This window comes from Suncus etruscus, chromosome 18, assembly GCF_024139225.1.
Source record: "Suncus etruscus isolate mSunEtr1 chromosome 18, mSunEtr1.pri.cur, whole genome shotgun sequence".
Taxonomy (NCBI): domain Eukaryota; kingdom Metazoa; phylum Chordata; class Mammalia; order Eulipotyphla; family Soricidae; genus Suncus; species Suncus etruscus.
The window spans coordinates 61161311-61304817 of NC_064865.1; the positions used below are offsets into that span (position 1 = coordinate 61161311).

The window sequence follows — 143507 nt, forward strand, 5'->3', positions numbered from 1 at the left end:
TTTTGTGGAGAATGCTCTCACATTGTCATAGGCAGCACTGATAAGCTGCCCCGAGCCTTGTAACATCTTGTTTAGTACATTCAGCTTATGTGTGATGTCAACAAGAAAAGCTAAGTCCATGAGCCATTTGTGATCACTCAACTCAGAAGCAGCATTACCATCCTTCTCCATGAAGGCTTTCATTTCTTCTCTCAACTCAAAAAATCTTTTCAGGACATTTCCCCTGTTGATCCAACATACCTCGGTGAAATAGAGCACATCTCTATATTTTGACTCCATTTCCTCTAAAAAAGCATGGAACCTCCTGTGATTTAAGCCCCAGGATCTTATTTGGTTGATGCATTTCACAACAACAGACATCACATTGTCACATGGCAGGCATTTACTGCAAAGGGCCTGCTGATGGATAATGCAGTGAAGAGCAATAGCCTTCTCTACACTGTCTTCATCAAGTTTTTTTTGAACAAGTGCCACCAGTCCATTTTTTATCCCTGTCATCAATGGCGCTCCATCAGTTATTATTCCAACAAACCTCTTCCATGGCAAACCTGCATTCTCAATGACATCACACAGATGCCAAAATATCTCATTAGTGATGGTCTGGCCATGCATTGGAATTATTATGAACAGCTCCTCTGTCAATTCAAAATTGCAATCAACACCACGGTCATAAATTGTGAGCTGTGCAATATCTGTTATATCTGTGCCCTCATCAAGAGCAACTGAGTATGCATCAAAACATTTGGCTTTCTCACACAGTTGATGATAAATGTCACTTGACATGTCAGAAATGCGCTCTGCCATAGTGTTGGCAGAAAGGCTGATTTTGCTAAACTGACCTTTCTTTTCTGGACAGATAATACTTGCAGCCTGTAACATGCATTTTTTTAACAAACTCTCCTACTGTGAATGGTTTCCCTGCCTTAGCAATCATCTCACTAACCATGTAAATAGCTTCGACTGATGCAACATTCTCTTTGGTTGCTTTCTTGAAGAAATCTTGTTGCCTCATTAGACTTGCTTTAAGACTGGCAACCGAGCTTCTTGAAGGATCTCTCTCCTTCCTGGGAGCCGGGAGTCTAGCAGTATGGGGTTCGGCAGACCTCTGCCATGCCAGAGGCCTTCTTAACCAGGCCTGGGGGGTGCGGGACTTTGGTAACCCCAGCACCCCTCTACCACCTTGCTCCAGATATCCAGGGCTTCCCCGGGCTACATGCCTGGGCAAGCCAGTGAATTGGGCCCCTTGGTGGAGCTTGAAGGTACCCTAGGCTTTCCCCCATTATCCATTCAGCTCCTTAGGGAGGGTCTGGGTGGGGCTCTGAACTTCTGGCCTCCCAGCTTCTTGAAGGATCTCTCTCCTTCCTGGGAGCCGGGAGTCTAGCAGTATGGGGTTTGGCAGGCCCCCGCCATGCTGGAGGCCTTCTTAACCAGGCCTGGGGGGTGCGGGACTTGGGTAACCCCAGCACCCCTCTACCGCCTTGCTCCAGATCTCCAGGGCTTCCCCGGGCTATGTGCCTGGGCAAGCCGGTGAGTTGGGCCCCTTGGTGGAGCTTGAAGGTACCCTAGGCTTTCCCCCATTATCCATTCAGTTCCTTAGGGAGGGTCTGGGTGGGGCTCTGAACTTCTGGCCTCCCAGTTTTTGAAGTGACTGGTAATCTCTTTCCAGTCCATATTTTCAAAATCACGCTCACTATCATTGAATTATGTTTTTATGTATGCAGAATGTCCATTTTGTACTCTGCCCTTTTGCATACCCCTTCAAAAGATCATATTTCTCTTTAACTTCCTTAACTCCTATCATCATTACTCCTCATTTACCCTTTCTAACTTAAGTAATGTACAGTCCTAAGTCACAGACCAAAGTGGTGCCCTGGAGTTAACACCCACCCACCTATTTTAAAAGGCATGAAAAGGACACTTATGTCTTTTCAACACTTTATGGGTGTTTTCTTTGACAGCTATAACTTTTACTGAATATTTTCTTATACAGTGACAATCCCCCCCCCCATTTTTTTTTATCTTCTCTTTGTGAACTGCTCAATATGGAATTTGGTGTGAAAGAATCCCTCAGTTTAATGCTTATGTTTGAACCAAGTCATGGGTATTGTTGGAAATGTTCTTATGCCCCATTATACTCTGATAGCGCCACGTGGCTTTATTTCTTGTTTGCGTACGCACACTAAAATGGGAAAATACTATACATACCAATAAGTTCTTATCTAATAGAGATGGGAACACAAAAATCTTGTAGTGCAATGGGACCTTACACCCTGAACATTGACATAAAGACCTGGCACAGGCCTCAGAAGAATGGGCATTCTCCATTCACCCCTGATCTAGAGAAGACATCTACAAAACTTCCAAGGTTGTATATAACATCACCTGGAGGCATTCCTCTACCAGGGAGGACCCTACAGCTGCTCTGACATCGATCTACTCAAAAGAGACTTCCCTTAACACTGAGAAGACTTAACAAGAACAATGACCTGCTTACTGGATAGGGCTTGCTGTATTGCCTCTTAATTGTGAGGTTTGTCTATAACATTACCTGGAAGCAATCCTCTATCACGGAAGACCCTACCACTGCTCAAAAGAGACTTCCCTTAACACTGAGATGACTTAACAACAACGACCTGCTTACAGGACAGGGCTTCCTGCATTGCCCTTTAATGGTGAGGTGAAACGAGAAGACGCTCCACATCATGACTTCAATGTAGGATATGCAGATTCCAGGATCTTTAATACAGAAACATGATACCAACAACAGAAACTGTGTGAAAAGTGTGTTGGCACTACGGACAATGTCTTGGATTGGACAATAACTTGCCTGAAGCCTAGAGTTGGTCTTATGCCAGGAAACTTCAGGGGTAGGATCTCTTTGTATTTAGGCCAAGGTTATTCCTTTCCATGCCTCTCATATTTTGTTGGGCCTATGCAAACAACATTTGCCACTCTAACACCGTTTTTACTGTGCTCCTTTGACTCTAATCCTTAAAATAAAACCCACTTAAAATTTGAGGTTAACTTAAGCTAATATGCATGTACATGGAAATGTAAAAAGTACTATGCCTCTAATGTTTAAGGAGTTACATAACTTTTATGGCTTTAGATTGCCTTGTGTGCTGTTAAGAAATATTATAATGTGTTACAATTTGAGAACTTGAGGGACAAAGTAATTGTACATGAATTCTTTTGTATTTATCTTAATGTTCTTTGGCTGAGAGTTCAAAGTTAAGATATCAGCAAGGGGACTTCTTCTGAGAATTATGTTATGGGTGATTGTCCTTCCACTGTAACTTTACCTTGTCCTCTTTCTTTGCATCTTTTGTTCTCATAATTCAAAATAAAAAAATTTAATAAAAAAAAGAACTCACATGGTTTTTACTCTAACAAAAAAATTGTAAGTTTCTTTGATAATAAGACTATACATCTAAAAAAAAGTGTTAGTTCCTTTTTATGTGACTGAATCATTTTATGTTAATTAAAATCAGTTTGGCTGAATGTCATTCTCTAATTTCTAGGAGACCATACACATACTTTGATGTCATAGTTGGTAAGGTTGAATACCATTGTGATGGTCTATATTAACTAGTCCGTGTAGGTCTTCTAAAGTACCATTTGAAGGTGCGGTGCTTAACACAATGCTGTTAGTCAAGTAGTTGGAGAAGAAAAAGTATTTAAAATGTATCATGTTTCTTCAGAAATTCAAGATAATTTTCCTATTGAAGGATCACCTGTTTCAGAATGCTCTTTTAGAGCCCAACAATCTGATATGACATTCATACAAGACTCAGATTTAAGATCTACAATCGAAGAAAATGCCTTTCAAGCCCTATCTGAAGGATCCCTGAAGAAAAAAATAAGACATACATTTTGTATCCCTGGACCAAATGAAGATAAAGACCTTCTTCCATTGACTTTTCCAAGAAAACTTTGGACACTCGTTGGAAGTGATCAATTTAAATCTATTTGGTGGGATGAGTCCGGAACTTGTATCGTTATAGATGAAGAGCTATTTAAGAAAGAAGTTTTGGAAAGGAAAACCCCTTTTAGAATATTTGAAACTGGAAGTATGAAAAGTTTGGCTCGGCAGTTGAATCTTTATGGTTTTAGTAAACTGAAACAAAATGTTCAAAGATCTGCTTCTCTAGATAAATTTTTGGCAGAGGAAAAAAATATTCCCCTTCTAAACAAGGTACAGTGCTACCATAATCCAGATTTTAAAAGAGATTGCCCTCACCTTTTAGTAAATATTAAAAGGAGAATAAAGAGTAAAAGTGCTACACATCTATCTTCAGTTGATAAAGATTACAGCAAGAAGCCATTTCCAGAAGAGAGAAATGCAAATAATCATAAATCAAGATCACGAGGTAAAACTAAAAATAATGGTTTACTTTCAAGTTCCACAAGTATGCTTCCAAAAGAGACATTTCCCAGTCAAATAATTGCTAATGTAAATGCTCCCATGAGAACTGAATTTTATTCCCCTTCTACTTTAATTGGACCAATCGGACCAAATGAGGCAGATAAATATACTAGCATTAATCAATTTGCTATTTCAGTCACACAGTCCAGATATAGTTACACTCAAGGAAATGGCTGTATTGTGAACTCTGTTAAAACAACAATGTCTTCTCAGTGCCACATAATACCTTCAGTCCAGAACAACAATTTTAGAAGGATCATACTACCATCAACTTTTCCATCAATTAATGAGACTCCTTTTCAAAATGTGCATCCAACAAGTAATCTTTTTTGCCAAATGTCTCTAACAACTGATGCATCTGCTGCCAATTTTCAATTATCAAATCATCAATCATCTTCTGTATATCAATATCTTCCTATGACGACTAGAGCTCTTCCTCAGAACAATTGAACCTGTCACAAACGTTTCTGTATGTCTTATAATAATATGAATGTTTCCAAATTATAAAACATCTGTAGTTCTCATGTTAGAGCAATAAAGTGACATACATATCTTAAAAAAAAAAAGACTGGCAACCGTTTGGCTTTCTCATTTCCTTGATATTTTGCACATTCCTCAGCATGTTTAGTTGAATAATGGCCTTTCAAGTTGTATTCCTTGTGCACTGCAACTTTCTCTGAGCAAATAAGACATGTGGGGATGCCCCTGTGCTCAACAAAGAAATACTGTGTCTCCCACTTTTCCTGAGATTGTCTGTGCTCATCATCAATCTTTCTCTTCACTGTAGGCTTTGATGAAGTCATGATGAAGGTATGACAAAATCTAATTCTGTAATAAACTTCTCCTTCTCTCCCTTAGGCCTGCGATAATGCAAAGGACAGCGGGCAGGAGCAGCGGAAATGACGTCTGCGATAGGAGCAAAGTATTCGCGATTATTTGCTTACCGAATATTTGCAATAAAAAAAATTGCATTGGTAAGAAAAAAATCGCAAAAAATCACATTAAACATTTGCATACCCCGAACGAAACTGCTCGGGGTATGCAAATGTTTAATGTGATTTTTTTCTTACTAATGCGATTTTTATTGCGATTATTTGGTAAGTGAATAATCGCAAATACTGCGATATTTGAAGGCCGGCCATGGGCCACAAAATGTTGTACAGAGGGCCGCAAATGGCCTGTAGGCCACAGTTTGAGACCCCTGCCTTAGGCTGATCCTTTCCAACAGGCCAACTGAACCAAAACTCCCTGACAAAGCTCTGGAGAAGGGTCTGGCTTCATTCCTGGTCCATCTACAGTGTGGCAATTTGGGGCCACAGAGCAATGGCAGTGGGTGCTACAGGTTTCCCAGGAGACAAAGTCCCAGGGGAGCCCATTTTCTCAATTCTTCACTTCTGGACTGTCTCTGAAGAGAATAATTCATACTGGGAGCTGCCTTGAGCCTTTTCCAGGGTGTCCCTCTCTCAGCCTGACTGACCCCAAACCACACATGGATGAATGCCTTTGGAGATCAAAGTGAAGAGTTCTAAAACATGGTGATTGCCCTGCCTTGGATTCTTTTATTGCTGTTGCTATTTTGTTTGGGGGGCTCTCCCAATGGTGCTCAGAGGTTGCTACTGACTCTGTACTCATGCAATGACCCCTTCCAACACACATACACACTCAGGACTCATTCAGGACTCACTTTTTCCTGGTGGTGCTCAGAGAACCCTATTGGATTCAGGTAGCAACTCAGGTCCACTTCATGTGAAGCAGGATGACCATGATGAGGTCCTCAAAGGGACAATCCAGCACATGTTCCTTTCTAGGGATTCGATGGAGCCCAGTGATAACAGATTGGGTGTGGGATCCTCCTGTCTCAGGAAACAGAACAGCTCCAGAGCAAAGACCATGTTGGCTGCATCCATACAGGAGACAAACACTGCTGCCTACTCTGATGAGGAGGGCTCAGAGGGTCCATGACCCCAACCTCCTAAGACATTCCCTTTGTTTTCCTGCACCCCAATACCAAAACAGCCCTGTTCCTGGAGCAAAAATGGCCCCACGGTGCAGCTGATCACAGAGTCTGGGCTCAAGAGTCCCCAATGGGTTGCAACCAGACAGGGGACCAGGTGGGAGGAACCAGATAGAGCAGGCAGTTTGAAATCTGCTCCTCAAGGTGAGGGCTGGCATTCCTGATATATCCATATGCTGGTTGGCTGAATGCAAGGCAAGGGCCCGCCCCAAAGTGCTATCACTCTGGCCTCACAAAGAATATTCTTCATGCAGCAGAACAAGAAGCCCTCACATTCACAAAAAAATGTGTTTCTGATTCCTCTGATGTGGCTCAGTGATAAAATTTCAGTACTTCTGCTCTGAGTGAATCAGGATGAATCCGACATGGGTCCCATCCTCCCCCATTATTCCAGTGCTGTTACGGGAATGCTAGCAGCACTTGTTCCTGAAATGGAACTGGTCCTGGGTCCCCCCATGGCTGGGATTCTGGAAGACTTAGTCCGGGTCAGAATCCCTGTGTCTAGCTCCATAGTCATAACACTGCAAGCATCTGGGGTGGTTTTCATTTGGGAGCCACACTTGGTGATGCTGCAGAGTTACTCCTGGCTCTGTGCTGAAGAATCACTTCTGGCAGTACTTAGAGGAACCATCTATGATGCTAGGGATTGAAGTAGCATCAAATACACATAAAGCAAGCGTCTTACCCAAAAGATGAACCCAAAAGATGGTGCTTTTAAGCTGTTGTATGAGAAGTCTTACACTTGGGATTTTATGATGGTGTATGTATATGTGTTTCTAAGCCTGTGCTGGTAATGAATAAGTTATAATTCATAAAAATAATTTTATTTTTATGCCAAGTCATATGCCAATCAAATGTATTGCATCTTGTGTCCAAGAATGCAAACTATTGATGTTGAAATTTTATTTTTTCAATTTTATTTTATTGAAGCAGTTGTGATGCACAGAGTCCTTTATAGTTCAATTTCAGATATACGAGTCAGGGTTCTTCTACCACCAGTGTCAACCTTCCTAAACCAATGGACTCAGAGTGGACCCTCTACCACCATCCTTTTCCACCCTGGCCTGCCAGTGTAACAGACCACTTTAGTTTAGACTGTCAAAGTGTAGGTCCCTTAATTCTATTATCATTGACTTTGGCTTGAATATTTAGTTCTGCCATTGTTTATATCAAAGCCAATTCTTTTTTTTTTTTTATTTTTGGGTCACATTGGGCAGCGCTCAGGGGTTACTCCTGGTTCTACACTCAGAAATTGTTCCTGGCAGGCTTGGGGAGCCATATGGGATGCCTGGATTTGAACCACTGTCCTTCCGCACGCAAGGCAAATGCCTTACCTTCATGCTATCTCTCTGGCCCCATTCTTTTGAGTCCACTTAACCCCTGGCTCCCAGCCTTTCCTTTTTCCTTTCTTCTTAGTTTTACAGAAAAATGCTAGAATATGTGGTAAAATAGAGTAATCAGTGCCCGCAGGTTCTATAAAAACAGCAAGAGTCCCAATTTGAAAAAGAAGATAAAAAATAAAATAAAAGTGTGTGTTTGTGGCATTGTTTCTCTTAGCATAGGCTCAGATGGCAGAAAGAAAATGAGTATGTGGAGTCTTTTCTGAATGTTGACTAGCAGGAAAAGTTCACTCCACTTTTGATTCATGGAGTCTCACCATAGGTGGTAGACTTTGCTGAGACATTACCTGAGGAAAAAACTGTCCTTTTGACCCACATTGGCATATCATGTGAGGTGGCATCTCTTAGTTTGTGTTTTCTCTCTCACTTTTTCACTTGACTCCTGTGTTAGATGAGATCTTAAGCCCCAAAAGGAGAGGTCTTGTGTGGTTTAGCCAAGCTCACTGAGAATAACCAGTTGCATGTTCCCCTTAGTGCTTACTTGAATGTAAAGGTTTGGGTTTATATCAATTTGAGTCCCTGTCTCATCACTGCTTTGGTGACAAATTAGTGCATTTCAAGTGGTACAGATAGAGAATTCAAGAGCCTTTGCAGAAAACATTGTAGTCTTGGTGCGAGAGATCTTTGCCTTGGCTCTGCTGGTCAGTCTGTCCTCCTCTGAGTTTTATGGTCCCCCTAACTGGGAGTCCCTCTAAGCTATGCTCTGGGATAAAGAAAAATAATAACTAAAAGGGAAGACCAGAGTGACAGCACAGTGGGGAGGTCATTGACCTTTCATGCAGTCAACCAGGGTTCCATCCCCATGATTATTTATGGTCTCCTGAGCCTACCAGGTGTAATTTCTGAGTATAGAGTCAGGGGTAATGTCTACACACCACCGGTGTCAGCAAAATAGTACTATTACTACTACTACTACTACTACTACTACTACTGCTGCTGCTAATAATAATAATAATAATAATAATAATAATAATAATGTAAAGGGAGAGGGTAATAATGGAATGGGGAAACATTGGTCAGGGAATATTTCCAAGCTGCCGGCCTGTTTGTGGAATTGGCTTGTCTTTCAATTGAACAGTTCTTTTCCAGCTCCCTTCAACAAGGTTTCCTTGCTTATCCAACTTATAGCTATAAAATAAAATTAAAGTATTGTGATCAAAAGAAAAAGTTATAAAAAAAAAAGCCTATAGTGTCAGAATCTGTTGTCTTGCTGGCAGGAAACATGTCCTGGTGAAGGGTATTAGAAATGGCATAACTGAAACACATCATGAATATTGTTGTATCTGTGGAAGTAAAAAAATAAAAGCCAATTGTATTATGAACAACCTTTGAATTCTTGGTATTTTAATAGAACAATTGATTAATAAAAAGATTCTGGTGGGGTTGGAGTGGTGGTGCAGGTGGTAGGGCATTTAATTTACATACACTAACCTAGGACAGACCATGCTTGGATGCCCAAGGGTCCCATATGGTTCCCCATGCAAGAGGTGATCTCTGAGCACATGGCCAGGAGTGGTCCCTGAGCATCACCAGGTTGGCCCGAAAACCAAAAACCAAAACAAACAAACAATAAAAAAGAAACTGGTGTCTCTTCTTGGTCATTTTCATAGATGTGTGGCCTTCCAAACCCATTACTAGTTTACTTCCCAATGAAAACAAGATAAACTAGGTTGTAGTACCGAGACAAAAAAGGGCACTGAACAGTCAAACCAAATACAAAGTTTAGTAGTAGCTTTATTGGACAAGCTCTGACTAACTGGCCACCCTTAATGGACATTAAACCTAGCTGGGGTTGGGCACAGGGGGTCTGAGTCAGTTACGGGGAAGTAAACCTGCCCAGAAAGAGGATGGTGCGGGAGGCATTGTGACAGATGAGGAAGAGGAAGGGATGGTCACACTTGAACTCTACACATAACACCCTGCATTTTTTGGCTACAGTGATAGCAGCTGTGGCAGCTGCTGCTTTTGTGCCCTCCTCATTCATCTCCAAGAAGGACTTTTGCACAATGTTGGACAGGAAAAGGTCTGTGGATCCCGACATGCCGGACAAGTCAGCCTGGATAGGATCAAAAAGCTGGGTCAGGCCCAGATGGGCAAGGTGGGAGTTGAGGGTGTACTTCTTCTCCAGCTTGAACCTGGGCAGGTAGACTTTAGCCTCCCTAACTGACATGTTCTGAGGGTTCGTCCACTCGCTCAGTTTCTCCAAAGTCATCTGCTTCTCGATCTGCAAGTTGAATGGGAAAACGAAAGAGCTGAAGATGGTTTCTATTATTGAAGATGGAGGGGATGTGGTTAAGCATACTTAAATGCAGGGACCCATGCAATTTCTTGCTCGTTGTTTCCTTCACGCCTCATGGTCGTTTAATCCTTCAAGTACTGATAATGGGACTGGGTTGTGCACAAAGCTTTCTAATTTCAAGGAATTCTGGTTTATAAAGTCCACCATCAATCACACATCCATCATCCGTCCATCCATTCCTCTAGTTATCACACACCCATCCCTTTAGATCTTGTTGGATCACAGTGAAGGGTCAGGATCACTATATAACCTATTGGGCTGTTGTTTCCTCTCTGTGGTGATGTTCTTCAACTATTTTGCATACAGAACCCCTGTAAAACAATTGTTATGCGGTCTCCCCTAGAGAAACCGTTCCCAGGATTCTCCTTGAGATGAAAATTTCTGAGATAAGCTCCAGAGATGGGAAAGGACAGACAAAGAAGGTCACCATTCCCTCAGGATCAGTGACTGATTATAGGCCTTGACTTTAGGCCATTCCTCTTCCCTCAAAAAGGGCTCTGATTAAAGAAGAGTTGATCTCTACAACACTGCTCCTGAGGCATTCCTAAACCCCAACGTTTATGCTTAGATTTTCCTGTTGCCTCGCTAGCCAGTGGCTCTTCTTCTGCTGTGTCCTGCTTGTATGCCACTTCCTCTTATCCTCTACAAGCCTAGGTAGCATAGAACAAAGGGTTTCTTTCATGAGACTGAAACCCCTTATTTCTGTTTATCAACTGGGGGGAACATTTTTCAATCTTGAATGCACTGGGATCGGAAGTTGACCAAAACCAGGTGATAGGGTCTGCATATTGGCAAATGAGCTTAGTGGACAAGGGGGTAATGAAAAATACTTATTTATACTGATCTCTAATGAGGAGTAGGGTAGCCCATGGTCCCACTAGAAGGGCCAACTCTGTCCCTTACCATTGTGACTGCAGCTAATGGTTAGAGCAGCTTCCCACTTATTCTATGGATCCTGATACTTTTTTGCTTGAGACTATTCATGTGACCAGGAAAGGGAAGTGAAGGGAAATGCACTGGCAAGAAGAAATTCATGGATTAAACTTCCACCTTTCTACACACAAATGGTTCATGGAAGTCCCATTTTGGAACAGAGTTCGAGTAGGGAAGAGATAGAGGAGAACCACACAGCAATAAATTCCATTTTGATACCAGGATGACCCAGCCTGGCAAGATATGCCATCAGGGTATTCAAATGACGTGTATAAGGTATGTTGGGCAAAGGCTATACTATGAAAGAGGGTTAACTCACAATCCATTGGGACTTGAGCCATTTATTTAAATAATGAGGATCCAATACATTATGTTAAAAATGAGGATACATGTAAAAACTAAAATTTTTTTGAATTTTGGATCACAACTAGTGCTCAGGGTCTACTCCTGGCTCTATGCTCAGAAATCCAGACCCATAAGCTGGGGGACCATATGGGATGCCGGGATTCAAACCACTGTCCTTCTGCTTACAAGGCAAATGCTCTACTGCTGTGCTATCTCTCCGTCCCCTAAAAACTAAATTTTATAAATAATTTGGAAGGATATTTTTTAAAAATTGGAGATTTCAACATTTTTAAAACGTTAAAAAATGGGGATTTGTCACACATATCAAAGTAACTGCTTAGCCATAATCTGCCTCACAAGTGTATTTCAGGGCTACAGCTATTGAAAGTGTAATCTGCAGTTGATTTCCTGATGAACTGAGATAAGAAGTCTCAAAGAATATTCTAGGATGAAACTACTTCCTACGAAAGCTTCCAGCAACAACCAACCATCAGTTTATGGCCCTGGGAGACTATCCCACCATTCTCCTGCAAGTGCTCCCCAACAGCAGTTAGGAAGACTTTTTTTTTTGTAGGAGATGAAAATGGGAATACCGAGAACTGAAAAGAAAAGTTCAGTCTCATCAGTAAACCCAACAGGGACCAGAAGCTGAGACACAGAAAGCAGAAACCAAAGAGTTAGGAGGCCTGAAAGGCCATGGTACCATCTGGAGGCCCGTGGTCGCATCCTCAATGTCGTCAGGCAGCAGGATGACCATGCTGAGTTCCTTGTCCTGGTAGGGAAGCTCCAACACTCGGACTTTGAGGTCCCTGATGTAGCCCTGGCGAAATCTGTTCAGCTGAGACATCATCATCACCTTCTTGGTGTCTTTCTGAACAGAAGCAAAACCCATTGCTGTTAGAGGCCACACATCTCTGAGGCATAAGGAGCAGGAGGCAGTGAGTTGTGTGGTGGGGCCTCACCTTATTCAGCCTGAATGTAGTTTCCTCGGTGGCCTCTCTGAAGAACTCCTGCTGCCACTTCCCTTTGAAGTAGATGGCATTCACCAGCACCAGTTTGGTCGTGCTGTCCACCAGCCCTGCGGCCAACATTTTCTGGATTTTCCCTGAAACCAGAAAGGATTTGAGTGTGTGTGTATGTGTGTAAGTTTATGTAAAATAGCATTTATCAGAGTTGAAAATCCAAAGTGACTTTTGATGAGTAAAGTTATACACAATGACAAACACATTATTCATTTTCCTTTTCCTTTTTTTTTTTTTTGGTTTTTCGGGCCACACCCATTTAATGCTCAGGGGTTACTCCTGGATAACCACTCAGAAATTGCCCCTGGCTTGGGGGGACCATATGGGACGCCGGGGGATCGAAGCGTGGTCCTTTCTTTGGCTAGCACTTGCAAGGCAGACACCTTACCTCTAGAGCCACCTCGCCGGCCCCCATTTTCCTTTTCCTTACACTGGAGGCTAAGTCAGGGATTTCTTCATGGAATAAGTCAACTCATGGGGTATATTAAAAAGACAAAGTGTCCTATTCAAAGCAAGCCAGCTGGGCACCAAGGCTAAAGTCAGACAGATTCCTCTTTTGACTGTGATGATTCTTGCATTGTGAGCAATCATAATTTACTCAGAAACACAAACTATTCCTCCAGGAAATGATCATCAATAGTATTGGCCCATTTTTACGATCCCCTAAGAGGGATTGTATTGTCAATGTAAAAGTGAAATTTTCATGAGGTAGGAGTGTCATCCATGGAACAAAACTCTGTCCACAAGCACCTACTGCTTATAGTTGTGGAACAAACAAGAAAGATATAAATTGGGGAACAGAAATTATTCCCTGACTAGGTCACATCTAATACTACTGACCACACACACACACACACACACACACACACACACAATTTAGTCTCATTTCTTAGATGTTGTGTTAGAGAAAGAGAAATGTGTGACCACAGACTGTAAACTTAGATGTCCAAGAGCACAGTGATTCTTTCTTTTACACTCAATATTTACACAATTTGTGAAATCTAGTTTGAAGGAACATGTAGGTTGAAAAATAGGTATTGTCTTCAAAGCCATCATGTTAAATTTCCTGCTGTAATTTCTTTGTGTGTATCTGTGTGTGTGGTTTGTAGTGCTCAGGGGTTATTCCTGACTACGTGCTCATATGTCAATCAAAGCTCATTTGAGAAACTCTATGGGATGCCAGGGATCGAATCTGTGTCAGTTCTATGCAAGGAAAAACCCTTCCCACTGTGGTATTGCTCCTGTCCCACCTGCTACAGCTTCTACCTTGAAAGTTTGTTGAAAGGCTGGAGGAGCAGAAAAAATTGTGTGAGTGATGCTCTGCACAGGCCTTACCTTCTGTCTGTCCTTTGACCCACTCATTGATCACCTGCCTGGCCTCTTCAAAAGAATGCTGGAAGTCAACGCTGGCCAGCTCAGCACCATACATTTTTTTAGTTGAATCCAAGAACTCCTATTTTGCAAAAGAGAAAAGAAAGAATGCCCTGAATAAATAAAGTGACATTAGCAGATGCTGTTTTCTGGAATCTTACAACACAATGGCAATTGCTCTAAGTGGTGTCACCTAAACCATTCTATTTCTTATTTATTAGGATCCAACACACACCCTCGTAGAAAGACACACACACATGCAGACATCAACTCTCTGTCTTAAGCATACAAAGTTCCAGTGTTGCATAAAATGGACCAAATTTTCCATAAACTTTAACATTTTCATGAAAACCCAAATGCTGCTGCATTTAGAATGAGCAAGGATTTCACTGCTGCTGTAAGAGTATGAACCCCATTTCATCTCCTTCACCCAGGACCATGGGGTAAAATCTGTTCAGTAAACAGTGACTCTGGCTTATGGGTAGCATCAAAAAATCAATATCATTTGGCTGGAAACAAATATTTCAACTGACACCTATAGCTTGAGTGTGCAGGCCAAGCTCCACACTTTTTAATGAGTTCTAGAACGTGGTACAAAGTACTCACAGGGAGGAACTTGTAGGTCTTCTCTCCATATAGCCTGTTGGCAACCTTCAGGATGTAGGAAGTGCCACTCTTATTGATATCGGAGTTCAGGCTCTGGAATCTCGAATGAATCTCCTTCACTGTGTCCAAATGAAGAGTCTAGAAGAAAGGGCACATTCTTCCTGGACCCATTGATTTTATTTTGCTTATTTATTTTTGGGTTTGGTGCCACACAAGGCAAGTTCAGAATTTACTCCTGACTGCACTGAGGCATTACTTCAGGCAGGCGCAGGGTTTCCTAAGGGATACCAGGGATCAAACCTGAGTTAGTATCATGCAAGGCAAACACCCTTCCCATATGTGTTTATGTATGGCTCCAGACCTTGTGCCCCTTTTATTTTTTTATTACAATATGATGCCCTGCATTGACTTTCATCTAAGTAAATGTAGGGATAATTCTCAGTTAAGAACATTATTATTTTTACTTTTTTATTTGGGAACCAGACCTGGTTGTGTTTAGGGATCATTCCTGTCAGAACTGTAGTATATGTGATGCCAGGAATAGAACCTGGTTCAGCCACATTAAGGCAAGCACTTTACACACTGTATTTTCTCCTGTTGCAAAATATATGGTTTTCAAGAAAATATATTATAGAGAATATAAAATATATAATTTTATGAAACATGATCATTTAAAAATAACAAGTAGCCTTTGCTCTAATTTGCTCATAATTGTACTCACACACATGTAAATTATAAGCAAAGTATTCTATTTCATAATTAATGCTATTTTATAATTAATAACAAATAAACAATAAACAAATAGCAATAATAACAATAATAAAAATTAACAAATGAAAATAACAATAAACAAAATGTTTATACAAATCATATTTTCTCTACTTCCTGAGAGAATAGAAATGAGCAGATTCTAATCTGTGCCTCTTGCTGTCGAAGTTTGGAGAAAGTTTCTCAGAAGTGAGTCTCAAACTAATGCAAGTGTTCAAGATATTACAACCCTAGTTGTCGCTTTTAGCACAGATTAGCATAGAAAGTCACTTATGGGAAAAGAACTTCTTTTGATTCAGCATGTGGAAAAAGTTTAAATTTCCTAAGAATCAATTTTCCAAATCAAGAGGTTCATTCTTGTTCTACCAGGCTTTTGCCAGTTCCTGGCATAAGACAAGAGGAAGAAAAGTCTGTTATAGAGTCCTAACTGTCTGCATACCTGCTAAAATTGAGCTGTTGCAAAGTGAGAAACAGACTCAAACTGAACTTTCTGCATGTGACAATGGGGATAAAATTTTAGATTAATAGGGTCAGAGAGATAGCACAGCGGTAGGGCATTTGCCTTGCAAGTGGCCAATCCAGAAACAATGGTGATTTGAAACCTGGCATCCCATATGGTCCCCTTTGCCTTCCAGGAAAGATTTCTAAACTCAGAGTCAGGAAAAACCCCTGAGTGCTGCGGGGTTGACTCCCAAACCAAAAATAAATAAATAAATTAAATTAAATTAAATTAAATTAATAGGGGGAAGGCTGAAAAGATGGCAGCATTTTTATCAGAGCAAAAGAGGATTGGAAAGTAGAATCTGTTTTGTAGCAGGAACAAACTCGGGACCCAGAGCCGAACACAAAGGCAGGAGTGAGCCCTTAGCAAAGATTTGGAGTGAGCCCTGAGCACAGTCAGCCTGAGCCCTGAGCACAGAGCCAGGAGTGGTTCCCTGAGCTCAAAAGAGGATCAAGTACTCAGCACAGAGCCAGGAGAGAGCCAAAAACAATTAGGAAGTCTCATCCACCCTCCCCTCTTGCTATAGGATTGTCTGGCTGCATGACCCAGGGTGGCCCATAAAGGCACAGAGCTAGATGCTGGGTAAAGTCGCTGGACAAGGAAGTGGCCAGAGATCTGTTGGACCTCAAACAGTGCTTAGAACTCCCTGCAGGGACAGTTTCTCTGTCACCTCCGACCAAAGAGGGCAGGTACAAGCATCACGTGCAAAGCAAGACCGAAAATCCCAGCCCTGGAAAAGGTTCTGGACTCTCTCAAACTGCCCCAGACCTTTCCTATGCCAACTTGGCCCTTGAAGCTGGCACTTCCCTCATTGCCCCACTCACCCTTGCACTGACCGACCTAATGCCAGCCCACTCCAAGAAACACCCCCCTCCCAACACTCCGAGACTTGCTGTGAGCAGAGCAGAGGTGCCCTACATTGTCAGGGTCTGACCTTTGCCAGTTGTGCCTCGGTGCTGCCACGTGTGCCCAATAGTACCATGGCCAAGGCTGAGGACACGCTGAAGGGCGAGAAGAATAAGTTGGCTGTGGGGTCCTCTTGGCTCAGGGCGCTGAACAGCTCCAGTGCAAAGGCTGTGTTGGCTGAAGTCAGGGGGTCCATGGTCGCCAGGCTGGGGACAGACAGACATAGCAGCTCATCCCACCAAGGGGGGATCAGCAGCTCCACCAGGCCTCCCCTCCCTGCTCCAGCCCAAACCCAACACAACCAGCGAGACTGGTTGCATCAGGGAGCGAGGGGAACCCAGTGTCACAGAGGAGAGGGGCAGCAGCACTGATTGGGACTGCTGAACATCTAGATTTACCCTCCTGCTGACAACCCCTTTAACATCCAATCAAGTGCCTGTGCCCTTTTGTCGGCCTCAGTTTCGCCCAGACAGCAGGATGAGTGTCTCTGAGCTGGAGCCCAGTCGCTGAGGGTCCAGCTCAGAGTCACTCATCCTGCTCTCCCCTCTGTATTATGTCTCAAGGCCATTATTATCTGGATTTTTGTTTTATTTTTATGGAGTTGGTTCCCCTTTTGTATATCAGTGGGTGAAATTTGCCCTGTATAACCAGTAGTTGAGGGTAGGAAATAATTCTGCTTTCCACACTCTCCCTCTTCCTCTCTTCCTTGTACATCTCCATGTGTAAAGGATCTAAGCATAAAGTGTAGATGTTTGTTTTACGCCATCCTAATTGTTTTCAGCACTTGGTCCTGGCTCTGTTCTCAGGAATTATTCCTGGAAGGGCCCAAGAAATTCACTGTGGTGCAAGAGATTGCAAGGGATTTCAGGTCAGCCCATGCAAGGTCACTGCTTTACACACTGTCCTGTTTATCTGTCCCTTCCCAAGCCCCTGAAATTTGACACTTATTTTTCATGTAGAAATAAATTTCCTGAGAATGGGATGTACATGGTTTGGACACTGAGAACTTGTGAAGAAAAGATACAAAGGAGCAAGAGCATAGTGGAGATGGCATTTGCCTTGCATGTGGCCAACTAGGGTTTGATTCTTGGCATCCCATATGGTCCACCAATGCCTGCCAAAAATGATTCCTGAGTGCTGCCAGATGTGGCCCAGGCAGTCAAAGTAAAAAATAAAGAAATGGTTCAAAAAAGAGCAGATCAAGAAGGGAGAAAAATGCCTTTGTTCTTTGATGTTGCCTGAGATACCTCAGTGAGGGCAAGAACTTCGCCCACTTATGGCTCCTAATGCCCAGATCCGGGCTTTAGAAGTTAGTTGAGGAAGTGAGGAGTCATGAGCATAGATAGAGGCTTGATCCCTGGACATGAAGAATCCTGAAGAAAACTGAGCTCTGAGTCCTCATGTGCCCTCTGATCTGCATCTTCTGGATTTCACTTCTGCATCACTAGAACTGGGTCACATTTTCCTAAGTCGAATTTCACATGAGGGGCCTAGGGCCCACCAGTCAACTACTGGGCTGTGTCTGCCCAAGTGAAGGGCCCGGCCAGTTCATGGAAAATCGAGAGTTGTCTTATATGCAGAGTATATCCCGAAAAATGTCTCGATATGCTGCTAAACGAAAGTCATCTGGATATTGCCACGAAACAAATTTTTCAACTCGATCCTGCACCAATCACTGCAAGGCTGCTCGGACCGCCTCTCTAATTAGGCCAATCCAAGCAGGCTTTTGATGCATGCAAATTAGACAATGTTCTGGACCCGAATCTACACTGTCAAAAGCTGCTCAGATGGGCCAGAGTCAGAGAGGAAGTCTATTACAGTATAACCTTTGAACCTTTGCTTGTTGTGATTGGCTCACAGTGGTAAATACAGTTGCAGCACAGGAACGTTCTGTCTTATACAGCCAATATAGGCCTAAACCTACTGTAAAAGTAGGGCGTCGTCTTATACAACCAGTCGTCTTATACGCCGGCAAATAAGGTAGGTGTAAATCCCCCAATAAACAATAAAGATCTACTTTTATCACAGCATGACTCACACTAGCTGAGATCTGGAAAAGATCTTGATGCCCAACTTAGCAAGGAAAGAAAAGAGAAAAACTTCTGCCAGAGCTACAAAAAAAAAAAGCATATCTAGAGGCAATTTCACAGACAAAGACAAAGCATTTGGCAGGAAGGATTCACAGGAAAGATAAAGACAGAAAAGGAACAGATAAAGTCAGCCAGCCCTGGTTTTACCTCTACAGAGGCAACCAGATGGGAGAGGAGAAAGTGGACTGGATGGAGGGTCCCTGCAGCTCTCTGTTGTGAGGTGTGGAATAAACAATACACCCCAACAAGTGGGATAAACAAGAGTTGCCTCAACGAAACAAAACATAATTAAAATAGTTCATCAGGGACCAGAGAGATAGCATGGAGGTAGAGCATTCACCTTGCATGCTGAAAGATGGCGGGTTTGAATCCCATCATCCCATATGGTCCCCCGAGTCTGCCAGCAGTGATTTTTGAGTATAGAGCAAAGAGGAACCCCTGAGCACTACCGAGTGTGACCCCCCCCCAAAAATAAATAAAATAAAATAATTTATCATAAGCTTAAAATCTGGACACAAATGTTTTACTAATGTTCACTTACTTACACGTGTATTCATGTGTCTGAGTTTCCAAAGCAGTCATAAATGTAAGACTGTATTTATGAATATGTGTGAAACAAGGCAAGATTCTGTCCTAGCCTGACTAAGAACTTGGACATTTCACGCTCATCAAACACATAATCTCAATGGAAATTGAGGGTGTTACTTCCCTTTCAGAGAAATGCAGATCAAGTGAGGCCCCCAAAATTGACGCTGTAGAATTTTCTAGGCAGGCTGGGAGCTAGAGAAGCTTAGCATGCACAATTCCTGTGCTGTGACCACACCCCTCCAATGGAGCCTACACCCAACTTCCATACTCAAAATCTACAGTGGCCACTGCTCCTCAGGCCACTCCCCTCTAAAACCACTCTCCTCAGGGGGCCATGTCATTACCAGGACCTAGATGATCTGCAGAAGCCATGCCCTCACTAGCCCACGCCCTACCCAGGAACCTAGAGGGCCTGCAGAAACCATACCATCACAAGGCCAAGGCCCAGGAGGCCAGGTCATCCAGGACTACCTAGGTCCAAGCAGCCTACTTTTCTTCCATTCCTTTTTAGGCACTCCTGGCTAATTGGAAACTCCCATTCCCTCTGAGCACTCGAACCATCCCATCTGCTCCAAGCAGCCCAGTCAGTCCCCTCGGGAGTGCCCTTGCATTCTACAGGCTACAGGCTATAGCTGTACAGGTTGAAAGTTCCCCAGTCCCCAATGAGGAAAGAGGAATTCCATACCCCCTATCCATGGAGAATAGAAGATGCTGGTCCTGTTGTGGTTCCCCACAATAAGTAATGCACACAGATGTGAAGGTTTTAACAGGGATGAAAACTGACACTATAAGCTGTTCACCCACAAGCCAGTTGCTCCACCGTGTGGAACCACAAGCCTACAGGAAAGCTGAGCTCACTGCTATCCTGCCTCCCCTTTATTGAGCTCCAAACATGCTCAACAAAATTGAGCAACAAAATAAACATGCTCCAAACCCCGAAGGAGGAAGAGAAATCCAGATGAAAGGCAGTGGGAACGCAAATACAGATGAGAACTATTTCAAGGGCCTCTATTTACCTCACACCAGGCCACAAAGCATCCCCAGTGCCCCCTGGGATGCACCCTTACTCCTGAGCTTATCCAGGTTTATGCACCAGCTCCAGGCTACTCAGGGCCCCAAGCTTCCTCTGGCACACTCCTTCCTCCTGCATGCTCCAGACTTCCCAGGACCCCAGACCTGCTGTCCCTGAGGGCACTTCCTCCTGCATACTTCAAGCCCCACGCTTGCACAGCACTCCCAGTCTCCTCAGAGATGCGCTTTTCTCCTGTGTGCTGCTGGCACACTGACCCACTCTGAGCAACCCAGTCCCTAGGTAGCTGGGACAGCCCTCCTCCAGGACAGGTATTCCTGCGAGCACCCAGAAACCAGTATCCCAGGCCCAGGTTTACAATCCTGCATGAAGTCCTTACCCAGAATACCAAGCTCTCTCTGTAGCTGGCTGTGCAGCAGACGAAGGCTCAGAGGGCTGCTCTGTTGTCTTAAATACTCACCAGGGAAACAGGCGGAGCCAGGCTCAGGCAGGGCCAGAGCCAGCCACAGCCCTTCTGGCCCAAGTTCTAAGGAAGAACTGAAAAAGCCTAATTCTAGTTCAAGTCCTCCACCTCGTTCACAGACACCATCCTTGGTTGCATCCCTGCTACCACCTGGTAACAATGACAGCCCGAGCTTGACCAGCGGGCAGTTTAGGGCTAGAAACCACCAACTGTTTAGTATTTTCTCCAAGCTCGCATCAAAGCTCTTGGCATCAAGTGTGTAAATCTTGGCAGTGCCAAGTGATGAGATGCACTCACTGGGAATGAGTAAATCAGAGTTTTTCCTACTGAGAAGGGGATGGTGGCACAGAGGTTGAATTCACCAGCAAGTGTGTTTAGGGCCTCTGTCTCAACACCTAGGCCAGACTTCTGAAGGAATTGTTCACAGATACAATCTATGTAGCAGTAAAGCAAATATTATATCACGAATTCTTTACTTTAAAGACTTTCTTTCAAAAAATATAAATAAATAAAAATAAAGGCTGTCTTGGAATTAGAAAGATAGTGCAGAGGTTATGGTACTGCCTTGCACAAGGCTGATCCAGTTCGACCCACAGTTCTACATATGGACCCCGAGATGTCACCAAGAGTGACCCCAAAGCACAGATCTTGGCCCCATCCCTGCAGGGAATAGCCAACTACAAAAAATTCTTTTTCTGGACTTTTGAGTCTGGTCATACATTTTGACCTGGCAGATGGCAGGGGAGGCATTCATCAGGGTCATGTGACTACATGATTTTATTTATCCATTAGTCTGTTCAGAGATTGGCCTTCTCGGTCCCTTACTGAATTTTGGATCTCTCTGTATTTAAGTCTTTGGTGAAGGAAGCAGGCCACCTTGCACTGGATTTCCCATGACTGCACTACATCTTTTAAAGCCAACTAATGACAACACAGAATATTTGCCAATATTGGTCATTTCACATACAAATACAATTGGTACAACTAATATGGGAAACACCTCTGTGACTTAAATCTTTGTGCTTCTCATGCTTGAATGCACTGAGTCAAGGGGTTGTTGTCAGAAGACAGTTAATTGAGAGCCAGGTTGGGTCTTCCCTACCCCCATTCTCCTTTCCCTAACCTCTGTACTTCCAGAAGTCCTGGCAGCCAAGACCACAATCCAGAGCCTTCCACCATGTCTATGCCAGTGGCCAACATTATAGACTGACTCTCCCAATTCTCCAAAGAGAGACCCAACTTGTAGAAGAAAAAAAAAAACACTAGACATGTGACCTTGTCTTCCCCAGCCTGTGCAAGGAAAGGAAAGAACTATCTGTAGAAAAATGGCTCAGGGCTCTCAGTTTTTTGGATAAAGGGTCCTCAGTCCTGAGAGCCAATCAACTTTCTTTCTTTTGACTTGTTTCTGCTTCTGGGGCATCTGTTATCAGCTAAACCTAAGTATGGCCACGATGAAGGAAATGTTACGGGGTGGTGGAACTGGTGTTAAGATCTAGAATGCCGAAAATGCCTAGATAAGGAACAATTTTGTAAACCAGTGTCTAAAAAAGGAAATTCTTTTTTTTTGTTTTGTTTTGTTTTTTAGATACACCTGCTCACACTCAGAGGTTACTCCTGGATATATACTCAGAACAATGAAGGAAATGTTACAAGGTGGTGGGACTGGTGTTAAGATCTAGAATGCCGAAAATGCCTAGATAAAGAACAATTCTGTAAACCAGTGTCTAAAAGTGGAAATTCTTTTTCTTGTTTTTGTTTTGTTTTTTGGCTACACCTGCTCACACTCAGAGGTTACTCCTGGATATGTGCTCAGAAATAACTCCTGGCTTGGGGGATCATATGGGACGCTGGGGGATTGAACCTCGGTCTGTCCTAGGCTAGTGTATGCCTTATCCCCTGCAAATATTGAAGTTTTTTTAATGGCACAGATTTAATCCCTGCCCCGTGGCAATCCAAAATACATGACCAGACTCTTTGGACAGAAAAATAAAACCGATTTCCTTCTGAAGATCTGGTAACTCGGCATTTCCAATCTGCTGCCATACACAGACCCTAAGGGCATGTTCATTGGGCAGATCTCTGGTAAACAGTTTTCTCTTTTGTTCTTTCACTAGATCCCTGGGAGATTCCTAGATCCAGTCTTTCTGTTAGCGCATTAGCAGCACACAGGGAGCCTGCAGCCCTTGAGATGGGATGTCAACCCCCCAACATCCCTTATTCCTCATGCCTTCCAGTGAAACCCCAACATGATCAGCTTCCTTTTCCTCTTGGATCATACCAGGATGTGCTCAGGAACTCCTTCTGGTGATGCCCAAGGACCCAGACATGTGCAATGGATCAAACGAGGATCCACTGTGTCCTCTGCCCCATTTGAAATCTCCAACCATCTCAAGCTCTTTCTACACCAGTTCCAGGGCCATCGATGTTGTCTGGGTCACAGTTCTTGGTCTTTTCAACCATATTTTCATTTTGAAAAGCATTCGCCTCTTTAATATGTTTCTTTTGTTTTTGGCCACATCCAGCAGAACTTAAATATTGCTCCTTCCTCTGTACTCAGAAATCACTCCTGGGCACATTTAGAGGACCCAATGGGATGTGCGGGTTGGCCAACTGTGAGACAAACACCATTTTTCAGGTGCTATTCCTTGGCCTGCATTCAGAAGTGATCCCAGAAGGTGCACAAGGACCCAAATGTGGTGCTGAGGACAGAAATCAGGTCACTTGTAGAATTAAATAAATTTTAATAGTTTTGAGGTCTCTTTGAGGTACAAGTCTTTCACAATTTTATTTAAAAATATATAGGGCCAGTTAATTGAGACAATTTCCACCACCCATGTTGACTACCCGATGCCCCTGTTCCTGGCACTCATCCCATTCCTCCACTTCCAGGAAATACCAATAGAAATGTGTGGCCTTGTCTTCCCCAGCCTGTGCAAGGAAAGTAAAGAGCTATCTGTAGAAAAAATAGCTCAGGTCTCTCAGAGTCTCTTTGGCTTGAGGATCCTCAGGCCTGAGATCCAATCAACTTTCTTTCCTTTGACTTGTTTCTGTTTCTGGAAAGTCTGTGTTGAGCAAAGGCCAAACAATGGCTATGATGGAGGGAATGTTACATGGATTATTAGATTGGTGTTGAAATCTAGAATGCTGGAAATGACTAGATGAGGAACAGTTCTGTAAACCCCAGTACCTAAAGGAAAAAAATTCAATTTTTTAAAGTTTCTTTTGTTGATAACATTGGTTTAATCCCTGCACAATGCCAACCTAATATATAAGACCAGTTACTTCAGACCTAAAAATTTGATATCCTTTGGCAGATCCTACAATTTGGTGTTTCCACCCAGATGCCATGCGTTGGCCCTGGGAGCATGTTCAATGGTCAGAGCTTGGGTGAACAGTGCTCTGTTTTGCTCATCTACTAGGTCCCTATGAGATTCTTAGATTTCATCTTTCTTTTACTGTGTCAGCTGCATAGTGGAAGCATACAGCCCTCTAGAAGAGGTGTCTCAAGTCCTCCTCCCCATCATCCCTCGTTCCTCACTCCCTACAGTGAAACCTCAACAATGTCAGCTTCCTTTGCCTCTTGGGTCACCCCAGGTTGTGCTCAGAAACCTCTCCTGATAGTGCCAAGACACCCAGCACTGTCCCAGGGAATCAAACCAGGATCCCCTGTGTCCTCTGCCCCATTTGAACTCTCCAACCGCTCAAGCTCTTTCTACACCAGTTCCAGGGCCAGCAACATTGTCTCAGCTCACAGTTCTTGACCTTTTCTCCCATATTTTCATTTTTAGAAGCATTTGCCTCTTTAATTTGTTCATTTTGTTTTGTTTTGTTGTTTGGGAGCTACATCTTGAAGATTTTAAGGATTACTCCTGCCTCTGATCTCAGAAATTACTCCTGGGGAGGCTTGGGGGCACATTGAAATTGGAGGATGGAACCTCAGTCAGCCAATTGCAAGACAAATACCATTCTTCAGGTGTGACTCCTTGGCCTGCCTTCAGAATTCACCCCAATGGTGCTCAAGGGATCAAATGTGGTGCTGGTGACTAAACCCAGGTCACCTGCATACAAGGCAATGCCTGACCTCCCAGACTCCTTCAGTCCTTACTTTTTCAATGTGGTTTACCATCTTTTCTCAGTGTTCTCTTATTGGTGGTATAACCCACCCAATACTCAGGGAACTTGGAGCTCGCTCCTACTATCCTCTGTCACCTGGTGACAAGGTTAATGCCAGGACCTGGCAACATAGAACAGCTCAGTTGTGAGGACTAAAGTCATGTGAGGCCTGAGTCTCTGCCCTAAGAATGATTTCCTGGCCCTTCATGTGCTCTCCTTGCTGAGCATAACTCATCCTAGTGATAGAAGCTACAATTATTTTCTTGCCTCTTTCTATCTCTCATTTTCATTTTATCATTTGTTTTATTTTTTTTATCATTTTGGAATTTTTTTGGTTTTTGTTTGTGGGCCACATCTGGCATGCTCCGGGGTTATTTCTGCTTCTGCACTTAAAAATGACTCCTGGCAGACTTGGGGGGACATTATAAGATTTCAGGTACCAAACCCAGGCCAGCTGCATGCAAGGCAAATATCCTCCCCTCTGTGCTATGGCTCGAGTAGTTTGAAGCTGGAGTATTTATCCAGACCCAGGATCTCTGTGTGTGGAATAGAATTGATCGATTGCTCCTGGTCTGAATTAACCTACACACCTCATCTGTTGTGGCTTATGGGAAACAGTTAGCAAGTTTGGGGCAAGAGCACTCCATGTGAGGTTCCAGATACCACTGCAGGCCCTGGCTGCCTGTCTTATTCTGTTGTGGGCTAACCCACCCAGCATCCCTCTACTCCACTGCTTAGATGAGCCCCCATTAGCCCAGTGCAGCAGCTCCAGAATCCCATGCCCTGTCAGTACAGTGCTGGAGGGCACAGTCCCTCTGGGTAAGGAGCCTCAAACCCTCTAAAATAGGAGTGGTGAACACGCAGCTCTCAAGTTGCATGCGGCTCCGGGCCAAAATGAATGCGCCTCTTTGCCTCTTATCATGATATTGTATACTGTGGCTCTTTGCCAAGTTTGGATTTTGTTCTGCTGCTTCTGAGGAGGGACATCTGAGGAGAGATCTCCAAGCATGTAGTACCGCCCCCAGGCTGTGTCATCCCGTCTCCCATCCCTCGGAAACAACTGCACGGACCAGTGAGCAGGGGGACCCTTGTGTCACATGTTGAGTCACATCTGGCCGTGAGTTCTGAGTGTGGAGGATGCAGCACACCCTCACCATCACTGCTGGATTATGACCCTCTCTCAAAATGTCAAAATGCAATATGTGTTTAATAAATTATTGTTAAAATTATATGCTTTTGTGTGTTTGTTTGTTTTGGCAGGTCACTTCGTGGGGTGGCTCTCTGACTCTCACAGTTTAAAATTTTGGCTCTTTGTGTCGAACTTGTTTGCCACCCCTGATCTAAAATGTTCATTTCAGAGACAAGAAAACATACAAAAGCAGGGGCTGTGGTTCAAAATGAGAAGCTTTATTTTGGGGAGATGACCAAGGTCCCCTGGAGAGGGGGCTACAGAAGGGCTCAGCAGGTAAGAGAGAGGGCAGGGATAGACTGCCCAAGGTTCAGGATCTCTGGGGGAATGGCCCTCAAGGAGAACAAAATTGGCCACAGAAGAGGATGCTTTGGGTCTGGTTGTCCTGGATGAAGAAGAGGAAGGGGTGGTCTGCACAGAAGCATAGCAGGTTCCTGGCACAATAAGGTTCCACGGTAACTCCTGTGGCTGCCGCTACCTCGGTGCCCTCCTTCTTTATCTCCTCCAAGGCCTGGTGCACAACCTTGGAAAGGCACAGTTTCTGCTTGGGCGACATGCCCGAGAGGTTGGCTGTAGCCTTGTGGAAGGTGAGAGTCATGCCCAGTTTCTCCAGGACAGCCTCCTGGTCATAGTTCCCCTCTAGTTTAAACCAGGGGTGCAGCACCTCCACATCCTCTTCGTTCATCATGTCCATTTGAGTCCACTCCTTGAACTTCTCATAGGTGAGCGCGCTCTGCACCTGAAGGAGGGGGGAAGAAAAGCAGGTGATTTGAGGTTTGGACATGGACACTACTCTGTGGGCAGCAGTAGACCACCCTGGGCAGTGTAGCAGGAACTGTGGATGGAGTCAGAGGGCACCTGGGGAGTGGGGAGAAGAGACATGGATGGAGATATACCCTGTGTGAGAGTGGCCATGCCAATAATGGGTGTGGCCATGCCAATAATGGGTGTGGCCATAACAGAGATGGGTGGGTTAGGACTGAGATGGGGTGGGGCTAATGATGATGTGGGTGTGGCACTGGTATGGTGGGGCTGGGCATAGCCTGGGGCTGGGTGAAAGCATAGAGGGGAGAAACTAGGATATAAAGGTTTAGGAGTATGCACAGAGATGTAGGATGTGGGCATGAAAGAGGGGGTAGTCACTAAGGGGTAGAGTAAGGGAGTGGACAGTACAAGATGGGCGGGTCTAATAAACAGAAATGGGGCCATCACAGACACTGTCCTTGCGTCCTCACCGTCTTCAGGTCCCTGTCCTCATCCGGGTGCATGATGATCATATTCAGCACTTGGCTCACATAGGGCAGCACCAGGAATTGAGCGAAGATCTCTTTAATGTAGGTCATTTTAAGGGTGGCCTCCTGGTACATCATCTGCACTGGCTTGCTCTTGTTCTGCTAGCACATGGAGAGACAGAGACCATGGAGCTGCACCCGGGGTTCCCAGTGACAGCCAGAGTAGGCAGACCAGCTGCTCTGGGGCATTGGCAAGTTCAAAAGCACCCCCACCACAATCACTCTCAATTTGAAGCTCAAAATGGACCACTTGTGTTGTGGGTGAGTTCAGTCACCAAATGTGGGATGTCCTGGGACCTCTCCTTACACAGCTCATTTTCTTGGGAAATGAGGGGAAGCTTGCCTGACATACGATGCCTAGGCAGGTGGGACCAGGACCTAACTGGATCATAGATGGAGGCACCAGGCCTTTTAAGATGCAGGAATCAAAGCATTGTACAGATTTAATGCAATACTTCTAAAGATACCCATATGGATCTTCAAAGAAGTGGATCAAACACTCCTGGAATTCATTTGGAACAATAAACACCCACAAATAGCTAAGGCAATTCTTGAAAAAAGAAATATGGAAGGCAATACTTTCCCCAGTTTAAAACTGTATTGCAAAGCAATCATTATCAAAACAGCATGATATTGAAATAAAGACATATCCTCAGATCTGTGGAATAGACTTGAGTATTCAGAGAATGTTTCCCAGATATACAATCAATTTATCTTTGATAAAGGGGCAAGAAAGCCAAAATGGAGCAAGGAAAGCCTCTTCAACAAGTGATGTTGGCACAACTGGTTAGCCACTTGCAAAAAAAGTGAACTCAGGCCCCATCTAACACCATACACAAAGATCAAAACCAAATGGATTAAAGACTTTGTTATCAGGCCTGAAATCACAAGGCATATAGAACAAAACGTAGGTAAAACACTCCATGATATTGAGACTAAAGGCATCTTCAAAGAGGAAACAGCACTCTTTAAACAAGTGGAAGAAGAGATAAACAGATAGGACTATATTAAGCGGAGAAGCTTCTGCACCTCAAAGGAAATAGTTCGTAAGATACAAAAGCTATGCACTAGCCTTGGACAGACCGAGGTTCGATCCCCCGGTGTCCCATATGATCCCCCAAGCCAGGAGTGACTTCTGAGCACATAGCCCGGAGTAACCCCTGAGCAGTACCGGGTGTGACCCTAAAAACAAACAAACAAACAAAAAGATACAAAAGCTACGTACAGAATGAAAGAAACTATTCACCTAATACCCATCAAACAAGGGACTAATATAGAAAATATACAAGATACTGACAGAACTTAATAAGAAAAAAACATATAGCCCCATCAAAAATGAGGACAAGAAATGAACAGACACTTTCTCAAATAAGAAATACAAATGGCCAAAGACACATGAAAAATGCTCCACATCTTTAATTATCAAAGAGATGCAAACCAAAACAACAATGAGGTACCATCTCATACCATAGAGACTGGGACACACCACAGAGAACAAGAACTATCAGTGCTGGCAGGGATATGGAAAGAAAGGAACTCATTCACTGCTGGTGGGACTGCCATCTAGTCCAGTCTTTATGAAAAACGATATGGAGACCCCTAAAAAAACTGGAAATTGGGCCCGGAGAGATAGCACAGCGGCGTTTGCCTTGCAAGCAGCCGATCCAGGACCAAAGGTGGTTGGTTCGAATCCCGGTGTCCCATATGGTCCCCCGAGCCTGCCAGGAGCTATTTCTGAGCAGACAGCCAGGAGTAACCCCTGAGCATCGCCGGGTGTGGCCCAAAAACCAAAAAAAAAAAAAAAAAAAAAAACTGGAAATTGAGCTCCCATATGATCCAGCTATAACACTCCTAGGGATATACCCTAAGCACACAAAAATATGATTCAAAAATCTCTTCCTCACACCTATAATCATTGCAGTGCTATTTACAATACCCAGACTCTGGAAACAACCAAGATGCCCTTCAACAGATGAATGACTAAAGAAATTGTGGTACATACATCCATTGGAATATTATGCAGCCATCAGAAAAATTAAGTCATGATTGTTGTGATTGTAAATATTTTAGGAGATTATTATGTTACTGACCCTAACCTGATTGGTGATTGTGCCCTACCCTAGGGTGTGACCTGGCATTTTGCCCCCACCCTAGGGTGGTATCTGATCCCACCATTGGATGGTACCTGATTCTGGGGGATAAAAATGTTACACCCCACTCAGGAAGGGCACACATCAAAAAAGTGTTGCACTCCTGAAAAAGAATTATTTGCCAAAAAGGCCCGCTTAGAGCAGTCAAAATCAGTTGACCCTTTGCGTGGAGTGTTTGGCCATAATTCTAAAGTGGCTGTAACTATCTCTCTCTTTATTTTTGACCATTATTAGAAATCAGGCCTTAGTAATTCTTTTTAACAAAGGAGGACAGTACAAATTCTGCCAAAAGTCTCCCACTGACCAGCTCTTGTGATCTTTGCTACTTTTGCGCCAAGATCATGTTTTTTTCCCAAAATTTAGCTCATAGTAAAGCAATTTTCAGTTTTCCCCAAAACTCTAAAACATTTCTCTCTCTTCCCACTTCCCTGAAAATTACCTGGTTTCTCCTACTTACCCAAAACAAAGCTAACCCAAAACAAAACTTCTTTTCACCTTCAGTATTGGTTCTTTAATATGCAAATTTTAGCCATGGTCTTTCATTCTGTTTCCCTGACCATCTCCCACTTTCTTTGATGTCAAAAATTACTCCCCGCATTCCAAAGCTCACCCTTAAAAGCTACCCAGCTCAAAAAATAAATTTCTCTTCGTCTTTCTAGACGCAAGTCCCCATGCATTCTGTGTGGTCTCATTCATTTTATATTTTATAATTCATTATTCCATATTCGCCTCTTCGTGCTCCCGCTTGACTTCCAGTGGGAAAATGAACTCACTAAGGTTATGCTTAGAAACTTTTTATCTCATCAGGATAAAACAGTCCGCAGCATAAAAACAAGGGTCTGTGGAAGGCGAGGGGCTTTTTGGCTGGAACTGATGCTGAGGCTTTGGACTTCAGTCTTGTCCACCGAATAAAGCTAATATTTTCACAAGCCTGACTGTCTGCGAGCTGTTTACCCACCTTTTCACCTCAGAACCATCAGCTGGACAGGGTGGCAGACGCATGCTCCGAGCTGGAGGGGAAAGACCTCATCTTCCATCCCTCCATCAGTCAACCTCTTCAGGGGCTGACTTGCAACAATGATATTTTCCTATACATAGATGGACATGGAAACTATTAGGCTGAGTGAAATAAGTCAGAGGGAGAGAGACACAGAATAGTTTAATCTATGGGTTTTAAGAAAAATAAAAGACATTTTTATAATAAGGCCCAGAGGCAATAGAGTTAAGGGCTGGAAGGGACAGAAGGATCAACTCAAAATTTGAAGTTCACCACAAAGAATAGTGAGTGAAGTTAGGGAAATAACTACCCTTACAGCTATTATGACAATCTTAATGACTGAGAGAAGTAGAATGCCTGTCTCAAATACAGGCAGGGATTGGGAAGGAGGGAGGAGGGCATTGGTAGTAGGAATGTTACACTAGTGAATGGGGATTTTCTGTTTATGTCTGAAACCATCTATATTCATGCTTGTAATTATGGTGCTTAAATAACGACTTTATAAAAGAAAAAAATGATTCAGAACTGCCTCTGAGGTCCAGGCATAGGTGAGGGTGACAGAAAGTTCTCAAGGCAAGCGGGGAAGGGGAGGCTCCACTAGAACAACTAAGGCCATTTAAAATCCACCCTTGCCCAGGTAATCCAAAGGCTTCACCTTGCTGACTTTGAAGGGTATTTCCCAGTTATCCTCATCCTTAAACGAACTCTCCCAGTTTCCTTTAAAGTAAATGGCATTGACCAAAACCAGCACCGTATCTGAACTAACAGTATCAGGTTCTAGCAGCTCAGTAATCTTGCCTGGAAAGAAAAAACTTAGCTCAAGAAATTTTCAGATGAGAGAGCCTGGGGACCTCCCCACACACACACATACTCTGGACACAGCCTATATAACAGCATGTGAAGGGCTGTGGATCCTGAAAACAGCCATCAAAGGGGCCAGAGCCAGTTGCAGAGAGTGGGGTGCTTGCCTTGCACATGGCAATCGAGTTCAATGAGCAAAGAGAAAATTGCCATCATGACACTAAAATCCACAAATGATTATGCGAGGGCAAATCCCTGGCCTGTGAGAGGTAACATGTGTGCCATAACAAAAGCCACTTGCTCTGAAAAGCAGTGGAAGGGCTCACTGTTCTGGAAGAGCCCTACAAACACTAAGAGATAGCACAGACACCAGAAAGGGGGAGGTCAGGACTGGGGAAGTGCCCAAGGGACTGAAGTGTATGTGTGAAGAAGCCCAATATTCTGTTTTATTTTTTTTATAAAATCTTTATTTAAGCACCATGATTACAAGCATATTGTAGTTGGGTTTTAGTCATAAACAGAAAAGCCCAATATTCAATCCCTAGTATCACTGGGCATGGGAAAGGAGGAAGGAAAGAGAGAGGGAGGGAGGAAAGGGAAGGCCAAAGAAAATAATGTCACCCACTGATAATGTTTCAGAAGAAAATGGCTCTTATTTATTTTTGTAGCCACACCAGGTGGTGCTTCCGAAGTGACTACTGGATCTGCATCAATCCTGGAGGCCAGGGATCGAACTCATATCAGCCCTGAGCAAAGCAAATCACTCCCCTCTGTGATATTATTCCAGCCCCAGGAAAGAATTTCATTAACTCTACAGTTACTTAGGGGAAAAAATGAATAACATTCCAGTTTGCATATAATTAGTGGACAAACTGACAACAAATATATTAAAGTATTACATTTACACTTAAAAAATGGTGAGACAGCTTCTTTCTGCTGAGCCAGCCCAGAGACACCAAGGACCATAATTCCTCCAGGACCCACACGCGGTAAGATGTCCCCAACCAACAAATGTGGGGCTAATTCCTGCCATGTGATTGGGCACCAGAGACTTAAAAAGGATGGCGGCCGTGCTCTCTGCCTTCTTTCTGCTGAGCCAGCCCAGAGACACCAAGGACCATAATCCCTCCAGGACCCACACCCGAAAAGTGCGGCCACGCTTATCTTGTAACCCCTGAATTCCATTTCTCCACATTGTAAGAAGCTATCTACAGCCTTACCAATGGAGCAATTTTGCAGTACACCCCCATATTTAAAGTAATCAAGATGGCTTCCCTGATAATCCAAAAAGTAGGAAAAAGCTAAGTATCCTCTTAAGTAAGAGGCTTAGAGTAGAATTATGGAATATGTTCAGGGAGATCAAGAAAAGCATCAATAGACTTGACTGGAGAACAATTAAGCATCAAGAGGACTTGACTGAAATTAGAAATTTTCACACTGAAATAACAGCTTCTGGTGCCACCACCAGGAAACCTCACAGACGAGACAGGGGTGGGGTGGAGGCAAAGGAAGGTCTCCGTCTTCCACCTGGTGCCTCCCAGGGAAATCTCACAGATACCTCATTTCTAATCTTTTACTGCCTCAGTCCCAACTCTTATTTCCCCCCATTTACCCATGTAGGTGCAGCTCATGACATGAAGCTCACCACATAGAGTGATGAGTACAGTTAAAGAAATAACTACACTGAAAACTATCATAACAATGTGAATGAATGAGTAAAATAGAAAGTCTGGAGTACAGGTATGGGTGGGGTGGGGAGGAGGGTGATCTGGGAAATTAGTGGTGGAAATCTTGCACTGGTGAAGGGGGTGTTCTCTACATGACTGTAGTCATACAACTACAATCATATTTGTAATCACCGTGTTTAAGTAAAGATAATTTAAAAAATGGTGAGACGAGTGAGAGTTCAAGAGGTAGCATATGCCTGATTTGTGGGAGGTGCTGAGTTTGGTCCCACCACAGTTTCCCAATCCCCATCACCTCAGTCAGTGCCAGGAATGGACCTGTAAACATTTGATCAAACAAAGCATTTCACCTTCTGTATTCTGGGCATCCCAGAAATTGATGTGCTTCCGGGACTTCTCTGTGGCCTGAGCAAAATCCAGCTCCTCCATCTCAGCATGGTAAAATTTGAGGCAGGAGTCCTTGAAAGACTGGGGGCACAAAGCATACTTGAGGATGCTCCTTCAGGGCCCCTAGACACACCCCCTATCAGCCCATCACTCCTGCAGGGAAAGTGCTCATGAAAGCAAGGAATGAAATGGGAAAAAGCAGAACAGTACAATAGAAGGGAAGGCAGTTGTCTTAACATAGCCAACCCAGATTCAATCCCTGACATCCCCTAGAGTCCCCAAGCCTTCCAAGAATATTTCTGAGTGCAGCGCCAGCAGTAAGCCCTGAACATAAAAGCCAAGGTAAGCATTAAGCATGCAGATTGTGGCCTCAAAAATAAGAATAATAATGAATTTCAAATATCAGCTTTGGGGACTGGAGAGAAGGCACAGGATTGAAATATCCTTCTGGCTTTGCATGTAGCCAGCCTGGCATCAAATGTTCCCCTGAAATACCACCAGGTGTAGCCCTGAAGGACCCCTAAGTATGGCGAGGTAGCCCAGGTCTTCCCAGGGTCACCCAGGCCCAAGACTCAACTGTAGACCTGGCCGGATGGGAAACACCAGGAGGAGCAACAGAACTTTGGTAGACTCAAAATAAAGCGAATAAATAAAGTTGCTTCTCTAAAAGTGGCCAAGGTGTTTTCATGGGCAAAAAAAATATAACAAAAAATAAACAAAATGGGCCAGAGAGTGTTACCAGAGCACAAAGTCAAGAGTATGATCACTGTCGAACAGTCTCTTTCCCTCTCTCTTTCTCCCTCTCTTTCTCTCTCTCACACCTACGCCCACCCCACCTCACCCCCACACACACACAGTGTAAATCTGTGAATACCACTAATTCTGAAGTTGTTCCGTGCTCTTGTCTTTGTGTCAGGCTGAATTGGGGCAGCCTCTCATAGAACCCATGACAGCCACCTAGGTGACTTGACACAAAAACCCAGGCAGAATCTGGCACCAGGTGTATTGTTCAGACTCTGGCCTGAGGCATGCCCATACTTATGGACTTATGCCCTTAACCTTGCTCATAGCCACCATTCCAGCTCGCTCCCTCTCAGGGCACACACAGCAGCACTTACCGACAGGAATTCAAAGGTCTTGGCCCCAAAGATGCAGTTGGCCATTTTGAGCTAGTACTGGGTACCCAGCTTGTTCGTGGCGCTCATGATGCCCTGGAAGCCCCGGTGTATGTCGCCACTGATATGGTGAAAGCTGAGGGCCTTTGTTCACACAAGCACAGGCACCATTCATCAGAGCCTGGAGCCTGCTCCAAAACCCAAGCCTATTCACCCATGACTCTCCCAGGCCCTGAACTTTAAGTGCTGCACAGAGGACCCCCCGTGGCCAGCCTCAGTAACTGAGCTCTGCAGAGCCAGGTTTAAGCCAGGCCTTCCCGCAGGGCCAGCATGGGCAGCTCCTCTCTCTCCCAAATTTGGGGTGTGCTCTGACTTTCCTGATGCCATGTTTGCCCTATTTACTGACCGCTGTCCTCATATGAGGAAGCTCACCACATCCCCCTATAGCCCCATGGAAGGCTTAGAAAAACACACATGTTCTTGTCAGAAAAGGAGGCCCCAAATGACAGCTGGAAGACCTCCCAATTCTCCTGCTGCTATAAGAGCAACTTTCCTGGCTCAGGAGCAACTCCTCTTTCTGGCAACCAGAGGGGGTATTGCAGGACTTGGGGGTGACCACACCCTTTTCCTTTTGCCATTGGGGCTGTATAGCCACTGCAGAACCCCAGCAGAGGCCAAGAAGACCTAGAGTCCTTGGAAGGAATCAGTCTGGGAGAAGAGGGAAGGAGACAAGGAGCTCTGGGGACTAGAAAATGGGCAGGGGGCAGAGATACTTGCCAGAAGTCTGAGCCTGTCGCCTGCCTGTCACCAGAGACCCTGGGTATTATCCCCAGAGGGGAAAAAAAAGCCACAAATCTCCCATGCACATCTTGGGGAGGTGTGAGAAATTGGGAGTTCACACAAAAAATAAATAAATCTCAAACACAGCACCAAGACAGACAACAGAAATCATGCCCATACAAGGCCACGCCCCCAGAGAGACCACGCCCCCGGGGTTTCCTGGGTCCAGGCACCCCTCTTTGCTTCCTCCTATGGATTTCCACATGTTCTTCAGGCACTGGCCCTGTGGACATGTTCAGTGGGCAGAGGTCAGGTGAATGGTGCTATATGTTGCTCATCCACTAGATCTATATACTGTTCTTAGATCCTATCTTACTACTAGTGTGTCAGCTGCATGAAGAGGCCTGCATCCCTCTAGAAGGGGTGTCTCAAGTCATCCTCTCCCAGTATCCCCTCATTCCTCATGCCATCCAGTGATATCCCAACATGGTCAACCTCCTTGGCCTCTTGGGTCACCCCAAACTGTGCTCAGGAACCCCTCCTGGTTGAGCCCAAAGACCCGCATCTGTGCTAGAGATCAATCCAGGATCTACTGTGTGTTCTGCCCATTTGAACTCTCCAACCAACTCAAGCTCTTTCTATAGGATTTCTAGGGCGAGGTATGTTGTATGGGTCAGAGTTCTTGGCATTTCCTTTCATATTTTCATTTTTCAATACATTCTTTCATTTTGTTTGTTTTGTTTTGTTCTCTTGTTTATGGGGGCATATCCAGCAGAGTTTAGGTATTTCTCCTGCCTCTGCACTCAGAAATCACTCTGTACTATATCGCTCTGGCTCTACTTGTTCATTTTTTATTTGTGGATTTTGGAGATACACCAATCATTTTTCAGATACTATTCCTTGGTCTGCAATCAGAAGTGACTCCTGATGGTGCTCAAGGAACCAAATATGTGCCAGGGAATGAATCTAGCTCACCTGCATACAAGGCAATTGCCTGACCTCCCAGGTTCTCTCTACTCCTTACTTTTCCAAAGTGGGTTTACATCTCCACAGTTTTCTATTATAGGTGGGATTAGACCACTCAATACTCAGGGGGCTGAGAGATCAATCCTACCTATACTCTGCCACTGGCGACAAGGTTAATACCAGTACCTGGAAACACAGAACAGCTCAGGGGTGCAGACTGAAGTCATGTGAGGCCCATGTCCCTGACTTAAGAATGATCTTCCTGGCCTTTCATGTGCTCTACATGCTGAGCATAACTCATCCTAGTGATAGAAGATGCACCTATTTTCTCACCTCTTTCTACCTTTTATTTTCATTTTCTCATTTGCTTTGTTGTTTTTGTTTTGTTTTGTTTTTAGTTTTTGTTTGTGGGCCACATCTGGCATGCTCAGGGTTTAGTTCTGTTTCTGCACTCAGAAATGACTCCTGGCAGACTCGGGGAATATTATAAGATTCCAGGGATCAAATCCAGGCCAGCTACACGTGAGGCAAATATCGTCCCCTCTATGCTATTTCTCAGACTCCAAGTGGTAGTTATTAGCTGGAGTATTTATCTAGACCCTGGATCTCTGTGCATGGGAAATGGAACTGATTGATTGCGCCTGGTCTAAATTAACCTGCACCCCTCATCTGTTGTGGCTTATGGGAAATTGTTTTGCAATATGGGAAATTGTTTTGCAAGTTTGAGGCAAGAGCTCTCTGTGTGGGGTTTGTGAGACCAGCTCCCCAATACAAGGATCTGGCTGCCTGCCTCACTCCACTGGGGCTAACCTGCCCAGCAGTCCTGTACTGCACTGCCCAGAAGAGCCCCCTTGGCCCAGAGCTGCTCCAGAACCCTGTGCCCAGATGGGGACAGTCTCTGGGGAAGGAGCTTCCAACCCTCTGGAATGATCAGATGCAAGGAAACACAAAAGCATGGAGTGTGGTTTAAAAGAAAGCACTTGGGGCCAGAGAGATAGCACAGTGGTAAGGCATTTGCCTTAGACGCAGAAGGACGGTGGTTTGAATCCCGGCAAGCCATATGGTCCCCCGAGCCTTCCAGGAGTGATTTCTGTGCATAGAACTAGGAGTAACTCCTGAGCACTGCCGGGTGTGACCCCCCCCCCAAAAAAAAAAAAACAAAGACAAAACAAAAACAAAACAAAAAAAAGAAGGCGCTTTATTTTTGAAGGTAACCCAAGGTACCCTGGGGAGGGGGCTGCAGAGGGGCACAATAGGCAGGGTAGGGAAGCAGGCAGGGTCAGGCAGCCCAAGGTTCAGGGTCCTTGGGCTCCCCCTTCAAGGAGAAGAAAATCGCCCACAGAAGAGGATGCTTTGGGTCTGGCTATCCTGAATGAAGAAGAGGAAGGGGTGGTTGGCACAGAATTCGGGCAAGATGGTGTCACAGCGTACCATCTCTCTAGCTTCACTGGCTGCTGCTGCCTCAGTGCCCTCCTCGTTCACCTCCACCAAGGCCTTGTACACCACCTTGGACAGACAGAGGTCCTGCTTGGACGACATGCCTGAGAGGTCGGCTGCAGCCTGGTCAAAGGCGAGAGTCATGCCCAGCTCCCTCAGGACGACCTCCAGGTCGTATTCCTCCTTCAGCTTAAACCGGGGGAGCAGCACCTCCACATCCTCTTCGTTCATCATGTCCATTCGCGTCCACTTCTTGAACTTTTCGTAGGTCAGCTTGCTCTCCAGCTGAAGAAAGGAGGCAAGAAGGGCAGGCGATATGATCTCTGGATAACAACACAAGCCGGTGGCACCAGGAGGTGCCCTGAGCACTCCAGCAGCAACTATGGATAGAGTCTTAGGGTACTTGTGGAGTGAGGAGGGGTGACAATGGGGCAGATCTATGACCAATATGGCCTTGGCTAAGCAGCTAAAGGGTGTGAAGAATGTGGGTGGGTCACAAATGATATGGGAGGGGTTTCTATGGAGATGGGGGGTTATAAAGGAGATGGGCATAGTTATGCTGATATGGGTGGGGTCAGTGCAGAGAAGGAAGTGGCTAGAGCATGGTTAAGCCAGAGATAGGTTGAGTTACAATGTAAATGGACATTGACGGGGAGGTGGGCGGGGTTATGCTGTTGAGGGGGAGGATGAAAGCTGGTGAGGGTAAAGCACATGCCTGGAGGGCAGGGGGTAGTTATTCGGAGGGGGGGGTAAGAGCATGGAAGGAGTTAGGACAGGGAGGGGCAGGGTCTGTGCACATAGAGGCAGGATGTGGGCATGGATGGGCAGGGTGTGGTAAAAAAAAAGGGGGGGGGCATAGTGAGGCAGGGCCAGTTTGAAGAGAGGCTTGGCCTGTACACAGAGGTGGGGCAAAGCACTAAGGTTCGAGGAAAAGGCACAAGGGGGCAGGGAAAATCATGGGCCCTGCCAGCAATGGGGCCGGGAAAATCATGGCCTCTGCCAGCAATGGGGCCATCACAGCCACTGTCCCTGAGTTCTCACCGTCTTCAAGTCCCTGTCCTCATCCGGGAGCATGATGATCATGTTCAGTTTTTTGTCAACATAGGGCAACATCAGGATCTGGGTGAAGATCTCTTTAATGTAGGTCATTTTTAAGGTGGCTGACTGGCGCATCATCTGCACTGGCTTGCTCACATTCTGGAGGGACAAGGAGGGACCATGGACACCAGTGACAGACAAGTTCAGAAACACCCCCACCACAATCACCCCTACTTTAGAGCTCAACATGGATCCCTCAGGCTGTGGGTGAGCTCTGTCACCAAATGTGGGGTGTCCTGGTCCTCTCCTTACATGGCTGATTTTCTTGGGGACCTTAAGGAACCTCCTGCCTCTCACACACAGTTATAGGCAGGTGGGACCTAGGCCTGGAGCAGAGGTGGAGGCCCTAGGTCTTGTAGGATGCAGGAACCACCATTGAGGTTCTAGCATGGGGTGAGAGTGATAGAAAGTCCCCAGGCTAGCTAGGGAAGGAGGGCAGGTACAGCAGGCTCACTAAGGGGACCAATTAAAATCCACACTCTTGAACAGTGAGTCACAGGCTTCACCTTGCTGATTTTGAAGGGGCTTTCCTCAGTATTTTCCTCCTTAAATTGCCTCTCCCAGTTTCCTTTGAAGTAGATGGCATTGGCCAAAACCAGCGCAGTCTCTGAGTTAACTGTACCAGGCTTGAGCAGCTCAGTAATCTTGCCTGGAAAAAAGAAAACTTAGCTCAAGACATTTCATAATGAGAGATCCAGAAGATCACACACACACACACACACACACACACACAATCTAGACACAGCCTATAACACATTGTAAGGGTTGTAGATCTTGAAAAGAGCCACCAAAGAGACTGGAGTCATGTGCAGAGAGTGGGGTGATTGATTTTCTTGCACCTGAGTACAAAGGACAAAGAGAAAGTTGCCATCACTAGACTAAAACCCACTCATGAACATGTTCAGGGCAATTCCCTGGTGTGTGAGAGGTAAGATGTGGGCCATAGAGTGGAAAGAAAGGAATTAAAAAAAAAAAAGACAGCCAAGTAGTGGTTAGACACAGCCCAGAGTTCAAGAAGTACTGAACATGCCTGGCTTGTGGGAGGCACTGAGTTAGGTCCCAGCACAATCCCCCAGTTGCCCCCACCACCTCAGTCAGTGTCAAAAGTGGCCCCTGTAAACATTAGATCAAATAAGAGGACTTTCACCTTCTGTCTTCTGGGCAACCCAGGAGTTGATGTGATTCCAGGACTGCTCTGTGGCCTGAGAAAAATCCAGCTCCTCCATCTCGGCATGATAAAATTTGAGGCTGGAGTCCTTGAAAGACTGGGGGACAAAAGCATGCTCGGGGTTGCTCCTTCAAGACCCCCCCCCCCCCCCGCACAGATCCAACATCGACCCATCACTCCCACAGGGGAAGTGTTCATGAAAGTGAGGAGTGAAATGGGAGAGAACAGAGCAGAGAACTGGCACAGCACAGCGGGATGGTTGGTTGACTTAGACACAACCAATCCAGGTTCAATCCCGGCATCACCTAAGGTTCCCCCATGCATACCAGGAATGATTTCTGAGTGCAGTGCCTGGAGTATCCCTAAACAAAGAGGCCAGGATAAGTGCTGAACATGCAGATTGTCGCCTCAAAAACAATAATAATTACTTCATAAAATCAGCTATGGGGACTGTAGAGACAGCACAGGGAAAAAATATCCTTTAGGCCTTGCAAGTAGCCACCTCCATGTAGTCACCTCCAGTAGTGTCTGCAGCACCATATGGTTCCCCTGGGTGCCACCAGGTATGACCTTGAAAGACCCCTAAGTATTTTTTATATCTCTTTCTGTCTCTCTCTCTCTCTCTCTCTCTCTCTCTTTCTGTCTCTCTCTTTCTCACACACACAGAGGATAAATCTGTGAAAACCACTAATTGAGATGTCGTGTTATGCTCACATCTCTATGTCAGGTTGATTATGGCGAGGCCATTATATAGACACCTCATTGACTTGGGAGTTGACCACACCTTCTCTCCTTTGCCTTTTGGGCTGTGTAGCCACTGAAGAAACCCTGCAGATGCCAGGGTGAAACAGAGTCCTGGGGAGGTAGCAGTCTGAAAGGATAAAAGGCGACAAGGAGCTCCAGGGACAGGGAAAAGAACTGGGGGGTGGAGAGGCAGGAGCAAAAGATGGCTGAGGCTTTCACCTAAATAACACTAGCCATGAATCTCCTATGCACAACTTGGAGAGTCATGAGGAAATGGGAGTCTCCAGGAAAAATTAAAAAGCTTCAAGCTTTTTAATGGGTCCCAGGTCATCCACGGCCCCAGACTAAACTATGGGCCAGTTTTAGAAGAGTTTTAGAAGACCCTAAGTAAAGCTACTTCTCAAAGGGCAGCTAAATAGTAACAAAAAACAAACAAACAAACAAACAAGAGATCTAGAGTGTGTTCCCAGAGGATGAAACCAGAAAAAAAAATACTGTTTTAAAGAATTTCTACTTCTCTCTCTCTTCATCTCTATCTCTCTCACACACACACGCACAGACACACATGGAATAAATCTGTGAAAACCACTGATTGAGATGTCTTGTTGTGCTTACATCTCTATTTCATGCTGAACAGGGTCTGGCCCATTATAGACGCTTTAGTGACTTGGCACAAAACCCCAGGTAGAATCTGGAACCAAGGATATTACCCAGACTCGGGCACGAGACATGTCCAGTGTGGACTGGCAGCAACCCTCATCCTCACAAGCTCCCCTCTACCCACCTCTCCTCTTCCCGGGGTGCACTAAGCAACACTTACGGATAAAAACTCATAAGTCTTGTCCCCGAAGATGCGGTTGGCCATCTTGAGTTGGTACTGGGCACCTGGCTTGTTCACGAAGCCCATCATATCCTGAAAGGCCTGATGCACATCGCCTCTGACCCGGTGGAAGCTGAGAGCCTGCAGTTACACATGGCAGGTACCAGTCAGCAAAGCCTGGAGCCCTGCTCCAAATTTCAGGGCTCAAGTACTGAACCAAAAGCCCTGCACAGAAGCATCCACCAACACCATGGCAGCCCCAGGCAATGAACTATGCAGTCTACATGGCTGCCAGGGGAAGCTCCTTCTCTCCCAAACTTGAGATGTGCTCTGACCTTCCTGATGCCATATTTGCCCTATTTGCTCTCCACAGCCCTAGTATGAGGGAGATCAGGGTCCCCTAAATGCCTCAGGGAAGGCTTAGAAACCAAACAATGTTCATGTCAGGAAAGGAGGCCCGAATTGCTGGCAAGAAGACTCCCTCCCCCCATTCTCCTACTTGTATGAGAGCAACTTTCCTAGCTCAGTAGCAAATTCTCTTTATGACAACCAGAGGGGTGTTGAAGTATCTGGGGATTGAACACACTCTCTCCTTTGCCAGCAGGCTGTGTAGCCACTGAAGACTCCGGCAGATGCTAAGTGACCCAGAGTCCTGGGAAAGTAGCAGTTTGGAAGAATGGAAGGAGCCAAGGAGCTCCATGGATAGGAAGAAGGGCTGGAGGGGAGGGGCAGGGGCAGAGGACAGCTAAGGCTGTCACCTAATTGTCACTAGCCATGAATCTCCCATGCACATCTCTGGGAGGCATGAGTAAATGGGAGTCTCCCGAAAATAATTAAAAGCCTCGAGTAAAGAAACGAGGCCCAGCACCCAGGAACAAGCTTGGCCTGGAATACACAGCACAGACAAAGGCCCCAAAATGAGTGGTTCTAAGTGAGAGGATCTTGGGTGGTGAACCACCTCATCAGAATGAAGAGAACCTATCCAGCCCTCCAGAGATAAGAGGGGTTCTGCCAAGAACCACACTGTTTCCATCTCCCTGGACCCATCTCCCATCACTAGCACTTCATGCCTAAGATTAGGAAAGTGCTCACCAAGGCTGCATGTTCATACCTGGGACATCTGCTCCGCAGTGTTTCCCCGGGCCCCCAGGTAGACCATAGCCAGGGCAGAGGAGATGCTCAGGGGTGAGAAGAACACATTACGGGAGCTGTCCTTTCCCAGCTTCTTCAGGAGGTCCAGGGCAAAGGTGATATTAGCTTTCAGGATGTCGGCCATGCCTACAAGCCTGCGAGAGTGAGGTCAGGTCACGCTCCCTTCCTGCCTCGCAGGACAAGTAGCAGTAGCCCAGAGGGGTACCACTCTCTCAGCTTTTTTGGGAGATTCCCCACAATCCAGACAGGTTCTTAGCAAGGAAGAAAGAAACCTTGAGTTGACAGGAAAAGTGATCCATGGAACCCAGGATGAAAACCCGGCCCTCAGTTTCCCTGTCTGAGAAGCCTATTTCAGAAGACCTTCTGACCATATCTCCAGACTGCCCAAGTCCCGCCATTACTGCAGATGGAAAGTTGGGCCCAGAGACATTGCTAAAGGGGAAGGCATTTGCCTTGCATAAGGCCAACCCAGGTTCCATCACTGCAACCTTTATAGTCTGAGCCTACAAAAATCAATTTCTGAGTGCCATGAGTAATCCCTGAGCACCAACTGGTGTGTCCCAAACAAAAAAAAAAATACAGAAACTACAAATCAGAGTACTGCACACACAAACATGCAGAACTCATGCTGTCTCTTTGTGTAAGAAAGCAGAGCATCTATTGAAATACAAAAATGGAGTTTGCTGATTCAGAGAGACCCGGATACAGGGGGCAGGACACATGCCTTGCACAAAACCAAGCTGGAAATCCCAGAAGGTCCCTGAGCACCTGCCAGGAGTGATCCCTGACTGAAGAGCTAAGAGAAACCCCTGAGCAGCCTGGGCATGGACCCAGAATAAAAAAAAGCAATGTGGTTTAATGGTAGAGGACATGTGTGAGGCCTTGGTTGCATTCCCCACCAACACATAAACAAAATTATCCATGGGACACACACATTAAACTCAATCAAAAAGCAAACAGCCATTAGGGAATTTACGTTGGTTTGATACCCAGCAGCCCATGGGGACTCCTAAGCCTGCCAGGAGTGAGTTTTTAACACAGAGCCAGGAGTAACCAATGAGTACTGCTCGTGTTCCCCCTATCCTCAAAATAGATGCCCAATGGGGATTGGAGAAATAGAACAAAAGTAGGCTTCCCTTGCCCTTGGACAATTAGGGTTCAATCCCCACTACCATAGATAATCCCTAAGTCTGACTAGGGCATATTACTTGATTATGGAGTCAAGATCAAATTCTGATTAAATTGGGTGTGGTCCGCCGAAAAATGATGCCCGCAGCTCTACTTTAATCACAGCCTGACTCACACCAACCAAGATGGAAAAGATCTACGTGTCTAGTCATCACTATAAAAAAAATAAAGAGGCAATTTCATAGATCAAATCATCAGCAGGAAGGACCCACAGGAAAGATGAATTCAGCAAAGAAATAAATAAAACAAAGTCAGCCAGCTCTGGTTTTAACTGAGCCGAGGTAACCAGGGAGGGGAGAGGAGGAGGAAGTGGACTGGATGGCCATGCCCATCAGAGACCACAGGCACGTGGGTCTCGCCCATTCAGGAAAACAAGACCACGCCCTCCAAAGGAGGCATGCCCAAGCCACGAGCCTAGAATCTAGGTCCTATGGTCCTCAAAGATCATGGGCTCCAGGGCCACACCCCTCCAGAAAGCCATGCCCTTCAAAGAACACGCCCACTTCAGACACCTAACAGTCCAAGAAAAACAAGCCCTCCCAAGAACACTTCCCCAAAGAAGTCATGCCCTCCTGGACTTTCTGGTCCCCAGCACACTTGCTTTGGTTCCTTCTGCCTGCAGGTCCCTGTGCGTGCATTCTCAGTGTGCCCTTGGCTCCTAGGACAATCAGGTCCTACCTGATCATTCCAGGCCACGCCACCTGTCCAAGCATCCCCATCCCCTGTTCACCCCTCTGTTCAGTGCCTCTCCAGGCCACCCAGTGTCCCCAGTCCCCCACAAGTTCCCCTCTGGGATATACATTTATCCTGTGTATTCAGGCCCATCCACCAGTTCAGGAAGATCCCAGGCCCCAAGATTATTCCCAGTCACTCCTTCCTCCAGCACACTCCAAGCCCCCCAACCTCCCCAGGAGTCCCAGTCTCATCAGGGACAAACCTCCAGGCCACCCAGAGTGCCCAGATCTTCGGGGACACTCCTGCTTGTATTCTCAAAGATTCCAAGCACTTCCAGTATTCCAAGTCCGCTCTTACATGCAACTTTCTCCTGCCCAGTCCAGGAACACTCGCCTGCTCAGAGCAACCCAGTACCTCAAGGACACCCTTCTTGTGAGAGAGTCCTGGGGAGTCCAGTCCCTGAATCCCACTTGTGAATCCTACATATCCCAAAGGAGATACTTACCCCAGAATATCTTGCTGTCTTCTGCAGCTAGCAGATCACACTGGCTAGAGCCAGGAGGAATGCTCTATTCTCTCTCTATATATATATACCCAGGGAGAGAGGCGGTCCCAGGCCCAGGTAGAGGGCCAGAAACAGCTAACACCCTGGCTCTTGGAAAGGGCAAATTAAGCAAGGTTCCAGTTCCTATCCTCTCACTCTATGGCAGGCTAGGTCCTTGGCTGCATCCTCACTGCCACCACAAAACACAAATCACTTCCAGAAAGGATGATTGGGAAGCACAAGAAATCACCAAACCCTGTCCTTGAAGTGGAAGGAGACTTGAGTGTGTCTGTGCTCCCTACACCTGCCTGGAGAGCAGAAAAAGCGATAGGGACTTATGAGAAACAATGACAGGCCGAGTTTTTCCGGAGGGCAGTCCAGGGATAGAAAACGTCAACTATTGAGTGTTTCCTTCAGCCTCACATCGAAGCTGTTGGCACCAAAGTGGGTAAATGTTAATGGTGCCATCTGATGAGATGCATTTAGTGGGAATGGTGCAATTTGAGATTCTTCTAGTGAGAAAGGTCTAGTGGCAGAGAGGTTGGACCCAGCACCGAGTTTGTTTAGGGCCTCTGTCTCATCACCTAACTGCCTTTGGCCAGAATGCTGAAGGGACTGTTGTCAGATACAATCTAGGTATGTGGCAGTGAAATAAACACTAGGTCGCAAATTTTTTTATCTTAAAAGCTATGACCATATATGTTCACAAGTTCAGCTTCACAGATTCTCCAAGTTTTGCAGCCTGAGACCATTTACACAGCTGTGTGACACCACCATAATTCTACTACTGATTTACCGTGACAAGAAGAGTGGCCCTACAGCACAGAGCCAGGTGAAGGTCAGTTGGAATACACCAAATTAGATGTGAAATGGTCACAGAAGCCACCTAAGCTCAACCGAAAAAACAGTCACAGAAGCCCAAAAGAAAAACCTTCATACCAACTTTCTGTTACAAGACAGAATAGGTTTCAGGAGGTTGGGGAAAATGATGACTAAGAGATAGCACAGTCCTTGAAAAAGAAGACTCGGTCTAGAACAAGGACATTCTTAGCTGGGAAAGCAACATTAGAGCCTGCAAAAATTAGACCATCTAAATTAAAGGAAAACACACAGAACTGGCAACATAGGACTTTACAACATGGCTCAGTAGTGGGGATTGAACACATTCGAGTCTGATTTTCTTTGAATAATCTTCCTGGCTCTTCAGAGCTCTACATGCTGAGCATAACTCATCCTAGTGATAGAAGCTGCAACTATTTTCTTATCTCGTTTTTCCTTATTTTTTTTCCTTGTTTAGATTTTGGTTTTGTGCCACACCCTACAGTGCTCTGGGAATACTCCTGCTTCTGACTCAGAAAACACTCCTTGTGTGCTCAAGTGACCATACAGAAATTTTGGAATTGAACTCAGCCTTCTGCTCTCTGCTATTGCTCAGGCTCCATGTAGTACTTGTTAGCCAGAGTATTTATCCAGAACCATAATCTCTGTGTGTGGGAATACAACTGATTGATTGCTCCTGGTCTGAATTAGCCACACCACCTCTTCTGTTTTGGCTAATGTGGAACAATGAGAAAGTTTGGGGCAAGAGCAACTCTATATGGGGTTCTTGAGACCAGCTCCCCACTGCCAGGTCCTGACTGCCTGCCTCACTCTGTTTGGGACTAACCTGCTCAGCAGTCCTATACCCACTGCCTAGAAGAATTTCCATTGGCCTAGTGCAGCTCCAGAACCCCATACCTAAATGGGGACAGTGTTGAAGGGGACAGTCCTTCTGAAGGAAGGAGCCTCTGTCCCACTGAAATACTCAATTCAGATGCCAGAAAACACACAAAAGCAGGGGTTTGGTTGCAAATGAGACACTTTATTTTGTGGAGATGACTCAAGTTCCTTAGTAGAGCGGGCTGCAGAGGGGCACAACTGGCAGGGTTGTGAGCTTAATGGTCCTGGAGGGCCCTTCAGGGAGAAGAAACAGAACCACAGAAGAGGATGCTTTGGTTCTGGCTGCCTTGAATAAAGAAGAGGAAGGAGTGGTCAACACAAATACGGTGCAGAAATAGGGTGCTGTGAAACTCCACTGTAGCTCCAGTGACTGCTGTCACCTCAGTACTCTCTTCATTGACCTCCTCCTAGGCCTTGTGCATCACTTTGGACACGTACAGGTCCCACTTGGTCGACATGCCTGAGAGGTCAGCTGTGGCCAGGTTAAAGGCAAGGGTCATGCCCAGTACCCCCAGGACAGCCACCAGGTCATAGTTCTCCTCCAGCTTAAACCTTGGGAAAAGCACGATCAATTCCCGCTCCTCTGTCATGTCCATTCATGTCCACTGCTTGAACGTCTCATAGGTTAGCTCACTTTCCACCTGAAGGATGGAGCGAAATGGGCAGGTGATGTGATTCTTGGATATAGACCCAGAACTGGAGGCTCCAGGACTGAGTCAGAGGGCACACTGGAGAGGACCAGTGAGGGGCGACATGGGTCAGAGCTATGGCCTGTGTGGGCATAACTAAGCCACTATGAGTGTGGTTGTCACGAATTTGGGTGGGGTTACTGCAGAGAAGTTCAGGGTTAATACTGAGTTAGGTGGGGTTATGAGGTGCTATTGAGGGTGGAGTGAAAGCTGATTGGGTGGGACAGAGGCACAAAGTGGTGGGGTGTAATCACTGTGGGTGGGGTGGAATCATGGAAGGACAGAGCGAGGACATAAAAGAGGGAGAGTCAAAGGCCTTTTAACCAGGCCTAGGTGGGGTGCAAGGCTTGGGTCACCCAGCACCCTTCTACCTCCTACCTCTGGAACTCCAGGGCTACCACCTGAACCACTTGCTCAGGGGTCCAGTGAGGTGCATCCCGGTGAACAGTTTAAAGGGGACCCTAGCCTTTCTCCATTTATCACCAGCTGCAAAAGGAGGGTTTTGGTGGGGTGGTAAACTTCTGGGCTTCTAGATTTTGAAGGATCTCTTTCCTTCCTGGGAGCCAGGAGCTTTTGCCAGCATGAGGAATGGCAGCACAAAAGGTGCTGCCTTCAGGAAGTTGCAGGCAACTTTCCTTCCTACCCATGTCCATTATGAAACTGCATGGGGGCTAGTGCCCCAGTGCGAAAAGTATAGACAATTATTTGGATATTTTTGGGTTTAATCTGTTTGTCAGATACAGAATGTCTATGTTGTGTACTTTCCTTCCCCCCTTGGCTCACCACCCAGAAGCTCAGTTTTAGTCCTTTACTCCTTCACTCCCACCTCCTATTACCCCCACATTTAATTATTTTTACCCTCAGTTTTTGGCTTTCCATGAAGCACATTATTATCCCCATTGGAGCCAGCTGACAACCAGCTACAAAAGAGAAATATAGACTATGAGGCCAAGAAGAAACTAGTACTCGGTTCCTACTTAATTACTGTTAGTGGCCTCCTGTCTTCCACCATCCTTCACTGTATAACTGTGGTTGCTACCATACTAGGTTTCTGCTTAGCTTCAACTCAAAGGCATTCCTAGATATGAAACTCTGGGAGTCAATTTTCAGACTCCAGAAGGCCAAATCACAGACCAAAAGTGTGTCCTAGATGTATTCCCTTAAGCACTATAACTCTTAGTGAATATCCTCTTATACAGTGACAATTGTGCCTATTGCTTTTTGTTCATTTGTTTGTTTCTCTTTCTTTCTTTGTGATCATTTCAATAAGGAATTCGGGTAGAATAGTCTTTCGCTTTAGAATTCATGTTAGAACCAAGTTAAGGAAATTGTTGGATTGTTCCCTCGGCTCCCAAGAGATAATACATACATAATACAATAATACATTGTGGCATTGTTCCTCTTTTCATAGGCCCATTAAAATTGAAAAATACTACATATGCAAACAAGTTAGTATCTAATAGACATAGGAACACAAATTTTGTAATGCAGTTAGTCCTTATACCCTGAACACTGGCATAATGACTTAGCTCAGGCCTCCAAATAATGGGCATTTCCCATACACACCTGAATCATTGACCATCTACAGAAACGACCACATTTGTCTACAATATCATCAGGAAGCAATCCTCTATCAGGGAAGACCCTAACTCTACCCTGGCATTAACTTTACTCCAAGGAGTGTTCCCTTAACACCCAGAGGACTCAGCAACAGCAACAACTTGCTTGCAGGGCAGGACCAGGACACTCCGAATCTAATCATGAGGTGAAACTTGAGGACGCTCCATATCCTGACTTCGATGAAACATAGAAACCAGAACCTTTGTAGCACAGAAACCAGAATCTTTAAACTGAACACCAACAACAACTAATTCAGCTAATGTGTGAAAAAAAAATTGTCGTGAATGACTCAGGGGTTGGATAACCTAGAATGCCTGGAACCCCAGGTCAATCTTATGCCAGAAAACTTCAGTAATAAAGTCTCATTGTATTTAGGCTACGGCTTATTTATTTTTTCATTTTACCCATATTTTGCTGGGTCAATGCAAACAACAATTGCTACTCTCACTCCATTATTACTGTATTTTTTAAATATTATCCTTTTAATTTTTAAAAATGAAAAGCTTACTAAACTTTCTGCTGCTTCAATGAATTCTTTATGAGTCAAAAATATTCTTTCCTTTCTCTTTCATCGCTTTACTTTTTCTTTCAGTTTTCTATTTTTTTAAAAAAACATGTTGCTTTCAGTCTCCCTAAAATTGTATTATTATCAGTTATGTCAACTATGAAATGCATTTTCTTTAAATAAATTAATTTAAAAAAGAAATAAAGGGGGCCAGCGAGGTGGCGCTAGAGGTAAGGTGTCTGCCTTGCAAGCACTAGCCAAGGATCAGGACCGCGGTTTGATCCCCCGGCATCCCATATGGTCCCCCCAAGCCAGGGGCAATTTCTGAGTGCTTAGCCAGGAGTAACCCCTGAGCATCAAACGAGTGTGGCCCGAAAAAAATAAAGAAGAAAGAAAATAGGGGGCCAGAGAGATAACATAGAGGCAAGGCATTTGCCTTGCATGCAGAATGGTAGTTCAAATTCTGGCATCCCATATCGTTCCCCCGAGTCTGCCGGGGCGATTTCTGAGCCAGGAGTGGATCCTGAGCACTTCCGGGTGTGACCCAAAAACAAAAAAAATAAGTAAATAAATAAAATAAATCACTTCATACAGGCACAGGGCACCTTATGTGATGCTGGGATTTAAACCACCGTCCATCTGCATGCAAGGCAAACACCATATTCTCTGCTATCTATTTGGCCCCTATGCAGATTATATCCAGACCCAGAAAGTATCTGAGAACAGAACTGATTGATATCATCTGGTCTGAATTCACCTGTACCCCCTCATCTGTTTTGGATTGTAGGAAACTGTTAGCAAGTTTGGGGCGAGACTCTCCATGTGCAGTTCTTGAGACCAGCTCCCCATTGCCAACCACAAACAGTTTCATTCTATTTTGGGCTAACCCGCCCAGCAGCCCTATACCCCACATCCCAGCCCCCTCCCCTTGACCCAATGCAGCTCCAGAACTTTATGCACTGATGGAGACAGTCCCTCTGGGTCTTCACCATTTAGCCCTCTGGAATGTACATTTTAGATGCATAAAACATACAAAAGCTGAGGTTTGGTTTAAAGAGTCAATATATTTTGGGGATGTAATCCAAGGTCCCCTGGGAAAGGGGCTGCAGAGGGACACAGCAAGTAGAGTAGAGGAACAGACAGGGCTGTGTTGCCCAACATTCAGGGTCCCTGAGGCCTTCTTAGGAAGATGAAAAACAGCCACAGAAGAGGACGCTTTGGGTCTGGCTCTCCTGGATGAAGAAGAGGAAATGGTGTTTGGCACAGAAACGGGCCGGATCCTGTGGCATAAAGGCACCATCACAAATCAGTGGCTGCTGCCAACGCCTCAATGCCCTCCTCGTTCACCTCCACCAAGGCCTTGTGCACCACCATGGACAGGTATCGGTTCTACAGGTACAACATACCCGAGAAGTCTGCAGCAGCCTGGTCGAAGGCCAGGGTCATGCCCAGCTCCCCTAGGATGTCCTCCAGGTCGTAGTTCTCTTCCAGCTTGAACTGGGGAAGCAGTACTTCTACCTTCTGCTTTTTTCATCTGTGTCCACTGCTTAAACTTCTGGTAGGAGAGCGTGCTCCCCACCTGAACAGAGGGAGGAAATTTGGGAAGCTGATGTGAGCTCAGGACACAGACACAGGCCAGTGGGCACCAGGAGCAACCCTGAGCATTTCAGCAGGAACTGTGGACAGAGTCAGAGGGCACCTCAGGAAGAGGGAGGGGTGAAATGGGGCAGGGCTATAGCCAATGATGTTGTGTTTAAGTGTGTGGCTCTAGTCAGGAAGGGTGAGGCTACACCTATATGAGCATAGTAACAACAAAAATGGGTGGGATCTTAATGGTTTGGGCATTGTTATATGATTAAGTGAGGGGGAGAATGCTACTGTGAGTGGAGCACAGGCATGTGGGGAAGGGCATAGTGTGGGGCCAAGTGAGAGCAAAGAGGGGAGGCTATAGGTTATGGAGGGGCAGGGGGTATACACATAGAGGCAGGATGTGGGCATGTAGGGGTGCAGCAAAGTCACTAATGAGCTGACTGAGGGCATGGTTATTATGCAGAGGGGTCGTGCATATTTCAGAGGGTGAAGTGAAGACTGAAAGGGAAGAGCAAATCATGCCCCTGCTAGCAATGGGGTCAACACAGCCACTGTTCCTCCATCTTCACTGTCTTCAGATCCTTGTGCTTATGTGGAAACACGATGATCATGTTCAGCTCTTGGCCCACATAGGGCAGCACCACGATCTGGGTGAAGAGCTCTGCAATGTAGGTCAATTAAAAGGTGGCTGACTGATACATCGTCTGCACCAGCTAGCTCTGTTTCTGCCGTACATGGAGAGATCACGGAACTGCACTATTGGACCCCAGTGACAACCAGAGTGGGCAGACCAGCTGTTCTGGAACACAGGAAAGTACATAACCCACTTTAGAGCCTCACTTAGGCCTCAAATGTTGTGGGAGAGCAGCTGATCCAGGACCTAAGGTGGTGGGTTCGAATCCCGGTGTCCCATATGGTCCCTCGTGCCTGCCAGGAGCTATTTCTGAGCAGATAGCCAAGAGTAACCCCTGAGCACCGCAGGGTGTGGCCCAAAAACCAAAAGGAAAGAAAGAAAGAAAGAAGAAGAAAGAAAGAAAGAAGAAGAAAGAAAGAAAGAAAGAAAGAAAGATAAGAAAGAAAGAAAGAAAGAAAGAAAGAAAGAAAGAAAGAAAGAAAGAAGAAAGAAAGAAAGAAAGAAAGAGAAAGAAAGAAAGAAAGAAAGAAAGAAAGAAAAGAAAGAAAGAAAGAAAGAAAGAAAGAAAGAAAGAAAGAAAGAAAGAAAGAAAAAGAGAGAAAGAGAGAAAGAGAGAAAGAGAGAAAGAGAGAAAGAGAAAGAGAAGAAGAAAGAAAGAAAGAAAGAAAGAAAGAAAGAAAGAAAGAAAGAAAGAAAGAAGAGAAAGAAAAGAAAGAAAGAAAGAAAGAGAAAGAAAGAAAGAAAGGAAGGAAGGAAGGAAGGAAGGAAGGAAGGAAGGAAGGAAGGAAGGAAGGAAGGAAGGAAGGAAGGAAGGAAGGAAGGAAGGAAGGAAGGAAGAAAAGAACAGAAAAGAAAAACCCAATTGTAATCCAAGACAGAGATCATTCAAAGAGATACTAGAAAGGCTGTGTAGCAGGCGGGATGAAGCACAATTGCCATTCATGTCTAGGCTGATCTGGAAGCCCATATTTGGGGGCATAGAATTAGACACCTACATTGGAGGAGAAACCACACACTCATACTCAGTGGGGAGACCAAGTGTAATGATGACCAATAGGTATCTGAACTTAATCCAAGTTCTTAGTCCAGGCAGAAGTCCATAGGATGTCTGTACGTGATGTACCAAGTATGGCCAATTGTTTATTGATGTCACAAACCAAAACAAAATGTTTAGGGCTGAGAACCTCACCGTGTAAATAAAAAACTTGAGGTTCCATCCAAAATGGATAGAACCTCCTTTTGAACCTACTATACTTTTCCTAAGATGCACCCATGCAAAAAACCATGAGAACAGAAAAAAATATCATTTAGGAAATTATTGACAGCAATATCCAACCCACTAACCTAAGGTCAAGAATGCAAAACCCTAAAGTAATACATCAATTTCTAAAATTAAAAATTAAGATGAGAAGAACGTTAATTACAATAGTCAAAAGAAGTCTAGTATCAAATATAAATTCAAAGGATTGCATTCATAAGAAAATACTAAAGGGTAATTTTCTTTTTCAAAATTTTTTTATTTAAACAACTTTATTACATACATGATTGTGTTTGGGTTTCAGTCATGTAAAGAACACCACCCATCACCAGTGCAACATTCCCATCACCAATGTCCCAAATCTCCCTCCTCCCCACCCAACGCCCGCCTGTACTCTAGACAGGCTTTCTATTTCCCTCGTACATTTTCATTATTAGGATAGTTCAAAACGTAGTTATTTCTCTAACTAAACTCGTCCCTGTTTGTGGTGAGCTTCATGAAGTGAGCTGTAATGTCCAGCTCTTTTCTTTTTTGTGTCTGAAAGTTATTATTGCAAGAATGTATTTCATATTTCTTAAAACCCATAGATGAGTGAGACCATTCTGCGTTTTTCTCTCTCTCTCTCTCTGACTTATTTCACTTAGCATAATAGATTTCATGTACATCCATGTATAGAAAAATTTCATGACTTCATCTCTCCTGACAGCTACATAATATTCCATTGTGTATATGTACCACAGTTTCTTTAGCCATTCATCTGTTGAAGGGTATCTTGGTCGTTTTCAGAGTCTTGCTATGGTAAATAGTGCTGCAATGAATAGAGGTGTAAGGAAGGGATTTTTGTACTGCATTTTTGTGTTCCTAGGGTATATTTCTAAGAGTGGTATAGCTGAGTCGTATGGGAGCTCGATTTCCAGTTTTTGGAGGAATCTTCATATTGCTTTCCATAAAGGTTGAACTAGACAGCATTCCCACCAGCAGTGGATAAGAGTTCCTTTCTCTCCACATCCCCGCCAACACTGCTTGTTCTCATTCTTTGTGATTGTGCCAATCTCTGGGGTGTGAGGTGGTACCTATTAGTTGTTTGATTTGCATCTCCCTGATGATTAGTGATGGGGAGGATTTTTTCATGTGTCTTTTGGCCATTTGTATTTCTTCTTTGTCAAAGTGTCTGTCCATTTCTTTTCCACATTTTTTCTTCTTTTTTTATTAAATATATTTTTATTTATGTAAATGATCATATTTTGGTTACAGTCATAACCAGAACACCCCCCTTCACCAGTGCAACATTACCCCATCCCCCATTCCCATCCCCTGCCTGTATTGAGACAGGCATTCTACTACAGTAATTTGTTTTTAAGTTCAGTAAGTTGTATTTTTTTCCTTAAAGGATAAGAGTTAAAAAATAATATAGTAAAAGTGTGATAGTGGCGATGGGATTAGATATTTTTCCTTGTAAATTTCTGTCAGTGCTTTGTATATTTTGGAGCTTAGCCCCTTATCTGATGGGTACTGGGTGAATAGTTTCTCCCACTCAGTGGGGGGCTCTTTTATCCTGGGCTCTATTTTTTTTGAGGTGCAAAAGCTTCTCAGTTTAATATATTCCCATCTGTTAATCTCTGCTTTCACTTGCTTGGAGAGTGTAGTTTCTTCTTTGAATATGCCTTTAGTCTCAATGTCCTGGAGTGTTTTACCTACGTGTTGTTCTATATATCTTATGGTTTCAAGTCTGATATCTAGGTCTTTCATCCATTTGGATTTAACCTTCGTACATGATGTTAGCTGGGGGGTCTAAGTTCAATTTTTTGCAAGTGGCTAGCCAGTTGTGCCAACACCACTTGTTGAAGAAGCTTTCTTTGCTTTATTTAGGATTTCTTGCTTTTTTATCAAAAATTAGGTGATTGTATGTCTGGGGAACATTCTCTGAGTATTCAAGCCTATTCCACTGAACTGAGGGCCTGTCTTTATTCCAATACCATGCTGTTTTGATAACTATTTCTGTGTAGTACAGTTTAAAGTTGGGAAAAGTAATTCCTCCCATATTCTTTTTCCCAATGATTGCTTTAGCTATTCTAGGGTGTTTTTTGTTCCAAATGAATTTCAAAAGTGCCTGATCCACTTCTTTGAAGAATGTCATAGGTATCTTTAGAGGGATCGCATTAAATCTGTACAATACTTTGGGGAGCATTGTCATTTTAATGATGTTAATCCTGCCAATCCATGCGCAGGGTATGTGCTTCCATTTCCGCGTGTCCTCTCATTTCTTGGAGCAGAGCAAAAGGGTAATTTTCTACAGAATCCAATGCCAATCTGTAAAAATGAGGTGTCTGGAACTTTGAAAAGTCCAACCAAAGACACTTGACGATCTGGAAAAGTGGGTTGCAGCTTGGTACAGGATGCGAAACTCCAAAAGTCAAGGATTTCTTCCTCAGGCCAAAATCAGGAGGCTTTTAGTTTGCATGAAGGAGATATTTGTACATATGAAAGAATTCCTGAAATTTTAATGATAAGGACTAGGGGTAGAGAGGGAAGAATAATCAAGAAATAATAATTGGGGAAGATAAACTTAAGAGAAAGGAACTTTATACAAAATATTCAAAACAGACAGACATGTAACAAGACACACAAATATAGACTTCAAATAAAAAACATGGCCATCACGCTCACACTTACAAAAAATATTTGATGGGAAAGGATCCAAAATAGGCAAAAGAAAAATTTCAAGAAAAATCAACAAAAAGAGCTTTAAATTATAATAGCCGGCAGGCTGTTAGATGAATAACTTCAAATTCACAAAATATTTTAAAGGCAGATTAGAACAGATCTGAAAGAGGATTTTGTGCAAAATACTAACATAGAAAACACTACTTTAAGTATTGAACAGTAAGTCAAGCATAGATGAGGAACACTGTGAAGAGAGTCCCCATTAAAATATCATTGTAAAAAAAAAGTATCATTGTGTCAAGATTATGAATTCACTTCCATCTTGAAACCTAAAAAAGCAATGGTGTTCGAATAAAGAATGGAAGTCATAAAATGAGTATACCTAAATAAGTTGTTATATAACAACATTAATATGATGGAAAATTTTTTCAATGAAACTTGAGTAATACGAGTTAAATTGTAAAATTTTATGATTAACTGTGACCTAGAGGAATAATGATATTAAGACGCAAATTCACCGTACAAACAACTGCAATGTGAATCCACCATTTTCAATCCTATTCAGCAATCATACCTGTGAAAAGAACCATAGAGCATTAATAGCAACTGACAAGGAAGTGAAATGATTATTTGGCATTACGTGTAGATCACTGAGAAGTATAAAACAGGATGTATGCTGTTGTGGATTTCACCAATGTATTAGGGACCTTTTTGATCTTCTTGTCATTAAAATTGATCCAGTGTTGTCTTGCAGCAATTTTACATTATGAAGTTACAGTGTCCATAGTGAACTTTACCATTATGGTTTGACACTGATGATAAGTTGTATTTCTCAATCTTGCTTTTATTCTCTGTAATGAATTCTGTTAAATTGACATCTTCTAAAGGAAAATCCATGTAAGTGTGCAGGTTTTATTTATTTGTTTGCCATCAAAAGCAAAATGAAGTCATGAAATTTTCCTATACATGGATGTACACGGAATCTATTATGCTGAGTGAAATAAGTCAGAGAGAGAGAGAGAAAGAGAGAGAAAGACGCAGAATGGTCTCACTCATCTATGGGTTTTAAGAAAAATGAAAGACATTCTTACAATCATAATTTTCAGACACAAAAGAGAAAAGAGCTGGAAGTTACAACTCACCTCAGGAAGCTCACCACAAAGAGTGATGAGTTTAGTTAGAGAAATAACTACATTTTGAACTGTCCTAATAATGAGAATGTATGAGGGAAATGGAGAGCCTATTTAGAGTACAGGTGGGGGTCGGATGGGGAGGAGGGAGACTTGGGACATTGGTGATGGGAATGTTGCACTGGTGATGGGTGGTGTTCTTTACATGACTGAAACCCAAATACAATCATATATGTAACGATGTGTTTAAATAAAATTTAAAAAAAGAAAAAAAGCCTAAAAGCAAACTATCAGACATTGTAAAAATTACTTAAAGAATGTGAACAAGTGAGCATAGAAGTCTTTGATAAGCTCAACAGAAACAACTTAAGAATCATTGGAGTCCCCGAGACCCAGGAAGAAAACCTCCAGCAAGAATCAATGGTCAAGAACATTATAAGAGATAAACTAACAGAGCTAAAGAATACATGCAACCAAATCCGCCATGCCCAAAGAGTACCAACTAAAAGAGACCCCAGGAAAAACACCCAAAGACACATCCTAGTCACAATGACGAATCCCACAGATAGAGACAGAATTCTAAAAGCAGCAAGATCAAAAAGGGAAATTACAGTAAAAGAAGCATTCTTGAAATTTACAGTAGACCTGTCACAAGAAACACTCAAGGGCAGAAGGCAGTGGTGGAACATAGTGACAAAACTCAATTAAATAAATGCTTCACCTAGAATACTGCACCCTGCAAAATTCATTTTCAGGTTTGATAAAAGTATACATGGCTTCACTGATAAACAACAGCTCAGAAACTTTACATACTCAAAACCAGCCTTAAAAGAAAAACTGAAAGATCTACTTAAAGACAAGACTGACCAATAGACACACCAAACTTTGATATAAAGATGGCACTAACTCCCAGGACAATTCTTTCTCTCAATGTCAATGGACTAAATGCACCAGTTAAGAGACACAGAGTGGCTAACTGGATCAAAAAACTCAATCTAACCTTCTGCTGCCTACAAGAAACACACCTGAATAATCAGAACATAGACTGAAAATAAAAGGCTGGAGGAAAATTATCCAAGCAAACAACACGCTTGAAAAAGTTACAGTGACCATACTAATATCACATGATGCAAACTTCATACTCAAAAAATTTGTAAGGGACAAAGCGGAATATTCTGTATTAATCAAGGGATATGCATAGCAGGAAGAAATCACTCTCCTAAACATAGTCACCAAATGAGGGGCCAGTGAAATATTCAATAAAATTGTTGACAAATCTAAAAAAATGATATTAATAATAACACACAAATTGTGGAAGAGTTCAACATGGCTTTGTCTACACTTGATAGGTCAACCAGACTGAAACCCAACAAAAATATACTAGACCTGAAAAGAGAAATAAAAGAAACAGTCCTAGTGTGTGTGTGTGTGTGTGTGTGTGACAATCAATCCCCAGAAACCTGGGTACACATTCTTCTCCAATGTATATGGGTCATTCTCCAGGATAGACTACATACTGGCACATAAAACATACCTCCATAATATCAAGAGGATAGAAATTTTGCAGGCTAACTTCACTGACCAGAAGGCTCTGAAACTATATGTGAATTACAAAGGGACACTGAAGAAAAACTTTAACACCTGGAAATTAAACAACCTATTACTGAACAAAAGAGGGTCCTAGATGAAATAAAAAAGGAAATCAAAACTTTCTGGAAACAAATGACAATAAAGACACAAACTATCAGAACCTATGAGACACAGCAAAAATGATACTGAGAGGAAACTTAATAGCTTTGCAAGCACACATGTGGAAGAAATAAGGGGCATATCTTAATGACACATAATGACGCTGCTTAATGACACAGTCATAGAATTAGAAAGTGTTCAACAAACGGAACCAAAAATAGGGAGACAGAAGGAAATAACAAAGTGGAAATACAAAAAGCAATTCAAAAGATCAATGAAAGAAGTTGGTTCTTCAAATAAATAAACAAGATTGATAGATCATTGGCAAAACTAACAAAGAAAAAGAGAGAAACTTGATAATGTATTAGAAATGAAAAGGGCGAGATTACTACCAAAATTGCAGAGATTCAAAGGGTAATGAGAAACTAATGGAAGAAACTCTATTCCACTAAAATTGAGAACCTGGAAGAAGTGGAAAAATTCTTGGACTCTTATAACCTTTCACGATTGAATAAAGATGATGTACATATCTAATCACCCAATCACTATTGAGAAAATTAAAATGGTAATCAAATGTCTGCCCCCCCCAAAAAAGAAGCCGAGACCCAGATGGATTCACTAATGAATTCTTTCAAACCTTTCAAGAGGAACTACTACCAATCCTGGCAAGACTCTTTCATGAAATGGAAAAAAATGGGAACACTTCCAAATAGCTTTAATGAAGCCATCACCTTGATTCCTAAACCAGACAGAGATGCTACCAAAAAAGAAAATTACAGACTAAGCTCCCCGATGAACACAGATGCAAAGAACATCAACAAAATCTGGCAAATAGGATCCAATGCCTCATTAACAAGAATATCCACTATGATCAAGTAGGTTTCATCCCAGGAATGCAAGGATGGTTTAACATTCATAAATCTATCATCGTACACAACATCAACAACATGAAAAATAAGAATCACATGATCATATCATTAGATGCAGAGAAAGCATTTGATCAGGTCCAATACCCATTCTTGATAAAGAACTCTAGCAAATGGGGATGAAAAGAACCTTTCTCAATCTAATTAAGGCCATCTACCACAAGCTAATGGCAAATACTCTCCTCCATAGAGAAAAATTAAAAGCCTTCCCTCTAAATTCTGGCACAAGACAAGGTTGTTCTCGCTCACCACTCCTAATTAATATAGCACTAAAAGCACTTGCTATAGCGATTAAACTGAGTTTTCTTTAAAAAAAAAAAAGTCCAAAGTTTTTTCTGCTGGATAATGGGAAAATATTTCTCCTATGAAATATGAGAGGATCCTCTGTAGAGATTCATTAAGAGGCAATATTGACTCAATTTCCTTTTGGGGTATTGGCAAAGCTATTACATCTGAGTAGAAACATAGCAAAGATATACCCCTGAATCTAGCTTTGATCATAAACTGAAATCAGTTATTGGTAGGACACTACTGACCAAGGCTGTTTGTTATGTAAATACACCCATTCCAAAAATCCTGTTTGCTGTATCAATGCCGCTGTAGGGGAATCTATTGTAAAGAAAATCAGCAAAAATACCTTTTCTCCCATTATGAGTGTTCAGAAAAATAATGTTTGTAATTTGTTCAAGATGTCCAATTCACTTTCGGCAGCTATTGTTAAATTTCTCAGGCTATTTAAGGAGGTATCACTCTTCAAAGTTTTAAACAGACAACTCTGCATTCAGGATTCCTAGCACAGGGCAGAGCCAATTTACATCTTCTAAAAGTTCCTGAAAATCATTAAGTGTTCTGAGTGGTTTTTTTATTAATGGAAAGTTTTTGTGGACGTATTGATGTTCGGTCCAAAATAAAACCCAAGTATTGAAACACTGGCATAGTCTGTATTTTTCCTACAGCTATTTTTAGTCCTGATTCTTGTAAACAGTCAATAACATAAGAGTATAAATTCTGAGATACCACATCACACCACAGAGAATGGCATACATCACAAAGAATGAGAATAAACAGTGTTGGCGGGGATGTGGAGAGAAAGGAACTCTTATCCACTGCTGGTGGGAATGCTGTCTAGTTCAACCTTTATGGGAAGCGATATGGAGATTCCTCCAAAAACTGGAAATCGAGCTCCCATACGATCCAGCTATACCACTCCTTGGAATATACCCTAGGAACACAAAAATACAATACAAAAACCCCTTCCTTACACCTATATTCATTGCAGTACTATTTACTGTAGCAAGACTCTGGAAACAACCAAGATGTCCTTCAACAAATGAATGGCTAAAGAAACTGTGGTACATATACACAATGGAATTTTATGCAGCTGTCAGGAGAGATGAAGTCATGAAATTTTCCTATACATGGATGTACACGGAATCTATTATGCTGAGTGAAATAAGTCAGAGAGAGAGAAAAACGCAGAATGGTCTCACTCATCTATGGGTTTTAAGAAAAATAAAAGACATTCTTGCAATAATAATTTTCAGACACAAAAGAGAAAAGAGCTGGAAGTTACAGCTCACCTCATGAAGCTCACCACAAAGAGTGATGAGTTTAGTTAGAGAAATAACTACATTTTGAACTGTCCTAATAATGAGAATGTATGAGGGAAATGGAAAGCCTGTCTAGAGTACAGGCGGAGGTTGGGTGGGGAGGAGGGAGATTTGGGACATTGGTGATGGGAATGTTCCACTGGTGATGGATGGTGTTCTTTACATGACTGAAACCCAAACACAATCATGTATGTAATCAAGGTGTTTAAATAAAATATAAAAAATATTTTGTTATTCACTTTATCTTTAACATCTATTAAGTATATTGTGTATAAGAAAAAATCAAGTAATATTTCTTTAATAAATTAATATATTAGTGAATGAAAAAAGAGTATAAATTCCGTAAATCTGTTTCATAGTTCAGAGCCAGCAAGATGTCATCTGTATAATTAATGATCACGGCTTGAGGAAATTTTTCATGAGCAGGGCACAAAATCTTATCTACAAAAAACTGATGAAATGTTGTGGAATTCAGCATGCCCTGGGGGAAAATGGTCCATTGTAAACATCTGCAGGGATGAGAATTATTGAGAGAAGGAACTGAAAATGCAAAAACGTTTTCTAACATCTGGTTGAATAGGAATATGATAGAAGCAGTTTTTTAGATAAATTATTATTAGTGGCCTGTCCTTTGGAATAACTACAGGAGATGGTAAACCTATCTGCAGTTTGCTCATATGCATTATGGATAAATTCACAGCTCTAATATCCATCAAAAGTCTTCATTTCCAAGATTTCTTTTTAATAGTAAATATTGGGGGCCGGCGAGGTGGCGCTAGAGGTAAGGTTTTGCCTTGCAAGTGCTAGCCAAGAAAGGACAGCGGTTCAATCCCCTGGCATCCCATATGGTCCCCCCAAGCCAGGGGCAATTTCTGAGCGTTTAGCCAGGAGTAACCCCTGAGCATCAAACGGGTGTGGCCCGAAAAAAAATAGTAAATATTGGCGAGTTTAATAAAGAAAATGTTCAACATGTCCTAAACTTAGCTGTGTATCCACTAATTCTGTCAGCACTTTTAATTTATCAGCTGTAAGGGGCCACTGGTCTGTCCAAATTGGTTAATCAGATTTCCATTTTATTTTAATTGGTGCTGGGGTTTGTATGTCAGTGGCCCCAAAGAAAAAAAATTGGGTTTTTGAATCAAGGGAAGGTTCTGGTTCTTCTGGAACTAGTGGAATGTGAAATTCTGCCTTCCACTGTTTGTGTAGGTCATGGCCCCACAAGGATGGTGAAAATGGGCCCACATGAGGTCTGATTATAGCTCTTTGATTTTTCTGGGCCATGGAAACACCATAGTCCTTGTTCTTAGCAAACAGGAACTTAAAACTCCTATTCCTTCCAGGGACTATGGGATTTCCTGATGAGGCCAATTTCTGACCATTTTTTTTTCAGAGTTTGTGGTAACTTGTGCCCCAGATTCTAGCATTCCTTCAAAGGTTCACCCTTCCAGTTGAAGCTTTACCATTGGATATTCATCTCTCAATTTAGCAACCATAGCCATGAGTGGGTTGTGGGCTGCACCCGGATTTGTGCTTCCAAAACCTCCAATTATTTTCTTATCTGAGTTCCCACATTTGACATAAGGCATTATCACAATTTGGGCAAATGCTTCCCCTTTCTTAAAGGTCCATGTAACTGGTATGTTAATAATCATAATGATTTCTCCCACTGAATCTTAATAAACAACACCAGTAGTTATTATTATGCCTTTACGTTAAGGGAACATCTGCCAAAAATCAAACCCATTGTATGTGGGGGTACCAGACCTACACTGCCAGTTCTCAACATATAAGGGCATTCTCCTGAGTAAATGATAATGTACTTTAGGCATATTATGTCAAATCCAGCACTCACCATAGTCACCTGATTTAATTCCTTAATCGTGATGAATTTTCTTGAGCTTGGCTAGAAAGGATTATGTCTGAGGACATTGACCCTATCTTGATAGGAGGGCGGCCAAGTGGGCATTTCCCTGAATAGTGTATGTATGCCCTTGAGGAACTGAATTTAAAAGGAGTCAGCATTCTCTTTTGAAATGCCAGGGCCTCCCACAATGGTAGCAGTTGCATTGCCTCCTGGGGTTTGTGTTCAAACCTCTCTTCAGATTATTATTATTAACGAGGTTTTTAGATCTACAGTCCTTTTCCCAATGTTGGCGTTTTCTGCATTTTGTGAAAAATCCTGGTTTCTGGAAAGTGCTTTGTCCCGGGGGGGTGGGGGGTGGTAAGGTATCGTTCCTTGGTAACTGTGAAAGTTTGTACCGAGCTCAAGTGGGGTGGGTGTTGGAGTATCTCAAACACATTCTGACAAGCATAAAGGAAATCATTCAAATCTGCCTTTTCATATAATGGAGCCAATACTGATTTGCAGGCTGAATTTGCACTATAATAATCCAAACTTTTTCCTAGGAATTTTCTCACCTCCTCATCTTTGATTTGTAATTTCAGAGCATCTTCAAGCTTACCCACAAACTCTACATATGGCTCATGGAGGTCTTTGGTAATTTTTAAAAAATTTCATGTACCAGTGCTGTTATATCAATTTTTTCCCATGAAGACAATGCAATATCCTTAACTTTATCCAAGATTTTCATAAGTAAAGCAGCCTGTTTCTGAACATTTGCAAATTGATTTTCTGCCATGAATAATTCATATGAGAGAGTGACCCCTGCCGCTCTTTTTTTTTTTCATCCGGGCAATATAATTTGGCTTTTATGCTTTCTGAATAAAACATTTCCCATTCAGTTCACTGTTTAGTCAGCAGGTATTGTGTATGTAAACATTTCAATGGCGTAGGGAATCTGTGCTGTTAAATCCTTTGTTGGGTGTTTGTGAATCCACGAACAGTCCCCAGAATGAGAAATTACTTCCCATCCCTTTGTCCCCTTTTGGGGGGAGATCTTGGTAATATTTATCTGCAGCAAATAATAATCCACACAGACAAGAAGGTTAGGATATAAAAGATTGGGCAGAAAGAGAGAGTCCTCTTGCAGCCTGTAACCACCAGCTCTTGCAAAAGCCCCCCCTTCCCTCTCCATCAAGCTATTTATTGCCAACTCCACAGCACCCCCACCTGGAAGGGCTAGGTGGGGCAATAGTCACAGAACAATCCTAAGGAAATATTTTTATATACAACAATTCCAAGAATAATCTTATGGAAACTTTTTCATATACTACAATTCCCCCTTTTTTTGTAAAGAAACAATAATAATGTACAGAAGTAAGTAATATTTTTTTTTGGTTTTTGGGCCACACCCTGTGACGCTCAGGGGTTACTCCTGGCTATGCGCTCAGAAGTTGCTCCTGGCTTCTTGGGGGACCATATGGGACGCCGGGGGATCGAACCGTGGTCTGTCCTAGGCTAGCGCAGGCAAGGCAGGCACCTTACCTCCAGCGCCACTGCCCGGCCCCAGAAGTAAGTAATGTTTTTATAATTGTAAAAAGAACAACTAAGCAATGGTAAAAGAGTGGCTGTTTGCGTAAGCGCATTACCAGAGAAAGTATAAAATTTTTTTAACCTAACACAGGGTGTTTAAAACCAGAAACAGATATAAAGGAATCAACTACAAGCTCCAGAGCAGAAAAAATCTACAACGTCCAAGATGAGCAATTCTGAGTAAGTTTTTCCTTGGAAAAGCAGAAGTTGAATTTGAAATTCCAAGATTCAGGACCTAATAGGCCATGGGGAGCTCCCGGGACAATCACAAAGCCCAAAAGTATTTTGGAGACAGAGATCCTTAGATGAGATGCTCACAAGGCTGCGTAGCAGGCGAGATAAAACACATTTTCCATTCCAGTCCAGATTGAGCAAAAGAAAGCCCATCTTTGGAGGCAGTGAATTAGGCCTCTATTTCGAAGGAAGAGGCACACACACCCCTGCACAATGGGCTCCATAATAAAGAAGATCCATAGGTATTTGAACTCAATCCAAGAGGAGTTCTAGTCCAGTCAGAAGTTCATAAGAGGTCCGAGATTGAAGAACCAAGTATGGCCAATTATTTAGATGGGAGCTTATGTTCAAAACCAAAACCAAATGCTTAAGGCAGAGAACCTCCCGTGTAAAAGAATAAATTGAGGATCCATCCAAAATGGATAAAAACCTCCTTTAGCACCTGCTATTTTTCCCAATGATGCACCCACGCAAAAGGCAAAAATACCAGACAGAATTACAATTTAGTAACTTATTTATGATAGTATCTGTGGCAAGTCAGCCCCTGAAGAGGTTGACAGATGGAGGGATGGAGGATGAGGCCTTTCTCTTTTAGCTCGGAGCAGGCATCTGCCACCCTGTCTAGCCGATGGTTCTGAGGTGAAACGGTGGATAAACAGCTTGCAGACAGTCAGGCTTGTGGAAATATTAGCTTTATTCGGTGGACAAGACTGAAGTCCAAAGATTCAGCCTCAGTTCCAGCAAAAAGCCTCTCGCCTTCCACAGACCCTTGTTTTTATCCCCCAGAATCAGGTACCACCCAATGGTGGGATCAGATACCAACCAATGGTGGAAGCAGAATCAGGTACTACCCTAGGGTGGGGGCAGAATGCCAGGTCACACCCTAGGGTAGGGCACAATCACCAATCAGGTTAGGGTGAGTAACATAGTAATCCCCTAAAATATTTACATACACAGCAATTCCCCCATTTGCTTTTAGTAAACAAATCCTAAGATTAAAAACAAACAATATTGTCTACAATTATTAAAGGAAAAATTAGTCAATAATAAAAGAGCAGCTGTTTGCATAAGCGCATCACAGGAAAATGTAAAGAAAAACTTCTAACCTAAACACAGGGTGTCTAAAACCAGAAACACGTATCAAGGAATCAACTACAAGCTCCTGAAAAGATAAATCTAAGACGTACATAGATCCTTTGAAGAGACACCAGAAAGGTTGTGTAGCAGGCAAGAAGAAGCACCTTTTCTTTATTTGTTGTTGCTGTTGCTGTTGGTTTTTGGGTCACACCTGGCAGTGCTCAGGAGTTACTCCTGGCTCCACGCTCAGAAATCACTCCTAGCAGATACGGGCATTCGAACCAATGACCTTCTGCATGAAAGGCAAATGCCTTACCTCCAAGCTATCTCTCCGGCACCGTTTTTATTCAAGTCCAGGTAGACCAGAAAGCCCATCTTTGAGGGCTTTATTTCGGAGGAAGAGGCACATACACCCCCTGCACAGTGGGGAGCCACTGCGATGATAATCAATAGGTATCTGAACTTAATCCAAGTTCTTAATCCAGTCTGAAGTCCATATGATGTCTGAAATTGATGTCAATTATTTATAGATGGGAGCTTAAGTCACAAACCAAAACAAAATGTTTAAGGCAGAGACTCTCCCTGTGTAAATAAACAACTTGAGGGCCCATCCAAAATGGATGGAACCTCCTATAAACCTAGTATTTTGCCTATGATGCGTCCATGCAAAAAACTCTGAGAACAGACAAAAATATCATTTAGGAAATTATAGACAACAATATCTAACTCACGAACCTAAAATCAAGAAAGCAAAACCCTAATGTAATACAACATCAATTCCTAAGATTAAAAACTAAAATAGAAAAACATTAATTACAATAGTCAAAAGAAGTGTAGTACCAAATATAACTTCAAAGGATTACAATTATAGGAAAAATACAAAAGGTGAAATTTCTACAGAGTCCAATACCAATCTGTAAATATGAGGGGTATGGAACTCCGAAAAGACCAGCAAAAGACACTTGATGGGTCTGGAAAAGTGGGTTGAAGCCTTGTACAGGAGATAACATCAAGCTGAATGAAGAAGGAAGGCCAGTACAGTCATCCATGTGTTGGGGCATCCCCAAGCGTTACATCATTACATCATGAGTTGGTTGGGCTTCTGCATTTCCTTTGGGATCGGAGCAATCTTGGGGTAGCCATTGCAGAAACGGCCAACAATAGCACTGTGTATGTGGATGGAAAACCAGAAATTCAGATAGCACAGTTTAACTGGGATCCAGGGACTGTGGGTCTTATCAATGGATCTTTTCTCTAGGGTTACATTGTGACACAAATTTCAGGTGACTTCATTTCGAACAAGTTTGCAGCATATGTGGTCTAAAACTCCAACAGTCACGGATTTCTTTCTCAGGCTGAGATCAGGAGGCTTGTAGTTGTCGGTGTAGGAGATGAGTTGCACATGTGAAGGGAATCCTGAAAATTAAATGTTAAGGACTAGGAAGAGAGAAGGAAGAATAAGGAACACTAAACTGGGGAAGATAAAGTAAGGAAAAAGGGAACTATATACAAAATATGCAGAACAGATGGACACTAAACAAGGCATACACATACAGGCTTCACAAAATATATGGCCATAACACTCATTCGTACAAAAAATATTTGTTGGAAAGGATCCAAAATAGAGCAAAAGAAAAGAGAATTCAGCTTAATCGACTAAAAGAGCCTTAAAATGTAATAGCTGGCAACTGTTTAGATAAATCATTTCAAATTCAAAAAAAATTTTTTATGGCAGAGCAGAGCCTGCATCTTTGTCTTGATTAAGTCATTTTCTTTATAATTTAAATGTTTTTTGTTTTCCATAGTTAATATTTTCAATTGCAAAATGTTTTACTGTGTGTATTTTAATGTACTTAGCCTGTTTTTAAAATGTATGTTATGTATTTATGCTGTAGTGCTTGTGTGTAGGGAAGGTTAATAGAAACAGAAAGTTCCCCCAATATAGTTTAAAAGTATAGGAGCATGAAAGTTCCAGAATAGTGCTTGGTATAAAAGCATTAAGAAAATTTTAAGTTACAGGTGTATAGTATATTTTGCAGAAATGTTATGTTTTTGAAAAGAGCTGGTATGTTAATTTTCACTTTATTACGTTGTTGCTATGAAAATATTAACTGCCTTTGGCTAGAGGCGGAGTCAAAATTACAAAAGCTTCTTCTATATTTCAGAGAAGAGGGAGATGTAACTCCACCCTAGATTTAGGTGTAGCTACCTGAGACCCGCCCATTTCTGGGAGGGGTCTTGGAAACCAGATATTACGTGTAACCTTACCTGCAAGACCCCTCCCATTCTGGGGAGTGATCTTGGAAGGCTATATAAAGCCTTTGACTCAGGGGATTAGGCCCTTTTGCTCTTTGGCCAGCATGGAGGTTAAAGAGAAGATGGCTGAAAGGAGTTAAGATGCAGGGCAAGCTAAGAATAACTAATGCTTAAAAGGTTATGATATAGGCCACACATGTGGTGGATAGGGTATGAATAAAGCTGATGCTTCCTGATGCCTGTCTCTGGATGAGTCTGATTCCGCTGTTCACCTAAACCTGGGACCCTCCAACTGAATGGGGATTGCGGAGCCACATGGTCTGGGATGGCAGAGAAAAATCCCTCCATCCACCTCCATCCACCACCATCGTTAATTATTTAATGCAACAGTATCTAACCCCTAACCATAAGCAACAAAAATAAAACCTTAATGAAATACCACATCAATTTCTAGAATTAAAATGTAAAAACATTAATTACAGTAATCAACAAAAGTGTGGAATCAAATATAAGTTTACAGAATTACAATTATAAAAAGTACAAGAGCTAAAATTTCCACCACATACAAAATCACTCTGAAAGGCTGGAGAGTTCAGAACTCCCAAAGTTCGACCAAAGATACTTGATGAGTCAGGGAAAGCGGGTTGTAATTTGAAACAGAATAGTGCACTGCAACAGTTTATGATGTCTTTCTCAGTCTGAGATTAGGAGGCTTGTCATTGTGGGTGACAGATATAATTTGCACATGTGAACGGATTCCTGAAAATAGAATGTTAGGGACTAGGAAGAAAGAGGGAAGGATAAGAAAGAATAAATTGGGGAAGATAAAGTCAGGAAAAGAGAACATATACAAAACATGTAAGCATACAGACACACAACAAGACATACGTATACATATTTCACAAAAACATGGCCATCACTCATTCATACTTACCAAAAAATGTTTGTTGGGAAGGATCTCAAATAGAGCAAAAAGAAAGAATTCAGCTGAATCAACAAAAAGTGTTTTAAAATACAATAGCCGGCAAAAACTTTAAATGAATATCTTCAAGTTCACAATAACAACAACAGATATATTTTTAAGGCATAGTCGAGTAAATCTGAAAGAATTTTATGCACAATATGACCAAGGAAACCAATAATACAAATATAGACCAGTGATTCTATCGTAATCATAGATGACGAGCACTGTAAAGAGAGTCCACCTAAAAGGTATTGTTATGTCAAAATTATGAATTCATCTCCATCTTGAAGCCTAAATTGAGGGAAATAAAACAATGATGTTAGAGTGAAAGAGTGAAAGTTGTAAATGAGTATATCTCAATATATTGATATATAATACCCTTAATATGATGAGGAAATTTTCTCTCGAGTGAGCCTGGATTAATAGTGGCATTAAGACATAAATGCATCATACAAGCAACCACAATGGGGATTCATCATATTCAATCCTATTCAGCAGTAGTACCTGTGAAATGAATCATAAAGCATTAATGACAACTGACAAATAAAAGAAATGATTATTAGGCGTTTATAGTAGATCTCTGAGAAGTATAAAACAGGTTGTATGCTGCTGTAGATTTTACTAATGCAATAGGAATTTTCTTGATCTTCTTGTCATCAAAATTGATCCAGTGGTGTCTTGAGTCAATATTACAGTATGATGTACAGTGTCCAAAATGAAGTTTACCAAAATGGTTAGACACTGATGATAAAATGTATTTTTAAGTTTTGTAATTTTTTCCTGAGTGAATTCTGCTAAGTTGAGGTCTCCTAAAGGAAAATCCACATAAGTGTGTAGTTTTTTAATTTGTTTGCCATCAAAAGCAAAACGTTTCAAATGAATTATTAATACTGGAGGTAATTTCCATAAGTATGTCCTCTTCAAAAAGTCCCTTTTAGTGTTGCAGCTGTTTCAATGAATACTATTGTTATTTCTCAAATCTTCTGTAAAAAAATTTAATGAGGCATTTCTCTAATGTACATTTATCTGTGGGCTTGACTGCCAGGGACAACTCAACAAATATCTCATAAAACTCAGATTTTTATTGACATGTGAGACACTGTAGTATAGATTTGAACTGTCCTTGAAAGAGGTCATATATAAGAGATTTGTGAGCCTTTTGGAGTTTAGGCCTAGATTGTTCATGTTTTTCATTGTCTATCAGGTGTATAGTTTTATATACCATTAAATTTTCAGTAAGCAAATCCTGATATAGTTCCTCTATCAGAAACATCAATAATTTGTGAGGATCCTATTGGTTGTGTCCAGCAAATTGTTCATTAAGTAAACCAATTGTTTCTTTTTTAGTTCTCAGGATTGACATTCCTATGACATCCATTTCTCATGATTTTGATGAGGGATTTTTATTTTGTTGCATTAAGCCCTTAGGATGGACTTGGATGGTGGATGGAGGCCATTGTTCTTAGGCCCCAGCCACGTGGCTCCATCCCCCATTAACCAGCAGGTCATTATCTTCAGGTGGTAGTGGCGGGAATCAAACTCACTCAGGCAGGCTTCATGAGAGATAACATCTTTATTGCCCTGGCCAACATCTATGTGGTCTATATCATAAAGCTATTTAAGCATTCAGCCATTCTTAGCTTGCCCTGCATCTTAACTCCTATCAGCTATCTTTCCACTCACCTCCAAGCTGGCAAAAGACCAAAAGACCAAATCCCTTGGCCCAAAGGCCGTATCTTACCTTCCCAGGACCACTCCCAGGAATGAGAGTGGTCTTGCAGGTAAGGTCACACGTAATATTCACTTCCCAAGACCCCTCCCAGAAATGGGTGGGTCTCAAGTAGATACATCTAAATCCAGGGTGGAGTCACATCTCACCCTTCTCTGAAATATAGATAAGCTTTTGTAATTTTTTTTTTTTTTGGTTTTTTGGGCCACACCCGATGTTGCTCAGGGGTTACTCCTGGCTGTCTGCTCAGAAATAGCTCCTGGCAGGCATGGGGGACCATATGGGACACCGGGATTCGAACCAACCACCTTTGGTCCTGGATCGGCTGCTTGCAGGGCAAACACCACTGTGCTATCTCTCAGGGCCCCAAGCTTTTGTAATTTTGACCCCGTCTTTCATCAAAGGCGAGTAATATTTCCAAAGCAACAACATAATAAATTGAAAATTAACATACCAGCCCTTTTAAAAAACATAAAATTTCTGCAAAATATACTATACAGCTGTAACTTAAAATTCTTAATGCTTTTTTACCAAGCACTATCCCGGAACTTTTATGTTCCTATACCTTATAATACTATATAAACTATTTCTTGGGATCTCTTCATTCCTAAAAACTTTCCCTAAACAGAAGTACTACAGCAAAAAATGAAGAACACGCATTTTAAAAACAGGCTCAATACATCAAAATACACAGTAGAACATTATGCCAATGGAAACATTAACTATGGAAAACAATAAAGCACATTAAATTGGCAAGAAAATGACTTAGATTAAAGTTAGATGCAGGCGGTTAAAAATTAGATCTTTTATTTGGGCTAAGCTGTATTACTCCCCATTTTTTTAAAAAAAATTTTACACTACTACCTAATTTTTCTCCATTACCAACACCAATTGTATTATCCCTTCACCTAAAACCAATTGGCCAGACCCCGGTTTGTCCCACACTGCTCTTACCACATGGTTTCACTGCCATGGAGTTCAGCAGCTGCAGCTGCTCCAAAGCTGGGTCAAGCGCATGCCTGCCACCTCTGGCCGCTTGCAAGGTATTTGCCGCCTTTTTGCCACACCACACAGCAGGAGCAGAACCAAAGCGGCTGTATCAGGACTGGTGGAGCAGTCTCTGTGCACTTTAAGCTGAGATCCTGGCTGCAGCTACAGTCTTCACAAGCTTTTTATTCACCCCTCTGGGCAGAATTTGGAAGTGCAGCTTTTTGCCACTGCAGTTTCTCCACCAGGAGCATCTGGGTGTCCAGAATTCAAAGTGAATTAAGCTAAAAGTCCAGCCCAAAATTTTCAAAGTCGAAATCTAAATTCAAGCCGAAGGTAATACTCAGGAGTCAGTCCCTATAGGGAAGATTTTTCTTCCTGGTACTTTTCCAACCAAAGCCTTTTACCAGTCTCTGCGGAGGCTGAAATCTTTGGAAAAAGAATTTTTGGCAACAACGTTTCAGTTCTGGGCCATGGATGGGGGTGATCCAAGTTTTCACCTCCCCTGTTTTTCTGATATTATTGCCCCCAGAAGGGGTCGTGGCCATCTTCAAACATGGTTCTACATGGCCCAGGGTTTTGGGATCAGTCCATCCAAAAAGAGCCAAAATCAAACTGAAAAGCAGAAATATCACCATATTTGCTGTTTTCTTGGGTCCAGGTTTCAAGTCAGAGTTTGGGTGCCAGGATGTTGCATTAAGCCCTTAGGATGGACTTGGATGGTGGATGGAGGTCTTTGTTCTTAGGCCCCGGCCATGTGGCTCCATCCCCCATTAACCAGCAGGTCATTATCTTCAGGTGGTCGAGATGAGAATCAAACTCATTCAGACAGGCTTCATGAGAGATAACATCTTTATTGCCCTGGACAACATCTGTGTGGCCTATATCATAAATCTACTTAAGCATTCAGCCATTCTTAGCTTGCTATGCATCTTAACTCCTATCAGCCATCTTTCCGCTCACCTCCATACTGGCAAAAGACAAAAAGACCAAATCCCTTGGCCCAAAGGCCTTATCTTACCTTCCCAAGACCACTCCCAGGAATGGGAGGGGTCTTGCAGGTAAGGTCACACGTAATATACACTTCCCAAGACCCCCCCCAGAAATGGGTGGGTCTCAGGTAGGTACACCTAAGTCCCGGGTGGAGTCACACAATGGGAATGTTGTATTACTGACCCTATCCTGATCAGTAATTGTGCCCTACCCTAGGGTGTGACCTGGCATTCTGCTCCCACCATTGGGTGGTACCTGATCCCACCATTGGGTGGTACCTGATTCTGGGCTATAAAAGCAAGGATCTGTGGAAGGCGAGGGGCTTTTTTCCTGGGGCTGATTCTGGGGCCTTTTGGCTTCAGCCTCTTCCAAGGAATAAAAGCTGTTTTCTTCAGAAGCCTGAGTATCTGTTAGTTTTCTTACAGCAGCATTCACCCCAGAACCGCCAGCTCAACAGGATAACAGATGTGTGGTCCAATCTGAAGAAGAAGAAAGGCCTCATCCTCTATCCCGCCATCAGTGAACCCCATCAAGGGCAGTATTGCAATATAATGGCGCTCGAACAGGCTGAACCTGGACCCTCAATAACTGTAAGTGAAATACTTTATTGGAAATTTTTTCTGCTGACCATTAGATGGTTTTTGTGGTTAGTCATGTGGATTCTGCAACCTTTTTGCATACGCATTGGTTCTCTATTATTCAAGTGGATTATTCCATTTTGTTTTAAACTAATTGGTTTGGATTAAGGGAAATCATTGCAGTTGGATGAATGTAGTCTATCTTTCAAATGAAATTTGGATGCTCTTCAACCCTCATAGTTTGTGGCATAGTTTGTGAAATTTCTGTGTTGGCTAATGTTATTGTGAGCATAGGTATTGGCTGGTATTTAGGAAATAGGAAGTGTAGAAATGGTGAGGATAAAACCAGTATGGATAATAAGGAAATCTTTCTGAATAAAATTCAGACCAAGTTGCAGGCTCACGAATCCAGCCCCACCATCAAAAATATAGTTATTTTTCCTGGAAGAAAAACAACTCAGACTAATAATTCGAATCTAAATCATAACACGAATGACCAACTTCCAGTGCTAACTCCACAAGTGAAGCCTGAGTCTAGTGAATCGCATGACAGTGAATCAGACAATGATCAACCTCCGCTGCTAATTCCATGAGTGAGGTCTGATTCTATTCACAAAATTGAATCACACAAAAGTGCAGATTCAGACAATGAACCACACGCATGGCCTCAGAGCTCTATTCAAAGTAATTTTGCTTATCTGGTTTCATCTCCTTTACACGGGGTAAATGTTTCTAACTATGTACCCTTTCAGATGAAAAAATTAGATTCGCTAGAAAAGCATGTAAAGAGTATGGCCCAACATCACCATACAGTGCGGAGTTACTAAAACTTTGGAGAGATAGCTCATCTTGGACTTTGTATGACTTTAAAACAATCACTGATATATGCCTGTCGTCTAAACAGCGAACTGAATGGGAAAAGTTCTATTCAGAAGGCATAAAAGCCAAATTATATAGCCCAGATGGTACGAAAAGACAAGTGGCAGGGGTTACTCTATTGTATGAATTATTGATGGCAGAAAATTAATTTGCAAATATTCAGACACAAGCGGCTTTACCTAAAGAAGTCTTAAATTTAATTAGGGATATTGCATTGTCTTCATGTGAAAAAATTGATTCTATCAGCATTGGTAGAGGAAACTTTTTAAAAATTACCTAAGGCCCTTGTGAGCCATTTGTAGAGTTTGTGGGTAAGCTTAAAGATGAGCTGAAGTTACAAATTGAAGAAGAGGAGGTGAAAACTTCCTAGTAAAATTGTTGGCTTATTATAATGCAAATTCGACCTGTTATCAAGGGAAAGATGCTTTACTCCCCTTGGGGACAAAGTACTTTTCGTAAACCAGGGTTTTGCCCAAAATGTGGAAAAGGCAATCATTGGGCAAAAGACGGTAGATTCAGAAACCTTGTTGATAATAATCTGAGGAGAGGTTTCAACACAAACCCTAGGAGTCAAATCAACTGTTATCATTGTGGGAAGCCTGGGCATGTCCAAACCCTAGGAGTAAAATCAACTGTTATCATTGTGGGAAGCCTGAGCATGTCCAAAGACATTGCAGACTCCTTTTAAATTCAACTCCTCAGGCACACAGAGACATAATGCAGGAAAATGCCCACAGGGCCGCCCCCAGATCCTGTCAAAACAGGGGCAAATTTCTCAAACCATAATCCTTTCAAGCCCAGACCAAGAAAATTCATCACAATAAGGGAATTAATTCACGCTACATCAGGGAGTGCTGGATTAGACATATTATGCCCAGAGGACATTAAAATTTATCCAGGAGCATGTACTTACATGTTAGAAACTGGCATTGTGGGCCCACCACCCCCAAATACTACGGGTTTGATTCTTGACAGAAGTTTCCTCAACATAAAGGGTATATCAATAACCACTGGTGTCACTGACTCAGATTCAATAGGAGAAATCATTGTAGTTATTAACGAACCAGTTATGTGGACCTTTAAGTAAGGTGAAACAATTACCCAGATCATGATAGTGCCTTATGTCAAATGTGGGAACTCAGATAAGAAAAGAATTGGAGGTTTTGTAAGCACAGATCTGGGTGCTGCTCAAAACCCAGTACTCATGGCTCTTAATACTAAATTTAAAGAGAAAAACCCAATGATCAAACTTTACTTGGAAGTGCAACCCTTTGATGGTATGATAGATAGGGATGCTCAGGTTACTGTAATATATGATGAAAATGGCCAGAAAATTGGCCTTTCCAGGAAACTGCGTATTCTCTGAAAGGAGTAGCAGGTTTAAGTTCCTGTTTATTGAGTACGAGGACTATGGTGTTTTATGGCCCAGAAAATCAAAGAGCTAAATCAGACCTCATGTGGGTCCATTCTCACCATCCCTGTGGGGCCATGACCTACACAAACCGTGGAAGGCAGAATACCACATCCCATTAGTTCCAGAAAAGCCCGAACCTTCTCTCGATAAAAAAACTCAAAATTTTTCATAGAGGCAACTGCCATAAATACCCCAGCACCAATAAAAATAAAATGGAAATCTGACAAACCAATTTGGACAGGTCAGTGACCCCTTGAAACAGATAAATTAAAGGTGCTGACAAAATTAGTGAAGGAACAGCTAAGTTTAGGACATATTGAACCATCTTTTTCACAATGGAATTCACCTATATTCACTATAAAAAAGAAATTGGGTAAATAGAGATTTTGATGGATCTTAGAGCTGAAAATTTATCCATGATACCTATGGGCAAATTGCAGACTTGCTTACCATCACCTGTAGTTATTACAAAAGAATGGCCACTAATTATAATTTATCTGAAAGACTGCTCTACCATATTTCTATTCACACAGATGATAAGGTTTTGCATTCTCAGTTCCTTCGCTCAATAATACCCATCCCAGCAGATGTTTCCAATGGACTGTTCTCCCCAATGGCATGCTGAATTCCCCCAACAATGTGTCAGTTTTTTGTAGGTAAGGTTTTGAGCCCTGCTCATAAAAAATTTCCTCAAGCCATGATATTTCATTATACAGATGATATCTTGCACACAATGAACAATGAAACAGATTTACAGGACTTACACTCTTGTGTTATTGACTGTTTACAAAAAATCTGGACTAAAAATAGCTTTAGAAAAAATACAATGTCCCCATATCAATATTTGGATTTTATTTTGGACCGAAGGTCAATACGTCCACAAAAAATTTTCTATCAAAAGAGAAAACCTCAGAACGCTTAATGATTTTTCAGAGACTTTTAGGTGACTTACTTGGCTCCGCCCTGCACTAAGAATCCCAAATGCAGAGTTTCTAATCTGTTTAAAACTTTGGAGGGTCACCCTGCTTTAGATAGCCCAAGAAACTTAACAACAGCTGCCAAAAATGAATTGGACACCTTCTTGAGCAGATTACAAAAATTGTTTCTCTTAAGATTTATCCCAGGGGCCGGGCGGTGGCGCTAGAGGTAAGGTGCCTGCCTTGCCTGTGCTAGCCTTGGACAGACCGCGGTTCGATCCCCCGGTGTCCCATATGGTCCCCCAAGCCAGGAGCAACTTCTGAGCACATAGCCAGGAGTAACCCCTGAGCGTTACCGGGTGTGGCCCAAAAACCCCAAAAAAAAAAAAAAAAAAAAAAAAAGATTTATCCCAGGAGAAAGGTATTTCTGTTAATCTTCCCTACTATATAAACCCCCATGGGTGACTTGATGCAACAAACAGGACCTTTGGAATGGGTGTATTTACATAACAAACAGCCTCCTTAAGTTGCCCCCTACTTGGAACTGATTTCAGAGATTATTATCAAGGCAAGACTCAGATCTATATCTTTACTAGGTTTTGAGCCAGATATAATAGTTTTGCCAATACCAAAAAAGTAAATTGTGTCAATATTGCCTCTTTTTTTTTTGTTTTTGGGCCACACCCGGTGACGCTCAGGGGTTACTCCTGGCTAAGCACTCAGAAGTCACTCCTGGTTTGGGGGACCATATGGGACAACGGGGATCAAACCGTGGTCTGTCCTAGGCTAGCTCTGGCAAGGCAGACAGCTTACCTCTAGCACCACTGCACTGGCCCCCAATATTGCCTCTTAATGAATCTCTACAAAGAACCCTCTCAGATTTCACAGGAGAAATATCCTCCCATTATCCAGCAGCAAATACTTGGGACTTTTTAAAGAAAATTTAGTTTGTTATTTCTTCAATTGTTTGGGATTCCCCTATGACCAATGCCAAGATTTTTACATCGATGGATCCCAAGATGAAAAAGGAGGAATAACAGGAAACATTAATATGACCATAGATACCAAATATAAATCTGCACAGAAAGTTGAATTAGCAACGTTAATTTACCTATTAGAAAATGTATCTGAAGCTGTGAATATCTGATTCTTTGTATGTGGTAAATTTATGTCCTGTAATAACCACTGACTCCTTTAATGCTAATAACCTAATCATACAGAATTTACTTAAACCAGTGGTCTCAAACTCAATTTACTTACGGGCTGCAGGAGAAAAAGTCAAGGTGATCCTTGAGTGCAAAGTCAGTAGTAAGCCTTGAACATTGGGAGGTGTGACCCAAACAACTAAAACAAAACAAAACAAAACAAAAAAGATTCCTCAAGGGCAGGGCCACAAAATGTTGTACATAGGGCTGCAAACGGCCCGTGGGCTGTGAATTTGAGACCCGTGACTTAAACAATTACAACTGCTTCTTTGAAAATGAACTGAGCCCATCTTCATCACCCATATTAAAGCTCACTTAGGTCTTCCAGTACCGATGGCTCAAGGAAATAAAACTGCTGACTTGTTAGCAATGCCTATATTTAAATCACCTGTAGAGGAACATTCAGCCCTACACACAAATGCTCACCGTTTACATGTGAATTGTCAAATTCCATGGAGGCAAGCTAGAGAAATTGTAGAAAACTGCAACATGTGTGCACCGTTAACAAAAAAAACTCACATATCAGGAGCAAACCCAAGAGGCTTACAGTCTAATGAACTTTGGCAAATGGATATAACTCAAACAGATTTATTTCCAAGAAAACCTTATCTTCATGTTGTGGTGGACACTTATTCTTGGTTTATGTGGGAAATTCCTATGTCTTCTCAAAAGTCTAAGGATGTTTGTAGTTTTCTTTTACAATGTTTTTTCTGTGATGGGTATTCCATGTTATATGAAAATTAATAATGGGACTGCCTATGTTAGCAAAACTTTTGAATTTTTTTGTAAAGAATGGCAGATAAGACATCTGAAGGGAATTCCTTACAATTGTAGGGGACAGGCCATTGTAGAAAGGACTCACAGAACCTTAAGAACTCACTTACAAAAAATTAGAAAAAGAGGCTTACCACCAACGAATTTGCTATCTTTGACTCTTATCACACTAAACTACTTAAACTTACCCCAAGGGGAAAGTTACATTGCAGCAGAAAGATATTTTAAAGGAGATAAAATGAGACAAGAAAAAACCCATAAACCTATTTGAATCAATGTGGGGAGCCTAGCTGATGAAACCTGGGACATAGGACACCTCAGTAATTCCTAATCTGGTCACCCACGTGACCAAAAGGCCCATGCCTTGAGAACAAAGGAAATAGACAAAAATAAAGTAATTCAGAGCAGCCCAATATATCCAGCCAAAAAGAAAAATATAGAGTTTGCCTTTGTGTTAGCAAACATTATTAAGAACTCTGTTTGAATCTTATGCCTTTTAGTAAAACGTGCTCAGGTCTACCTCTTTGCCCCTCCCTACTACCTGCCCCAGTTTATGCTAATGAATGCTTGTAACTGTGATTGGTGTAAAATTTGTAACACCCCTGACGTGTTTCAGCCCTTAAAAGCTGATCCCCCAACAATAACTTCCCTTTTTGAACAGCATGCGTTGTCTTGAAGGCTTCTGTTACTAATTTCTCTAGTTCTTCTTTACAGGTCGGTTCTGCTCGAGTGAACCCACTAATAACTAGCAACCTTCATTTTCACACCCCCGCGGGTCGGGGGACTCCCACGGAAGGTTGCAGGGTGGCGCCCAACGTGGGGCTCGAGTTACAGAATCTGATCGGGTGGCAGAGTGCGACAAGTCTGGAGCTGAATTACGTCAGGTAAAATAAATTAAAGCAACGTAATTTAGTAGTCTAATGCCTAGGTGAAAAACCGCCACCCCATTACAGTCCCAGAGTAAAAATGGGGACCAGTCTGAGCAAAGGAGCAAAATTTATTAAAGGTATACAAGAAGTACTTAGAAGTAGAAATATAGTAATTGAAGAGAAAGATTTGTTGAAATTCTTAATGTTTGTTAATAAAATTTGTCCTTGGCTTGCTATTACTTGCCCAAAAATAGTTTCCAGTACTTGGGATCTAGTCGGGACAGAACTCACTAATCATTTTAACACACATGGCAGTGAGTCTGAGAAAGAGATTATACAACAATATTGGGATCTCCTCAAAAGCATCATAGTAAAATCTGCTTTTGACCCTAAGAGCTTGCAAATTGTGAAAGATGCCCAGGAGCATTTGGAGCACACCTCCAAACAATGCTCACACCCCAGTTCCCGCTCCAGCTCATTTTTGCATATTGATTCCCTTTCTCCCCCCGAGGAGCCTTCTTCTCTTATGCAGAAAACTCTTTATCCCTCTCTGCGAGCAGCAGCCTCAGAGCCCCCTGAGGAGAAGCAGGACTCAGAGGAAGAAAGTGAGTTGCAGGATAAAACTGATCCCTACCATGGGAATGCAACCTCTCTTCCCTCACAGCCCCCCCCCCCCTGTATGATTTGCCTGCACCCATAAAGCGCATTGCTCAGGCCTTACCTCTCCCTATGAATGTGCAGTTTCCCGCCCTCTCCCACAGTCGCGGGTCTACCTCCCCTGGCTCCTCTGACATTTTTTGGGTGCGTGCCATGTGCCGCATTCGCCCGCCTTTAACCCTTAACATCTCGGGTAAACAATTCACAGGCCTCTTAGATACGGGTGCAGACACCACGTGCTTTTCTCCCCTAGACTGGCCTCCTGAGTGGCCCACTGCTTCCACCTTTGACAATGTTTCAGGGATAACTGGCTCCGTCAAAAGAGTTCTTGTCAGTGCCAACAAACTAGTTTGGCAGGACGAAGATGGTGACACAGGTCTCGTCCGTCCTTACATTATTCCCGACTTACCCATTAATCTTTGGGGTCGGGACATTATGGAACAAATGGGTGTTTATGTTATAAAGTGTAAAAATCCTGTTGTATTACAGCAAATGTTACAACAGGGCTACACACCCTCCAAAGGACTGGGAAAAAAATTACAAGGTATCACTCAACCCATTACCCTTTCGCAAAAATTAGATAGGGCTGGATTAGGTTTTTCGCCCCCTGCTCAAAATTTTCAGTAGAGGTCACTGCCTCTCCTGCACCCCCGGCAGATAAAATAACTTGGCTTGATGACAAACCTGTCTGGGTTGGGCAGTGGCCCCTAACCAAAGAAAAATTGGCTGCGGCTCAGCAACTTGTGCAGGAGCAACTTAATGCTGGCCACATAGAATCTTCCACCTCCCCGTGGAACACCCCTATCTTTGTTATTAGAAAAAAATCAGGCAAATGGAGACTTTTACATGATCTTAGAGAAATTAATAAAACCATGGTGCCTATGGGGGCTACTCAGCCTGGACTTCCTTGCCCCTCAGCTGTACCCAAAGGAAGCTATAAAATTGTTTTGGATCTCAAAGACTGTTTTTTTTCCATCCCCCTGCACCCCGAAGACTGTAAGCGTTTTGCCTTTTCGGTACCTTTAACTAATTGCGTGGGCCCCAACCCTAGATTCCAGTGGAAGGTCCTCCCCCAAGGGATGACGAACAGCCCTACGCTCTGTCAAAAATATGTAGCATCCATTATAGACCCATTTCGAATCCTTTACCCCTCAGTTTATATCATTCATTTTATGGATGATATTCTGTTAGCTTGTGCTGATGATTCACTTGTCCTACACACTGCAAAAGAACTCGTTTTTGCTCTGCAACATCGCGGATTTAAAATTTCTGAGGACAAGGTCCAAATTCACCCCCCCCAACTTTTTCTTGGATTTGAACTGCTTCCCAATCAGGTTCGCACCCAGAAAGTACAACTTCGTACCCACCACCTAAAAACCCTTAATGATTTCCAACGCCTCTTAGGTGACATCACATGGCTGAGACCTTACCTACAGGTCTCCACGGGTGACCTGAAGCCACTTTTTGACATCCTTCAGGGCGATTCTAATCCCACCAGCTCACGCCAACTTACCCCTGAGGCTTCCAAAGCCCTTGCCATTGTTAACACCGCCATTCAAAACCAGTTTATTACTTATTATGAGCCCTCTCACCCCCTTTTCCTCATTATTTGCCCTACTGCCATTGCACCCACAGCTGTTTTGTGGCAGTTCGCCCCACTTTACTGGATCCATTTGCCTTCCTCCCCCGATAAAGTTTTAGCCACCTACCCCCACCTAGTGGTGCGGCTTTTGATGCAAGGCTGCACAGCCTCTCTGAAACTTTTTGGCCGCCAACCCACCAAGGCGATTATTCCCTATACGAAATCTGAATTGCAATGGCTTATGGAAAATCAACAAGATTGGGTTATTTTTGTGACAGGTTTTTCAGGAACTCTAGATAATCACTATCCACCTAATAAATTGCTTCAATTTTTGCGCCTTCACCCAGTAGTTTTTCCTAAACTTACTAAATTTCAACCTATTTCTAATGCCTCACTAGTCTTTACAGACGGCAGTTCTAACACCATGGCCGCATTTAAGGTCAATGGCATCATTCACCAGGTCCCCACCCAGTACACTTCGGCCCAGCTTGTAGAACTTGCTGCTGTCCTCAGGGTTTTTCAGGTTGTCCCAGAGCCCTTTAACTTGTACACTGATAGCTGCTATATTGCAGCCTCCTTTCCCCTGTTAGAAACAGTTCCTTATATAAAACCTTCCACCCCTGCAACTGTTCTTTTTTCTAAAATTCAAGAATTCCTTTTGCTGCGCACCAATCCATTTTTTTGTTGCCCACATTAGAGCTCACACTGGCCTCCCAGGCCCTTTGGCTGAGGGCAATGACTCAGTCGACCAGGCTACCCGTCTTTTACCTGTCTTTAATCAGCCTGACTCTTTACAGTTGGCGCAACAAGCCCATAAGCTACATCACCTTAATGCGCAAACGCTTAGGTTAAAATATTCTGTCACCCGGGAACAGGCTCGAGAAATTGTTAAGTCATGTAAAGCTTGCCTTTCCCTCTTGCCTGAACCTCACACCGGAGTTAATCCTCGTGACCTTACACCTGGAGAACTCTGGCAAATGGATGTTACTCATTATTCTGCCTTTGGCAATCTTAAGTATATTCATGTTAAAGTAGATACGTATAGTGGTTTTATTTGTGCCTCTCTCCAAACAGGAGAAGCCACCAAGGATGTCATTGCTCATCTTTTACATTGCTTTACTATTGTTCCTGTCCCTACGGTCATTAAGACTGATAACGGTCCAGGATATATTAGTTCCAAATTCAAGGATTTTTGTGAAAAATTTGGTATCACCCTTAAAACAGGAATTCCCCTAAACCCTCAAGGCCAGGGCATTGTTGAAAGAGCTAATCAAACTTTGAAAAATACACTTTTTAAACTCACTTCAGAAAGCGAGAATTTGTACTCTCGCAAAGGCAAACACCGCCTGCTTTTGAATCATGCACTCTTCGTGCTCAATTTTCTCTCCTTGGATTCCAGCGGCCGTTCAGCGGCTGATCGACTCTGGCACCCCTCCACTCGTGAGAATTTTCAGCAAGTGCTTTGGAAAGATGTTCGTACAGGACAATGGCTTGGCCCACACCCTGTTCTCATATGGGGCAAAGGTCACGCCTGTGTTCACAACCCAACCACCTCTGAAACGCGCTGGCTTCCTGATAGGCTGGTCAAACTCCATAACCCTCCCAGGGGTAACGCCCCTGAGGACTCTTCTGTTTCCCTTTCAGGTGCCGCTCCTGACACTTCCCCAAGGACACCGCTGGCTGACAATCCTTGCTGCAGCACCTCAAAAACTCTCCCTCTCCGCGCTCCTCTTGAATCTCCCTTGCAAGACGATGACAACACCCCTGGTTCCTTCCCCTCCCCTTTTGACTTTTAGTTCTACAATGGTGCCGGAAACATAGCCAACTCCCCTCCCACCCATCCCCTGACCCATCCTTAAGTAACCCTTTGTGCCCTCACCATGGGTGCTGAGGAACAGTGAGCCACCCCCAATCAATTTTGCCACGACCTGGCCCGTTCACCCATTCCCCAGGACACACTGGCGACAACCACCTTGACGAGAGAGCCAGCGCCCCCCGCTGTGACCTGCCTACCTTTAGAGAATTTTTTTTTCACTATCCCCTTTATGCTTGTCCCGGCCACCACCGTGACCGCACTTCATTCCAAGTGCGGCAATCGCTCTAGTATTTTTGTTTGAAAATTTTGGAGTTGTGCAACCACTGCCAACACGAATTGGATTACAGTGTCTCATAAAATTGGATCTTACAAAAAACCTTGGGCATCCGGCGATCTTCTGGCATCCGTGAATGTCAGCTCAACCTCTCCCACGCCACGAGTTCTTCAGAACTCTGCCTGCTTCCCCACCCTTCCAGCCCATGCTGTCCTCCGGACCCCCCTCCTCTTCTCAGCTCATCCTTGTCATGATCAATGCCTCCGCCCAGACGCCTTCGGTACCTGCTATTCACCCACCTCACCGGCCTAAATTGCTGCCTTGACCTGCCTTACTTCACCAATGACACCAACCTTCTGCGATGTGGTATGAAGCTTCAACAACGTGGCTTAACTTTAAAAATAGTGGTGGGACTTGAACTTTGCCCCTTGGTACCCAATATGATTCCCCCTATTGAAAATTGTAATCAAATTCTTGTCGTTGATTTCTCCTTTCAGTTCATAAATGCCCCCAATTCAACGTTTTTTGCCTGTTTCACTGGTTTATCTCCCCCATTGTTTTACATGTTTCTTTAGTCCTAGGACTACTGTGTTTTGGTTGTTTTAATGTCATAATTAACTGTTAAACAACAACAAAAAAAATTGCCTTATTACCTCTTAAAAATAACCTTGTCTCCCGCTGCAGTATAAAAACAAACATTGCCTCCACCCCAGCCTTATTGAAAGGCCTGGGTGTTACTGGTGTAACCACAAAAATTTATTCATTGGTTCATACTCTAGAATCTGTTAATGCCTTATAACTGTTGTTAAAAATGTTTACAAACTTAGAAAAAGTTTACACTACTTAACTGTTAAATCCCTAGCAGTATTAGAGCAGAAAAACTGCCATGGTTTACATTTCACTTTTTTTTGAGGGAGGGGGAAATTTGTGTCATCCTTAGAAAAAATGTTGCTTTTTAAAATAAACTTGGCTTAGCTAAAGATAGCATTAAACTTGTGGAAGAAAGTCTAGAGAATAGAAATAGACAGAGGGATTAAGATGAGTCCTGATATAAAAATTGGTCCTCTACCTCATCCTGGCTGTCTAAGCTGCTACCTAATTCGGTCCTTTCATTGGCTTTTTGCTATTTTTTCCTTTGGCCCCAAGGCATTCTGTCGCCTCACAAGTTTGTTAAAAATCCGGTTACTGAGATTGCCCTAATGTTCAGTATAGGTCCAATATCAGTGGCTCTCCTAAATGCACCCCGAAGAACTTGAAGCCTTGGATATACCTCTGAGCTTTAAGGAGTTTTGAGTATCTGGCTAAATGCCCCTGCTTGCTCTGCTCCTGGCTGTGGAGATGCCCATGACGGGGATAGCTTGGTGCCAGTGTCTGGGTGCAAACATGGCATTCCTAATATTTTGCACGCAAAAACTTTTAATTTGGTCTCTTGTTGCCATGTCCAGTACTGGAAGCCCACCAAACGACCTAAGACAGGCTACTCCACCCACCTTGCTCTTCTTCTTTTATTATTTACAGGAAAGGGGGAACTGTGGGGAGCCTAGCTGATGAAACCTGGGACATAGGACACCTCAGTAATTCCTAATCTGGTCACCCACGTGACCAAAAGGCCCATGCCTTGAGAACAAAGGAAATAGACTAAAAATAAAGTAATTCAGAGCAGCCCAATATATCCAGCCAAAAGAGAAAAATATGAGTTTGCCTTTGTGTTTAGCAAACATTATTAAGAACCTCTGTTTGAATCTTATGCCTTTTAGTAAAACATGCTCAGGTCTACCTCTTTGCCCGTTCCTACTACCTGCCCCAGTTTATTGCTAATGAAATGCTTGTAACTGTGATTGGTGTAAAAATTTGTAACACCCCTGATGTGTTTCAGCCCTTAAAAGCTGATCCCCCAACAATAAACTTCCCTTTTTGAACAGCATGCGTTGTCTTGAAGGCTTCTGTTACTAATTTCTCTAGTTCTTCTTTACAGGTCGGTCTGCTCGAGTGAACCCACTAATAAACTAGGCAACCTTCATTTCCCACACACCCCGCGGTCGGGGGACTTCCACGGAAGGTTGCAGAATCAAGGAGGATGAAAAATGGATAGCTGGATATCTTCTCCTGAGAGGAAGAGGTTATGCCTACGTTCCACAAATGACAACCCTCCCAAGAAATTTTGGGTTCAATTACACCTTGTTAGACATTGGGCTGGCACAAATGATCAGGTTCAGGCTATAAACTTCCCTTCAGATCAAATACAGAATACTCAAGACACTAACAACAGTAATATTGCTGAGGTCTCCGGGGCAGGGAACAAGGATTTAGCTGTCCACACACCATATGTTGAGTAAAACTGACAGTAATGATAAAACTGTACACTCCAAGATGCAAAAGTAAAGACAAGAACCTGTCTTAACTGGGCTCCAAAATATAGGAAACTCTTGCTACCTGTACTCAGTATTGCAATGCCTGTATAATATTTCAGACTTGACTCAGTATTTTCATCAAGATCATTATAAAAAGAATATTAACAGGAAAAATCCAATTGGGGCATGAAGGTAAATTTGCCAAAAAATTTGGTTGCCCTCATCAAAACCATGGGAAATGGATTTCATATATATAGAAACCCTGAAAGCTTCAAAGTAACAATTGGTTTACTTAATGACCAGTTTGGCTGAACACAGTCAGCAGGGACCCACAATGAACTACTGATGTTTTCTAGTAGAGTGACTACGTCAGGATTTGCTTACTGTAAATCTAATGACAGACAAAACTTTACATCTTATGAAAAATGAAAATTATGAACATTTAGTCAGAACACACCAAAAAGCTCACAAATCTATTATTTATGATCTCTTTCAAGGACAATTCAAAATCTATACTGCAGTGTCTCAAATGCCACCAAAAGTCTGAGGTTTATGAGGCATTTGTTCATTTGTCTCTGGCTGTCACATCTACAGATAAATGTACATTACAGGAATGCCTCTCTGAATTGTTTAAAGAAGAACAGTTAAGGGATGACCAACAAAGTTTAGTTGCAACAGCTGCAACAAAAGAAGGGATTTTTCAAAGAAAACATTTATGGAAACTAGCCACCCTAGTGCTAGTTAATACACTTGAAACGTTTTCCTTGTTGATGGCAAACAAATAAAAAAATTGGCAACACTTATGTGAATTTTCCTTTAGAAGATCTCAATTTAGTAGAATTCACTTCAGAGAATAAAAGCAAGATTAAGAAATACAACATATCATCAGTGTCAAACATTATGGTAAAGTTCACTACTGTACTTCATACTGTAAAATTGCTGCAAGACAACACTGGATCAATTTCGATGACAAGAAGATCAAAAAAGTCCCAAATACATTGGTAAAATCCACAGCAGCATACATTCCGTTTATACTTCTTAGAGATCTAATGAACACCAGATAATCATTTCACTTCCTTATCAGTTGCTATTAATTCTCTATGAATATTTCCATAAGCATGATCAATGACTAGGATTGAAAATGTTTGAACCCCAATGCGTTTCCTTATATGGTGGATTTATGTCTTAATTTCATTATTGTTTTGGTCACAGTTAATCATGAAATCTTACAATTTAATTTACTTAAAGTTTACCTGAAAGAAAAATTTCTCATCATATTAATGTTGTTTTTCTTTTTTAGGTATACTCATTTAACGACTTTCACTCTTTTTATTCTAACATCATTGCTTTATTTCCCTCAATTTAGGTTTTAAGATGGAAATGAATTTATAATGCTGACATAATGATACTTTTTGGTGGACTTTCTTCACCTATGATTGACTATCATAAAGTTACTGCTCTACAGTAACTTTGTATATATAATGTTATACGCTTACAGTAGACTTTTCCACGTTTCTATTGTGCATTAAATTCTCTTTCAGATCTGCTCTGCCATAAAAAAATTTTTTTTGAATTTGAAATGATTTATCTAAACAGTTTGCCGGCCATTACAATTTACAGCACCTTTTGTTGATTCAGATGAATTTTTTTTCTTTTGCATTATTTTGGATCCTTTCCAACAAATATTTTTGGTAAATATGAGTGAATATTATGGCCATATTGTTTGTAAAATCTGTATGTGCATGTCTTGTTCTGTGTCTGTCTGCTTTGCATATTTTGTATATAGTTTCTTTTTCCTAACTATCTTCCCCAATTTAGTCTTCCTTATCCTTCCCTCTCTCTTCCTAGTCCTTAACATTTAATTTTTAGGAATCTCTTCACATATGCAAAATCGTCTCCTTCACACACAACTACAAGCCTTCTGATCTCGGTCTGAGGAAGAAATCCTTGACTGTTGGAGTTTTGTAACTTTTACCAGGCTGCAACCCACTATTCCGGAGTCATAAAGTATCTTTTGCCGGTCTTCTCGGAGTTCCAGACCCCTCATCTTTACAGATTGGCATTGGACTCTGTCGAAATATCACCTTTTGGAATTGTCTTATAATTGTAATCATTTGAATTTGACACTATACTTCTTTTGACTACTGTCGTTAATGTTTTTCCATTTTAGTTTTTTATCTTAGGAATTGATGTTGTATTACATTAGGATTTTGCTTTCTTGACTTTAGGTTAGTGGGTTAGTGTTGTTTATAATTTCCTAAGTGATATTTTTGTCTGTTCTCAGAGTTTTTAGCGTGGATGCATCATAGGCAAAATACTAGCTTTATAGGAGGTTCCATCCATTTTGGATGGACCCTCAAGTTGTTTATTTACGCAGGGAGATTCTTTGCCTTAAACATTTTGTTCTGGTTTGTGATTTAAGCTCCCATCTATAAATAATCGGCTGTACTTGGTACATCAATTTCAGACCTCATATGGACTTCTGCCTGGACTAAGAACTTGGATTAAGTTCAGTTGCCTATTGATCATCATTGCAGTGGCCCCCCACTATGCAGGGGGTATATGCTTCTTCCTCTAAAATAAGGGCCCAATTCAATGCCCTCAAAGATGGGCTCTCTGGTCTACCTGGACTTGAATGGAAAATGGGGCCGGAAAGATAGCATGGAGGTAAGGCGTTTGCCTTTCATGCAGAAGGTTGGAGGTTTGCATCCCATATGGTCCCCTGAGCCTGCCAGGAGCAATTTCTGAGCATAGAGCCAGAGGTAACACCTGAATGCTGCTGGGTGTGACCCAAAAAACAAATACCAAATACCACCAACAGCAACAAATAAAGAAAAGATGCTTCTTCTCACCTGCTACACAACCATTCTGGAGTCTCTTCGAAGGATCTATGTCTACAGATTACAATTGAGCTTTCTAATTGCCCCGGGATCTCCCCATAGCCTACTAGATCCTTGATCATTGAATTTTAGATTCCTCATCTGCTTTCTCAAGGAAGAACTTACTTGGAATTCTTCATCTTGTACGTCGTAGATCTATTATCTCAGGAGCTTGTAGTTGATTCCTTAACATATGTTTCAGGTTTTAGATACCCTGTGTTTAGGTTAGAAGTTTTTCTTTACATTTTCCTGAAATGTGCTCATGCAAACAGCCACTCTTTTATTTTTGCCTAGTTTTTCCATTAATAATTGTAGACAATATTACTTATGTTGTATATTATTAATGTTTGGTTTACTTAAAAACAAACTAGGGAAATTATTGTGTATGTAAACATTGCAATGAGATTATTATATTACTGGACCCTACCCTGAACGGTGATTGTGCCCTACCCTAGGGTGGGCACCTGGCAATTCTGCCCCCATCCCTAGGGTGGATACCTGATTCTGCTCATACCATTGGGTAGTTCCTGATCCCACCAATTGGGGAGGTACCTGAATCTGGGGTATAAATGGAAGTATCGGTGGAATGCCAAGGGACTTTTTTCTGGTGCTGATTCTGGGGGCACTTTTGGCTTCAAGCCTCTTCCATTGAATAAAAGCTGTTTTCTTCAGAAGCCTGACTGCCCTGTTAGCTTCCTTACTGTGCATTCCACCCAGAACTACCGGCTGTGAAAAGGGTAACAGACGCATGGTCCAAGCTGGAGGATGCAGCCTCGTTCTCCATCCTCCATCAGTCAACCCCATCAAGTGCAGTCTTGCATAGGCATGCATATGTTAGGATGTTAAAAATCCTACTAAGTCCAAGGTGATTTATGACACCAAAAGTTTAGTAACTCCACACAGTATGGTGATGTTGGAACCATAATCTTTTTTTTTTTTTTTTTTGGACCATACATCTTTACATGCCCTTTTAAACCGATCTAATCTTCCATCTCAAGGGATTCATAGTTTGAAACATTTACACCATGTTAAGGGACTGAGGCTAGGTTAGCAAAATTACACTGAATAGGTCTCTGAGGCCTGAAATGTGGAGTAGGTACAGGAAGACGTGCATGTGATTTATCGTCTGAGTCTGCACTATTAAGTGATTCAATTCTGTGACTAGAATCCAGGTTTCACTGTGGCCTTAGCACAGGAGGTGGTCAATAGTGTTAAGATTTGGATTTGGATTGTGAGTTTCTAAATTATTGTCCTGAGATATAGTGTTAGCAGGATAAATGCCTATATTTTTATGGTGAGGGCCTGAATTTGTCATTCTGCACCATGGTCCAATTTTCGTTGGATAATTTCCTTAGTATCCATAAGGGTTTTAGCTTCATTATTTCTAATCTTTCTATTTCCTAAATAACAGGCAATCAACATACTTACCATAAGGATATTAGCCAAGACAGAAATTCTAAACACTATGAAGGATGGACACAATGCAGGAGAGGCAGGTAAGTGATTATAAATTTTCGTTTGAAATGCAGACCACAACCATCTTACAACAAAGATTTTCCCTAGCACCAAACGAAAAATGATCTACTTGAATAATTCAAAACCAATCTATTTGAAACAAGGTGGCACAATCCACATGACTAACCACATGAGACACCGATTGGTCTCCAGAGAAAATTCCAATAAAACATTTCACTTACAGTTAGTGATGGTCCAGGTTTAATTTGTTCAGCGCTATTTGTTGGATCCTGTTTATGTCTTGATTGGTTATCGAGGATTGTCAAAGAGCTCCCAGAATGAGAAATTGATTCCCAGTCCTTTATCCCCTTTTGGGGGACGATATTTTACTAATATTTATCTGTGGCAAGTAATTCACACAGACAGGAGGGTAAAAGGGTAGAAGGCTGGATGCAGAATACTTTGTCAGCCTACTATCAGCTCCAAAAATCACCTAGAGCCAGGTCATAAATTCTACCAAAAGATCCCGAGGATTTCGCTCAAAAACATTATATTAGGCTCTCAGCAGAGCCCCCATCTGGAGATAGAAGTTGGGACAGAAGCAGAGATAATAATTTTTTTTTTTTTTTTTTTAGTTTTTGGGTCACACCCAGCAGTGCTCAGTGGTTAATCCTGGCTCTAGACTCAGAAATCACCCCTGGCAGGTACAGGAAACCATATGGGATGCCATTGATATGAACCTGCATGAAAGGCAAACGCCTTACTTTCATACTATCTCTCCGGCCCCAGAGATAATAATCTTATGGGAAATGCTTTTATATAATAAACAGATCCTGAATCTCTGTGAAAAAGGAACTATAACTGACAGATTGCACCTTGTCTGAATTCACAAGCATCCCTCACTTGTTTTGGTGTTTGGGGAATTGTTAGCAATATGGGGCAAGAGCATTCATTGCTGAGTACCTAAGATCAGCCCCCCAGTGCCAGGCTCTGGCTGCCTGCATCACTCTATTGGGGCTGACCTGCACAGCATCCCTATACCTTACTCCCTACCAGAATCCCCTTGCCCAAGTGCAGCTTTAGAAACTTGTGCCTGGATGGGGAAGCAGAAACTGGAGGGGACCAGTCCCCTCTGGAGAAGGAGGCTCCAACTCTCTGGAATGTTCAGATGCATGGAAATACAAAAGCAGAGAGGGTAGTTCAAAATTAAGTGCTTTAGTTTTGGAAGTGAACCAAGGTCACCTATGGAGGGGGCTGCAGAAGGGCACAGTAGGCAGGGTAGGGGAATAGCCTGGGTCAATCTGCTGGAGGTTGAGGATCCCAGGGTCTTCCCTCAAGGAGAAGAAAAGCGCCCACAAAAGAGAATGCTTTCAGTCTTGCTATCCTGGATGAAGAAAAGGAAGGGGTGGTCGGCGCAGAAGTAGGCGGGATTCTCGTAATCAGAGAGAGGACACACATCTATCTCAGTAGCCGCTGCTTGCCTCAGTGCCCTTCTCGTTCACCTCCACCAAGGCCTTGTGCACCACCTTGGACAAGGCACAGGGTCCTGCTTGGACGACATGCCCGAAGAAGTCGGCTGTGGCCTGGGTCGAAGGCGGAAGGGTCCATGCCCAGCCCCCCCAGAATTGGCCTCCAGGTCATAATTCTCCTCCAGGTTTAAACTTGGGAGCAGCACCTCCACTTCCTCCTCTTTCATCATATGAATACGAATCCACTTCTTGAACTTCTCGTAAGTGAGCTTGCTCTCTACCTGAAGGGAGGAGGAAGAAGGGTGGGTGATGTGACCCTCTGGATAAAACACAAGCTAGGGGTGGCACACCATAAGGTACCGTGGGCACTTCAGCAGAAACTATTGATGGAGTCTTGGCACTGGGGGAGTGAACAGGGGTGACCAATGGCGCAGGGCTAGGACCAATGTAGCCTTGTTTAAGCCTCTAAGTGGTGTGGCTATTAAGCAAGTGATGGGATCACAAAAGGATATGGGCAGGATTTCTATGGACGAAGGACGGATTTACAAAAGAGATGGCAGGGTTATGCTGATGGGGGGCAGTGCAGAGAAAGTGTGGCTAGGGGCAATGGTAGACCAGACATAGGTTGAGTTACAATGCAGAAGGGCATGTACAGGGGCGGTGGGCGTCGGTTATGGTAACTGACAGTGGGTTAAAGTTGATGAGGGTGGAGCATATTCCTGAAGGGGACTGGTTGTAGTCACTCTGGGCGGGGGTGTGACCTTGGGAGGGGCGGGGCTAGGACCTGAGGAATCAGAGTGCTGTGCACATAGAAACAGGATGTGGGCATCAATGGGTCGGGGACCTGGTAAAAAAAAAAGAAGTGATAGAGTGATGCAGGCCAGTATGAAGGGGGAGCATGGACTGTGCACAGAGGGTGTGGCTAAGCACTAAAGAGCAGGGTTATGGTACAATTGGTGAACAAACCTTGGCCCCTGTCGTGAATAGGTTCGTCATAGCCACTATCCCTACTTCCTCACCATCTTCAGATCCCTGTCCTCATCCGGGGAGCATGATGAATCATGTTCAGCTCTTGGCCACATAGGGCAGCACCAGGAATCTGGGTGAAGATCTCTTTAATGTAGGTCATTTTAAAGGTGTCCTCCTGGAACATCATATGCACTGGCTTTGCTCACATTCTGCAGGAGAAGAGAAAGGATTATCGAGCCTGTGCCCTGGAATACAAGTTAGGCAGACAAGTTCAGACAACCCCAACACAATCATCCCTACTTTAGAGCTCAATATGGAGCCCTCAGGCTGTGGGTGGAGCGTCGGTCACCAAATGTGGGGTGTCCCAGCCCTCTCCTTACATGGTTTTTTTCCTGGATACCCTTAAGAAATCTTCTACCTGTCAAAGGTGAGGGACTGATTCTGAACTAGAGGTGGGAGGCTCTAGGCCTTGTAGGATGCAGGAACCACCTTTGAGGTTCCTGCATGGATTGAGGGTGATAGAAAGTCCCCATGATAGCTTGGAGAGGAAATATGGGCAGGTCCAGCAGGGCCCGCAAAGGGGGGCCATTTAAAACCCCACCACCCTTGGGACAGCAAATCAACAGTCTTCACCTTGCCTGACTTTGAAGGGACATTCCACAGTATCTATTCTCCATCAAACTCCTTCTCCAGTTTCCTTTGAAGTAGATGGCATTGGCCAAAACCCAGCGCAGTCTCTGAGTTAACTGTACCAGGCTTGAGCAGCTCGGTAATCTTGCCTGGAAAAAGAAGCTTAGCTCAAGGCATTTCCTGATGAGGAGACCCCAGGGGACCCCCCCTATAAACATAATCTAGACACAGCCTATAACACATTGTAAGGGTTTGGTAGATCCTTGAAAAGAGCCACCAAAGAGACTGGAGCCATGTGCAGAGAGTGGGGCGATTGATTTTCTTGCACCTAAGTACAAAGGACAAAGAGAAAGTTGCCATCACTAGACTAAAACCAACTGATGAATATGTGCAAGGTGATTCCCTGGCGTTTGAGAGGCAAGGCGTAATCCATAGAGTGAAAAGAAAGGAAATAAAAATAAAGACAGCCAAGGAGTGGTTAGATGCAGCCCAGAGAGAGTTCAAGAAGTAATGCATATGCCTGGTGTGTGGAGGCATTGAGATAAGTTGCAGCACAGTCCCACAGTCCCCCACATCATCTCAGTTAGTGCCAGAAGTAGTCCTGTAAACATCAGATAAAACAAGAGGCATTTCACCTTCTGTCTTATGGGCAACCCAGGAGTTGATGTGATTCCGGGACTCCTCAGCGGCCTGAGCGAAATCCAGCTCCTCCATCTCGGCATGGTAAAATTTGAGGCTGGAGTCCTTGAAAGACTGGGGGACACAGGCATGTTCAGGACTGCTCCTTCAAGACCCCCGCACAGATCCAACATCAACCCATCAATACTGCAGGAAAAGTATTCATGAACATGAGGAATGAAATGGGAGAGGGTAGAGCAGAGACATGGCACAACAAATGGATGGTCAGTTGACTTAGACACAGCCAACCTAGGTTCAATCCCGGCATCACCTATGATTCCCCTATGCATACCAGGAGTGATTTCTGAGTGCAGCACACCTCGAGTATACCCTGAACATAGAGTCTAGGATAAAGCTGAGCATGCAGATTGTGGTCTCAAAAAAAAAGAAGAAGAAGAAGAAAGAAGAAGAAGAAGAAAGAAGAAGAAGAAGAAGAAGAAGAAGAAGAAGAAGAAGAAGAAGAAGAAGAAGAAGAGAAGAAGAAGAAGAAGAAAGAAGAAGAAGAAGAAGAAGAAGAAGAAGAAGAAGGAAGAAGAAGAAGAAGAAGAATCAATTCCAAAATTCAGCTTTGGGGACTGGAGAGACAGCAGAGGGGAAAAATATACTTCAGGCCTTGCAAGTAGCCACCTCCATGTAGCCACCTCCAGTGGTGTTCCCAGCACCATATGGTTCCTCTGAGTGCCATCAGGTATGGCCCTGAAAGACCCCTAAGTATTTTCTACATCTTTTTCTCTCTCTCTTTCTGTTTCCTTCTTTCACACACACACACACACACACACACACAGGATAAATCTGTGAAAAACCACTGATTGAGATGTCGTGTTGTGCTCACATCTCTATGTCAGGCTGAACATGACCAGGCCATGATATGAACACCTCAGTGACTTGTGAATTAACCACACCTTCTCCCCTTTTCCACTGAAGAACCCTGCAGAAGCCAGGGTGAAACAGAGACCTAGGAAGTAGCAGTCTGAAAGATGAAAGGCGACAAGGAACTCCAAGGACAGGGAGAAGGAAGGGGGTGGGGGTAGAGTAGCAGGATCAAAAGATGGCTGAGGCTGTCACCTAAATATCACTACCATGAATCTCCTTTGCACATCTTGGGGAGTTATGAGGAAATGGGAGTCTCCAGAAAAAAATAAAAAACCTCAAACATTTTTTTTGTTCTGTTTTTTAGGGCCACACCTGTTTGATGCTCAGGGGTTACTCCTGGCTAAGCACTCAGAAATCGCCCCTGGCTTGGGGTGGACCAAATGGGATGCCGGAGGATCGAACTGAGGTCCTTCCTTGGCTAGTGCTTGCAAAGCAGACTCCTTACCTCTTGCACCACCTCACCAGCCCCGAGTCAAACTTTTTAATGTGTCCCAAGTCACCCAAGGGTCATCCAAGGTCCCAGACTCAACTGTGGGCCAGTTGCATTGGAATCACCAGGAGAAGCAATAGGATTTTAAAAGACCCTAAGGAAAGCTGCGTCTGAAAGGGCAGCTAGAGTTTTTTCATGGGCAAAATAATACAATAAACAAACAAACAAACAAGCAAGATCTAGAGAGTGTTCCCAGAGCATGGAAGCAGAAAAAATACAGTCTTAAAGAATTTCTACATCTCTCTCTCTCTTCATCTCTCTCTCAAACACACACACACACACACACACACACACAAACAGAGAGAGAGAGAAACACATGGAATAAATCTGTGAAAACCACTAATTGATATGTCTTGCTGTACTTCCATCTCTATATCATGCTGAACAGGGCCAAGCACATTATAGACACCTCGCTGACTTGGCACAAAACTCAGGCAGAATCTGGAACCAAAGATATAACCCACCGCTCGGGCACGACACATGCCCAGTGTGGACTGGCAGCAACCCTCACCCTCACAAGCTTCCCTCTTTCCTCCTCTCCTCTTCTCATGGTACACCAAGCAACACTTACAGATAAAAACTCATAAGTCTTTTCCCCGAAGAGGCGGTTTGGCCATCTTGAGCTGGCACTGGGCACTCGGCTTGTTCATAAGGTCCATCATATCCTGAAAGCCCTGGTGCACATCACCTTTGACACGATGGAAGCTGAGGGCCTGCAGTTAAACATGCAAGGTACCAGTCAGCAAAGCCCTGGACACCCTGCTCCAAATTTCAGGGCTCAAATTCTGAACTAAAAGCCATGCAAAGAAGCCACCACCACCACCATGGCAGCCCTAGGCAATGAGCTGTGCAGCCCACATGTTTGGCAGGGCAGCCCCTTCTCTCCTGAACTTGAGATGTGCTCTGAACTTTCTTATGCCATATTTGATCTCCACAGCGCTAGTATGAAGGAGATCAGGTCCCCTAAAAGCCCCACAGAAGGCTTAGAAACCACAAAATGTTCATATCAGAAAAGGAGGCCTGAGGGCCTGGAGAGATAGCACAGAGGCATTAGCGTTGCAAGCAGCCGATCCAGGACCAAAGGTGGTTGGTTCGAATCCCTGTGTCCCATATGGTTCCCTATGCCTACCAGGAGCTATTTCTGAGCAGACAGCCAGGAGTCACCCCTGAGCACTGCCAGGAGTGACCCAAAAACAAAAACAAAAAGGAGGCCTGAATTGCAAGCAAGTAGCCCTCCCCCAAAATTCTTCTGCTAGTATGAGAGCAACTTTCCTGGTTCAGGAGCAAATTCTCTTTCTGAAAACCAGAGGGGTGTTGAAGTATTTGGGGGTTGACCACACACTCTCCCCTTTGCCATGGGGTTGTGTAACCAATGAAGAACCCCAGCAGATGCCAAGTGACCCAGAGTCCTGGGAAAGTAGCAGTCTGGAATGATAAGAGGAACCAAGGAATTCAGGGACAGGGTGAAGCTCTGGGGGAGAAGAGCAGGGGCAGAAGACAGCTGAGGCTGTCACCTAATTGTCACTCCTGTGCACATCTCAGGATGCATGAGAAAATGGGAGTCTCCAGAAAAAAATTAAAAAGCCTCAAATACAGGGGTCGGCGAAATGGCGCTAGAAGTAATGTGTCTGCCTTGCAAGCACTAACCAAGGAAGGACTGTGGTTCAATTCCCCGGCACCCCATATGGTCCCCCCAAGCCAGGGACAATTTCTAAGCACTTATCCAGGAGTAACCCCTGAGCATCAAATGGGTGTGGCCCGAAAAACCAAAAAGTCTCAAGTACAGAAACGGGGCCAAGCACCCAAAAACAAGCTTGGTCTGGAATATACAGAGCAGACAAATGCCCTAAAATGAGTGATGCTAAGTGAGAGGATCTTGGGTGGTGAACCCCCTCTCTAAATAGAGAGGACCTATCCAGCCCTCCAGAGATAAGAGGGACTCTGCCAAGAACCACACTGTCCCCAACTCCCTGGACCCATCTCCCATCACTAGCACTTCATGCCTAAGAACAGGAAAGTGCCCACCACGGCTGCAGGTTCATACCTGGGACATCTGCTCCGCAGTGTTTCCCCGGGCCCCCAGGTAGACCATAGCCAGGGCAGAGGAGATGCTCAGGGGTGAGAAGAACACATTACGGGAGCTGTCCTCCCCCAGCTTCTTCAGGAGGTCCAGGGCAAAGGTGATATTAGCTTCCAGGATGTCGGCCATGTCTACAAACCTGCAAGGGTGAGGTCAGGTAATGTTCCCCTCCTATCTCCCAGGACAAGGTGATACAGTAGCCGAGAAAGGTACCATTCTCTCAGCTTTTTAGGGAGATTCCCCAGGCCCCAGATAATTTTGTAGCAAGGAAAAAATAAACCTTGAGTTGACATGAAAGGCAATCCATGAAACCCAGGATGGAAACCCTGCCCTCAGTTTCCCCTTCTGGGAAGCCTATTTCAGAAGAGCTTCTGACTCTATCCCCAGACTGCCCAAGGCCTGCCATTGCTGCAGATGGAATGTTGGGCCCAGAGACATTGCTAAAGGGGAAGGCATTTGCCTTGCAGAAGGCTAACCCAGGTTCCATCACTGCATCCTTTATATTCTGAGCCTGCAAGAAGCAATTTCTGAGAGCCATGAGTAATCCCTGAGCACAAACTGGTGTGTCCGAAACAAACAAAAAAAAAAAAAACACACACACACACACAAACTGCAAATCAGAGTACTGCGCACACACACATGCAGAACTCATGCTGCCTCTTGTATGAAAAAGCAGAGCACCTATTGAAATGCAACAACGGGGTTGATGATTCAGAGAGATGTGCACAGATGGCTGTTGCCTGAGACCTGCCAGGTGTGAACCTAATACAGAGACAGGTGAGTCCCCAAAATTGAATCAGTCCATAAAAATGTAAAGCTATATGATTTGCTCTGCAGGCAGGGAGCTAGTGTATGCGTTGTGTGCACCTAACCTGGGTTGGATATGGGTTTCATGAGCATCACCAAGTGTGGTCCTGAGAACCCCTGAGTGACACCAAATGCCAGCAGTGCCTCTGACATCTCTGCATCTCCATGCCCTGCCACTGACCCCTCCAGAAAAGAGGGCATCATGAGCACATGGTGAATGTAAGGGATCCCAGAAAGGTAATTCAGTTTTTTACAATTGTAAACAAAGGAAGCTTTGACGGAAACTTGGGCCTTGCTGCTTTTTTCCTATTTCTGGTGCTGTGTTTTAATGTTTGTGTGTGTGAGTGAGTGTTTTTGTATGTGTGTATGACAGTGTGTGTTTGTACACGTGTGAGATTCTCTAAGCAGCTCACAGTAAAAACACAGGCTGACTACTTTCACTTTCAAAAAGTAGGTGTCTCTCCTTTACCTTTTAACTAAATTCTTTTGTGGGGCCACACCCCGCAGCGCTTAGGGGTTCTTTCTGCCTCTGTGCTCAGAAATCACTCCTGGTAGTTTCAGTGTATGCCTTGGGGTCCCAGGGATATAACCCAGACCAGATGAGTACAAGGCAAACACCCTCCCTGCTGTGCTATTGCTCTGTCCCCCCTCCATGTTTTGTTTTATAGTCACACCCGATAACTTTTAAGAGTTACTCCTGGCTCTGAGTTCAAGAAATCCTCCCAACTTTCTGGGGAACTATATAAGATCAAACTCGTTCAGCCTCATGCAAGGCAAATGCTCTATCCCATGGGCTATTGCTTCAGCCCTCTGACCCCCTTCTAATTAAATACTGCTATTGAATCTTGAGACACACAGTTACAAAGCCGTTGATTCCCAAAAAAAAAAAAAAAAAAAGCCGTTGATGATTGTCCCTCTCCTTTCACAGCTAGGACTGGCTGGATTTCCTGGAGATCCCATAGATTACCTTAAGCTGCACTGGCTTAATACATGGCAGTGACCAGCATGGGTGGCCTCTGCCAGGACTTGGCTAAATACAGGCTGCATTATTCGCAAGTGGACACCTCAAGGCCGACACAACTTGAAATGAAATCAGTGGCCAGGCAGGTGGACCAGCACCCAGAGATATGGTGACAACTAAAGCAAAAGTTCCCTTCCGTGGCTGCCCATCCGACCCAAACCACACTGGGGAAGGGTGAGCCAAGCCTGGGTCACTTTCTATCCAGCCTAGAAAAAACCACCAAGAAGCAGAAGAGCCAGCAGCGACCTTGGCTAGACGCCACTGTGTGCACAGATGGTGGACATGACGTTTTGATACTCTTCCAAAACTGAGCGTGAGCAAAGGGATGATGAACACGGCTTACAGATCAGCCAGAGTGATAAATCAGCTGGCAGGGCCTTTGCCTTGAAGGCATCTGATCAGACAGCTGAGCTCTGACACTGACAGCACCTCGAGGCCAAGCCCCATGGGGGTCACAGGTCACGCCTCTAAGAGACCACCAGCCACGCCTATCGAGGGCTTCGCCCAATCCCGGGCAACAAGGCTTCGCCCTTCCAATGGAAACCACGCCCATCCCAGGCACCTGAAAGTCTGTGGAAGCCACGCCCTTGCAAGATTATGCCCCCAGAGAAGGTACGCCCTCCTGGTCTTCCTGGGTCCCAGCCACCCGACTGCTCCAAGCAGCCCGTTCCCTCGTTTCGCCTCTCTTCTCCTCACCTCTCCAGGCCACGCAGCATCCCCAGTCCCCCCCAAGTCCCCTCTGGGATGCACCTTCATCCTGAGCGCTCCAGGCCCATCCAACAGCTCAGGATGACCCCAGGCTCCAAGGATATTCGGGGTCACTCTCTCCTCCTGCGTACTCCAAGCCCCCCAGTATCCACGGTGTCCCAGGGCAATCAGGACAAATCTCCAGGCTATCCAGAGTGCCCAGACCCTCTGGGACACTCCTTCGTGCCTTCTCAAACCCCGAGCACCCCCAGTACTCCCAGTCCTCTCTGAAATGCACCTTTCTCCTGTGCAGTCCAGGCACATCCAACTGCTCAGTGACAGCCCTCCCTGTGAGAGAATTCCCGGGAGTCCAGTCCCCGAATCCCACATCTGAATCCTACACATCCGAAGGAGGTCCTTACCTCAGAATACCTTGCTGTCTTCTGCAGCTAGAAGATCACACTGGCTGGAGCCAGGACGACTGCTCTGTTCCCTATATATACCCCAGGTAGAGGGTGGGCCCAGCACCAGCAGAGGGCCAGAACCAGCCACCGCCCTGTCTCTTGGGAAAGGCCAAAACAGCATGGTTCCACGTCCTGTCCTCTTAGTCTATGGCAGGTAAGGTCCTTGGCTGCATTCTCGCTGCCAACAGGAAACATGACTCCACTTCCAGAAAGGATGTTTGGGAAGCACAAGAAATCACCAAAATCTGTCCTTAAAGTGGAAAAAGACTTGGGTTTACCTGTGCTCCCTACACCTGCCTGAAAAGCAGAAAAAGTGATAGGGACTCAGGAGGGACAATGATACTGCGAGTTTGTCCAGAGGGAAGCCCAGAGATTGAAAACCCTAACTACTGAGTGTTTCCTCCAGTCACACATCGAAACTCTTGGCACTAAAATGGGTCAATCTTGGCAGTGCCAGGTGATGAGATATACTCAATAAGAATGGGTTGATTAGAGTTTCTTCTAGTGTGAAGGGGCTGGTGACACTGAGGTTAAACTCAACACAAGGTTTGTTTAGGGCCTCTGTCTCCATACCTAACTGCCTTTGGAAGAATGCCAGAGGGACTGTTGTCAGATAGAATCTATGGTATGTGGCAGTGAAACAAACACTAGGTCGCACATTTTTTTAAACAACTTTATTACATACATGATGTATTTGGGTTTCAGTCATGTAAAAAACACCACCCATCACCAGCGCAACATTCCCATCACCAATGTCCCATTTCTCCCTCCTCCCCACCCAACTCCTGCCTGTACTCTAGACAGCCTTTCTATTTCCCTCGAACATTCTCATTATTAGGATAGTTCAAAATGTAGTTATTTCTCTAACTAAACTCATCCCTGTTTGTGGTGAGCTTCATGAGGTGAGCTGCAACTTCCAGCTCTTTTCTCTTTTGTGTCTGAAAGTTATTATTGCAAGAATGTCTTTCATTGTTCTAAAAACCCATAGATGAGTGAGACCATTCTGCGTCTTTCTCTCTCCCTCTGACTTATTTCACTCAGCATAATAGATTCCATGTACATCCGTGTATAGGAAAATTTCATGACTTCATTTCTCCTGATGGATGCATAATATTCCATTGTGTATATGTACCACAGTTTCGTTTGCCATTCATCTGTTGAAGGGTATATTGGCTGTTCCCAGAGTCTTGCTATGGTAAATAGTGCTGCAATGAATAGAGGTGTAAGGAAGGAATTTTTGTATTGCATTTTTGTGTTCCTAGGGTATATTCCTAAGAGTGGTATAGCTGGGTCATATGGGAGCTCGATTTCCAGTTTTTGGAGGAATCTCCATATTGCTTTCCATAAAGGTTGAACTAGATGGCATTCCCACCAGCAATGGATAAGAGTTCCTTTCTCTCCACATTCCCGCCAACACTGCTTGTTCTCATTCTTTGTGATGTGTGCCAATCTCTGGGGTGTGAGATGGTACCTCATAGTTGTTTTGATTTGCATCTCCCTGATGATTAGTGAGGGGGGGGGGCATTTTTTATGTGTCTTTTGGCCATTTGTATTTCTTCTTTGTCAAAGTGTCTGTTCATTTCCTCTCCCCATTTTTGATGTTGAGATTAGATGTTTTTTTCCTTGTAAATTTCTGTCAGTGCCTTGTATATTTTGGAGATTAGCCCCTTGTCTAATGGGTATTGGGTGAACAGTTTCTCCCACTCAGTGGGGGGCTCTTGTATCCTGGGCGCTATTTCTTTTGAGGTGCAGAAGCTTCTCAGTTTTATATATTTCCATCTGGTAAACTCTGCTTTCACTTGCTTGGAGAGTGCAGTTTCCTCTTTGAAGATGCCTTTGGTCTCAGTGTCCTGGAGTGTTTTACCTACGTGTTTTTCTATATATCTTATGGTTTCAAGTCTGATATCGAGGTCTTTCATCCATTTGGATTTAACCTTCATACATGATGTTAGCTGGTGGTCTAAGTTCATTTTTTTGCAAGTGACTAGCCAGTTGGGTTGCACATTTTTTATCTTAAAATCAATGATCATATATGTTCACAGATTCACCAAATTGTGTAGCCTGAGGTCATTTACACAGCTGTGTGTTGTGATACCCCTATAATTTTACTACTAATTTTTCTTGACACCAAGAGTGAATCCAGAGCACAGAGACAGGTGAAGGTCAGTTAGAATACACCAAATTAGATGTGAAATGGTCACAGAAGCCACTTGAGCTCAACCAACAAAACAATCACAGAAGCCCAAAAGGGAAACCTTCAGGGGCCGGAGCTGTGGCGTATAGTGATAAGGCATCTGCATTACCGGCACTAGCCTAGGATGAACTGTGGTTCAATCACCCAGTGTTCCATATCTTCCCCCAAGCCAGGGGTGATTTCTGAGCACATAGCCAGGAGTAACTCCTGAGCGTCACCAGGTAAGGCCCAAAAAAAACAAAACAAAACAAACAAAAAAAAAAGATAAATCTTCAGACCAAGACTCAATACCCATTGCAAGACATAACACGCTTCGGGAATTTGGGAAAATGATGGCTGAGAGACAGCACAGTCCTTCAAGAAGAAGACTCAGCCTTGGACAAGGACATTCTTAGCTGGGAGGCCAAATTAAATAGAGTTAGAGCCTACCAGAAATTAGACCATTGAGCTTAAAGAAAAACAACACAGAACTGGCAACGCTGTTCAGTAGAGGAGATTGAACACATGCGAGTGTGGGTCCCTTTGAATGATCTTCCTGGCCCTACAGAGCTCTACTTGCTGAGCATGACTCATCCTAGTGATAGAAGCTGCGACTGTTTTTCTAATGTCTTTCTTTCCTTATTTTATTCTTTCCTTATTTTTTCATTTTTCTTGTTTTTTGTTTGTTTGTTCCTTTGTTTTTCTGCCACACCCTGAAGTGCTCTGGGAATACTCCTGTTACTGACTCAGAAAACACTCCTTGTATGCTCAAGGGACCCTACAGAAATGTGGAGAATGAACCCAGCCCTCCGCGCTGCTATGACTCAGGATCTAAGTGGCACTTTTTAGCCAAAGTATTTATCCAGTCCCAGGATCTCTGTGGGAATACAACTGCTTGGTTGCACTTGCTCTGAATTAGCCTGCATCACCTCTTTGTTTTGACTAATGGGGAACAATTAGAGAGTTGGGGCAAGAGCATTCCATGTGGGGTTGTTGAGACCAGCTCCCCAATGCCAGGTCCTGACTGCCTGCCTCAATAAACTTGGGACTAACCTGCCCAGCAGTCCTGTACCTGCTGCCTTGAAGAGCCCCCCCTTAGACTTATGCAGCTCCAGAACCCCATGCCTGGATGAGGACAATGCTGGAGGGGACAGTCCTTCTGAGGAAGGACCCTCCGACCCTCTGGAAGGTTTATTTCAGATGCCAGAAAACAAACAAAAGCAGGCGTTTGGTTGCAAAGGAGGCACTTTATTTTTGAGAGATGACTCAAGGGACAGGGCTGCAGGGGGACACAGCTGGAAGGATTGTAAGCTTTAGGGTCTTGAGGGAGCCCTCAGGGAGAAGAAAAGCGACCACAGAAGAGAATGCTTTGAGTCTGGCTGTCCTGGATGAAGAAGAGGAAGGGGTGGTCAGCACAGAAGCGGGGCAGGACTCGGGCGCAGTAAAACACAAATGTAGCTCCTGTTGCTGCCGCAGCCTCTGTGCCCTCCTCATTCACCTCCACGAAGGCCTTGTGCACCACCTTGGACAGGCACAGTTTCTGCTTGGACAACATGCCCGAGAAGTCGGCTGCAGCCCGGTCGAAGGCCAGGGTCATGCCCAGCTTCCCGAGGACGGCCTCCAGGTCGTAGTTCTCCTCCAGCTTAAACCTGGGGAATAGCACCTCCACCTCATCATCATCCATCATGTCCATCTGCGTCCACTCCTTGAACTTCTCGTAGGTGAGTGCACTCTCCACCTGCAGGATGGAGGGAAATGGGCAGGTGATGTGATCGCTGGACAGGGACACAGACCTGGGGGCTCCAGAAGGGGCCTCTGAGCACTGCAGCAGGAACTGTGGACTGCGTCAGAGGGCACCATGGAGGACACCAGGGAGGAGCGACATGGGGAAAACTATGGCCTGTGTGGGCGTGACTAAGCCACTCTAGGTGTAGCTGTTATGGATTTAGGCGAGGCTACAGCAGAGAAGGGCAGGGTTAGTTCTGAAATGGGCGGGGTTATGACAAAATGGCGTGGCTGTGCAATTGAGTGTGCGATGAAATTTGATGGGAGTGGGGCATAGGCACAAGAGGTGGGGTATGACCACTGTGTGTGTGGTGAAAACATGGAGGGACAGAGCTAGGACATGAAAGAGGCAGAATATATGCATATAGAGGCAGGATGTGGGCATGGAGGGGCAGATATAGAGGCAGTGGGCAGAATGAGGACGTGTTGGGCCAGGGAAATGTGTAGAGGGCTGGAGTGTCTGCATAGAATGTGGGGCAAAGCACTGAAGGGTGGGGCAAAGGCTCAAAGAGGCTCAAAGGAGTAGGTCTCTCTAGAGCAAAACATGGCCCCTGCTATTATCAATGGGGCCATCACAACCACTGTCCTGCGTGCTCACCGTCTTCAGGTCCTTGTCCTCATCTGGAAGCATGATGATCATGTTCAGCTCTTTGCCCACATAGGGCAGCACCAGGATCTGGGTAAAGATCTCTTCAATGTAGGTCATTTTAAAGGTGGCTGTTTGGTACATCATCTGCACCGGCTTGCTCACATTCTGGAGGGACAAGGAGGGACTATGGAGTGATGCGCTGGAACCCCAGTGACAGCCAGAGCAAGCAGACTAGATGCTCTGGGGCATTGGCAAGTTTTAGAAACGCCCCTACTACCATCACCCCCAATTTGAAGCTCAACATGGACACCTTGTGTTGTGGGTGAGCTCAATACCAAACGTGGGGAGTCCTGGGTCCTCTCCTTACACAGCTGGTTTTCATGGGAATGCAGGGAGCCTCCTACCTGTCACACACTGCCATTGTTAGATGGGACCTGGGCCTGGATGAGTGGTAGAGGCCCTAGGCTATGTAGGATGCAGGAACCACCTTTGAGGTCCCAACATGGGGTGACGGTGACAGAAATTCCCCCGAAGCAGCTAGGCAGGTCAACTAAGAGTTTATTGAAAACTCATGACCTGGACAGCGATCCACAGACTTCACCTTGCTGATTTTGAAGGAACTTTCCTTGGTATTTTCCTCCTCAAACCGACTTGCCCAATTTCCTTTGAAGTAGATGGCATTGGCCAAAACCAGCAGAGTCTCTGAGTTAACCATACCAGGCTTCAGAAGATCTTTGATCTTACCTGGAAAAATAAATCGTAGCTCAAGGAATTTCCTGATGAGAGACCCAGGGGACCCCCAAACATAATCTGGACACAGCGTATAACACCATATAAAGGGCTCTGTATCCTGAAAATAGCCACCAAAAGGGACCAAAGCAAATTGCAGAGAGTAGGTGCTTGCCTTGCACCCAAGTTCAAAGCGAAAACTGCCATCATGTGACTAAAACCACACACACACACACACAAGTACAGAGCAAATCCCTGGTATGTAAGAGGTAAGTTGTGGGGCATGGAGTGCAAAGAAAGGATTTTTAATGAGAAACAGCCAAGCAGTGAAAGGTCAAATCCCAGGCTTCAAGAGGGAGCAGACATGTTTAGCTTGTACAAGGCACTGAGTTTGGTCCCAGCATAGTCCCCTGTACCCTCATTGTAAAGAGACGTTCTTTGGGAGTTGGGTTGAGGTTTGGTTATCCAAAAGTTCCCAAAAGAGAAAGGGATATCCTATACATCCTATCCGGGGAGGACAAATAAGGCAATAAGTAATCCACACAGATTCTAGAGGAAATATCAGGCAAGAAAATTTGCACTGCAAGCTGTTCACCCACAAGCAAGTCGCTCCAACAAATGGCACCACAAGCCTAGAAGACAGCCCTAGCTCAGCTCTCCTGCCTTCAATTTATTGAAATCCAAATTCAAACCCCTCCCCTAAGAGAGGGGAAAATACCAAGAGAAAATGAACAAGAAACAAAAACAAATGAGAAAAAATGCGGATTATTTATAAAGGCCTTGATTTACTAAATATTTCCTTTTTTTAATTCTCTAAAAAAATAATTGAAAGTAAGCAATAGGCCTCGAAAGGGAAAGGAAATAAAATCCAAATGAAGAGCAATAATTTGTATAAGTGCATCCAAAAAGAAAAATGTAAAGGAAAAATTTTAGGCATAATAACAGGGTGTTCCTACCCTAAAACATGACTCAAGGAACCAACTACAACTCCAGAATAATTCATAATACCATTGTACATTACATAAAGTTCTTATAAAGTATTCCATTGTAGACAAGACAAAGTCAAAATATATAGATCTGGAAGAATATAAAAATTCATGAAGCAATTGGAGGAGAATCACACTGAAATTCACAATTAGAAAACTCAGGAAGAAAGGAAGTCTTTACATCCTTCGATGTAAGGAAGTCCACCGAGCAGGCAAGGCAAGATGGAGTTCATCATTAGGTAATATTCAGGGGGTCCATGAGTCAAATGTAAGGGCACAGATTTAAGCCCGATCCTGGAAGTTGGTAGATGTACCCTGCACATTACTGGAGAAGAAGTAGCAGAATCCAGCAGTAGACATTTGAGGTTGTTGGTACTGAAGCAAAAAGATTTCTCAAGCTCTTCATTCTTAGCCAGAATCCATGGTAAATCAGAAAACGAGGTAACGGTATAGGGATTTCGGCCCATTATTGATTGATGGAAGCTCAGGTCAATTACCAAGACTAAATGTATCAGGTGAAGAAATTTCCTGATTTTAAGAAAATATGTGAGGTTCCATCCTTAATGGATAGAAACTCCTATTATGTACCTACATATTTTTCCAATTTAATGCTCCCATACAAAAAATGTTTCCAAAAAACATTTAAAAAAAAGAAATCGGGACAATGATGACAAAACAACAAAAACCAATAACATATTTTCAGCAAAAATTATTTTAAAATTGAATCTAAAGTAGATTCCTACATGAAAGATAAGACTAGGGGGATAACTATTTCCATGAGAAAATAGAAAGTAGAGACAAATCCAAATAAAAATACACACAAATAAAATACACACAAAAGTCAATGGCTTCTTCAAGGCCAGGAGGAGTGAGGAATAGGAGTGTGTGAGGAGTAGAATTTAAAAACAATCAACAATTTCTCTTAAAGTGGCCTGGCCTTCCACATTAGAAACAGTTTTTGGTTTGTATGTGTGTGTGTGTGTGTGTTGTGTGTGTGTGTGCGTGTGTGTGTGTGTGTGTGTGTGTGTGTGTGTGTGTGTGTATGTTTGCCACCTGAGGTTCTCATTTAGTCCCTTCTCTCTGTAATTGTCAACATAATTCCTAGAAGACAGGCGATTACTCACCCAGTGCCACCCCTCCCACATCCGGGTCAAATCCCAGGTTTACTGAACTCATCTTGTCTTCTCTGGGAAAAGGCAGTGGTGTCAATCATCAGAGCTATGACCTGCACAGGGTTTGTGGAGTGGGGGTTCATTTTACATATGTAAACTTTTAACAAGCCATGAGGAAGTCAGCAATGTCAGATTTATCAATTAGAGTGAGCAAAATTGATTTAATTATCATTTTTGCATCATGATGAGCCAAGGTCTTTCTCATACCCTAATCTTTTACTTCTAATTTGAGCTCATCTTGAAGTCTCCCTACAAAATCTGTATATGACTCAAAAGTACCCTGGGTAATTTTAAGGAAATTCCCTGTATATTCACTCATTGAATTAATCTTTTTCCAAGCGTGCAAAGCCAAATATTTAATAATGTCCAATACCTCTCTTGGCAAAGTAGATTGCATTCAAATAGTAGAATATTGATTCTCTGTCATTAGTATTTTATATAATCAGGTTACTCCAGAAACACATTTTTTTAATATTATCCAGACCATAAAGCTTGGCTTTGACTCCTTCCGGATAAAACATTTCCCACTGAACACATTGAGGCGTGCTTAGGCACAAATAAAATACTATCTTAATATCATTGAGAGGACATGTTGACAATATTTTAATAACTATGCAATATAGTGATAAAGGACTTATTCTGTGCATGATTTTTAAATTAAGTTACTTCATGTCAAAGGGGACATATTCTAAAGCAATTTCTCCAGATATAGAACCTGGGTCTCCAGTAATCATATCACCCCTAGTAGGAGTTTATGGTAGGATATGCTCATCAGACACACCTGATAAAGAAATTAGCACAGGCTCTGAGTTCACCTGGAGGGTCAGTACAGGTGTTTGAGCACTAATGATCAATAGGGGAACATTATGATTCTAAGCATGGCCTTTGGTTTGGAGTCTCTATAGGGTAATGGGTCTTATTTTCTGTAGTGGAAGGAGAATCACTATTTTTTTTTTTTTTTTGGTTTTGGGTCGCACCCAGCAGCGCTCAGGAATTATTTCTGGCTCTACACTCAGAAATCGCTCCTGGCAGGCATGGGAGACCATATGGGATAGCGGGATTCGAACCACTGACCTTTGTAAGAAAGGCAAATACCTCACCTCCATGCTTTCTCTCCGTCCCTGAGAGAATCACTATATTTAATTCTTTATCCCTTATTAGCCAACCAATCCATAAGCTCAGCAGGATGACAATCAGCAACATTAAAACTCCAGCAATGACTAAATATATATATGTATTTTATTTTACATATTTATTTATAATATTTTATATGTTTTTATAATTAAAGAGAGAGGATGGGAGAGGCATTAGTGTAACTGTATGTTTTCATAGGAAATGAGGACCACAGCCAACCCAATGTCAATACATTACACAAGAATGAACCAATCTGTATTAAAAATAAAAAACATGGTATAATCCATTTAATTAACTACATCAGTGATCCAAGCATCCTCATGGGTAATTTCTAAGAAAACATGTTACTCCATATTGATGGGGGTTGAGTCACAGATTGTTCAGGTGCACTTTGTAAATATTAAGTAATTGAGAACTTTTAAAATAATTCTCATTTAATTGCCTTTAGTTTTTATATATCAATTATTTTCTGTTGGTATTTTCCCCTCTCTAGGGAAGGGGCTTGAATTTGGGCTTTAATAAATTGAAGGCAGGAGAACTGATCTGGGGCAGTCTTACAGATTTGTGTTTCTGTTTGTTGGAATGACAATCTTGTAAGTGAACAGCTTGCAGTGTAAATTTTCTTGCCTTCGATTTCCTCAATAATCTGTGTGGATTGCTTATTGCAGAGAATTGTCAACATATCATCTTATCCTGTCCTCCCTGGATGGGCATATGTGCTATCCCTTTCTCTTTAAAGAACTTTGGGATAACCAAACCTCAAATAACTCCCAAAAAACTCCTCTTCACACCCCACAACCTCAGTCAGTGCCAGAAGGAGCCCCTGTAAACATCAAATAAAATAAGAGGCATTTTACCTTCTGTCTTCTGTGCAACCCAGGAGTTGATGTGATTCCGGGACTTCTCAGCAGCCTGGGCAAAATCCAGCAGCTCCATCTCGGCTTGGTAAAATTTGAGGCAGGAGTCCTTGAAAGACTAGGGAACAGTCATGAAAGGGGCTGCTCCTTCAAGGCCCCTGAATAGTTCCTCCATCAACCCACCACTCCAGTGGAAAAGTGCTCATGAAAGCAAAAAATAAATTGGGGAGAGCAGGATTAGAGCCATAGCACAGCAGGGAGGGTGATTGCCTTGACAAAACAACACAGGTTCAATCCCCAGAACACCCTAGGGTCCCCAGGCCTTCCAAGTATATTTCTTAATGCATCACAAGTAGTAAGCCCTGAACATAAAAGCCCAGGTAAGCGCTGAGCATGCAGGTTATGGCCTCAAAAACAAGAATAATAATGAATTTCAAAAATCAGCTTTGAGGACTAGACAGACAGATTAAAGTATTCTTTTGGGCTTGCATATAGCCACCACCAGTGGTATCCACAGCATAAATTCTTCCCCCTAAGTGCGATCAGATGTGACCCTGAGGATCCCTAAGTATGGCGGGATAGCCCAGGTCTTCCCAGGGTCATCCAGTGCCCAAGACTCAACTGTGGACCTAGCTGAATGAGAACCCCCAAAAGGAGCAACAGGGCCATGGGAGAGCCAAAATAAAGTGAACAAATAAAGCTTCTCAAAAAGCAACCAAAATATTTTCATGGGCAAAATAATAAAAACATACAAACAAAACATACCAAAGAATGATCCCAGAGCCTGCTGCCCCTTTCCTCCTCTCTCTTTCCCAGGGTACACCCAGCAACACTCATGGACAAGAACTCGCAGGTCTGGGCCCCAAAGAGGCGGTTGGCCATCTTGAGCTGGTACTGGGTACCTGGCTTGTTCACGAAGCCCATCACATCCTGAAAGCCCTGGTGCACGTCGCCACTGACCCGATGGAAACTGAGGGCCTGCCAGGTACCAATCAGCTGAACCTGGAGTCCTGCTCCAAACTCCAAGGCTCAAAGCCCTGAACCCAAAGCCCTACACAGAAGCTCCCCCGCCCACCACCACCATGGCAGCCCTAGGCAATATGCTGTGCAGAACCAGCTGTAGGCCAAGCTTCCCACATGGCTGGAGGGGCAGCCCCCTCTCTCTTAAACTTGTGGTGTTGTAACTCCACCCTGGATTTAGGTGTACCTACCTGAAACCCACCCTTTTCTGGGAGGGGTCTTGGGAACTGGATATTAGGTGTAACCTTACCTGCAAGACCCCTCCCATTCCGGGGAGTGGTCTTGAAAGGTTATATAAAGCCTTTGACCCAGGGGATTAGGGTCTTTGCCCTTTTGGCTTTAGGCTAGGTCTTTGCCTTTTTTGGTCTTTGACCAGCATGGAGGTCAAAGGGAGATGGCTGAAAGGAGTTAAGAAGCAGGGCTAGCTAAGAAAGGCTGAGTGCTTGAAAGGTTAGGGTAGAGGCCACACATGTGGTGGATAGGGTATGAATAAAGTTGATGCTTCCTGATGCCTGCCTGTGAGTGAGTTCAATACCCGTCGCTTTCCTGGACCCCAGACCCGCCGGTTGATGGGGGATGAAGCCACGTGGCCGGGGCCAAAGGACAAAGGCCTCCATCCTTGACCATCTCCTTCCATCCAGCACCATCATTAATTATTTGATTCTACATGGTCTGTTCTGAACTTCCATGTTTTCCCTATTTGCTCTCCACAGCCCTGCTATGAGGGACCTCATAGAGTCCCATTAAAGCCCCATGGAAAGCTTAGATACCACACAAGGTTCATATCAGGAAAGGAGGCCAAATTGCCAACAGAAAGGGCCCCCAAATTCTCTTGCTGGTATGAGGTCAACTTTCCTGGCTCAGAAACTATTTTTCTTTCTCAAAACAGAAGGGGTATTGTCATTTCTGGGTGTTTTTTAGCCACTGAAGAATCCCAGCAGATGCTGGGGTGACCGAAAACCTGGAAAGGTAACAGTCTGAAAGAATGGAAGGATTCAATGATCCCAGGGAAAAGGAGAAGGGCTGGGGGTTGGAGAAACAGGAGCTGAAGATGGCTGAGGCTGTCACCTAACTGTCATTAGCCACAAGTCTCCAAAGCACATCTTGGAGAGATATGAGAATGTGGGAGTCTCCAGAAAAAAATTAAAGGGCCTCAAACACAGAAACGGGACCTAGCAACCAGAAACAAGCTTGGCCTGGAACATACAGAGCAGACAAAGGCCCGCAAATGAGTGGTGCTAAGTGAGAGGATCTTGGGTGATTAAATCCCTTTTTCAGAATGGGCAGGACCTATCCAGCCCTCCAAAGATGTGAGGGGCTCAGCCAGAACCAGGCTGACCCTATCTCCCTGGGCCCAACTCCCATCATTAGCAGTTCATGCCTAAGATCAAGTAAGTGCCGACAAAGACTGCAGGTTCATACCTGGGATATCTCCTTCGAGGTAATGCCCCCGGCCCCCAGGTAGACCATAGCCAGGGCAGAGGAGATGCTCAGGGGAGAGAGAAACACGTTGTTGCAATTATCTTCCCCCAGCTTCTTCAGAAGGTTCAGAGCAAAGGTGGTATTAGCTTCCAGGACAGCAGCCATATCTGCAAGCCTGTGATAGTAAAATTAGGTCAGGCTCTCTCCCTGCCACCCAAGACATGGTGATGCAGTGGCCCAGTTGGTACTAGTCTCTGAGCTTCTTTGGGAGAGTCCCCTGACCACAGGCAGGATCCCAGCAAGGAAGAAGAAAGCCTTGAGTTGAGATCACAGGTGATCCATGAAACCCAAGATGGAACCCCCTACCCTCAGTTTCCCTTCTGGGAAGCCTATTTCAGAAGAACTTCTGACCCCTGTCCAAGGCCTGCCATTGCTTCAGAAAGGAAGCTAGGCCCACAGCCATTGCACAGAGGGGAGGGTGTTTGCCTTGCATAAGGCCAACCCAGGTTTCATCCTCACATCCTTTATAGTCTGAGACAGCAAGGAGCAATTGCTGAGTGCCATGAGTAATCCCTGAACACCACCTTCCTCTTGTGTGTGAGAGCAGAGCACCTCTTGAAATACCAACATGGAATTTGCAGATTCAAAAACATCTGGATTCAGTGGGCAGGGCACTTGGCTTGCATACAACCAACCCAGGCATCCCACACAGTCCTGGCCCCTACCAGGAGTGATCCCCAAGTGCAGATCTAAGAAACAATCCTGAGCACCCCTGGGTGTGGCCCCAAAACAAATAAAACAATATGCTTTAGTGGTAGAAAGCATGTGTGAGGCCTTAGTTGTATCCCTCACCAATAAATAAATAAAATTATTATCCATGGGACACACACTAAAGTCAATTTAAAAAGTCAGAGTGAAAACACAGCAGTTAGTGCATTTACCTTGCACATAGTTAATCTGGGTTTGATTCGCAGCAACCCATAGGGACCCCTGAGCCTGCCAGGCGTAAAATCTGAGCACCGAGACAAGAGTAACCACTAAGTACCGAAGGTGTTCCCCCCACCCTCAAAAAAGAAAGAAAATAAACAAAAGATGCCTAAATGGGCATTGGAGCAACAGAACAGTGGGATACATGCTTGCCTTGCCCTTGCACAATTAGATTTCAATCTCTACTACCATAGATAGTCCTCAAGTCTGGCAAGGTCAGATTCCTTGAGCATGGAGCCAGGATCAACTCCTGATCAAATTGGGTGTGGTGCCCCCTCCAAATATAAACGATGCCTGCAGCATCACTTTAATCACAGCATGACTCACACAAACCAAGATTTGGAAAAGATCTAAGTGCCCAACTCAGCAAGGAAAGAAAAGAGAGAGAAACTTCTGCCAGAGATACAAAACCGCAAGCAAATCTAGAAGCGATTTCACAAAGCAAAGCATCAGCAGAAAGAAACCACAGGGAAGATAAAGACAAAAAAGGAATGAATAAAAGAAAGGCAGCCAGTCCTGGTTTTACCTGAGCCAGGTAAACCAGGGGTGGGGGAAGAGTGGACCTGATGGAGAGTCAGATGCACCCCAACAAGTAGGATAAACCAAAACTGCCTCAACAGAACAAAAGTAATTATAATAGTTCATCGGAAGCTTAACCCTTGTGCACAAAGAATTTACAAATGCTCAGCTACCTACACCTGTATTCATGGGTCTGTGCTTACAAAACACGCATAAATGCAAGACCGTTTATGCGTATGTGTCAAACAAGGCAAGACTCAGTCCTAGCCCGACTGGGAACTTGGACATTTCACACTCATCATCGAAGCTATCATGATGCCGACTGAGGGTATCCTTCCCTTTCAGAGAAGAATGCCAATGAAATCTGGGCCTGAGATGTGGACAGTGGGAACAGGATCCATCTCACATCACAGGTAGCATTGCCTGAGCCCTGCCAGGAGTGAGCCCTGAACACAGCTGAGTGAAGCCACAAATTGAATGAATCCATAAAGTGTAAACTCTATAGAATTCCCTTGGCAAGCTGGGAACTAGTGTGTGCTTAGCGTGCACCCAACCTTGGTTGGATAAGGGGCTCATGAGCTTCACCGTGTATGGTCCCGAGGATCTGAGTGACACCAAATGGCCCCAATAACCCCAGCACTCCCTCTGGCAGCTCAGCATCCCCAGCCCTGCTGCCTCTGAGCCCTCCAGAAGAAAGGAGCCCAGGGACAACACAGAACTAGGAGGAATGCCAGAAAGCTAATTCAACTTTTTACAATTGTAAACAAAGATTTGATGGAAATTTAAACCTTGTGATGCTGTGTTTTTATGCTTCTGTCTGTAAGTGTGTGTATTTTTGTATGTGTGTGTATGACAGTGTGTGTTTGTACACGTGTGAGATTCTCTAAGCAGCTCACAGTAAAAGCACAGGCTGGCTACTTTCACTCTCAAAAGTAAGTAGATGCCTCCCATTTACCTTTTGATTAAATTCTTTTCTGGGGCGACATTCAGCAGCGCTTAGGGATTCTTTCTGCTTCTGTGCTCAGAAATCACTCCTGATAGGACCCTGTAAGATCCCAGGGACCAAACCCAAGCCAGCTGCATACAAGGCAAATGCCCTCCCTGCTGTGCTATCGCTCTGTACCCCCTCCCTTATTTTTTGTTTTGGGATCACACCCGATAATGATCAAGAGTTACTCCTGGCTCTGAGCTCACAAAATGTTCTGGCAAGCTTGGGGACCACCTGGGATGCTGGGGATCAAACCCGGATCAATCTCATGCAAGGCAAATGTCCTACCCACTGCGCTATTGCTCCAGTCCTCTGACCCCCTTTTAACTGAATTCTTCTTCTTCTTCTTTTTTTTTTTTTTTTTTTTTTTTTGGTTTTTGGGCCACACCTGGCGATGCTCAGATGTTACTCCTGGATATCTGCTCAGAAATAGCTCCTGGCAGGCATGGGGGACCATATGGAATGCCAGGATTCGAACCAACCAGGTCCTCGGTCGGCTGCTTGCAAGGCAAACACCGCTGTGCTATCTCTCCGGCCTTCTTAACTGAATTCTTCTATTGAATCTTGAGACACACAGTTACAAAGCTGTTGATGACTGTCCCTCTCCTTTCACTGCTAGAAGTCCTTGGAGTTCCCTCAATGGCATGGACTTCCTTGGGCTGCAACTGGCTTATTACATAGCAGTGACCAGCATGCATGGCCTCTGCCCCAACGTGGCTGAAGACAGGCAGCATCACTCACAAGTGGACACCTCAGGGCCGGCACAACTTGAAGTGCAAACAGTGGCCAGGCAGGTGGACTAGCACCCAGAGACATGGTGACAGCTAATGCAAAGGCCTCCCTTCTCATCCAGGAGAAGGGTGAGGCTAGCCAGGGTCCACTGTTATCCAAACCAGAAAGAACCACGAAGAAGCAGAAGAGCTAGCAGAGATCTGGCATTCAAGGCCCGCTGTGTACAAAGAAGGTGCACATGACTTTTTCTTTTTATACTTTTACAAAAGAAAGGGAAGAGTAACATGACTTAAAAGTCACCCAGAACAACCCTGGTGGTGGGAATAGCCCTGATTCATTGTCACTATGTACCTTAAATACTATTATGAAAGATTTGTTATTTACTCTTTGGTCACAATGAAAATTATTATTAAAAAGAAAAAGAAGTCAGCCAGAGTGGAGTCAGAGCAGTAGCACAGTTTTAATAGGGCTTTTACCTTGCACAAGGACAACTCAGGACAGACCTCAATTCCATCCCAGCATCCCAAATGATCCCCCAAGGCTGCCAGGAGTGACTTCTGAGTACAGGGCCAGATAATCCCTGAACGCTGCCAGGTGTGGCCCAAAAACAAAAAGAAAAAAAAGAGAGAGAAAAAATGTCAGCTAGAGTGATGTCAGCTACAACAGTTGGCAGGGCCTTTGCCTCAAGCATGTCTGATCAACTTTGGTTCCATCCTAACAACCACAAAGTTTCCCCGAGTCTGCCAGGAATCATTCCTGAGTGCAGAGCCAGCAGTAACCCCTGAGTGGGGCTTAAAAAAACATAAATAAATACATAAATAAATGAAATGATTAAAAATGTTGGTCTGAACCAGTGCAAGAATTTTTCTGCCCTGAAACTCCCACCCAGTTTAGCTGTGATGGTTCTAGGAAGAGGGAAGGCTTGCTTTGCACTCTGCAAAGAAAATCGCTGTAGGGGCCGGTGAGGTGGAGCTAAAGGTAAGTGTCTGCCTTGCCAGTGCTAGCCAAGGAAGGACCAAGGTTCGACCCCCAGCGTCCCATATGGTCCCCCCAAGCCAGTGGCAATTTCTGAGCGCTTAGCCAGGAGTAACCCCTGAGCATCAAACGGGTGTGGCCCAAAAAAACAATAAAAGAAAAAAAGAAAATCACTCTAGACCTGGATTTGATCATTGACATCCTATCTATATGGTCCAACAAGACCAGTTCCTAAGAACAGATCCAGGAGTAACCCTGACATCACTTGAGTGTGGCCCCAAAATAAATACAAGCCCCCCAGAGAAAACCTCCAAAGTCTGGCCTGCAATGGTGCAAGGTTCCTTTGCAGGTCAGAGTGACCCTGGAAACAGCTCAGACACCACCCAGCTTGCTGGGCTCAGGCACCTGCTGGCCTGTTGGAGCCAGGACACTGACAGCATCCCGAGGCCACGCCCCCGGAGACCACTGGCCACGCCCCTTGGCGGCACAAACCACGCCCCTCCAGGGCCTCGCCCAATCACAGATGGCAAGACCACGCCCCTCCAGCGGAGGCCACACCCTAGGTGCCAGATGGCCTGCAGAAACCACGCCCTCTAAAGACCATGCCCTGGACTCCGGGCCACGCCCCTCTCGAGCCACGCCCTCGACGACCACGCCCAGCCTAGACACCTAACACTCCGCGGAGGCCACGCCCCCAATGAGGCCACGCCCCGGGTCTTTCTGGGTCCCAGCACAGCAGCTTTGCTTCTTCTGCCTGCAGGTCCATGTGCTTGCGTTTTCTGGGTGCCCCTGGCTCCTCGGAAAGTCCGGTCCCATCTGAGCATTCCAGGCCACCCCACTTGCTCCAGGCAGCCCCGTCCCCTCGGCCCGCGCCTCTCCGAGGCCCCCAGTCCCCCTTGGTCCCCTCTGAAATGCACCTTCATGCTGTGCGCTCCAGGCCCATCCACCAGCTAGTGGCAACCCCAGGCCCCCAGGTTCCTCGCGTCCCTCCTTCCCCCTGCGCTCTCAGGCCATCCAGGGCCCCCCCCCAAACTCTCTGTACTTGGGGTCACTCCCTCCTGCGCGCTCCAAGCCCCCCAGCATCCGCTGGACTCCCATTCCCAACAGGGACAAAGCCTCCTGCGCGCTCCAGGTAACCCAGAGTGCCCAGACCCTCGGGGACACCCTTCCTCCTGCTTACTTCAAACCCCCCCCAAAAAAAAAAACCATTACTGGCAGTCCCCTAGGGAATGCACCTTTCTCCTGCGCGCTTCAGCAACACCCGCACGCTCTCAGCACCCCAGTGCCTGGGGGACCTCGGGGACACCCCTCCCTGTGCGGATCCCCTGGAGTCTAGTTTCCAAATCCCACATCTGAATCCTACGCGTCCCGCGGGAGGGCCTTACCCCAAAATATCGCGCTGTCTTCTGCAGCTAGCGGTGCAATGGCTGGAGTCAGGAGGAATGCTCTGTTTCCTACACATAGCCCCAGGGAGAGAGGCGGGCCAGGCCCAGGCAGAGGGCCAGAACCAGCCACCGCCCAGGCTCTTGGGAAGGGCCAAAGCAGCCCAGTTCCTGTTCCAGTCCTGGCACACTACGGCAGGCGCTGTCCTTGGCTGCATCCCCACTGCCACCGTGAAACCAGGCTCTTCTGTTCCAGAAACTGATGCTTGGGAAGCACAAGGAATCACCGACCTTGCCCTTGAAGTGGACGGAGACTTGGGTCTGCCTGTGCTCCCTACACCTGCCTGGAGAGCCAAAACAGCCATAGGGACTCAAGAGGGACAATGCCAGCCCGAGTTTGTCCAGCGGGCAGTTTAGGGCTAGAAACCACCAAATATTTAGTATCTCCTCAGCCTCACATAGAGACTCTTGGCACCAAAGTGGGTCAATCTTGGCAGTGCACTCACTGGGAATGGGGCAATTTGAATTTCTCCTAGTGAGAAAGGGCTGGTGGCACAGAGGTTGAACTTACCCCCAAAATTTTTAGGACCTCTGTCTCAACACCTAACTGCCTATGACAAGAATTCTGAGAGGACTGTTGTCAGATACAATCTATGTGGCAGTCAAGCAAACACTAGGACACGAATTTTTTATCTTTCTTATTTTATAATATTTTATTTAAACACCTTGGTTACAAACATGATTGTGGTTGGGTTTCAGTAATATAAGAGGACAACCCCATCACCAGTGCAACATTCCCACCACCAATGTCCCAAATCTCGCTCCTCCCCTTGCCACCTCTGCCTGTACTCTAGACAGGCTTTCCATTTCTCTCAAACATTCTCATTGTAAGGACGAATTCTTTATCTTAAATTTTCTGGCCATATGTGTTCACCAGTCCAGCTCCACAGATCCTCCAAGTTGCGAAGCCTGCGGTCAATCACACGACTCTGACAACCCATAATTTTACTACTGATATGGCTTGACACCAAGAGTGATGTCAGAGCACAGAGCCAGGAGGTCAGTTGGAATACGCCAAATTAGATGTGAAATGGTCACAGAAGCCACCTGAGCTCAACCAACAACACAATCACAGAAGCCCAAAAGGGAAACCTTCACACCAAGACTCAACACCCCATTGCAAGATGTAACAGGCTTCAGGGATATGGGGAAATGATGGCTGAGAGACAACACAATCCTGCAAGAAGACTTCGCCTTGAACAAGGACATTCTTAGTTGGGAAGCCAAAATGAGAGCCTGCCAAAAATTAGATCAAACAGGCAACACAGGACTGTACAAAACGACTCAGTAGACAGGATTGAACACATGAGTCTTGAGTGCCTTTGAACGCATCTTCCTGGCCTTTCAGTGCTCTGTGCACTGAGTATAACTCATTCTACTGAAAGAAGCTACAACTATTTTCTCATCTCTTTGCTTCTTTCTGTGCGTGTGTGCGTGTCTGTGTGTGTGTGTGTGTGTGTGTTTGTACCACACCCTTAAGTGTTGTGGGAATACTCCTTCTGCACTCAGAAAACACTCTTTGTATGCTCTGGGGACACATGGACAGCCGGGAATCGAACCCAGCCCTCCTCATTTGTGGTCTCTCTCAGGCTCCAAGTGGTACTTGTTAGCCAGAGTATTTATCCAGATGCAGGATCTCTGTATGTGGGAATAGAATTGATTGGTTGCTCTTGGCCTGAAGTAGCCTGCACCACCTCATCTGTTTTGGCTAATGTGGAACAATGAGAAAGTTTGGGGCAAGAGCAAATCCATGTGGGGTTCTTGAGACCAGCTCCCCACTGCCAGTCCTAACTGTCTGCCTCACTCTCTTTGGGGCTTACCTGCCCAGCAACCCCATACCCCTGCCCAGAAGAGGCCCCCTTGGCCCATTGCAGCTCGAGAACCCAAGCTTGATTGGGGAGAGTCCTGAAGGGGTCAGTCCTTCCAGTGAAGGAGCCTCCAACCCTCTGGAATGTTCATTTCAGATGCAAGAAATCACACAAAGGCAGGTGGTTGGTTCAATAAGAGGCACTTTATTTTTGGAAGATGACTCAAGGTCCCTTGTGGAGGGGCCAGCTGAGGGGCACAGCTGGCAGGGTTGTGAGCTTTAGGGGCCCAGGGGGACCCTCAAGGAGAAGAAAAACGACCACAGAATAGGATGCTTTGGGTCTGGCTGTCCTGGATAAAGAAGAGGAAGGGGTGGTCAGCGCAGAAGCGGGACGGGATCTGGAGGCAGCGAAGCTCCACTGTAGCTCCAGTGGCTGCAGCCGCCTCGGTGCCCTCCTCGTTCACCTCCACGAAGGCCTTGTGCACCACCTTGGACAGGCACAGGTCCTGCTGGGACGACATGCCCGAGAAGTCGGCTGCGGCCTGGTCGAAGGCCAGGGTCATGCCCAGCTTCCCGAGGACGGGCTCCAGGTCGTAGTTCTCCTCCAGCTTAAACCTGGGGAGTAGCACCTCCACCTCATCATCATACATCATGTCCATCTGCGTCCACTCCTTGAACTTCTCGTAGGTGAGCACACTCTCCACCTGAAGGAAGGAGGGAGGGAAGATGGCAGATGATGTGAGTTCAGGGCAGGGACCTGCTCTTTGGGTACCAGGAGATGCCCCTGGTCACTGCAGCAGGGACTGGGGACTGAGTCAGAGGGCTCCTAGAGAGGTGGGAGGGGCGAGATAAGCAGAGCTATGGCCTGGTGGGCGTGACTAAGCCACTATGGGGTGTGGCTGTTAAGAAGATGGGCGGGGGGGCCGGAGAGATAGCATGGAGGTAAGGCGTTTGCCTTTCATGCAGGAGGTCATCGGTTCGAATCCCGGCGCCCCATATGGTCCCCTGTGCCTGCCAGGAGCAATTTCTGAGCCTGGAGCCAGGAATAACCCCTGAGCACTGCCAGGTGTGACCCAAAAAATCAAAAAAAAAAAAAAAAGAAGATGGGCGGGGTTATAGCAGAGCAGGTCAGGGTTGATAAGGAGATGGGCAGAGTCATGACAAAATAGGCGTGGCTGTTCTATTGAGGGCAAGTGAAAGCTGATGTGGGTGGGGCAAAATATAACCACTGTGGGTGGGGTAAAAACATGAAGGGACGGGCTAGGACACTGAAGAGGCAAAGTATAATCAGATAGAAACTGATTGTGCTATGGAAGGGTGGGTGTAGAGTGGGGAGAATGAGGATGTGTTGGGCCAGGTCTGTGTGTAGACTGTAGAGGGATGGGGTGTGTGTATACGGGGGTGGGGTTAAAGCACTGAAGGACAGGACAAAAGCTCAAAGGGTCAGAACAGTTCTGCAGCAAAGAATGGCCCCTACTAGCAATGGGGCCATCACAACCACTGTCTCTTTGTCCTCACCGTCTTCAGGTCCTTGTCCTCATCTGGGAGCATGATGATCATGCTCAGCTCTTCGCCTACATAGGGCAGCACCAGGATCTTGGTAAAGATCTCTTCAATGTAGGTCATTTTAAAGGTGTCTTTCTGGTACATCATCGGTACCGGCTTCCTAACTTTCTGGAGAGACAAGGAGAAACCATGAAGCAGTGCCCTGGAACCCCAGTGACAGCCAGAGTGAGCAGACCAGATGCTCTGGGGCATTGACAAGTTTAGAAACACCCCCATCTCCATCACCCCCAATTTCGAGCTCAACATGGACACCTGTTGTGGGGTGTCCTGGGTACTCGCCTTACAGGATTGGTTTCCATGGGGACTGCAGAGAACCTCCTGCCTGTCACACACTGCCATAGGCAGGTGGGACCTGGGTCTGGACGGGAAGTGGAGACCAGGCTTGTAAAATGCAAGAACTGCCTTTGAGGACCCAGCAAGGGGTGAGAGTGACAGAAAGTTCCCGAGGTCAGGAAGCAGGGAGGGAGTGCAGGTCCAGCAGGCCCATTAAAGGGCCATTGAAAACCCACGCCCTTGAACAGCGATCCACAGGCTTCACCTTGCTGACTTTGAAGGGTCTTTCCTTGGTATTTTTCTCCTTAAACCGACTTGCCCAGTTTCCTTTGAAGTAGATGGCATTGGCCAAAACCAGCAGAGTCTCTGATTTAACCATACCAGGTTTCAGGAGATCTGTAATCTTGCCTGGAAAGAAGAAAATGTAGCTCAAGGTATTTCCTGATGAGACACCCGGGGGCCCCCCACACATAATCTGGACACAGTCTATAACACCATTTAAAGGGAAAGAAAAGAAGTGCAGAGAGTGAGTGCTTGCCTGGCAACTGAGTTCAATGGGCAAAGAGAAAACTTCCATCACGTGACATAATCCCACACGCAAAAATGGCAGGACAAATCCCTAGCATGTAAGAGGTAAGATGTGGGGTGTGAAGTGTAAAGAAAGATTTTTTTTTTGGGCCACACCCGGCGGTACTCAGGGTTACTCCTGGCTGTCTGCTCAGAAATAGCTCCTGGCAGGCACGGGGGACCATATGGGACACCGGGATTCGAACCAACCACCTTTGGTCCTTGCAAGGCAAATGCCACTGTGCTATCTCTCTGGGCCCAAGAAAGAATTTTTAATGAAGGACAGCCAAGCAGTGAGAAAGCAAATATCAGACTTCAAGAGGTAGCACACATGCCTAGCTTGTGCGAGGTGCTGAGTTTGGTCCCAGCACAGTCCTCCTGTCCCCCCACTGTAGAGAGACGCTCTTTGGGAGTTGGCTTGAGGTTTGGTTATCCCAAATTTCCCAAAGGATCAAGGGATATCCTATATACCCCCTATCCAGGAGTACAGGAAAATATGGTACGTTACTTCTCTGCAATAAATAATTCACACCGATTATTGAGCAAATAGCAGGCAAAAAAATTTACACTGCAAGCTGTTCACCAAAAGCCAGTCGCTCCAACAAACAGAACCACAAGCCTGGAAGACAGCCCCAGCTCAGCTCTCCTGCCTTCAATTTCTTGAAATTCAAATTCAAGCCCTTCCCCTAGGGAAGGGAAAATACCAACAGAAAATGAATGAGATACAAAAACAAATGAGAAACAAATGAGGGTTATTTCAAAAGGCCTCAATTTACTTAATATTACCCTTTTTTAATTATCTAAAAATATAATAAAAAGTGGGGCCGGAGAGATAGCATGGAGGTAAGGCGTTTGCCTCTCATGCAAAAGGTCATCGGTTCGAATCCCGGCGTCCCATATGGTCCCCCGTGCTCGCCAGGAGCGACTTCTGAGCATGGAGCCAGGAGTAACTCCTGAGCACTGCCGGGTGAGACCCAAAAACCAAAAAAAAAAAAAACAAAAAAAAATATATATAATAAAAAGTAAGCAATAGGCCCCAAAAAGACAAGGATCAATTACTAAATAAATAGCAATAATTTGCATAAGTGCATCCTGTTGTGTGATTGTTGTAATAATGTTTTTGCCTGTCATCCCACCTGGATCTTCCAGGTGGGGGTGGTTAAGGAAATAAATAAATAGCTTGTTGGGGAGGCATAGGGAGCTCTTTTGCCAGAACTGACCGCTTGTTCAGTTTGCTTTTTGGAGCTGGCTGCAACTGACAAAAGAGCTCCCTATGCCTCCCCAACAAGCTATTTATTTATTTCCTTAACCACCCCCACCTGGAAGATCCAGGTGGGATGACAGGCAAAAACATTATTACAACAATCACACAACACATCCAAAAGGAAAAATGTAAAAAAAAAAAAAAAAAAAAAAAAAAAAAGACTTTAGGCATAATAACAGCGTATTCCTGCCCTAAAACATGAGTCAAGGAACCAACTACAAACTCCAGAATAATTCATAATTCTCATTGTACACTACGCAAAGTTCTCATAAAATCTTACTTTGTAGACAAGACAGTCAGAGTTTATGGATCAGGAAAAATATGAAGATCCATGAAGCAATTGGAGAATCACACTGAAATCCACAATTGGAACACTCAGAAAGAAAGGAAGTCTTTACATTTAGACGTAAGGAAGTCCACCCAGCAGGCAAGATTCAGTTTATCATTGGGTCCTATTCAGGGCAGCACATGAGTCAAATGTAAGGGCACAGATTTAAGCCCGATCCTGGAAGATGGTAGGTATACCCTGCATGTTACTGGAGAAATAGTGGCAGAATCCACCAATAGACACCTGGTACTGAAGAAAAAAAATTTCTCAAGTTCTTCATTCTTAGCCAGAATCCATGCAGAATTTCATGATAAATTAGTAAACGAGGTACAAGGTATAGGGGGATTTCAGCCCATTATTGATTGATGGAAGCTCAAGTCAATTAACCAAGACTAAATGTTTCAGGTGAAGACCCTTCCTGATTTCAAGAGAATATGTGAGGTTCCATCCATAATAGATAGAAACTCCTATTCTCTACCTACATATTTTTCCAATTTAATGAGCCCATGCAAAAAATAGTGTCAAAAATATAAAGAAAAGAAATAAGTATAATGATGACAAACAAACAACCACTAATAACACATTTTCAGCAAAAAATATTTTGAAGTATTATTGAAAGTAGATTTCTACAAAAAAATAAGGGTAGAACTATTTACATAAGAAAATAGAAAGTAGAGGCAAATGTCAATAAAATATACCCATATAAAATATACACAGAAGTCAATGTCTTCTTAAAGTCCATTTAAATATGTTCAGGAATTAAGAATCCAGAAAACCAATTTCTGCTAACAATGTAGTCTTAAGAAGTCTGATCACATGGTTTGTTTATAAGTTTTATAGGGCCAGGAGCAAAGGTGCAGTGGTAGAGCATTTGCATTATACACGGCTGGCCCAAAACAAATAGTGGTTCGATCCCCAGTGTCCCATATGATCCCCAAGCCAGGAGCAATTTCTGAGTGCATAACCAGGAGTAACTCCTAAGCATCATGAGGTGTGGCCCAAAAGCCAAAAAAGAAGAAAAAAGGTATCATTTCATAAGGACTACACGTCTAGTTTCTATTCTTCAAATTAAGCTGGATGAAATATCGGAAGAGTATAAAAGATAAATTTGAATATATGAATATTTCACAATCTTATGATATGAATCAACATGAATCAATGTAGAGGGTTTTTTTTTCAGGAGATCCCTGTAAAGAAAAAATGATTATTATAGAAGTTATAAATAAATACTATCAAGGAAAACATGACAAAAACTCATTAGGAAAATCACTGCAATAAAATCTTTTCTGCAATCAGATCTGTGGGAAAAGTCATAGCGTATTACTAGAAACTGCAAAGGAAGGAAAATAATTAACTGAAAAAAGCCAAATCATTCATTGTAATTTTATGTAAAATGTAAAAAAGAATGTAAGCTGCAGAAGATTTGATTGAAGTACCAGAGATTCTTAATCTTTCTGTCAGCAACGATAATACTATGTTGCCTTGAAGCATATTTACAATATGATGTACAATGTCCAAAATTATTTCACCATAATGGTTTGAAATTGATAATAGATTGTAAGGTTTCAGTTCTGTCTTTAGACTCGGGGGTGAATTTTGATAAATTGAAATCTTCTAAAGGAAAATACACATGTACTTAAGTTTTTTATTTCCATCAAAAGTAATACAATTTCAAATGTATTAGCAGCACTGAAGATCATTTCCATAGATGTTATCTTCAAAAACTCCCTTTTAATGTTACAAAAGTTGCAGTAAAGTGTGCCTTCCATTGTTTGTGAAGGTGAAGTCTCAACAAAGATGAGGAAATCAGGCCAACATGAGGCCTAATTATGACTTTCTGATTCTCTGATCCCTTGCACAACATAACTTTTGAACTCAACAGACAGGATTTTTAGCAACACACCTGCTCCTTCTAGAGAATACCAGATTTCTCAGAGGCCAATATTGTGACCTATACTTTTGAGAGATTATGGTAACAACCGCTAGGTGTCCAGATATAGAGTCTGGGCCTCAATTAATCATATCACCCCTAGTAGGACTTTGTGGTAGGATAGGCAGTTTAGTGATTTATTATCAGACACATCTGGTAAAGTAAATAGCACAGATTCTGAGTTCACCTGTGGGGTCAGTACAGATAGCTGAACACTAAAGGTCAATACTAGGAAAACCTTGTGATTCTAAACCTGGGCTTTGGGCTGGAGTCCATATAGAATAATGGGTCTTGTTTTCTGTAGTGGAAGGAGATTCACTATTGTTAATCCTTTTATCCCTTATTAGCCAACCAATCTATAAGCTTAGCAGGATAACAATCATCATCATTGAAACTCCAGCAACAATCAAGGATAGGTAGATAGGTAGGTAGGTAGGTAGATAGATAGATAGATAGATAGATAGATAGATAGATAGATAGATAGATAGATAGATAGATAGATAGATAGATAGATAGATAGATAGATAAATAGATAGATAAATAGATAGATAGATAGATAGGTGACAGATATAGGCAGACAGATAGATAGATAGATAGGTGACAGATAGATAGACAGACAGACAGATAGAAAGATGGATAGATAGATAGATAGATAGATAGATAGATAGATAGATAGATAGATAGATAGATAGATAGATAGATAGATAGATATAGGATGGGAGCAACATAATGTAATTGTATAATTTCATAGAAAATGAGGACCACAGCCAACCCAATGCCAAAACTTTACACAAGGAAGAACCAATTTGTATTAAAAAGGTGGAATAATCCATTTAATTAACTACAAGAGCCAACCAAGGATCCTCATAGGAATTTCCAAGAAAACATGTTACTTCCTATCGATGAGGGTTGAATTGCAAATTGTTTGGGTGCCATTTGTAAATATTAAGTAAATTGACATCTTTTAAAATAATACCCATTTGATTTTCATTTTTTTTGTATCAATTATTTACTGTTGGCATTTCCCCTCCCCTAGGGGAGGGGCTTGAATTTGGATTTGAAGAAATTGAAAGCAGGAGAGCTGAGATGGGGCAGTCTTACAGACTGGTGGTTCTGTTTGTTGGAGAGACTGGCTTGTGGATGAAGAGCTTGCAGTGTAAATTTTCTTGCCTTCTATTTCCTCAATAATCTGTGTGGATTACTTATTGAAAAGAATTGTAAACATACTATCTTCTCCTGTCCTCCCTGGATAGGGAATATGGGATATCCGTTTACCTTTTGGGAACTTTTGGATAACCAAGCCACAACCCAACTCCCAAAGAATGCCTCTTTACACCCCACCACCTCAGTAAGTGCCATAATGAGCCCCTGTGAACATCAAATAAAATAAGAGGCATTTCACCTTCTGTCTTCTGGGCAACCCAGGAGTTGATGTGATTCCGGGACTCCTCAGCAGCCTGAGTGAAATCCAGCTCCTCCATCTCAGCATGGTAAAATTTGAGGCAGGAGTCCTTGAAAGACTGGGACACAGGCATGAAAGGGGCTACTCTTTCAAGCCCACTGTATATATCTTCCATCAACTCACCTCTTTCGTGGGAAAATGCTCATTAAAACAAGGAATAAATTGGGGGAGAGCAGGGTCAGAGCCATGGTTCAGCAAAGAAGGCAATTGCCTTGACAAAACAACCCAGATTCAATCCTCGTCATCCCCTAGGGCACCCAGGCCTTCCAAGATTATTTCTGAGTGCAGCACCAGCAGTAAGCATTGAACATAGAGGCAAGAATAAGTGCTGAGCATGCAGGTTGTGGTCTCAAAATCAAGACTAATAATAAATTTCAAAAATCAGATTTGGGGACTGGAGACATGGCAGAGGGATTGAAATATACTTCTAGACTTGCATGTAGCCATCACCAGTGGTATCTACAGCACCAATTGTTCCCCCTAAGTGCCATCAGGTGTGGCCCTGAAGGACCCCTATATATGACCTGATAGCCCAGGTGTTCTCAGAGTCATCCAGGGTCCGAGAGTCAAGTGTAAACCCAACTAGATGGGAACCACCAGGAGGAGCAACAGGACCTTGGGAGACCCAAAATAAACTGAATAAATAAAGCTTCTTCTCAAAAAGCAGCCAAAGTATTATGATGGGCAAAATAATAACAACTCACTCACACACACAGGGGTAAGTCTATGAAAGCCACTGATTGAGATGTCTTGCCATGCTCATGACTCTTTGTTAGAGTGAACAAGGCCAAGACCCATTATAGCCACCTCGGTGACTTGGCGCAAAACCCCAGACAGTATCTGACATCAGGGTCCTTGCCCAGGCTCAGGTGTGAGGCATCACCGGGCATGTGGACTGGCAGCACCACTAACCCTTACCCACTGCCCATTTCTTCATCTCCATTTCCCAGGGTAAATCAAGCAACACTTACGGACAAGAACTCGCAGGTCTTGGCTCCAAAGAGACGGTTGGCCATCTTCAGCTGGTACTGGGTACCTGGCTTGTTCACGAAGCCCATCACATCCTGAAAGCCCTGGTGCACATCACCACTGACCCGGTGGAAGCTGAGGGCCTGCAATCACACATGCCAGGTACCAATCAGCAGAGCCTGGATTTCTGCTCCAAACTCCAAGGCGCAAGGCCCTGAACCAAAAGCCTTCACAGTAGCTCCCAGTCACCACCACCATTATGGCAGACATAAGCAATATGCTGTGTAGATCCATCTGTAGGACAAGCTTCCTATATGGCTAGAGGGGCAGCCCCCTCTCTCTCAAAATTGAGGGTGTTCTGACCTTCCATATGTGCCCTATTTGCTCTCCACAGCCTTGGTATGAGGAAGGTCATGGAGTCCCCTTAAAGCCCCATTGAAGGCTTCGAAAGCACAAAAGTTTTATGACAAACAGGCCAAAATTGCCAGCAGAAAGGCTCCCCAAATTCTCCTGCTGGTATGAGAGCAACTTTCCTGGCTCAGAAACAATTTTTCTTTCTTACAAAAGGAATGGTGTTGCGGTATCTGGAGGTTGACCACACACTCTCCCCTTTGCTGGTGGCTGTGTAGCTACTGAGGAACCCCAGCAGATGCCGGGGTGACCCAGAGTCCTGCAAAGGTTAGCAGTCTGAAAGGATGGAAGGAACCAGGAATCTCCAGGGACAGGAGAAAGGCGGGGGTGTGGGGGGTGGAGAGACAGGGTGGAAGAGAGCTCAGGCGGTCATCTAAATGTCACTAGCCACGAATTTCCTGTGCATATCTCAGGGAGGTGTGAGAAAGTGGGAGTCTCCAGGAAAAAATTCAAAGGCCTCAAACAAGAAAAGGGGCCCAGCAACTGGAAACAAGCTTGGCCTGCAACATGCAGAAGAGACAAAGGCCCCCAAATGAATGGTGCTAAGTGAGAGGATCTATGATAGTAAAATCCCTTTTTCAGAATAGGAGGTCCTATCCAGACCTCCAGAGATCTGAGGGGTTCTGCCAGCACCAGGCTGACCCCATCTCTCTGGGCCCAACTCCCATCACTAGCAGTTCATGCCTAAGATCAAAAAAGTGTCCACCAAAGCTATAGGTTCATACCTTGGATATCTCCTTTGCGGTGATACCCCTGGCCCCCAGGTAGACCATAGCCAGGGCAGAGGAGATGCTCAGGGGTGAGAGGAACACGTTGTTGCAATTATCTTCCCCCAGTTTCTTCAGAAGGTCCAGGGCAAAGGTGATATTAGCTTCCAGGATGGCGGTCATGTCTGCAAGCCTGCAAGAGTGTGATTAGGTCACACATTCTCTCTGCCACGCAAGACATGGTGATGCAGTGGCCCTGTTGGTAGTAGTCTATGAGCTTCTTTTGGAGATTCCCTCACCCCCAGATAGGACCCCAGCAAGGAAAAAGAAAGCCTTGAGTTGAGATCAAAGGTGATCATGAAACCTAGGATGGAACCCCCTGCCTTCAGTTTCCCCTCTGGGAAACCTATTATAGAAGACCTTCTGGCCCCTTGTCCACACTGTCCAATGCCTGCCATTGCTGCAGAAAGAAAGCTGGGCCCAGAGTCATTGCACAGAGGGGAGGGCGTTTGCCTTGCATAAGGCCAACCCAGGTTCCATCCCCGCATCCTTCATAGTCTGAGACTGCAACAGGAGATTTCTGAGTGCAATGAGTAACCCCTGAGCACCACCTGGTGTGGCCCAAACTAAATAAAACAAAACAAAGAAATAGCAAGTCGGGGTACTGTACACACATACATGCAGAACTACTGCTCCCTCTTGTATTAGAGAGTAGAGCACCTATTGAAATACAAAAATGGGTTTGCAAATTCAGAGAGATCTTTCAGTGGAAAGGGCACTTGTCTTGCATACAATCAACCCAGGCATCCCACAGGCTTGGCAGGACCCCAGCTGTCCCTCTCCTCTTCCCTTTGTCTCCAAGCCTTTCCTTGGTGCCAGCCCAAACAACCAGAAAGGTGGGTCCCTACCTTGGGGAGTGCTGGGAATTGCTGGGTTCTGCTAACGCAGTCACTGTTAACTTCTCACCGGTCTACATTTTTCAAAACCACACATACAGTATATATTAATAGTATTCCCTATGGTTAAGATGTGTTTTGCATTTGCAGAATGTCTATCTTGTATTCTGCGTTTTCACACCCCTACAAGCTCATTTTTAGTCTTTCACTTCCTCACCCCCAACCATCATTACCCCACATTTACCCTTTTTTTTTTTTTTTTTTTTGGTTTTTGGGCCACACCCAGCGGAGCTCAGGGGTTACTCCTGGCTCTCTGCTCAGAAATAGCTCCTGGCAGGCACGGGGGACCATATGGGACACCGGGATTCGAACCAATCACCTTTGGTCCTGGATCGGCTGCTTGCAAGGCAAATGCCGCTGTACTATCTCTCTAGGCCCACATTTACCCTTTTTACTTCAGTGCTACACAAGCCAAGTCACAGACTAAAGTGGTGCACCGGATTTAACACCCCCCAACTATTTTAAAAGACATAAAAAGGACACATATATGTCTTTTGAATATTTTATATGTATTTCCTTTACAGCATTAACTCTTACTAAATATTCTCTTATACAGTGACGATTTCCCCCACTTTTTGTCTGTTCTTCTCTTTCTGAGCTGTTCAATAAGAAATTCTGGTAGAAGAGTCCCTCGGTTTAAAGTTTATGTTTGAACCAAGTCATGGGGATTTTTGGGTTTGTTCTAGCGGCCCCCATATACACCAATAACGCCACGTGGCTTTGCTCCTCTTTTGCATAGGCGCATTAAAATGGGAAAATACTATACATACAACCAAGTTCTTATCTAATAAGGATAGAAACACACAAATCGTGTAATGCAATGGGACCTTACACACTGAACATTGACATAAAAACCTGGCTCAGGCCTCAGAAGAATGGGCATTCTCCATTCACCCCTGAACCAGGAAAGTCATCTATGAAACAACCGAGGTTGTCTATAGCATCATCTGGAAGCAATCCTCTACCAGGGAAGACCCTACCGCTGCTCTGACAATGACCTACTCAAAAGAGACTTCCCTTACCACTGAGGAGACTTAACAACAACAACCTGCTTTCAGGACAGGGCTCTCTGCATTGCCCTCTACTTGTGAGGTGAAACTAGAGGAATGCTCCACACCATCCTGACTTCCATGTAGGATATGCAGATTCCAGGATCTTTAACTACAGAAACCTGACACCAACAACAGTGACTGCGCAAAAAATAAAAGTAGATTGGCACTACAGACAATGACTTGGGTTGGACAACCTAGTATGCCTGGAGCCTAGAGTCGATCTTATGCCAGGAAACTTCAGGGGTAGGGTCTCCTTGTATTTAGGCCAAGACTTTTCCTTTCCATGTCCCCCATATTTTGCTGAGCCTATGCAAACAACAATTGCCAATCCAACACCATTTTTGCTGGGCTCCTTTGACTCTACTCCTTAAAAAAAACACTTAAACTTTTGAGGTTAACTTAAATTAATATGCATGTACATGGAATTGTAAAAAAAAATACTATGCCTTCAATGTTAAAGAAGTTACGTAAATTTTGTAGCTTTAGATTGCTTTGTGTACCGCAAAAAAATGTTATAATAAACTACAATCTGGGTACTTGAGGAACAAAGTAATTGTGCATGGGTTCTGTTTTATTTTTCTTAATGTTCTTTGACTGAAAGTTCAAAATTAAGGTGTCAGCAAAGGGATTTCTTCTGAGAATTCTTTTTATGGGTGATTATCTTCCCACTGTATCTTTACCTTGTCCTTTTTCTTTGCAACTTTGTTCTCATAATAAATAAATAAATAAATAAATAAATAAATAAATAAATAAATAAAAGAGTAAAAACACGGCAGCTAGGGCAGGATTTTATTCACAGCAGCCTATAGGAAAGCCTGAGCCTGCCAGGAGTGATTTCTGTGCACAGAGACAGAAGTAACCAATAACTACTGAAGGTGTTCCCCCCAAATCTGGCTAGGACAGATTCCTTGAGCATGGAACCAGGATCAAATCATGATCAAATTGGGTGTGGTATTCCCCCGCCCCCCAAAAAAATAAATGATGTTAGAATCTCTGCTTTAATCACATCCTGACTCACACCAACCAAGATTTGGAAAAGATTTAAGAGCCGAACTCAACAAGGAAAGGAAAGAAAAGAAAGAGAAACTTGTGCCAGACCTACAAAAATGAAAGCAAATCTCCAGGCAATTATACAGAGCAAAGCATCAGCAGAAAGGACACATAGGGAAGATAAAGACAGAAAAGGAATAAATAAAACAAAGTCAGCCAGCCCTGGTTTTACCTGAGCCGAGGTAACCAGAGATGGGAGAGGAGGAAAAAGTGAACTGGGTGGAGGGTCCCCGCAGCTCTCTGTTGTGGGTTGTGGAAAACACAATGTACCCCCAACAAGTAGGATGAACCAAAGTTGCCTCAACAGAACAAAAATAATTAAAACAGTTCATCATAAACTTAACCCTTGTGCACAAAAAATTTTTTTGGTTTTTTGGGCCACACCCGTTTCATGCTCAGGGGTTACTCCTGGCTAAGAGCTCAGAATTTTCCCCTGGCTTGGGGGGACCATATGTGACGCCGGGGGATCGAACCTCGAACCTCGGTCCTTCCTTGGCTAGTTCTTGCATGGCAGACACCTTACCTCTAGCGCCACCTCACCGGCCCCTTGTGCACAAAAATTTACAAATGGAAGCTACCTACACCTGTATTGATGTGTCTCTGTTTCCAAAACACACATAAATGCAGGACTGTATTGATAAAGATGTGTCAAACAAGGCAAGACTGGGAACTTGGACATTTCACTTGCATCATCCAAACAATCACGATGATGATTGAGGGGGTCGATTCACTTTCAGAGAAGAATGCCGATAAAACCTGGGCCTGAGATGTGCAGTGGGTAAGGAAGGGGCTGGCCACAAGCAGGTTCAATCTCATACCACAGGTGGCTGTTGGCTTGGCCCTGCCAGAAGTGAGACTGGAGCAAAGTTGGGTGAGGTGCCAAATTGAATAAATCCATAAAAAATAAACTTTATAGGATTCACTTGGCAGGCTGGGAGCTAGTGTGTGCTTAGCATGCATCCAACCTCGGTTGGATAAGGGGCTCATGACAATCACCATGTATGGTTCCAAGGACCCCTGACACCAAATGACCCACATAACCCCAGCGCTCCCTCTGGCAGCTCCGCATCCTCAGGCCCTGCCACTGACCCCTCCAGAAAAGGGATTAGGTACATACGGTGAACTGAAGGAATCCCAGAAAGGCAATTCAATTTTTTTACAACTGGAAACAAAGGCAGGTTTGATAGAAACTTGGGCCTTGCTCCTCTGTGCCCACTTCTGGTGTTGTGTTTGTATGTATGTGTGTGCATGAGTGTGTTTGTTTGTGTATGTGCAGTGTATGACTTGTTGGTGTGTATGTGTGAGATTCTCTAAACAGCTCACAGTAAAAACACAGGCTGACTACTTTCACTCTCAAAAGTAAGTTTACCTTTCCCTCTCCCATTTACCTTTGGATTACATTCTTCGGTGGGGCCACACCTGGCAGCACTTAGGGATTCTTTCTGCCTCTATGCTCAAAAATCACTCCTGTTACCCTGGGCACCCCATGGAAAGCCAGGGATCAAGCCCAGGCCAGCTGCATGCAAAGAAAACCAAACACCATCCCTACAATTCTATCACTCTGTCCCTCCCCCCAGTTTTGTTATTGTTGTTGTTTGTTTTGGGATCATGCCCAAAAACACTCAAGAGTTACTCCTGGTTTGGGACTCAAGAAATGGTTCTGGCAAGGTTGGGGACCACATAGGATGCTGGGGATCAAACACAGGTCAGCCTCGTGCAAGGCAAATGCCCTACCCTCTGTGCTATTCCTCCAGCCCTCTGACCTCCTTTTAACTGAATTCTTTTTTTTGTTTGTTTGGGTTTTTTTGGTTTTGTTGTTGTTGTTGTGTCACACCCAGCAGCACTCAGGGGTTACTCCTGACTCTATACTCAGAAATCGCCCCTGGCAGGCACAGGGGACCATATGAAATGCTAGGATTTGAACCACTCTCCTTCTGCAAGAAAGATAAATGCCTTACCACCATGCTATCTCTCTGGCCCCTAACAGAATTCTTCTATTGAATCTTGAGACACACAGTTACAAAGCTGTTGATGACTGTCTGTCTCCTTTCACTGCTAGAACTGGCTGGACTTCTCTGAATGGCTATAGGCTCCCTTAGGCTGCAACTGGCTTATTACATAGCAGTGACTAGCGTGGGTAGCCTCTGCCCTGAGGTGGCTGAATACAGGCTGCATTACTCACAAGTGGACACCTTAAGGTCAACAAACTTGAAGTGCAAACAGTGGCCAGGCAGGTGGACCAGCATGCAGAGACATGGTGACAGCTAGTGCAAAGGTTCCCTCTTTGTGCCCTTCTTTCTGATCCAAATGAACTCGGGGAAGGGCGAGCCTAGCTGGGGTCACCTTCCATCCAGCCCAGAAAGAACCACCAAGAAGCAGAAGAGCCAGCAGAGATTCGGCCCTCAAGGCCCACTTTGTGCACAGAAGATGAATGTGGCTTTATTATACTTTTCCAAAAGTGAGCATGAACAAAGGGAAGAGAATTACGGCCCAAATGTCAGCCAGAGTGGGGCCAGAGCAAGGTCAGGGCCTTACACAAGGCCAACCTCAGAGGGACCCCAACTTGATTCCCAGCATCCTAGATGAGGTCCTGAGCCTGCCAGGAGTGATTTTTGAGTTCAGGGCCAGAAGAAATCCCTGAACACTGCCGGGGGTGGCCCAAAAAAAAAAAAAACAGGAAAAGAAATATATTTATATATCAGCTAAAGTAATAGAACAGTTGGCAGGGCCTTTGCCTTGAGCATGTCTGATCCTGCCACTGGTTCCATCCTGGCAACCACAAAGGTTCCCCGAGCCTGCCAGGAGCCATGCCAGAGCACAGAGCCAGCAGTAACCCCTGAGTGGGGCTAAATAAATAAATAAATAAATCAGTCTGAACCAGTGCAAGAACTTTTCTGCACTGACACTTTCGCCCCAGCTTCACTGTGATGGTTTTAAGAGGAGGGGATTTGCTTTGCAACCTGCAGATCCAGGTTTGATCCCCACATCTCATATGGTCCCTGAGGCCCAACAAGAGCGGTTCCTCAGCACAGATCCAGGAGTGACTCCTGAGCTTCATTTGGTGTGGCCCCAAAACAAAAACAAACCCCCAAAAGAAACCTCCAAAGTCTGGCCTACAATGGTGCATGGTTCCTTAGCAGGTCGGAGTGACCCTGGAAACAGCTCAGACAGCAGGATCTTGCTGGGTTCAGGCACCTGCTGGCCTGTTGGAGCCAGGACACTGACAGCATTCCGAGGCCACGCCCCTCCGGCCCACAAGCCACGCCCCTCGGGGGCCTCGCCCAATCCCGTGCAACAAGGCCTCGCCCAACCCAGGCACCTGACACTCCGCGGAAGCCACGTCCTCATAGGGCCACGCCCCAGGAGGCCACGCCCCCGGCTCTTTCTGTGCCCCAGCAGGGCAGCTTGGCTTCCTTCTGCCTGCAGGTCCCAGTGCTTGCGTTCTCGGGGTGCCCCTGGCTCCTAGGACGACCAGGTCCCATCTGAGCATTCCAGGCCACCCCACCTGCCCCAGGCAGCCCCGTCCCCTCGGCCCGCGCCTCTTCGAGGCCCCGCAGCCCCCCTCTGGTCCCCTCTGAAATGCACCTTCATCCTGCGCTTTCCATCCAGCCCATTCAACAGCTCAGGGCGACCTGAGGTTCCTTTGGGCACCTTTCCTCTTTTGAGCTCCTGGCCATCCAGCCCCAGCCAGATCACTGCACCGGGGACACTCCCTCCTGGGCAGTCCAAGCCCCACAGGATCTGCAGTACTCCCAATGCAATCCCATCAGGGAGTAACCCTCCTCCTGCGCACATCTCTAGCGTCCCCATTGGCCATCCAAGCCCCCCAGCATCCCCAGGGCTCCCATTCCCATCAGGGACAAACCTTCCTCCTGTGCGCTCCAGGCCACCCAGAGTGCCCAGACCCTCGGGGACACTCCTTCCTCCTGCGCACTCCAAGGCCCCCAAAACCTCCATTACTCCCAGTCCCCTCGGGATTGCACCTTTCTCCTGCATACTCCAGGCACACCCGCCTGCTCCAAGCACCCAGTTCCTAGGGAACCTCAGGGACACTCCTCCCTGTGCGGGTTCCCTGGAGACCAGTCCCCAAATTCCCCAAATTCCCCAAATTCCTCACCTGAATCCTACAGGTCCCTCAGGAGGTCCTTACCCCCAAAATATCGCTCTGTCTTCTGCAGCTAGCAGATCCCACTGCTTGGAGCCAAGAGGAATGCTCAGTTCCCTATATATACTCCCCAGGAGAGAGGAGGGTCCAGATCCAGGCAGAAGGTCAGAGCCAGTCACCGCCCTGCATTCCTGCCCAGGCTCTTGGAAAGGGCTAAAATGGCCCAATTCCTGTTCCCTCCCTCCTCACTCTATGGCAGGAGATGTCCTTGGCTGCATCCCCACTGCCACCTGGAAACCTAACTCTTCTGTTTCAGAAGCAGAAGTTTGGGGAGCACAAGAAATCGCCAACCCTGCCCTTGAAGTAGAAGGAGACTTAGGTCTGCCTGTGCCTCCTACACCTGCCAGGAGAGCAAAAAAAGAAAAAAAAAAAAAAAAAAGCCATAAGGATTCAGGAGAGACAATGCCAGCCCGAGTTTGACCAGCGGGCAGTTCAGGGCTAGAAAACGCTAACCATTGAGTGCTTCCTCCAGCCTCACATCGAAGATCTTGGCACCAAAGTGGGTCAATCTTGGCAGTGCCAGGTGATGAGATGCACTCACTGGGAATGGGGCAATTAGAGTTTCTCCTAGTGAGAAGGGGCTGGTGGCACAGAGGTTGAACTCAACACCAAGGATGTTTAGGGCCTCTGTCTCAACATCGAACTGCCTTTGGCCAGAATTCTGGGAGGACTGTTGTCAGATGCAATCTATGCAGCAGTGAAGTAAACACGAGGACAAGAATTCTTTATCTTAAAGGCTATGGCCATATGTGTTCACCAGTCCAACTCCACAGATCTTCCAAGTTGTGAAGCCTGAGGCCAATCACACAACTCTGACAACCCATAATTTTACTACTGATATGCCTTGACAGCGAGTGACCCCAGAGCACAAAGCCAGGAGTAAGGCAGTTGGAAATACACCAAATTAGACTTGAATTGGTCACAGAAGCCACCAGAGCTCAACCAACACAACAATCACAGGAGCCCAAAAGAGAAACCTTTACACCAAGGCTCAACACACCATTGCAAGACCTAACAGGCTTCAGGAGGTTGGGAAAATGATAGCTGAGAGACACAACAATCTTTTTTTTTTTTTTTTTTTTTGGTTTTTGGGCCACACCCGGTAACGCTCAGGGGTTACTCCTGGCTATGCGCTCAGAAGTCGCTCTTGGCTTGGGGGACCATATGGGACGCCGGGGGATCGAACCGCGGTCCGTCTCCTAGGCTAGCGCAGGTAAGGCAGGCACCTTACCTCCAGCGCCACCGCCCGGCCCCTAACAATCTTGCAAGAAGAAGACTCAGCCTTGGACAAGGACATTCTTAAAAAATTAGAGCCTGCCAGAAATTAAACCATCTGTGTTAAAGGAAAACACACACAACTGGCAACACAGGACTTTACAACACTGCTCAGTAGTGAGGATTGAACACAGGCGAGTCTGAGTCCCTGTCAACGATCTTCCTGGCCCTTCAGAGCTCTACGTGCTGAGCATAACTCATCCTAGTGATAGAAGCTGCAACTATTTCCTCATCTCGTTTTTCCTTATTTTGTTCCTTGTTTGGTTTTTGTTTTTGCGCCACACCCTGCAGTGCTCTGGGAATACTGCTTTTGACTCAGAAAACATTCCTTGTATGCTCAGGGACCCTGCAGAAATTCGGGGATTGAACCCAGCCCTCGCCTCTGTGCTGTTGCTCAGGCTCCAAGTGGTACTTGTTAGCCAGAGTATTTATATGGACCCAGGATCTCTGTGTGGGAACAGAACTGAATGATTGCTCTTGGTCTGAATTAGCCTGACCACCTCATCTTTTTGGCTAATGTGGAACAATTGGAAAGTTTGGGGCAAGAGCACTTTAGGAGGGATTCTTGAGAACAGCTCCCCACTGTCAGGTCCTGACTGCCTGCCTCAGTCTATTTGGGGCTTACCTGCCCAGCAGTCCTATACCCACTGCCCAGAAGAGTCCTACTTGACCCAATGGAGCTCCAGAACCCCATGCCCTGATGAGGACAGTTCTGGAGAGGACCGTTCCTCTGGGGAAGGAGCCTCTGACCCTCTGGAATGTTCATTTCAGATGCCAGAAAACACACAAAAGCGGGGGTTTGGTTGCAAATGAGGCACTATATTTTTGGGAGATGACTCAAGGTTCCTTATAGAGGGGACAGCAGAGGGGCACAGCTGGCAGGGTTGTGAGCTTTAGGGTCTTGAGGGGCCCCTCAGGGAGAAGAAAAGCGACCACAGAAGAGGATGTTTTGGGTCCGGAGGTCCTGGATGAAGAAGAGGAAGGGGTGGTCGGCGCAGAAGCGAGACAGGACCCCAGCGCGGCGAACCCTCACTGTAGCTCCAGTGGCTGCTGCTGCCTCGGTGCCCTCCTCGTTCACCTCCACCAAGGCCTGGTGCACCACCTTGGACAGGCACAGATTCTGCTTGGGCGACATGCCCGAGAAGTCGGCTGCAGCCTGGTCGAAGGCCAGGGTCACACCCAGCTTTCTCAGGACGACCTCCAGGTCATGGTTTTCCTCCAGCTTAAACCGGGGGAGCAGCACCTCCACATCCTCTTCGTTCATCATGTCCATTCGCGTCCACTGCTTGAACTTCTCGTAGGTGAGATTGTCCTCCACCTGAAGGATAGAGGGAGATGGGCAGTTATTGTGAGTTCTGCACTGGGACACAGGCCTGGGGACTCCAGGAGGCACCTCCGAGCACTGTGGGCTGAGTCAGGGGGCATCAAAGGCATAGGGAAGGCCGACATGGGGCAGAGTTGTGGCCTATGGGGCGAGACTAAGCTGCTATGGGGAGTAGCTATTATGAAGATGGTAGGGGTTAATAGCGGAGAAGGACAGGGCTAATACAGGGTGGGCAGGGTTATGATAAAGTGGGCATGGCTATGCTGTAGAGGGTGTTATGAGAGCTGAGGTGGGCAGGGCACAGGCATGGAGGGGCAGGGCATAGTCTTTTTGGCAGTGTGAGAACTTGGAGGGGCAGAGCTAGGGCATGCCATGGAAGAGGCAGGGTATTTGCATATGGAGGCAGGATGTGGGCATGGAGGAGCAGGGCATAAAGGCAATGGGCAAAATGAGGGTGTGTTGGGTCATGCAAGTGGGTAGAGGGGCAAGACATATGCATAGAGGGTGGGGTAAAGCAGTGAAGGACAGGGCAAAGATCTCAAGGGAAGAAGAAAACCATGGCCCCTGCTAGGAATGGAGCCATCACAATCACAGTCCCTTTGTCCTCACCTTTTTCAGGTCCCTGTCCTCGTCCGGGAGCAAGATGATCATGTTCACCTCTTCGCCCTCATAGGGCAGCACCAGGATATTACTGTAGATCTCTCTGATGTAGGTCATTTTAAAGGTGGCTGACTGGTACATCATCGGCACTGGCTTGCTCACATCCTGGAGAGACAAGGAGGAACCATGGAGTGGTGCCCTAGGCTTCCAGTGACAGCAAGAGAGAACAGACCAGATGTTCTGGAACATTGTCAAGTTCAGAAACACCCCCACCTCCATCACCCCCAATTTGGAGCTCAAAATGGACACCTTAGGTTGTAGGTGAGCTCAGTCAAGAAATGTGGAGTATCCAGGTCCTCTCTTTACACAGCTGATTCTCATGGGAACCTCGGAACCTCCTGCCTATTAAACACCACCATAGGCAGGTGGAACCTGGGCCTGGACCAAAGGTGGAAGCCCTAGGCCTTATAGGATGAAGGAACCACCTTTGAGGTCCCAACATCAATTGAGGGGAACAGAACATCCCTGAGGCCACCAAGGGAGGGAGGGAGGGAGGAAGGGAGGGCAGGTCCAGCAGGCCCACTAAGGGGGGCATTTATAACCCACGCCCTTGGGGCCAGAGTAATAGCACAGCAGTATGGCATGTGCCTTGCATGCAGATGACCCAGGACAGACCTGGGTTTGATTCCCAGAGTCCCATATGGTCCCCCAGCTAGGCGTCATTTCTGAGCACAGAGACAGGAGTAATCCCTGAGCATCACTGGGTGTAGTACAAAAGAAACCAAAAGATAAATAAATAATAAATAAAACCCATGCTCTTGGACAGAGATCCACAGGCTTCACCTTGTTGACTTTGAAGGGCATTTCCTCAGTGTTTTCCTTCTTAAACCGACTCTCCCAATGTCCTTTGAAGTAGATGGCATTGGCCAAAACCAGCGCAGTTTCTGAGTTAACCATACCAGGCTTCAGGAGCTCGGTAATCTTCCCTGCAAGGAAGAAAGCTTAGCTCAAGGCAATTCCTGATGAGAGACCCAGGGAACACCCCACACGTAACAAGGACACAGCCTATAACACCATGTAAAGGGCTCTGTGTCATGAAAATAGTCGCCAAAGGGACCAAAGCCACGTGCAGAGAGTGGGTTCTTGCCTTGCACCTGAGTTCAATGGGCAAAGAGATCATTTCTATCCTGTCCCTCAATTCCACACTGAAAATGTACAGGGAAAATCCCTAGCATGTAAGAGGTAAGATGTTGGGCGTGGATTGCAAAGAAATGATTTTTAATGAAGAACATTCAAGCAGTGAGAAGGCAAATCCCAGACTTCAAGGAATAGCACAATACTTGGCTTGTGAGAGGCACGGAGTTGGGTCCCAGCACAGACCCCCTGGCCCCCAACTGTAAAGAGTTGTTCTTTGGGAGTTGGGTTGATGTTTGGTTAACCCGAAGTTCCCAAAAGAAAAAGGGATATCTTATACCCCTATCCATGGAGGACAGGAAAAGATGGTACATTGACAATTATCTGTGATAAGTAATTCACACAGATTATTGAGCAAATAGCAGGCAAGAAAATTTACACTGCAAGCTGTTCACCAAAAGCCAGTCACTCCAACAAACAGAACCACAAGCCTAGAAGACAGCCCCAGCTCAGCTCTCCTGCCTTCAATTTCTTGAAATCCAAATTCAAGCCCCTCCCCTAAGAGAGGGGAAAATACCAAAAGAAAATGAATGAGATACAAAAAACAAATGAGAAACAAACGGGGTTTATTTGAAAAAGGTCTCAATTTACTTAATATGTCCCCCTTTTTTTTTTTGTTTTGGGGCCACACCCGGTGACGCTCAGGGGTTACTCCTGGCTATGCGCTCAGAAGTCGCTCCTGGCTTGGGGGACCATATGGGACGCCGGGGGATCGAACCGCAGTCCATCCTAGGCTAGCGCAGGCAAGGCAGGCACCTTACCTCTTGCGCCACCGCCCGGCCCCAATATGTCCCCCTTTTTAATTCTCTAGAAAAAATAGTGGACAGTAAGCAATAGGACCCAAAAAGACAAGGAAAAAAATTCCATACGAATAGCAATAATTTGCATAAGTGCATCCAAAAAGAAAAATGTAAAGAAAAGGCATAATAACAGGGTGTTCCTACCCTAAAACTTGAGTCAAGGAACCAACTACAAGCTCCAGAATAATTCATAATTCTCATTATACATTATGTAAAGCTCTCATAAAGCCTTCCTTTGTAGACAAGACAAAGTCAGAGTTTATGGATCTGGAAGAATATGAAAACCCATGAAGCAATTGGAGAATTGCACGGAAATCCATAATGAGAAAACGCAGGAAGAAAGGAAGTCTTTACATCCATACATATAAGGAAGTCCACCAAACAGGTAAGATGCGGTTTATCAGTATGTCCATGACTATAACAGGCATGAAAATATTACTCAAAATACCGAATCATAAATTTACAGTGCATAAGAATTTTTGAAGAGCACTGAAAAAGAAGTTTACATTAAAAAATTTCATTTCATCAGAACTACAGGTCTATTTTCTATTCTGCGAATCAAGCTTAGATAAAATATCTGGAGAATATAAAAGATAAATTTGAATATATGAATATTTCATAGTATTATGATATGAATCAACATGAATAAATGTAAAGGTCCTTTTTCAGGAGATCACTGTAAAGAAAAATGATTATCATAGAAGTTATAAGTTGGGGCCGGAGAGATAGCATGGAGGTAAGGCGTTTGCCTCTCATGCAGGAGGTCATCGGTTCGAATCCCGGCGTCCCATATATGGTCCTCCCGTGCCTGCCAGGAGCAATTTCTGAGCCTGGAGCCAGGAATAACCCCTGAGCACTGCCGGGTGTGACCCAAAAAAACCACAAAAAAAAAAAAAAAAAAAAAAAGAAGTTATAAGTTATAAATAAATGCTATCAAGAAAAACATGACAAAAACTCACTAGGAGAATCACTGCAATAAAATATTTTCTGCAATCAGATCTATGGAAAAAGTCATAGAGTATTAATAGAAACTGCAATAAAGGGGAATAATTAGCTGAAAAAAGTCAAATCATTCCTTGTAAGATTCTGTGAAATATAAAAAATGTAAGCTGCAGAAGATTAGATTGAAGCATCAGAGATTCTTAAACTTTCTGTCAGCAAAGTTAATCCAATGTTGCCTTGAATCATATTTACAATATGATGTACAATGGCCCAAAATAAATTTCACCATGATGCTTTGAAATTGATCACAGAATGTATGTTTTAGTTCTCTCTTTAGACTCGGGGGTTGAATTTTGATAAATTGAAATCTTTTAAAGGAAAATCCACTAAAGTTTTTAATTTGCTTTCCATCAAAAGTAAAGAATTTCAAAGGTATTATCAGCACTGGAGGCAATTTCCATATATATATATATATATATGTGTGTGTGTGTGTGTGTGTGTGTGTGTGTGTGTGTGTGTGTGTGTGTGTGTGTGTTATCTTCAAAAGCATCTCTTTTAGGGGCTGAAGAGATCTGTCGATATAAAACACCTATATGCCAGGTATTGGAGATGACCGAATAATTGAAGAAATAACAAATGGGGTTCTTTTTAAAAGGTCCCAAACTTTACCTGCCAGATAATGGGAAGAGATTTCTCCTGAAAAGTCTGAAAGAGCTCACAGAAGAGCTTCATTAAGAGGCAAGACTGGAAGCTGGAGAAGATAACA

At 44.2% G+C, this 143507-nt stretch overlaps 6 protein-coding genes and 1 pseudogene across 8 annotated transcripts in view; all 7 read right to left on the reverse strand.

Moving 5' to 3' along the window:
* Window positions 1-9656: 9656 nt before the first annotated feature.
* On the reverse strand, window positions 9657-16795 carry LOC125996045 (leukocyte elastase inhibitor-like). The gene is made up of 6 exons (XM_049765009.1): window positions 16621-16795; window positions 14417-14554; window positions 13775-13892; window positions 12380-12522; window positions 12121-12288; window positions 9657-10064 (listed from the first exon to the last, which is right to left on the reverse strand). Exons 1-6 carry the CDS (start codon window positions 16786-16788, stop codon window positions 9657-9659), a joined length of 1143 nt encoding a protein of 380 aa, XP_049620966.1. The 5' UTR covers window positions 16789-16795.
* A 9604-nt stretch (window positions 16796-26399) lies between these two features.
* Window positions 26400-35565, reverse strand: LOC125996246 (serpin B6-like). The gene is given in 6 exon segments (XM_049765197.1): window positions 26400-26804; window positions 27301-27456; window positions 31160-31302; window positions 33341-33458; window positions 34496-34613; window positions 35453-35565. Coding segments are annotated over 6 exon segments (1053 nt in total).
* A 1990-nt stretch (window positions 35566-37555) lies between these two features.
* Window positions 37556-94180, reverse strand: LOC125996065 (serpin B6-like). 2 transcript variants are annotated; one of them, XM_049765025.1, is made up of 6 exons: window positions 42617-42784; window positions 41506-41646; window positions 39921-40038; window positions 39280-39422; window positions 38717-38872; window positions 37556-37960 (listed from the first exon to the last, which is right to left on the reverse strand). In XM_049765025.1, exons 1-6 carry the CDS (start codon window positions 42779-42781, stop codon window positions 37556-37558), a joined length of 1128 nt encoding a protein of 375 aa, XP_049620982.1. In that variant the 5' UTR covers window positions 42782-42784. The 2 variants fall into 2 exon arrangements, 1 of the variants encoding a protein (XP_049620982.1); XR_007491209.1 differs by lacking the exons at window positions 37556-37960; window positions 38717-38872; window positions 39921-40038; window positions 41506-41646; window positions 42617-42784 and adding an exon at window positions 94125-94180 and having other exon boundaries at window positions 39328-39422.
* On the reverse strand, window positions 91755-96080 carry LOC125996247 (serpin B6-like; annotated as a pseudogene).
* Window positions 96081-103989: 7909 nt separating this feature from the next.
* On the reverse strand, window positions 103990-118213 carry LOC125996176 (serpin B6-like). The gene is made up of 7 exons (XM_049765122.1): window positions 118043-118213; window positions 112457-112631; window positions 110852-110992; window positions 110015-110132; window positions 105738-105880; window positions 105146-105301; window positions 103990-104500 (listed from the first exon to the last, which is right to left on the reverse strand). The coding sequence occupies exons 1-7, from the start codon at window positions 118117-118119 to the stop codon at window positions 104096-104098; spliced, it is 1215 nt and encodes a 404-aa protein (XP_049621079.1). The 5' UTR covers window positions 118120-118213; the 3' UTR covers window positions 103990-104095.
* Window positions 118214-120205: 1992 nt separating this feature from the next.
* Window positions 120206-129566, reverse strand: LOC125996053 (serpin B6-like). Of its 2 annotated transcripts, none has more exons than XM_049765016.1 (6): window positions 129402-129566; window positions 128268-128408; window positions 127237-127354; window positions 122011-122153; window positions 121425-121580; window positions 120206-120610 (listed from the first exon to the last, which is right to left on the reverse strand). In XM_049765016.1, the coding sequence occupies exons 1-6, from the start codon at window positions 129564-129566 to the stop codon at window positions 120206-120208; spliced, it is 1128 nt and encodes a 375-aa protein (XP_049620973.1). The 2 variants fall into 2 exon arrangements, with proteins under 2 accessions (XP_049620973.1, XP_049620974.1); XM_049765017.1 differs by having other exon boundaries at window positions 121425-121572; window positions 122006-122153.
* A 9157-nt stretch (window positions 129567-138723) lies between these two features.
* LOC125996055 (serpin B6-like) overlaps window positions 138724-143507 on the reverse strand; it is a 10774-nt gene continuing 5990 nt past the window's right edge. The window contains exons 4-6 of the mRNA XM_049765018.1: window positions 140649-140791; window positions 139815-139970; window positions 138724-139199 (exon numbers count right to left, since the gene is read on the reverse strand). Coding sequence (XP_049620975.1) covers window positions 138795-139199; window positions 139815-139970; window positions 140649-140791 — 704 coding nt within the window. The 3' untranslated portion in view covers window positions 138724-138794. The remainder of the gene's footprint in view (window positions 139200-139814; window positions 139971-140648; window positions 140792-143507) is intronic.

Bases quoted from the DNA above. Each gene is read 5' to 3' on its own strand.
- LOC125996045 (XM_049765009.1), bottom strand. From the start codon at position 16,788: ATGGACCCCCTGACTTCAGCCAACACAGCCTTTGCACTGGAGCTGTTC. The intron at 13,893-14,416 runs GTGAGTACTTTG...TTTGCAAAATAG, and splicing joins AGACCTACAAGTTCCTCCCT to GAGTTCTTGGATTCAACTAA. The intron at 12,289-12,379 runs GTGAGGCCCCAC...GCTTCTGTTCAG, and splicing joins CTACATTCAGGCTGAATAAG to AAAGACACCAAGAAGGTGAT.
- LOC125996065 (XM_049765025.1), bottom strand. From the start codon at position 42,781: ATGGCCGACATCCTGAAAGCTAATATCACCTTTGCCCTGGACCTCCTG. The intron at 41,647-42,616 runs GTATGAACATGC...GTGTAACTGCAG, and splicing joins CTGCGGAGCAGATGTCCCAG to GCTCTCAGCTTCCACCGGGT. The intron at 39,423-39,920 runs GTGAAAGTCCTC...TCTTTTTTCCAG, and splicing joins GGTTGCCCAGAAGACAGAAG to GCAAGATTACTGAGCTGCTC.
- LOC125996176 (XM_049765122.1), bottom strand. From the start codon at position 118,119: ATGTGTAGGAAACAGAGCATTCCTCCTGACTCCAGCCATTGCACCGCT. The intron at 110,133-110,851 runs ATGAGTGTTGCT...ACTGTTCCCTAG, and splicing joins AGACCTGCGAGTTCTTGTCC to TCTTTCAAGGACTCCTGCCT. The intron at 105,881-110,014 runs GTAAAATGCCTC...TTATTTTTCCAG, and splicing joins GGTTGCACAGAAGACAGAAG to GTAAGATCAAAGATCTTCTG.
- LOC125996053 (XM_049765016.1), bottom strand. From the start codon at position 129,566: ATGACCGCCATCCTGGAAGCTAATATCACCTTTGCCCTGGACCTTCTG. The intron at 127,355-128,267 runs GTAAGTGTTGCT...CCTGTGTCCCAG, and splicing joins AGACCTGCGAGTTCTTGTCC to TCTTTCAAGGACTCCTGCCT. The intron at 122,154-127,236 runs GTGAAATGCCTC...TCTTCTTTCCAG, and splicing joins GGTTGCCCAGAAGACAGAAG to GCAAGATTACAGATCTCCTG.